The sequence below is a fragment of the Labeo rohita genome, chromosome 13 (genome assembly GCF_022985175.1).
Source record: "Labeo rohita strain BAU-BD-2019 chromosome 13, IGBB_LRoh.1.0, whole genome shotgun sequence".
Classification (NCBI taxonomy): domain Eukaryota; kingdom Metazoa; phylum Chordata; class Actinopteri; order Cypriniformes; family Cyprinidae; genus Labeo; species Labeo rohita.
This window is the reverse complement of record NC_066881.1, coordinates 36,375,131-36,519,309: the sequence shown is the minus strand read 5'-3', so window position 1 is coordinate 36,519,309 and position 144,179 is coordinate 36,375,131. Positions and strand designations below refer to the sequence as shown.

Here is a 144,179-nt window from a genome sequence, read left to right as displayed (position 1 = left end):
AGAGGAGGTGGGCGTGGATCGTGGAGCAGGGACAGACAGCGAAGCACTGGAGGACCTGGACCATGGAGCAGTGGCAGACAGTGAAGCACTGGAGGACCTGGACCATGGAGCAATGGTAGACAGTGTGACCCTGGAGGACCTGGGCCGTGGAGCAATGGCAGACAGTGGAACCTTGGTGGAGTAGGCAGAGCAGGTAGAGCAGGGAGCCATGGCGAGGCAGGCAGAGCAGGCAGAACAGGAAGCCATGGCGAGGTAGGCAGAGCAGGCATAACAGGGAGCCATTGCAGGGCAGGCAGAGCAGGCAGAGCAGACAGGAGCAGAGATATCCACAGTGGAACTAGTGACATCCATAGCAGAGCGGTGTGTTCACGGACGATTTGTGGCATGACAGGTAGAGAGTTCATGATAGGCCTTCTTGATCATGACATGGCAGGCAGAGAGTTCATGGGAGGCCTTCGTGGCTGTGACATGACAGGCAGAGAGTTCATGGGAGGACGCTGCCCCCATTGGAGGATCCACAGCATATGCTGACACCTCTGGAGGCATGGCCGCAGATTCTTGGGCAGACGTGGCAGTGAGTTCATAAATGGGCGCCACCTCGTAAGGAGGTTCTACAGCGTGAGCTGACACCTCAGGAGGTATGGGTGCGAACTCGTGGACAGATGAAGCCTCAGGAGCAGACTTGTGGTCAGATGAGGCCTCTGGGGCAGACTCGCAGTCAGGCGAGGCCTCTGGAGCAGACTTGTGGACAGACAAGGCCTCTGGAGCAGATTCGTGGACAGATGAGGCCTCTGGAGCAGACTCGTGGGCAGACAAGACCTCTGGAGCACAGTGTGCAGCCCACACACAGGCCTTGAGGGTGTGGATGCTGTGGACTTGTGGCTTGGGAATGTGGGTTCTGCGTGGCTTGGGAGCGTGGGCTCTGCATGGCTTGGGAGCATGGGCTCTGAGGGTTCAGCTGATACGTGATGAGGCTCTTGGTGGTCAGCTGAGACGAGAGGTGGCTTAGGAAGGTCAGAGGGGACCTGGTGAGGTTCTGGTAGGACAGCCGTTTCTTGACTTGATTCATGGAGGTCTGCCGTGGCTTGACTTGACTGAGGGAGGCCTGTCGTGACTTGACTTGACTCGTGAAGAACAGCTGTGACTTGACTTGGCTCAGGGAGGCCTTCCGTGACTTGACTTGACTCAGGGAGGCCTGCCGTGACTTGACTTGACTCAGGGAGGCCTGCCGTGACTTGACTTGACTCGTGAAGAACAGCTGTGACTTGACTTGGCTCAGGGAGATCAGCTGTGGCTTGGCTTGGCTCATGAAGGTCAGCTGTGGCTTGACTTGGCTCAGGAATAACAGCAGCAACTTGACTTGGCTCATGAAGACCTGCTGTAACTTGGCTTGGCTCATGAAGATCAACTGTGGCTTGGCTTGGCTCAGGGAAGACAGCAGCAATTTGACTTGGCTCGTGAAGATCTGCTATAGCTTGGCTTGGTTCATGGAAATCAGCTGTGGTTTGACATAACATAGACAACCCAGCTGTAACTTGACTTGACTCAGGAACAACAGCTGTAACGTGACTTGACTCAGGAACAACAGCTGTAATGTGACCTGACTCAGGAACAACATGGCTTGACTCAGGAACAACAGCTGTAACGTGACTTGACTCAGGAACAACAGCTGTAACGTGACTTGACTCATGGGGAACAGCTGTGACTTGGCTTGACTCATGGGGAACAGCTGTGACTTGGCTTGACTCGTGGGGAACAGCTGTATCTTAGCTTGATTCATGGAGAACAACAGCTATATCTTGGCTTGACTCATGGAGAACAACAGCTGTATCTTGGCTTGGCTCATGGAGAACAGCTGTATCTTGGCTTGGCTCATGGAGAACAGCTGTATCTTGGCTTGGCTCATGGAGAACAGCTGTATCTTGGCTTGGCTCATGGAGAACAGCTGTATCTTGACTTGGCACAGAAAGTGTAGCCCTGACTTGACTTGACACCGGAGGATCAGGCGTCACTTGATTAGCTTTGTGTGTGACAGACATGGCGAGGTGAGATGTGGATGAGACGATTTTGGATTGATGTGGTTCAGGCGTGGCAGCCATCTTGGAACAACAGCTGTAACGTGAGACGATCCCGCAAGCAATAACGCATAGTCAATGTAATGGACTAGGGACCAGTGGCAGCGAGGACGTGGCATATTAACTGAAATATCCTTTTTCAAATCAAAGAAAAAAAATGTCCTTAAGAAAACTGTCCTGAAAATCCACCAAGTGACAGAGTTCACAAAAGTCCATAACATACTGCTCAATGGGCCGGTTACCTTGTCGGAGTTGAACGAGGCGTGATGCTGGGTCCATGGTGATCTGTGTTGAAAGCCGCTGGATCTTTGGGTGGCGAAGTATTCTGTAAGGTGGACTCGTAGGAAGCGTGTAAGATCCAAGTGCGAGCTTTTATTATACAGATCGTAGTCAAACAGGCAGGGTCAGTATCCAAACAAACAGTGTGACGAAGGCAAAACAATAGCGTAATCCACAAAAACAGGCAGAGTCCAAAAACCAGAGAGAGCAGTCCAAAAGTAACAAATAAACAAGGACATGAAACAAAACTATGGCAATGAACGAGGCAAACTATGGCAGAAAACAAAGACAATGGAACAAAGCAAAACCGTGGCAAATAACAAAAAACAAGGCAATGAAAACAGGGAAACGCTTGGTAGAGTCCGCTAGAGCAAAACAATACTTCGCGCTTCCTGTTTGGTGTAGGCCTCCTTTTATGGCCACCAAACAGGAAGTAACCAACGAGACAGCAGAGGGAGCAGCAACAGTCAGTTCATGGGTAAGGGCTCCCTCTGCTGGCGTGGCATTACAAAGAGCTCAGAGACAGAATTGTGGCAAGGCACAGATCTGGCCAAGGTTACAAAAAAATTTCTGCTGCACTTAAGGTTCCTAAGAGCACAGTGGCCTCCATAATCCTTAAATGGAAGACGTTTGGGACGACCAGAACTCTTCCTAGAGCTGGCTGTCCAGCCAAACTGAGCTATCGGGGGAGAAGAGCCTTGGTGAGAGAGGTAAAGAAGAACTCAAAGATCACTGTGGCTGAGCTCCAGAGATGCAGTCGGGAGATGGGAGAAAGTTATAGAAAGTCAACCATCACTGCAGCCCTCCACCAGTCGGGGCTTTATGGCAGAGTGGCCCGACGGAAGCCTCTCCTCAGCGCAAGACACATGAAAGCCCGCATGGAGTTTGCTAAAAAACACCTGAAGGACTCCAAGATGGTGAGAAATAAGATTCTCTGGTCTGATGAGACCAAGATAGAACTTTTGGCCTTAATTCTAAGCGATATGTGTGGAGAAAACCAGGCACTGCTCATCACCTGTCCAATACAGTCCCAACAGTGAAGCATGGTGGTGGCAGCATCATGCTGTGGGGGTGTTTTTCAGCTGCAGGGACAGGACGACCGGTTGCAATCGAGGGAAAGATGAATGCGGCCAAGTACAGGGATATCCTGGACGAAAACCTTGTCCAGAGTGCTCAGGACCTCAGACTGGGCCGAAGGTTTACTTTCAAACAAGACAATGACCCTAAGCACACAGCTAAAATAACGAAGGAGTGGTTTCACAACAACTCTGTGACTGTTCTTAAATGGCCCAGCCAGAGCCCTGACTAAAACCCAATTGAGCATCTCTGGAGAGACCTAAAAGTAGCTGTCCACCAACGTCTACCATCCAACCTGACAGAACTGGAGAGGATCTTCAAGGAGGAATGGCAGAGGATCCCCAAATCCAGGTGTGAAAAACTTGTTGCATCTTTCCCAAAAAGACTCATGGCTGTATTAGATCAAAAGGGTGCTTCTACTAAATACTGAGCAAAGGGTCTGAATACTTAGGACCGTGTGATATTTCAGTTTTTCTTTTTTAATAAATCTGCAAAAATGTCAACAATTCTGTGTTTTTCTGTCAATATGGGGTGCTGTGTGTACATTAATGAGGAAAAAATTAACTTAAATGATTTTAGCAAATGGCTGCAATATAACAAAGAGTGAAAAATTTAAGGGGGTCTGAATACTTTCCGTACCCACTGTAAGTTGATTGTACAAACAATTCCTTGATTTTTTTTTTTTTTCTTCTTTTTTTTAAGAGAACCAACTGTTGGAAGATCATTCGCAGCTGTATTGCACGGCAGAAACAGAAAGGTCTGGAGAATCATCCAGTAGTTTTGATCTTTTCTCAGACGTGTGTCCCTTACACTACATGGATTCTGTATAATGGAGACGTTATTTTGGTTTCCAGCGTGTAACTGAGCAGACAGGATCCAAACTATAGTATGAGTGTCAAAATGAGATACTGATACGATTCAACTACACACTGCAGCAAACGTTCTAGCAGCTGCCATTAAACCCAGACAATGAGCACGTAACAGGCACAAAGCTGCTCTATTTGCCTCTCCGAGGTTACTGACGTGTGTTCGAGATCTGTGTTTACTCTTCAGGAGCCCTGATTCACTTCATTAGCTGTAGGGCAAGTAAAGATGGCGTGTAATGCGGGTAAATGCGAGTCTCGCCTCCAGCTTCACATCAGTCAGACAGGCAACTCAAAGCCTTCGCTGGCCGAGCTCCAGCCTCTAAAAGCTCAGAAGTGTTTGTGTGTGTAGTACAGCAGAGCGAACGCGACCTGTGGCAGAGCTCCATTAACGGCTGCTGTGTTATCAGGGACCTGCAGAGTATAAAGTCACAGGCGGTCACCAGAGTCACTGCTGTAAAAGATGCTGTTATTTAACACCGCCTCATGTCTCGTAGCTTTGCTGTCTTTATGTTGCCAATGGATTTTATGCAAGTGACCTTATTTACAGCGGGCTGAGGGATGATTATAGAGCCATTGCTCTGGACGCTAAATCACAGCGTGCAGGACGTGGCATGACTTCAAGTAAATGTGGTGAACCCGTCAAAAAGGTCGGCAAAGGGAACGAGGGTAAAGAGCAAAAGATCACTGAGGAAGACTTTACAGCTGAATGAGAGAGAAGGAAAAAGAGTCAATCTAGCTTGTGAACAATATTAATTATAGGGCAGAACCGCGCTAAATGTAAAAAGCACCTTTGATATTATTTTCCTCTAAACCATTAGATGGCAGAATATCGTGGCGTAGCACTTTCCATATGTTGATATGACTGTTAGATTCAGATGCTAAAAATCATATATTATGTTGGGTGTCTATCTTAAAGATAATCACCATGTTTAGAATGAAACCATCATATTTAAAAACATGCTGTTAATTCTATCATATAATAAAAAAACATAAAAAAAAATAAATAAAAAAAACACTTGTTTCTACTGTAAATCTATATTAAATTATTACGGGATCTCTTTCAATGCTTTCAGAATCTTTACATTTTAAAATGTTTGTTTCTGTATTTTAAAACATATGTTTTATATTAACTGTTTAATGACAGTATATTAATTGAACAAAATTTTTTTATTTTATTTATCAAAATAAGAAAATAATACAAACTTTGCTAAAGTGATTGTTTTGAACAAGTATTAACTTATAAATTATCTAAAAACAAAAAAAAAAACAATTCAGTTAAAGTATCTGTATCAATACTGTGAGCCGACAGTGACAGACAAAACTCAAATTAAAACTGAACCTTGTGTGTGTGTGTGTGTGTGTGTGTGTGTACTTGTTTTTGCTACATTGTGGGGACCAAATGTCCCCACAAGGATAGTAAAACCTGAAATTTTTGACACTGTCAATGTTAAAAAATTATTAAAAATAGTAAATGATGTTCATCTAAAAGTGTAACTATGCAAACATGTTTTCTGTGAGGGCTAGGTTTAGGGTTATGGTTGGGTTAGGGGATAGACAATATCGTTTGGTCAGTATAAAATCTATAGAACTCTATGGAAAGTCCCCACAATTCACAAAAACAAACGTGTGTGTGTGTGTGTGTATATATATATATACACACACACACACACACACACATATATATATATATATATATATATATACACACGCACACACGTTACAATGTTACAGGAACAGTAAAGGAAGACCCTATTTAAACCCTTAAACCCTCAAAAAAGCATCTGGTCCTGAAGGGATATTACATGAAATAATAAAACAAGCCAGCTGGGAAAATGTGCCTTTGGTGTAATTTCAGCAAAATTATATTCCTTATAATTATACTCCATGACACCTTTAATGTGAAATGTCCAGTGTCTGATACTAAAATATTTGAAAACATGCTAACTCACCCTAAACCCAACCCTAAACCTAATTATAGTGTGAACAAAAGCAACCGAAAACACATTTGCTGAAGCACTCTTGCAAGTCTAAGTTCTTATAGTGTGTTTCACAGGACCTGTACCTGTAGTGCTGCACCAGCAAGTTTACCACATCAGAAAAGCCAAACTTACAGAGCTGGTTATGTGACGCAAATGTCAAAATGTATTAGTTTATATGTTTACTTGTATTAGTCTAAGCCAGGGGTTAGGAGTCCTGCAGAGTTTAGCTCCAACTTGCCTCAAAACACCTGCCTGGAAGTTTCAAGTACACCTAGCAAGACCTTGATTAGCTAGTCCAGATGTGCTTGATTAGGGTTGGAGATGAACAATGCAGGCCACCGGCCCTCCAGGATCAATTTTGGTGACCCCTGGCCTAAGCATTTTGAGCTCATAACAAAGTATTGGAGATAAAGGAAAATGGAATTTGACTCCAGTAATAACATTTGTGTGAAAGTTATTCTGCAGTAGTACACTCTCCTAAACTTCATAATAACACACAATACATTAGTGTATGCAAGAGAAGTCCAACTGGATTTTTTATGAAATGCACTGGATTTTTACATCTGATCACATCTACATGTCACATAGTTTAACAGAAAACCAACTCAAGAATACAAAAACCATCCAACAGAGACCCTGCATGTGAATTTCTGTAAAAACATCAACATCAAACAATGCATTATTTCTCTCAGTAGCTCCAGCACTTCAGTCCTGATGTTTCACTGACCACAATCACACTGATGCTCTGGACCAGAACAGTACTGACAGACTAACTAACCCAAATTGACAGAACATCATGGACTATCAGTACACTATCAAAACATAAAACACTGAGAGACACCTGAGACTCGCCTGAGAGACGAGACATTGTGCATCTCTGAGTGTGCTGCATACAGGTGAGTGGGCAAGACAAACCACCTGTAGAAACACACTCTATATGCACCAGACATTTTCTTATTAACACTCCATGTTACCAGGACCTAATAAGGACTTAACAAATGTTTACTTGTCAGTGCACCACAAATCATATTGCACTATTTGCCTCTTAACCTTAAATACCTCTTCTGCACATTATCATGCACAGTTATTATATAGATATTATAGATAAGTACTTGTATAGTCTGTCTTAGATTATCTGTATGTATAGTCAATTATTTATAGCATATGTACAGTTAGATTACCGCTTTCAGTTAGCCCATTGGCTTCTGTCCATCACGGTCTCCTAATCATCCCCACACCTACTGATTGGCTTCATGACTCTGTCTCCTCTCCACCAGGTGTGTGGTGGGCGTTCTGGTGCACTATGGCTGCCGTCGCATCATCTAGGTGGAGCTGCACACTGGTGGTGGATGAGAAGACACCAACCCCTATAAGCACTATATAACAAAATGTAATGAATTATTATTATCATTAATATAATGGAGGGGAAAAACACACGTAACACTATAACAAATAACGTGAAAACTGCCTTTCTCATTAGCTGAACACAAGGACTTTCTGTCATGAAGGACCTTTACGTTTAAAATGAAACAGAAAGAGAGAGAGAGAGAGAGAGAGAGAGAGAGAGAGAGAGACCTCTGTTTAACAGCTGATAGGGCTGAAATTACCTCAGGTCTCTTTGCTCATTTCCTCAAAAGATAAAAAGGCCTGGAGTTTTCCACCATGTCTCACTTTCAAGGGCACCGTGGGACTGAAGGAACTACAGCCGACACAGGCGAACAGACGGCTCAGATTTGGCACAGATCAAACCAGAATCCCATAAACATTTTAACTGCATAGATTTCAAAAATAAAAGCCAGACTGCTGAGTGTACGCTAATGCTAAAACTTTTTATGAACACTTAACATATAGTTTTGGAATCGATTCTTTTAAGGGCCTCGTATATCAAATGTTAGCTTGTTGTGTGACTACTGTCATCATAAAACACAGATATTACTCATTAAATCTAGTGGAATGAGAAACTCAGTATCTGCCCCGACAGACTGAACTAAATAGAGTTTGGTCTGCTTTGAGCTTCACAACAAAAAGCCTGTCATGAAAAAAAGATTTCTACTTTTAAAAAAAAAGTCAATAATACGTAACAGTTCTTTAGGTTCATTAAATCGCTTATTCTCATTTTCTAGATGTGTAAGGGTTGAACTAATGAAATTAAACTACATTTGCACTAGAGGTAATTTAAGGCTCTGACAGCGACATCCACTCATTAATACTGATGATCACAAATAACTCAGCTAATTACTCCAGAGATGCTGAAAAACAAATCATAACCAGACTGAGAATGATATTCAGCACGTTAATAGGACTGATCATATTCCAGAGGAAAAACAGTCAAATCATTATGAATTTGTCTTTCTGCCCAAAGTTTCCGCTGAAGGTGGTCAGGAACTGATTATGCAGATTTTCCCGCAGGTAATTTTCCACATCAATTGGTTTTGAGCTTTGCTGCTTTAGCGTTTAGAGACGTTCACCATCACACAAGATTTATGAGGACTGGGTGGCGTTTGTTACCTCGTCAGTTTGACGAATGTAGGCGGAGCATGTGGGTGGATAAGCTGAGTGTACAAACTCAGACACACACACAGACACCAGTGTTCGAATTGAGGGGGGGTTGTGGGGGGTCCCGGACCTCCCATAAGCATTAAGGGACCCCCCATAACACCCAAAAAGATATACTTGGGGGATCCCCTGGTTTTTCATTAAAACTATAATACTGGGGCAGCCGTGGCCTAATGGTTAGGGAGTCGGGCTTGTAACTGAAAGGTCCGACAGGGATTGAAGGTGGGGGGAGTGAATAACCAGCGCTCTCTCCACCCTCAATACCACGACTGAGGTGAGTCCCTTGAGCAAGGCACCGAACCCCCAAACTAATGGTTTTTATACTGTACAAACCGTATATTCTTTCGCCCTACACCTAAACCTAGCCCTCACAGGAGACTGTGCACACTTTTACTTTCTGAAAAAAACTCATTCTGCATTATTTATAAGCCTGTTTCCTCATGGGGACCTAAAAAATGTCCCCACAAAATGTACTAGTATTACTATCCTTGTGGGGACATTTGGTCCCAATAACGTGATAAATACCAGGTGCACACACACACACTAAGACACCTGTGCTTGTAAGAAGGGTTTGTTCCAGTAAAGGTGAACAAGTCTTTCTATTCCAAAAAAAACCAATCAATAATACTGAGGAATCGTTTTGCGTTTATACATTACACTGGTGGATTAAAACACAAATACGGGTCTCAGGTCAACTGTGACTAAGTTAACAATGCTAAATGATGAAATGCATGAACTATAAAAGTGAGCACAGGATATGAAAATAAATATATATATAAATATTGTAAATATAAACACAATGCAGTCATTTTCATACTGTGTCGGGTCTCCTACAGTCTGAATCCTGAATGGAAACCAGTCGAGAGCCACTGATCTAGAATGAGAATCTCTCTCTCTCTTTCTCTCTCTGCCTCTAAATAGATCACATTCATGGATGTAATGTAAACTGACGTCTATCGACGAGCTCTTTGATGTCTCACCCTGGCTTCGTGTTTCAATATATGAGACGTCAACACGGATTAGGAACCTGTGCTCATCGAGACGTCAACAGAATAACACTCAATATCAGTTTAATCCAAACAGCTCACTTAAATGATGATTAGTATCAGTTATTCTTACTGAAAGATGTACCTTTGAGATCACAAATAAAACACTAAATCCAACCCACAGCAGATCTGACTGATCCAAACGGTGATCAGGTAATGTGGAGGGGAACAGAGACCGTTTACGCCAGACAATCATCTAGATGGATTTACTGCTCAAAAAAAGTACATAAAACTAGACAATGACAGCACTCATTAACACGTTTACATGAAGCCGTCTAAACACACAGTAGAAAAACAAGCACTAACAACTGTTTTTCACGGCTTCTTCCCACGAGTGATGGATTTGCCGGAGGCGTGGAGCAGCTTTCTGAAAGTCAGGGAATGTGTTTGAAAGTCAGGGAATGTGTTTCCTCACACAAATGGACGAGGAGCTTGGTTATTAGACACATAACAATGCAAACAACGCTGATAAATTCTAATGATGTTTTGAAAAAGATCAATAAAAAATTTAAATGTCATATGTTTATACCATAAAGAGTAAAGGAGCATTATGGGGTATGAACGAACTATGTGTGTGAGCATGTGTTGGAGTGTGTGTGTGTGTTCAGACTGCCATCAGCGATCTGTCGTCACACAGTGATTGTCATTATCACCGGTGAACAGATTTACACTGTAGGTTTGTTTGTGCTTGTGGACACGTTTATCCTTCCACATGTTTATGTCTTCTTGTTTCACAACCACTACACAATGAATTTTCTAAGCCGCCTCTGGTGGTGTTTTCCAGAACAAATCTGAGACTCGACACACTGCAGGTACACAAAACGACGAGGATGAGGCGAGTGTGATCTGTGGATCTGTGATATACTACAGAGCTGCAACGTTCATATACGTATGAGCACATTTAACAGGGCAGAGACGCCACTAATTGTTTAAATGTCAAACTGCCACTAAAGCGGCTGACAGCCTGTCACTTCCTGCTTGTTTCACGACGTAGAGCGCGTTCAAACAGCGGCGTTACTGCAGTGACATTTACCGACGCGCTACTGTTGTTCTTCACGTTTTTTTCCGTCTGACTGCCATAAAGAGAAACGCTTGCAGTGACGCTCCATAAATTCTGCTCTCTACAATTAAAACTGACATTAAGAAATCTCGGAACGCTGACATTTAATCAGATCCATCATTCTTTACATACTGGAGAGGGGAGATCTTATTTTCTTTGTGGGCCCGTGATAAGGTTACTGAATCTAATTAGAATGGATGAATTACTGGCCGCATGGACTCTCACTTTAGCACATATATTCCAACATATGACATTTTCAGTCCTGATGAGGCCCGGCCGTTTACCTCGTCTCTTACGAGACCGCTGGTGTAAAGCATGACTAAATACAGTGAATTTTCACATGCTGATACTCAGGATGGAGTGTATATTTGTAGCCTGCTATGAATTTGGATGCTGGTAGAAACTGATCTGAGCCCTGTCTTGCAATACTTCACACAACTGATGTGTTTCCCTCACACTGTGAATCTCTTCTGCATGCGTTTCTCTAGTTTGTAATGTTTAATACTGTTATATGAGCTACTAAGTTTACTATTGCTTTCTGCTGGAATGACAGTTCACATTGTTTGTGATATTTCCTCCCTTTATCACACACAGTTTAAAGACGCCAGGGAAAAAAGCTTTTCACACGACACGCTGGAAAGGTCGTGTTGTCATATTTTAAACTACAATAAAACCCTGTGTGGAATCTGACCTTTTACAAACATGCTTGGGACACCAGAGGTCAATTCATGCCATTTCTGCTACACAATCCTCCAGACATACACAAAATTATATCTAGGACACAGAGGACGCACATTTGTTTGAGCACCAAAACGGTATTTATTGTTTGAATTTCCTAATGAAATGGACAGAATTTGAAATCTGAGACTTTGTTTGATATCAAAAGTAACACAGAGCTTAGCCTATTGCGATTTATTGGATGGAAGCGCACTATGTACTGTTCATTCATCAACTGAAAACAGTATAGACCAAAAGATCGACTGGGATTTACGAATCAATATTGGTTACTTAAAATGAGAATATATTAAAATCGCTGTAACTACGGGGTGTGGTGTTGAGCATGAAAAGTTTCGCAGTCTCATCTGTTGATCTGTTCTCTTCAAAATAAATGCATAATCCTATCGTCCTGTAGGTTCATAATTAAAAATGAAAATGTGAACAAAACAAAACTAACACAACCTCTGATAAAATATAAACACACACACACACAAAGGTGTGCAGCTTTTACTTCTTCATGGTGTGGTAGTTAATCAGATGAGGGTTCCTCCAATTTTGCCCTAGAGGAGTTTAGCTCCAGCCTTGATCAAACACACCTGAGAAAATTACATGTAAGTGAGACTGATCAAACTCTGGACCGGATTTGAGAACTTTTAGGATCTACATCAGATACATACTGAAGCTAATGTACGGTTGCACTGGGATCACCCGGGCCCACTGAACACAACGCAAATCCACGGGAGTGGGTGGTTCTACATTTGGGCGGTCAAAAAATATAGCGCGGGTCCCGTCGTCCCGTCATTTGGCGCATAACGAGAACGACGGAGTTCCATTGTCCAATCGCGGGAGCGGGCGGTAACGGTCAGAAATTCAGCAGGAGCAGCATTAAGAAAACAGTCCCGCACAGAGCTTTAATGTACATCCATAAATACTGTACATGCTGACTGCTCCTCATTTGCTCCTCACTTGAAATGAAAAGCTCCTGCTCTCTGCTAAAGCTATAACAACTAAAAAGCTTCACCCATCATATAATGAGACTGATATAAATAGACAGATGCTTCACACTTTTTCCTGCAGCAGCATGAAATGACTCTTGTGCTCAGTCCACTGACATTACATGCTGTTATTATTCAGAAGATGGCAAGAAGCCTCAAGTCCATAATAGAACAAATCAACGCTTTCAGCAGATCCCATGACGCTTCTCACCGTTACTTACAATAGAATTTACCACAAAATCAAAGAAAACAGATGAGTGGCGTTTTAGCAGATGTTCACAGGCCATTTTTTGTCAACATTAATCTCATTGAACAAATCTGAGCAATATCCAGAAGCAATAAGGAGCTAAAGGCCCCATGTAAATTGACTGAAACCCCATGTGTGCACAACAGCTAAAGGATGTCGACACTGGACAGCAACATAGCGACTGTCGCAAATCAACAGATGTCTTTTGTCGTGCATCCGGTGTAGACGTCCATTATCTATTAAAGTATTAAATAATAAGTGACCGTATTGTTGTGTGGGTAAAGATAATGTGATGGGTAATATGTAATGTGGGTGTACTATTTAGGATTGTGTAGAGGTGATATGTGGTTTTGAATTAGAGTTTTGTTGTATGTTGGAACGGCTCTCTTGATTGATTGCCCAAGACAAATTTCTCCTAAGGGAGACAATAAAACAGAAACCTAAAGTTAAATGTGGTGTAAGAGTTTTGGGATTTCATTTTAGTCCATCTCTGCAAGTCAGACTTTTCAGGAAAGGAGATAGACTAAACATGAACTCCCAAAATGTACTGCCAGATAGCCAGGAAGATAAATTCTAGAATCAGAGGTATAAGAGGATGTGATGCTGCTCCTTCAAGAGTCACTCCCAACTTGGTAAAAAAAAAATAAGACCAGAATATCAACGTGCCTAATAACTATGCACTCAGTGTATATACAAATAAATGTGTTTTCAACAGGAGCTTATAACAGGGGTCTCAAACTACCAGCCACTTTCCTGCAGCCATTTTATTCGGACAATGAAATCGTTGGATTTAGACAACAGATATCGGGTGTGACTTGACTGCAGTGTATTTTATGTTGGAATGACTGACTGATTGTCTCTGAATGGGATTTCTGATATGTTCTCTGCACTGCTGGCTGTTATTCAGGAGAAGCACGTGAAGCGTGAATCCTCGAGAGCGCTGCGAGCGAAGCTCCATCTGCACTGGTTCCACGTCGCGGCCATTGCGTCAAACATAAACGAGGCTTAAGGCGAACCAAAATAGAAATGCAGACTCCAAGCCTTTACTCAGTCTAGCATCTACAGATTGAATGAGTCACAAGTCTTTTGAAAAGCAAAGCATCCTTCAATAACAGGTTTTGGGTTGGATATTATTACATAGAAGGGAAAAATGAAGAGAGAAAGCCAAACGGAGAGCAGAAAAGTGAAAATGCTACTAAAAGGTCATCTAGCAGTGCGAAAGACTGCTCACTTTAGAGTCACCAAAAAGCTGTCACTCATCTTAGTTGGCAATCTCACAACATTCCATTAAAATCAATAAAGTTGTCTACACTGCATAATGAATCTCTAACTGACACTGTGTCGTTGTTTGTCAATGAGAGAGGATTGGCGAGAGCACGCATAGGCCTAACTCTGCACCGAACAGAATCTCGGGTGTTTTGGATGAGCGGTGAGTGGATTCTAACTTAAACGCCTCTGACTGGCCATTGCATTCAAGAGACCAACAAACATGTCTGTGACTGGCTACGTTTCTCACTGCTGTAAAACAAAATGTAAAAACATTTCACGTTCACTAAATCGGTTTTGCGCCGTGTCTACGGTGGTTACGGCTCCGACTAGTGCTGCATTACTCCTGATCTGTTTCAGAACACTTGCATCATCTGTCATGTTCTCTCAAGCCTGAGTTGCAAAAAATCATTAAAATCCCTTGGCTAAAGTGAGCCTGAATTACATGTCTAATGTTGTGATTCTGAATAACTCCGAACCAAACGTGTGTTGGAGCTGAAACGCAGCTGTGTAACTTCTATTTTATTTGCATGACTGTAAAAGCTGTCGGCCGTATTGACGTGTCCGATCAGTATTCTGGAGGTGTCACCTGTGTGATGTCCTCTATACGTCTCCTCACATCTAGACAAGGACTGATTTCACCACGAGGACCATCATAAGACGCGTCCGCTGTTTGAGCCTTTGGCGGTGTGACGCATTAGCATCAGCAATGAACCGTTAATGTCATTTAAGGAATCCTTCAGGAACTAATTCCACACAAGGTCAATAATTCCAGTGATAGGAAATACGGTTATGCAAATCTATGGCAGCGCTAGAACGGTCATCTATATTCATTCACATAAACCCAGGCCCATCTTAAGCACTTTCGGCACGTACGGCTGCGAGCGTGAGGTCGATCAGACCGTCGCGTGACGGGTGTCTCGGGGTCTTCAGAGCTTCATGAGATCGTTCATCCAGCCGTACGATCCAGAGCTGGGACCGGTCTTGATCATGAACACGTCGTCAGCTGTGTTTTACATACTGTGCAGTGAGAATACGAATGAACGACTGGACTCATCTTATTCGCTCTGCGTCGACTCCCCGAGCGCTTTGCAGTCGATTTGTGGAGTGTGGTTTTTGACCACATTCCCACATCGTGATATTAGGCAGCAGACAAGACTTCTAATTCAGCCCGTTTCATGTCGAGTTACTCAAATTAAGTTTCTGTTCAAATCTATTAAATCAGCTTTTTAATTTTATGATGCTCCACCATTATTACATTATCGTTTGCATGGTAGGCATAATTATCAAACCAAAAAGTAAACGCTGAAGGGAATCAATTTTTCCTTTGCTGGCTGCACAGCAACAGAACAGAAAACTCTTTCCTTTTCTCTATTTATAGGCTGTAGGTGTTTCTTTGTCTCTCAGCGCTGCTGGATCAGAATGCCTGTCCACTACATAGTGAGCACTGACTGTAGTCCAGGGACTACCTGAAATACACCATACAGAAACCCAATGTGGAAATGGAATTACCATTTGCTGTCACTGCATGTCATGGGAGAAACAACTGTTGGATAGATTGAGAATCACATTTATTTATTTATTTATTTTATCAAATAGAAATCAATATTCTCCCACAATTCTGGTCAGACAACTAAAGAAAATAGCATCTAATTTACTAGAGGTTTTGAAAAAAAAAAGAAAATTAGTGCAGTCTATTAGAATTAGAATTAGAATTATTGCAAAATCTGTACCTCTTCTGTCGCTAATATTAACTTCATAATGATTCTTACTCTGTGACGTCAAGCAGCAGAAGGTAAGAGACAATGTGCAAATACTTCTGGCCCTTTCTGGAGTGAACTAGATCTGCAAGACGTGTATGTGTTACATGTCACAGTTTATAACACTGGTCGTTCATCCATTGCTAAATTATGCTGAAAAAAAACTATTAGGGGCATAAATTAAGAGTATACACCACTGATTATTACAGTGAAGGAGTGAGTGTGAGGAAACGAGCTAAATATTTAAAACATATTTGACAACTGTTGAAACAATTATGCTGTTTTAAATAAAAACACAGAGAATATCTTTGAAATCACTGATGTAATTCTGAACCGAATGTGACGAGACATGAAACATTAAGCCGTTTTCAACATATTGAGAATAGGCTATGATTAAAAGTGAATGGGCGTGTTTTAAAATAAAAGTATTATTTGCCAGTGTTTCAAATGGATTACTTTACAATAAGTTTGAGTTCTTTTACTGCTTTTTTCTTTTTTTATTAATGACTTAAATGACCCTTTAAATTCTTAAATGATTTAATTTAACCAAAAAAATTTTTGATCCCCCCAATGTTCAAGACATGGTTATGGGTTTGGCATTAGGTATAAATCATATTTTAGGTTCTTCATTATTCTAGAGTTTCACATACATTGTATTCATTGCAGACAATGCATGTCTCACACACACAAACACACACACACACACACTCAGCTGGAGCTGCTGGTCAGAATCCACACGCGTGATCGCCCGTCTGTGTGCCGCTGGCGTGTCAGACTCTCGGCGCCGTGGGCTTTTAGCTCATTCAGCTCCTGCTAACGCTTTCTGCTGACTGCACCAAACGCACCGGGAGCCCAAAGACCTCTCTCTGACTCAAGCACTTCTTGCAAGTCAGCAAAAATTTCAGTACAATTCATTTACAAATCCTAAGAGGTTTAATTTATGGATTAGCAGAGGAGAGAGGTTTGCACTCCGGTGGCCCTAAAGGACATAACGTATTAGATTTGTAGCTTGAAAGTAAACCTTGACGACCTGGGAAACCAAGAAGACGTCTACTAGAATAAAGCACTGAGAGAATAAACTATTAGTGATGATATGGGCGAAGAGACACAAAGCTTTACAGTCAATCTGCAATTTATAAATACATCTCTATGTAAGTACACATTTAAATGGGCCTAAAATAAACAAAGCTTTAGTGTGATGGTGGGAGACGGAAAGACGAGTGAAATCATTTCATAAACAGTCATCACACCTTGTCGTGACACAGAGAAAGCGCAGCACAGACGGAGGACGATCACAATCTGTTGAGCGCACTCACAATGGCTTTACATGCAGACGGCGGATGACAGACAACAACTTCATCTTCCTTCAGTCTTTACTGAAATGTTCGCACAGAAATTTCAAGGAAATTTCACAAATAGTTATAAAGAAATGGCAAGTAACACGCTGAAAAAACGAATCTTGTAGCAAGACTGAAATAGTATTTTCTTGCAAAACATATTCCAGTAATCTTTGTTTTATTTACAACTTAAAAAAAAAAGACAATTTGCGGTGCAGACACTTTATGCAGTATCCTGTGGTGTAGAAATATGTATTTTATTGTTGAAGATGCTCACATTATCCCTGTACAGCCGCCGCTGGCACTTTGGCAAGCCGGGGAAGCTTTTCCTTAACAAAGCCCCTGACAAAAGCACAGCCGAAACGAAAAGTGCCTGCAACACAAACGGAACGTGACACCGAGTGTAACATTTAAAGCGGTTTCAAAACAATTATTAGGGCAAAGAGGGCACACAGTATGCTTTTCCCAGACTGTTACCAAAGTCTATTGACGACACGGCAGATCATCGGCCTGAGCCTGGAAATAATCAGCTCCATCTACTGAATGTGGAAAGACTGCAAACTCCAAAACGGGCTGTTAACATTATATTTCGGAATCATCAGTTCAAGCCATTAACCCTAACTATTCAGGCAGGTCCGGTCAATTCACGTTCACACATCAACCAGCTATCAAAACGGGGTTATGTGTCTACTGAACGCTGCTTTTCCCCCCTCCATATTTTCAGTGAGTGCTCCGTCTCCTCATGGTGTCCAAAAATAAAATGAGGCACATCTTACTCAAATGAAAGAAGAAATTAGATCCACATCAGCACAAGTTCAAAGAAGAAATGTGGAAATGGAAAAACAACAGTAAAACATAAGACGTTTGAATATTCTGTTGTTAATCTTTATATTTTAGTCATCATAGAATAATAATGCTACAGTATGACAGTGAATAATTGCATTCACAACAACGAACAGCCCATATAGCGAAAACTCAATGAAAGAGCACCTCGGAGGGAGATGCCGATTTGTTTTGACAGCACTTTAGAAAGTGAAGGGGTGAAGAGTTCAGTGATCGCTGCTTCTGTCTGTGATTGTTAACACACACACACACACACACACACACAGTCACATTATGGGTCTATCAGTGGAAGAAAGCAGCCCCTCCGGCTCAATTTATTCACACAATCACTGTTTTTCCCTGATGAGACACATCTGATTACATACAAACATACACGCAGTTTATCTTGTGATAGAGAAATCCAGCATTTTTTTAAAGATAAAAAAGGTTTGTTTTGATTAAAAGGGGTCATCGGATACTAAGTTCACTTTTTCATGTTGTTTGAACATTAATGTGTGTTGGTTTTGGGAGTCCCCAACAACAAGCTGACATGCATGCAAGGCCATAAAACACTTTTATTGTCTTACAATATGCATTTATTTTCACATTATTTGCTCAACGATTCCCAAACGGTTCGTTAAAACGAATCATTTGTCCAAACCGCTCCTTTGCTGACACTAATCTGCGGTGATTGGTCCGGTGACCCAGTCTTCTGTGATTGGTTTAATGTTACTGCGTGCAGTGAAATTCAAACACTGAACGCCCATCGCCGTTACTCCGTTACCCTCAACAACACCCAAACAGCCACAGTACATGCGTCAACCCAACGCAGAAATGTACTGATAAAGCACTGCAGCTTGTACACAAAAGTACTGTTCTACTCTTTGTCAGAACTTAAAGTAATCACAACGACAAACATTCACTATTCATCGACATATTTCTAAACAATAGCCAGTGAACAGATAAAGCTGTCAGCGGGTTAGTCAGAGACCGACGAGCTGCACAGAGCGAACACAACACACACACAACACACACACACACACACACACACACACACACACACACACACACACACACACACACACACACACACACACACACACACACACACACACACACACACACACACACACACACACACACACACACACACACACACACACACACACACACACACACACACACACACACACACACACACACACACACACACACACACACACACACACACACACACACACACACACACACACACACACACACACACACACACACACACACACACACACACACACACACACACAACACACACACACACACACACACACACACACACACACACACACACACACACACACACACACACACACACACACACACACACACACACACACACACACACACACACACACACACACACACACACACACACACACACACACACACACACACACACACACACACACACACACACACACACACACACACACACACACACACACACACACACACACACACACACACACACACACACACACACACACACACACACACACACACACACACACACACACACACACACACACACACACACACACACACACACACACACACACACACACACACACACACACACACACACACACACACACACACACACACACACACACACACACACACACACACACACACACACACACACACACACACACACACACACACACACACACACACACACACACACACACACACACACACACACACACACACACACACACACACACACACACACACACACACACACACACACACACACACACACACACACACACACACACACACACACACACACACACACACACACACACACACACACACACACACACACACACACACACACACACACACACACACACACACACACACACACACACACACACACACACACACACACACACACACACACACACACACACACACACACACACACACACACACACACACACACACACACACACACACACACACACACACACACACACACACACACACACACACACACACACACACACACACACACACACACACACACACACACACACACACACACACACACACACACACACACACACACACACACACACACACACACACACACACACACACACACACACACACACACACACACACACACACACACACACACACACACACACACACACACACACACACACACACACACACACACACACACACACACACACACACACACACACACACACACACACACACACACACACACACACACACACACACACACACACACACACACACACACACACACACACACACACACACACACACACACACACACACACACACACACACACACACACACACACACACACACACACACACACACACACACACACACACACACACACACACACACACACACACACACACACACACACACACACACACACACACACACACACACACACACACACACACACACACACACACACACACACACACACACACACACACACACACACACACACACACACACACACACACACACACACACACACACACACACACACACACACACACACACACACACACACACACACACACACACACACACACACACACACACACACACACACACACACACACACACACACACACACACACACACACACACACACACACACACACACACACACACACACACACACACACACACACACACACACACACACACACACACACACACACACACACACACACACACACACACACACACACACACACACACACACACACACACACAACACACACACACACACACACACACACACACACACACACACACACACACACACACACACACACACACACACACACACACACACACACACACACACACACACACACACACACACACACACACACACACACACACACACACACACACACACACACACACACACACACACACACACACACACACACACACACACACACACACACACACACACACACACACACACACACACACACACACACACACACACACACACACACACACACACACACACACACACACACACACACACACACACACACACACACACACACACACACACACACACACACACACACACACACACACACACACACACACACACACACACACACACACACACACACACACACACACACACACACACACACACACACACACACACACACACACACACACACACACACACACACACACACACACACACACACACACACACACACACACACACACACACACACACACACACACACACACACACACACACACACACACACACACACACACACACACACACACACACACACACACACACACACACACACACACACACACACACACACACACACACACACACACACACACACACACACACACACACACACACACACACACACACACACACACACACACACACACACACACACACACACACACACACACACACACACACACACACACACACACACACACACACACACACACACACACACACACACACACACACACACACACACACACACACACACACACACACACACACACACACACACACACACACACACACACACACACACACACACACACACACACACACACACACACACAACACACACACAACTTTGCAGATAGTTTATGTTCACATACAGCACTTGAAAAGGCATAATAGGAGCACTTTAATTAATCTGTAAAAAAAAAAAAACCTTTTTCAAATCGAGTCGTTCCCAGATGCCTGTCAGCGTGCCGTCACACCCACAGAGGACACTCCCACGATAGTTGATTGACATGAGCATTTTACCTCAGATCAGCTGTAACAGTCCAGTAACTTTCCTTGTTTCAATGCCGGAGCAGGGATGTAAGTTAGACAAGAATATCTCCGATTGAGGTGTTGTGTTGCTGGATGTAATAATGAACATAGTGGTCGTCATTTACTCCCGACATCTGAGCCGCTGAAGATGCAGTGGATTACGTTTGTTTGTGAAGGGAATGCGCCTCCCGATCTACATATATCCGTCTATGTTCACGCAAATCATTCGTGATCCAGATTCACTTACAGCAGAAGTGAGTGTAAGGGTTTTTTTGTGAATCTTTGCAATCGCCTTTCCTTATAACGTGGTAGCTAGGAAGTTTAGCGGCTAAACGGGGCTAAGGTAAACAGGCGCGTCACTCCACAGAGAGAAGAGAGGGGCGGGGTGAGCAGAGCTCATTAACATTTAAAGGAACAACCCCTTAGAATGAGATGATTTTTGCAGAGCTTATTTTGTCAAGGTAAAAAGGGTGTTGTTTTACAAAACCATTGAGAATTTTTAATCAAAGTATATCAGAGACTTTTCATTAACACCCTAAAGAATCATATCAACTTGTGGAAAATGGGCATCCGATGACCCCTTTAACTTGTACATGCAACTAGATTTCCTAATTAGTTGATCTAACATGAAGATCAGCATAATTGTCCTGCTCTCTCACGCTGAAACTCTACAGACTCTATATTACAAGTCAAGTCAAGTCAAGTCACCTTTATTTATATACCGCCTTTAACAATACAGAATTGTGACAAGGCGGCTGTACAGTATTAAATAGGAAACAGTACATCAACAATGCCAAAGGCAACATTAAACACTCACATTATAGGTAAAGGTAGTTAATCAAAAACAATAAAATAAAATGCAATATTGTGTTAAGAGAAAGTGTCCCCAACTAAGCAAGCCAGAGGCGACAGCGGCAAGGAACCAAAACTCCATCGGTGACAATTTCCTGGTACACACATTTCCTGTTAAAGACACTGGTTAATAAAATGGGATTAAATACCTAAAGGATATTTGTGTTAACATTTATTTTTTGCAGGTTTGCATTTCACTGTTTTTATTCATTTTGGGGAATACTGAATCTGTGAGATCAATTAACACATGTTCACATTTAGTCTAGAACTACAGTATCATCGTGTTTAAACGTGTTACAGAGGAGCTGTCAGTCAATGAATGGGAAAACAAAGTAACTGGTGTTTCTTATTTTGAACAAGATATTTAATTGTAAATTAAAAAGTAATGCGCTACTTTACTAGTACTTGAAAAAAAGTAATCTGATTACATAACTCGTGCTACTTGTAATGTTTTACCCCAACACTGCCAACGACAGACAAATAATGTGCAGTTAAAAAAAATGAACAGATCCCGAATGAACAACACATTTTTTTTAAAAGCAGTTCACTTTTTTTTTTTTTTTAACTCATTTTGTGATTGAAAATGCCTTAAGAGTTTAAATTACACAACAGCAAAATAACAATTTTCACTTCCGAATCGATAAGAAATTACATGATATACACCCGCATTGTGTTTTACACAGTATTTCTTACCAAACATCTTCTGAAATACAGCCTACACCTGCGCTCAGACGACGCCTGTCAGTCACTGATCCCAGATCAGTTCGTACCGTTATGGGACAAAGCTCAGATATAAGCAATAATTCAGCTCACATTATGTCTCTTACCGTCCCAATAGAGCGTTTGGTGGAGGAAGCCAAGACAATTTAATAACACCAGGCTCTCATTCCTCCAAACGCTGAAGAACGAGCAAAATGACTTTCTTCCATCTGTAATTCAGCTCAGCACCGCTGTGATAAACGAGCTGCTGTAAAGGTTAGATTTGCTTGGATCGGAGCGTCTGTCCCTGCCAGCGCTGGATGATCGCTGTACTTTGTCAAATTAGGAACACCAGTTCATCATTCAGAAGATGGCTGCTTAAATTACCTGCTTTTTTACTTGATGAGGATAGGAATTAAGCTTCATCTGTGTGTTTTCCTGTTCTGTTTTGAGATGACACGAGTTGAGTTGAGATGAGATGCTAGGAGGGAGTTTTCAGAAACTATAGCTCCAACTGAGTTTCGTTAATTCACTGCCTCTGAAACTCAGCTACAGTAACTGCTAACTTACCACTAGAGTGTGTGTGTGTGTGTGTGTGTGTGTGTGTGTTTCCTCAATATCCTCCAGTCCCTCCATAAGCTGATTTCACTGCAGTGGTTCTTGCTAACAGCATTTCTTCTCTAATTGTTTCTAACCTTTCTTATACCAGTGAGACAAATAAGTGCATGTACAAAAGCAAAATCCTTCAAAGAGCGCTGCTAGAGCGCTGTGACCTTATGATAATGCAGCGGGTAAGTGTGAACACACTGAACTAGTTTGCACACCGTTTGCAAAGGTAAGGACTCAAGATCACACTTGAAAAAGATTCAAAGCAGGTGCATGAAATAAGCCACATTTACTCCACAGATGTGGAACATCTGGTGAATTTACAGACTCTAGAGGTGCATAAATGCAATTTCAGATAATAACTGCCTTTGATAGCAGACTCTGAGATGGCTCAGTCAGAGCTTGCTTACTTTAGCCCGGCATTTATATAGACTACAGGAACAGAAACTATCAGCTCAAGTAAGGAAGAGGAGGAGAATCCAATGATGAAAGAAAACCAAGATCAGATTTTCTAACCAATGTGACATTCAAGACTGCAGCAGAGATCGGGATGCTGCGGGTTTTTGTCTTTAAAACAGTCTTCTGTGTAGAATTAATTAATTACGCATCTCATCCAACACACCTACATTGCTACTTGCAAAGAGTCATAATAGACCAAGTAACAGAGGCTTCTTGAGCTGTTGATAGCAGACAGTTAATAAAGAAGTTATAGTATGAGAGAGAGAGAGAAAGAGAAGGTGATGATAAACGGGGCAATTTTGGGCAGCAGGAAACTGCTAGTTCATCTTCCTCTCCTGCCCCACTAGTGAGAAATGTCATGTAGCTTTTACGTTGCTAAACTACATGAACTAATAAAATCGTCAGAGCGGCACCGACAACACGTTTCCGTGCGTGCGGACGTGTCCTAACTGTGACGTGTGCGTCTGTAAGGGAGAGAGGGTATGTGCTTTCCATACGTGATAAAATGCAATTGAGGCTAAAACATGGAAACAATTTGTCTTTTTTTTTTTTATCCGATTGTTTAGTGTATTTACTAGCTTAGCCATTGTGTCCGACTTTAAAAAAATGTACAAAATTATAGTTCTCTTCTTAAAAATGAAGAGGTCAACAAATTCATGAGTTCATCCAAATTTCATAAAAAGCTTATGCTGAGTTAAAAGCTTAGTTATAACACGAGTCAGACACTGAAGCAACTTGCTGTTTTTGTTACTCTTCTGAGGAAAATTCATTTACTTGTTTTGTATCCACACAGAGACATTCTGATCAGACTTATTAATGTTCATCTGATCTCATTTTGTAGGTGACTTTTCTTTCTGTCTGTAATTATCAAGTGCTCCTTGAGATCCTAATTAGTTGGTTCAGGTGTGTTTGGTCCGGGCTGGAGCTGAACTCTGCAGGAAAGTCAATCTCCAGGACCAGGGTTGAGCACCCCTGCCTTACACACACACACACATACATACACACACACACACTAAGGAGGTTACTATAGTTAAACCATGGTAACCACAAATGGAAAAAAAAAAAGGTTACTACACTTTTACTATAGTTAAACCACGGTTCATTTTTAATAGAATTTGTATTTGTGTACACTCTTTCTTTCTCTTTCTTTGTTTATTTGTTTGTTTTGTTATTATAACTGTACTGGCTTAATGGTTTGATGTTCTAATAATAAAAAAAAGAAGAAATCAGAAAAAAAGAGATTCGCAAATCCCGCTCCAAAATAAAGCCCCTAGTAACTCATGTAATTTACTGTTCAGCAGCTCTTTGTAAGAAATCGTGTATTTGTTAAATTTAAGTCCAGTAAAACTTATTGCACTTCATCCCTTAATGAACTTAGCACAGCAGTAAGGGTAAAATCTTTGCGTGGCAGGGGCAGCTGCCACAAAACCTGCCACTCCACCCGCCACCGCCAGACATGCATCAGTCGGAGTGTATACAGTGGAGATGTGGAGGCAGGCGCGATGCTCCGGTGCTGCGTGCGCCTTATGGATTTAAATCAGAGGGAAATGATAGCTGATTAACAAGAGTGTAGAAGCATCAAACTGTTATCGTAAGCCTAAAACTGATATTTCCTGAAAAGTTATCCCTCAGTTCTGATTGGCTGATTGAAATGTTGTTCCAGGATCAACAAGGACGTTGATCCAGGAACATGGTGTACCTGGCGAAATCACGTTCACCCTCAATTACAGTCAGGCACTGTCGCTCTGCATATATTGCATATGACTCTCTTATTTAACCTGATTCAGATAACCAGCTAGTTCAGAGAGAACTCCTTGACTGAACTGTGCTCCGATTAACATGGTCCCTACACAATGTTCATCGCTCCCCACTCCCTGAGCAGTGGAAATCAGATGAAGTTTACTTTACTTTGGAATATTCATTCATGGATTTGCGCTACGCCACCGACTGCATCGTCTTCACACACAAACTAAACTTACTAGAGAAGCGTGACATAATATACCTCTGTAAACAAATGCAATTTAAATTCATGTCTTGCACACTTTAATGCTCACTGAATGGAAAATATACGCCGTCTTCGAACTGGAATCGGCAGAATATTTCAAGTTCGCAGGGCACTTACTTTTGAATAGAACAGACATCTGAGATACACATAAAATGTGCAGAGCGGTGGTTCACTTACACGATCAACTGGCTGAGATCAAGCTATGGTGTGTTTCAGTTATCAGTGCCACCTAGTTACTAAAAACTGCAAAAGAGAAATTAATTTGGTCCTGTGTGTGGTACAGTAGAAGACGGCCGTATGATTTCTGTGAGTGTGTTTGTGTCGTGTTCTGGCCACACGACTCAGTGCTCGAATGAACGCAATGGATTCCAATATTAGTACAATTATTCTAAGCAAATGCAAGCAGCTCTTAAAAATACTAACGCAAATACAGTCGTTTTTCCCTCTAGTGATTTGTTGTTTTTGTCATCGTACGCTATTTAGCGTGTCCTAAAACATAGCGGTGACTACCCAGAATGCAATGCGCAGTGACGTAGATTCCCAAGCTCTATAAGCTGTTACTCTAAGACCGTACATGCTGTGAACACTACACCACGTAATTTATGCAAGTCATCAGGCAGATAGCAAGTTTTAAACTTAAAGGAGAAGAATTCCCAACACTACTTTATAATAAAAAAAGAAAATAAGAAAAAAAAAGATTTGCAAACCCTCTGTAAAGTCCCGAACTGAATCTAATAATTCGCAAACCAGCACATGAATCACATCAATTGCTGAAACAAATGATTCCCGATCGGAATCAATTGATCCGCAATCCGTGCTGCAAAGTCCTGGTCTGAATAATGATTTGCGAATGAACCGTCATTTCAGATGAGGATTCGGAGCGTGGATCACGAATAATTCAATTCACGAAATGATTCGCAGTTGAATCTGAATCAAGGTTTAACTGATACCGGGCCTGCATCCCAATGTGCATACTATCCATTCTAAATTCTATTTGATAGTAGTAATTTTCAATACTATTTAGGGCAGATAGAGTGGATAGTATGCACACTGGGACGTCTGGGAAAGCTTCATTTCACACATCACTATACATGCTTTTTAAAATCATTACAAGCGATGTTGAAATTCAAAAATGAAGGACTGAATGATCAAAGTCACGAGTTTGAATCAATTGGAGCAGTTCCAGTGAAAATGACTCACTCAATTGAATCGGTTTGTCTGTTCCTCTGCTTTTCTCGTCATCAGTCATGTTTACACGACACTGTCAGCACCACTACTGGCTTAGCTCGCTAGTTTGATGACATTAACTGAAATAAGCAAAACAGGTATGATGTTTACAAATAAAATATCCATATTTCCATTCCAAAGATAACATCCAACACAAATCTGCTCCATATTGAGGTGTGGTAACCGGTTTACTGCTAACTAGTGAAACACTCCATTAATATGACGAGCTGCAGCTCAAAATACATGTTAGATGTGAACATTGTGCATTATGATGGAGTTTGTAGCTTAATTCACTATATTTGAAATAGTTCGAGCTGCAGTTCAGTTGCTGATAGTTCATTCGGAATCAGTTGAAAACATCCAGTTATCTCACACCATTCAACACAGTCTGACATTTATCAGTATATTGTAATAAATCTTTGAGAAATGATTGTTGTATGTGATTGACTATCACTCTATACAGACTAATACAATGTAAAGACAGCAAATGGTAGAAGCAAAAGAACACAAAACAGCAAAACAACAAAGTTAAAGAGGGTATCTGTGTGTGTGTGTGTGTGTGTGTGTGTGTGTGTGTGTGTGTGTGTGTGTGTGCAAAGCATGTTTATTTCCAAGCTATTTCTCAGAAATTCGTCCAGCTTTATATTGCAAACCTACTCTTCACGCATTGCTTGCTACACTTTGTGGAGTATAAATTATATATAATTTATTTGATATATAAATCATAGATCAAATAAATCATTTTGAACAGTCACTGACAAGGAATTGAACTGAACTGAATTTATTACCATTCCAACTGGTCATTATGGATGCATTTCACTAGTGTATACAACAAATAAATAACATGTTTAGCATATTATAAACCAATTGTGTACATTTTATTTATTACTATAATTTTACACCTTAAAATAATGATTTTGGAAAATGCATTGCCATGACACACATCAGGAGCAGCAAAATTAAACATGAGAAATATCTGTGCTGATGGACTCAATATGCCTCGGGATGTTCCTGCATTTCACTCTCACTCTGACACTGACCAGGAATGGCCTATATTTGCAGTGTGGCCAGAAGAAAATAAATAAAAAACATCCTTTCAGGATCCATCTGGAGACATCCTGTCAGAAACGTCCAGGTGAGTTTTGTACGATCCTGACAGCAGGAGGAAAAACTCAGCCGCACTGATTCAGGGGAGAAAAATCCCTACAGACCCTCATCTGTGCAAAAAAAAAAAAAAAAAAAAACTGATTTTGTAAAATCCAAACTCTCAGTTTAAAGAACACAAACCTTGTTCTCTTGTTTTTCATTTGATACTATTAAAAAAAAGACTATGTATGCAGCAGTGAATGTGTAGTGGACTACACCAATCTAGTTCATAATTATAATTAGCAGACATAAGCCGTGTTTTTTATCATCTGAAACGTGCTGCGATTTATATTCCAAAGTGTCTTATATAATGCAATTAACACCAAGTACTTAAAGCACACACATCTGGATTTGTGCCATGAGGTCAGGGTTTGTTTATTTCCCACAGGCGCTAGTTCCACGTTTTCATTTATACTCACTTGTTTAGGCTTGGCATATATAATAAATGTTATTCATATTGAATGTCACTATAATTTAGTGATCTGTTCTGAATACTGTCAGATTCGGAAAATTTGGAGTGACAACAACTAAAATGCATTTTAATCGTTTTATAATATTTGTAAACACTGTATATTTTTTATTGATATTTTACGTAATTTCTGAATGTAATAATAAAAAACAACTTAACCGTCATGACGTGATCTCATTGGAATTCCTGTGTGTTTTATATAAATTGCAGATCTTCAAAACATACATTTCCTTACGTTTCCATAGACCAGGGTTTCTCAAATGTGTTGCGAGTTCAGCTCCAACCCTGATCAACTCACCTCTAATGACCCTGAAGACATTGATTAGCACGCTCAGGTGTGTTTGATTAGGGTTAGCGCTAAACTCTGCAGGAAAGTGGATCTCGTGGGCCAGATTTGAGGATCCCTGCCACAGACAGTGATACGTACTGATGTATATCATCATCAGTTCAATACGTACTGATGTATTTACGGCATCTAAACATACAGTACTGACAACACCTAAAACATCAATTACTTACATATGAACAACTTTACAGACTTACAATTACCTTATGCATCTTGCAATCACGGCAGTAACATTTTCATTCAATTGTATATTTAGTTGTGATATCAGTGGCATTATGTTTTCAGTTTCATTATTAAATGAAGTTTAATATGAACCAGTCTGTTCTGCATGATTTTTGCCGCCAACTCGTTTCGAAGTTTCCACTGAAATAATGAACCGCGGCTCAGCTGTATTCAGATTCATTTCTATTCCAGCACGACACCACGGACCTGAGCACAAAGAGCCATCCGTGCAGATAAATGTGTGTTACTGAATCAGATGTGGATGTGGACGGTTTGTCTCCGTCCGTCCTCACAGACGCTCTCGTGTCTGAATGGGAGTAAATCCATGACCAAAGAAAATGAAGGTATGGACAAAACATCTCCGTATCAATAAGCTTTACAATATGGGGCAGAATCCAATTAAAAGCACAAAAGAAATCAATACAAAGCAATCTAGGGTTATTTTTTAGGGGCCCCAGAAACCCCAGCGGCCCCTGCCATTACTCACAGCTGCTTAAAACATGTCGAGAAACGAAGCAGAAACTCAGTGTCTCACTGGTTCTCTGTAGTTTCTCTGCAACGCTGCTTATGCAAGGACAAACCCACGACCTTCCTCTCGCTGCTGAAATCATGACGGACATTATCGAGAACCAGCCGACCGAGAAGATCTGAACGTACTGCTCAATCTTTACTCAGTCAGTCTCATGCTGTAAAACTAAACACTGCTATTAACGCGTCATCAAAACATTCATTTGTTCACCTGTAGGGTTTTACCCAGTTTCTCTTGTTTAAATACCCTACAGATCGACCACAACAATGAGCGGAGTCTACAGCCAAACCTGGAGCTGCTGGATGAACACCATCAGACCTGAACCTCAGGAAAACTACAATCATGAGCTTCACACAGTATTCACACCCACTGACTCGCTCAGTAAACAAGACCTGTCTCTGACTGTGTGTGTGTGTCTCGTGTGCCAGGTAATCCATTCCCACCAGGAAAGCTGTTTAATATATATCTATATATTTGCATTCTGTAAATCCTCGTCCTGCTGATTCCAGCATGTTTCTGATTTCACAGACAGCGAATCACGCCTCTGTATATGAGGAGCGGCGGAGGTGGAGTTTGTCTATTTTGGTTCTATTTATTTAAGAGTTAAGAAGAGTTTTTTTCTCCTCCTTTAAAATGTGGGACACACTGAAGATGTGAAAACACAAACAACCAAAACAACAACTTGACGCTTACTACGGGTTTGAGCCCAGAGAACGAAGAGGAGAAGCGTTTAACTCAATGAGACGTCGCTGGAATCACGTACACAATATTCACATAAATTCTCCACAATAACAATAAAAAACACCAAGTCCTAAACAAATAACAGCATTACAAGTGAACACATTTCCTTCAGAAAACAAACAGAAACTTACATAGTCTTTGTAGATTTGTCTTCAAATGAATCCACCACGTGATTATTCCACAAAAACGACTGTAAATCCCTGGTCAAAGGTCAAGATTCGTTCACATCATGTTGTTCACGCAGGAGGACATAACTGTTCAAAACAGGCCTATCGATTGTTGTTGTTGTTTTTTGTTACCCTCATTAATCTAAAATGTCTCCCATGACCTGTATTTCTTCCTTTCGCAAACATCAAATTAAAAGTCCCCTGCACTTCCTGTTGTGCTCAGGAATCAAGCAGGAACTGCTCTACAAACACACAGGTTCACATGACATTGTCTTTGTGGTGATGTCAATGTGCTTCTGTCATTTCCCAGCATGTCTCCCTCAGAAAACATTTAGACCCGGGGTGGCGAACGTCGGTCCTGGAGAGCTTTGCTTTAACCCTAATCAAACACACCTGAACAGGAAAACTGAGGTGTGAAGGCTTACTAGGATTCTACAGGCAGGTGAGATTTTATTAGGGTTTCCATGACCGGAGTTTGTCTGATTTGGACTGATGCATCTGGAAAACGCTTTTACTCCGAGAGCCTCACATCGACATCGACGTGTTCATCAGCGCATTTCTGTAGCTGCTAATAGGGATCAGTTATGACTTCCAGAGCAAAATAAAAATGAAAACATAAATATGTCAAATAAAATAATTAATGCATTATAAGTGTCAGATTCAGACAGATTGACTGACATGGCAATAAAGAAATAAACTAAAGTTAACTTAAAGAGTCTTTACAGTTCATTTTTCATATCTGAGGTTCATTTATCTGTCATTATTGTTCAAATAATCATCTCTTAAGTCATGGGTTAGGACAAATAAAAGTAAAAGGAGGGAAAATAGCAACATCCAGAACTGATAAAAGTGACCTTTTTTAATGTTTGCATTTGCATGGTTTGGTGTGATTTTGTGAAGCATTAAACAGACTGAATTGATGGTCTGACTGCACTGATCATCTGAATCAGATGAGTTAAAACAGGAAAACCTACAGATCCACTGATCTCATGTGAGACAATGAACCAGAGCAGCTTCCCTACAGAATACATTAGATGAGTTTTTAACCCAGGATAGAAAAGATTAGTTTTTAGCTTGTTAGTTGGTGTTAATCATTCTCTGGTTTTTCTCAGAACGTTACGGCAGGACCGAGTTCGTCTCGTCAGGAAAGCGCAGCGGCTGCAGGTGATGCTGTGCTCTGACCGACCGTCACCACGGCAACAGGTTCACTGTGGCTGCAGGCGTGACATCCCACCGTTTGTTTAGTTAGCAAAACGATGCGTCACGAATCCGTCGCGTGTTCCTGAGCGATTCTGATCCACTGAACGCTGTTAGACTCCAGAGTGCTTTTGATGTTCAGTCTTTACCTCTGGAAGAACCTGGACTCAGTAGCAGCTACTGTAGATACAAGAACTCATGAGAAACATTACAGAAAAAACAAGATCTGACAGAAAATGCACTGGGTTTAAATACTCTGATTGAATGAATGAAACTAAAGACACCTGGAAACACGTCCAGCACAGGAGAAAAAAGCATTAGGACAGGAGTGGAGATCTTCAACCCTGATCAAACACACCTGTCTGTAATGATCAAGTGCTCCTTCAGATCCTAATCCGTTGGTTCAGGGTTGGAGCTGAAGATTGAGCAGCCCTGCATCAGGACAAGAAATCAAAACATAAACCTGCAGAGATTTCAAAATAAAAGCCGAATCATGACCTGGAAACCGATCCGTGTCGATCTGTGCATCACAAATGAGTTTTCTGATCACTTTCTCTCTCACACACAGAAAACTCTGTAGATCCACACAAGAAAAGTGAAGTTCTGATGTCACTTTCAGCAAGCAGGAAACGTTTCTCTTTTCTCTTATTTTAAATGAATACAGGTGAACCTGTGATGCTCACGGTGTCCCTGAAGAAGAACAACACGTCCTCCCCTGAGAGTCAGTCTGAAGACATTCACACAGAGACAGACAGACAGAAGTGTGCTGAAGGATCACAGCCGCTTGATTGTTGTGATGACTGACAGTCAGAACCCGTGAGAACCGCTTATGCCATCAGCGGTTTTGGCAGATTGATATTTTATCATCATTACAGCTTTAAAGGGAAAGAGGGAAGTGCAGCGTGACGTCTGGAGTCTTCCTGCAGGAATCTCAGCTGAACGCGGGTCTGTAGCGCCACCTGGTGGCCATGAGGTGTAATGACTGGATGACGTTTGAAAACAGTCCTAATAAATATAAAACTGTTTACTTCCCTGCAATTTAATTATATTGCTTGCAAAATATTTTATTCACAAACACAAGGTTATGAAATTTACCCCTCACCTTTCTTACTTTCAAGAAGACATTAAAATCTATATTAAATCTTTAAAAACTAAACTAAAACTTTGAATGATTGCTCACTTTTTGGTGCTTTTGTACAATTTTTATTTGATCATTTATGTTTTGAGGGAAAAGTATGTTTATTGTTATGTGATCTGCTTATTTATTTATTTATCATGTATTTATTTATTTGTTTATTTATTTGTTTATTTATTTTTATTTTAAACTCTTTTAAATGACAATTGCTATGTATTGTTTGGCCATCGTTGAACCCCTGGCATGTGTTTTCTCACAATTGTAAGTGTAACCGGTGCTGTTTTCGTTCATCTGTAACCTCAGTGAATCGTCTAAAAACTGTCCATGGAAAGGATTAAAACTCTTTTGTTTTGTTTCACCATATAGGTGACCCTGGATAGATTTATACATCATCTGAAATAAATTAATTTATTAAAGCTGAATAAATGAGCTTTCTATTGCTGTATGGTTTGTTAGAATAGGACGATATTTGCTCGAGATACAACTATTTGAAAATCTGGAATCTGAGGGTGCAAAAAAAAAAAAAAAAAAAAAAAAAAAAAAAATCGAAATAGAAATGAGAAAATCACCTTTCAAATTGTTCAAATGAAGTTGTTAGCAATGCATACTACTGATCAAAAATTTTGATATATTTATTTATTTTTATTTTTTATATTTATTTTTGATATATTTACGGTAAGAAATTTACAAAATATCTTCACGGAACATGATCTTTACTTACTATCCTAATGATTTTTTGCATAAAAGAAAAAAATCGATAAATTTGACCCATACAATGTATTTTTGGTTATTGCTACAAATAAACCCGGTTTTGTGCTCCAGGGTCACATATGTGGTTTCATGATGAGATCGGTGTCATTTATGACTGAACAGATGACAGTTTCAGTTCTCTTAACAACTTTATTGACATCACATACAAAAATAGAAACTAAGAGCAAGAATATATAAATAAACTGTTTTGTACATATTCGCTCTAAACATTATAAGTAACTCTGACATGAGAAACAGAGAGAGAGCAAACATAAGGCTTCAGTGAGGCTGAACATGACATTCATTCATGAAACAGAACATCTGTTCGCTGGAATGGTCCACAAATCATAAACCACAGAAAATAAATATACAGCAACACGACAGAAAGAGTGTTTGTTTGGAGTGATCTCATTGGCTTCACGAGGTAGCTTTAGTTCATCGCTCTTGTTTGAGGATCTTCTGTGTCGTACGAGTAAGTGCGTAGTAGCGTATTATTGAGTCGTTTACAAAGACCACATCTACTACATGCTACTGAGACACTAGCGACACAAGCAACAGAGCAGAAAGAGGACAGTGCTGACCCTGCTATTGATTCTTCACCTTCTTAAAACACTGCAGGTGTATAAAGAATTCTTGAGAAACCGCTTCCTCATCAGATTCTCCAGCCGCTGGTTGCCATGGCAATATGCCATACCGGGTTACTAACGTAAGTCACGGACTTCAGTCGGTTCACGGATCGATCCGGCGATCATCAAAACGCCGTCCGGTCGCCGCCGTACACGCACTGATGGAGCCGACGCGGCTCACCGTTTGTCTGACGGCAGACGCCGGGCTCCGCCGAGGACGCTCCGACCCCGCTCCGGTTCCAGGCGCAGTCCGGCTCTTTGGCCGAGATCAGGTCTCTCAGGATGCTGTCGATGACGGTCTCGTCCAGCAGCGGCTCGGACGCGGGCGGCCAGCAGAGGGCGCCGTCGGGCTGGGGTCGGTGTGTCGCGCCGTAGGCGTCGAAGCTGCTGGCCAGAGAGCGGATCTGACAGGCCAGCGTCCCGATCTCGGCCCGCTCCGTCTCGCTGTACAGGAAGCGTCCGTCGGCGGTGGGCGAGGGCTCGGGCGTGAGCGGACCGCCGTCCTGAGGAAGAGCGAACACGCCAAAGTCCTCCGGATGCAGAACGCAGTCCGACGCGCCCTCGCAGACGTCCAGCACGGGCCGGTAGACGGGGACCAGATGAGCGTCTGGCAGAGAGACGGGAGAAACGGCGCAGGACGGGTCGGAGAACGGCCGAGGGAACGCTTGAGACGGGCAGAACCCATCCGCCAGCTGCTCGAACGCGCCGTAGCCGTCAGACAGGAAGTCAGAGGAGTGGGAGGAAGTGGGGCTGTACGGCGGGGTGGAGAAGAAGGCCGGCTGCTCTACGACCGCGAGCGACGCGCTCCTGAGCTCCGCGTCTGTGCCGACGGATCGCTGGACGTCGCTGGTCTCCGAGCTTCTCCCGAGCGTCTCTCTCGTTGTCTTCGCCGAGCGGACGGGACGCCGAGACTCCGGAGCGCCGCAAACCGTCTGTGACGTCAGCGCAGAGCCGTAGAGTTTGTCTTTGAGATAGACGGCCTCCGCTTCGCTGCGGACGAGAAACCGAGAGAAAATCAGTCACACGTTTCACACGCTGTTTGAGTTCCCAGATTTTTACTGACTAAAAACCTCAATTTCCATGAACTATAATGAACGGATCCGTCCATTTGCAAGCTTTATTTACGTGATCACAGACATTTTTAGTACAAAACACACAACTTTTTTTTCTTTTTGCTTTTACCTGTTAAATGCACTTCCATATTTTTCTGTAGTATTTCTACAGAAATTAATTTATAGTTGTTGTTTTTTTGCTTTCAAGGGTTAAACACTTGTCGTCAAGTCCATCATTCAGTGTTTTTATTTCTTCTCATTTAGTTTTTGCTTTTCTATCATCTACTTTTAACACCCAATCTCTGAAGAGGTCATTTTGTAGCTAAAGACCTTGAAATTTTCCTGGCATATTTGCCTTACTTAACACTTACAGCCTGGTGACTTCAGTGATCGCCAATTGACGACTGATTGAAAAACAGCCGAACCCTAACAACAGGCAAAATGCGTGAAACAACGTGTTTAAAAAAAAAAATGGTATTTAAAAAAAAAATGACATTTTGATATATCGAAACTTTTAAATTTAAAAAGCAACAAACAAAAATCCCTGACATTCCATGACTTGGACAAAAAAAAATCCCTGACTTTCACCGTCTGGAATAGCCCTTTTAAAATTCTATGATATTCCATGACCCCGCTGGAGAAAGACAAAAGAAGATGAAGATGTTCACCTGATGACGTGATTTGTGCAGGCGATCGATTCTCTGGCTCCGTCCATTGACGCACATACGTAGAGGCAGATCCACGACAGATCCTTACACTGCAGTCGGATCAGCATCTCTCCGCTCGCGTCGCCGTCATCTCCAACTGTCAGACGAGAAACGTGTGTCGGTTCAGCTGCGTGTTCCTCAATGCACTAAATCAACGTACTACCGTTCAAAAGGCTTAATGTTTTTGAACAAAGTCTCTTCTGATCACCAAGGCTGCATTTATTTGCTCAAGAATACAGTACAATTGTGAAATATTATTATAATTTAAAACAGCTGTTTTCTGTGTGAATTGTCAGCATCATTACTCCAGTCTTCAGTCACATGACCCTTCAGAAAGCATTCTAATATGCTGATTTGCTGCTCAACAAACATTTATGATTATTATCAATGTTGAAAACAGTTGTGCTGCACAATATTTTTGTGGAAATCGTCATACATTATATTTTTTTTAGGATTCACAGATCAATAGAAAGTCCAAAAGAACAGCATTTGCTTGAAACAGAAATCTTTTGTAACATTATAAATGTCTTTACTGACACTTTTGATGCAATGTGTGCTTGATGAAGAAAAGTACTAATTTCTCACTGAGGCCAAACGTTTGCGCAGATATATATACATATATGTTTAAGTGAACTCACTAAGCAACCGATGGCAGCCGGCGGCGAGCGTCAGATCATCCGGATGCAGGAGTTCGTACCACGATCGACCAATCAGCTCCTCTGCCGAGAAACCCAGGTGGAACAAAACACTGTGGAACAACCCATATCATTCATTGCATTAAACTGCTAAAAGAAATGCATTTTATTGGTCGATCAGCACAGCTCAGTAATGTAAGACAGGGCGTTCGTACCTGTAGGGGGCGTGAGTGAGCCTCATGTCCGGCCCGTGGAGCGTCTGGAAGCAGGCGGAGGCGCTGAGGAGCTCGCTGTCCTTCAGTCTGTTGACTGTGGGCGTACAGAGGGCCACAAACAGAGCGGCGTTTGGCGGGCCGTCCTGGAAACGCCCCCTCACCAGCATGGAGCAGCAGCTGCCGTACTGGAGCCGGAACGCTTTGGAGGTGTGCATGCGACACACGAAACCGCGCTCTGAGAGAGAGACACGACATCAGACCCGATCTGGACGCGACTCGACTCGACACGATACGGAGAGACTGAAGGTCACGCTCACCTGCTGAGACGCCCCGCTCTCTCAAAATGAGTCTCGCCGCTTCTGCGTCACGACTGTCCATCATATCGTAGAACGTGTCTCCCTGAAGGACGTCCACCTACAGAGCAACACAAAACACTGGAGTTCAGATACCGGCTACAACTTTTGACCAACTCTGCTTTCCATGCAATCTGACAAAAATCAACACTGGAGCCGTGAAACACCAAAAAATATAAAATACGTGAGAAATTCAGAAAATCCTTTGAACAAATCTATTTTAGTTGGTCGATTTCTTGACTGTAAAACACAGCTAGCTAAAGAAATTCACAAATCAGACAAGTTTTCCCTTTCAAGCAAGCTCTGAGTTCTCATGTATTTTCACATTTTAGCATTTGTCAAGCTGCAGTAACAGTTTCTGCTTTTAACCCGACTGATTTTTGGCACATCCGGTGGGAGTCGGTTTGACCCCAACACAAAAATCACAACGAAATTTGTACACCCTTCCCAAAATGCACATTTATGACCCTAAATGAGAAATATTCACAAAACATTTAAGCAGTTTTTAACCAGTTTTTCAAGCAGTTAAAAAAAAAAAAAGTACCTTAATAGTTCTGGCTTTTTTAAGTTGATTGATTACATTGATAACTGCAAACATTTTTTGCATTACAAGTTTTCTAAAACGTTACGTTTAAATATGCAAATGCGGCATTATTTAATGAAATATGCGCTAATTTGCACACATTTCTAGTAAAAAAAAAATAATCTAAACACTGGATGAAGTCAGTCTCAAAATTTTGGTTTTGTTTTTGACATATTAGAGTCTAACGTTTTTACAGAGGGAATTTTGAGTATCTTATGTTTGTCACTCCATAATTCAGAAAATACTTGGAGAGAAAACAGTATAGTTCCACATTTTTGAGGGAAATAAAATGTAGTATATAATTAAGCAAATAATGCCTCAGTAAAAAAACCTTCAGGATACAGACGGGGATAAAGATGTAAAGTGTGGTGTGTGTAAGTGCTGCTGAAGTGTTGATTTATGGCTCAGTGTAGGAGAAAAAACTCATTTTTCAGAAAATGACCTTTAAAAACATGAATTGCAATTGAAATGTATTGACACAAATAGATAAAGTGCTATAAAAGAAACACTCAACAGTGTCTTTTGGATGTTTTCTTTCCACTAGTCTGAAAAAATGAAATGAAAAACCAAAAAGCCCAAAATATCAAACTTGACAAGTGCACGAAAAAAACGCAGCGTCTCTCTTTAAAAGTCCAGTGTGGGTCAGTTAGATCACCGAATAAATACTGAACATAACAACGGATAAACGTATGTGCATACGAAACAGAAAAGATAACAGAGAGTTTCACTCACCATGGACAGGCCGAGATATTCTGGCACATTTTCAGACACGTACACCAGTTTCCCGTCTCTCGTCAAAGCGACAATAAATCCAGGCAGCGCTTGCAGGAAGCTCTCATACAGAGGAGAAGCTCCACCGCCGTCCTCGTGAACACCTGCACCCACCAAAACCACAGCGCACCCGTTTAGATCCGACCCAGACTCTGGCCGACGCAACGTTCTCACAAATGTGACTGCGTTTACCTGTGAGGAGCACGCTCTTCCTGACGTAGGTGCAGATGAGAGACATGGAGTGCAGGTAGGACAGACGCTCCTGGTCTTCAGCCGAGATGGGCAGCAGCGCCCGCATGATCCGGATCTCTCCGTTGATGTGGTCTCGCCGGGCTTTGGACGCCCCTTTAGTGGACCTGCGTCCCACCGTGAGGACAGAGAGACAGAGGGTCAGACGCTGAAGACAAACACTGCCAGAAGCCAGACAATAAATCATGCAGATCAGCACTTGCTGCTTTGCTTTTCCACTCACTGATTTCACCATTTATTACGAAAGATGATCTCTAATAGCTCATGTGTTAGTTTAGATGATTGACAGAGCCTTTACAGAGTCTCAGTGAATGAGAAACTTTTTATAAAGAGGGAGTCCAGGATGGATCACACACACACGCACACACACGCACACACACGCTGTGTCTGTCAGGACTGACCTGAAGCGTTTGGACGCGCGCAGAATCCGCCTGACGCTCGTGTCGCAGCTCATCCTCACAGAGATCTGAATCAACACAGAGACTGCACGTTAAATACATGAAAACGACTTGACTCATTCATTTATGCGGAAACAATCTCTAATAACATGCAAAACAGCGCGAGCCGATGACAGGTCAGTAGTTAGTTGTTCAGTTGAGGTTAGTTTAGGTTAGGTTAGTCAGTGGTAGTTGAGCTGCTCGCCTCACCTCTGACTGTGTGTGTGTGATGATCCGTGGAGTCTGTCGTGGTTTATATAGTCTCAGTGAGCTCAACCTGAGACCTGGAGGAGAAGAAAAAACTCCTCCGCCGTGACGACATGAGGAGTGACCTGATATTTATAGCGCGAGTGTAAAAATACCTACAGTGACATCATCACAATAAACACACACACACACACACACACACACACACACACACAGCAGTAGTGAGGGTTATTAGTTACTCCACTCGGAGTTTAATCACAGTAAAGACAGATACAATAACATTTCATTCATTTCATCAGATTCACGCAGACACTTTGTGAAGTTTGTGATTCAAGGCTGTAAAACACTTTCACAATCAGAACAGATTTTAACCCTTGGGCTGTTAGCGGGAAATCCTTCACCTAATTTGATGGCGCTTTTAAAAATTGAAACATTTTTAAAAATTAAAAATATATTATAGCAATATTTCAACGGGCACAGGGGTTTGTGCTTGTTTTTGGAACTGACTGATTTGAGCTCATGCACCTCAATTTTTGCAGAAACTCAGATGTTCAATCAATACAAAACCTCTGATGAATGCAAGAAAACAAGATGACAAAAAGATGGATCCAAGATTTGGTAATAATACACTATTAACATTCCACTGTCACTTTTAATCTTTTTATTTCATTTATATTCTAAGGAGATCAAGTAAAAAAAAAAAGACAGACAGAATATATTTATAAATATATGTATTCTACAAGCAAAATGGATTATTTCTTTAAATTGGAAAAGTGTATGTGCACCAAATATAGAATGTTGGCTGAAAGAAATGGTGCCAAACATGTCAATGGAAAAGATAACTTATCTATTAAGAGATTAATTCTTTTTTTTTTTTTTGAGTTTAGGGACCTTTCCAATTGTTCCAAAGAGAAGAGGTGATATTGTATATTAATGAAAAATACTGAGAAGCTTTTTTCGTTTGTGTTCTCTGTGTTACATGGACATTTACATGTGTATAGTTAAAATGCAATAAAAAGATAAAAAACAGAAGGTTAAAAAAAAAACTGCATCACTAAACGACTGAGAATCTCACATGAACGACTTCTGAGTCATAACAAAAATATCAGTTGAAAACAATATGCGGTAAAATAGCAAAATGGCAAACATTCAATTCAATTCAAGTTTATTTGTATAGTGCTTTCACAAAGCAGCTTTACAGAAAATTAAAGTTTCTACAGTATATTTAGTAGTAGCTTACTAGTGATGACTACAGTCTGTCAAGTTGATGTACGGTAAAAACCAGTTAATGATGTAATCAAACAGATGATGAACACTATTAACAGTGATTATTGTATGTTGCATTCAAATTTATAGCAAAATTCAGTAGTGCTGTATGTCGTTTCAGGGTTGGCATCATCTCTTCTTAGGAGTTCTGGATCCAGACTGAACCTTGTGTAATTTCTAGTTACCACGGGATGTCAATTAAAATGCAAAAATTATGAGATGCATTATTTGAATGCTTGGCTAAAGAGATGAGTCTTTAATCTAGATTTAAACAGAGAGAGCGTGTCTGAACCCCAAACGTCATCCGGAAGGCTGTTCCAGAGTTTGGGAGTCAAATGCGAAAAAGCTGGACTTTGCTATCCTAGGTAGAGTTTTGTGACCTTAGCGAGCGTGATGGATTGTAGCGTGGTAGGAGACTAGTTAGGTACGCAGGAGCTAAACCGTTAAGGGCCTTATAGGTAAGAAGTACTATTTTGTAGCTGATGCGGCAGTGCAGAGACTTTGGGAAATTGGGGTAATATGATCATATTTTCTTGACCTGGTAAGGACTCTTGCAACTGCATTTTGGACTATCTGTAGCTTGTTTATTGAAGATGCAGGACTAACAGCTAGTACAGGACAATAGTCCAGTCTAGAGCTCATGAATGCGTGAACAAGCTTTTCTGCATCAGAAACAGGTCACATGTTTCATGCAGGGTCCTCCAGCCTTGAGCGAGATCTGCAGAGGCTTCAGCGTGGCACCTGAAGCAGCCCAGATGAAGACGTGGCGGTGACGGACGCAGAGGTGAGCGTCTCGGTGACGGTGAGCCGTCGGTCCGTGTCGTGCTGCGGGTCGCCGCGGGGCCGGTTTGGGTTCAGCGTGAGCGTTCAGAGCTGGATCGAGTCAAAGCAAACCTCAGACTAGAAGGAAATGTTTTATATGAAGGTCGTCAGAATAAAGTGGGTCTGTGGAGTTTCCCGTCTGCAGCGCCGCCGCACTTAACACTGTAGATAACACACGACTTTATAGCAGCGGCTACTGACAGACACGAACACACTGCCACTGCGACAGACTGAGAGACTGAGAGACGTCTGCGCAGGAACTACGAGATCTTCACATGGGCTTCTGCCGTCACAGATGACATTGAATCTCCCACAGACTGATCCGTCTGGAGCATCGATGTCATTAACGGACAGAACACACGTCTGTGCCCATCGTTTACAAATCTTCAACCGGCTTCACTGGATCGGTGTTAGAGGAATCGCAAACACGCATCCATACGTGGCAGCAGATCAGAAACCTCAGGAACGATGAGGACGCGTCTAATGAGCTGCCAGGGGTCGGCAGAAATCATCTTCAGGTGATTCATCACAGTCACTTTGGTTTTGTTCATGTGATGTCAGAGCTGAAGTGCGTTTGACTCCAGGGATTGGCGCGGAGGTCAAAACAAGCACGGGCTCATGACACGACATGAGTTTAATGCTCTATTTGGGTCTGGAGAAGCTCGTCCCCGGAGAGAGCGACGATGGGGCTCGCAGGCGTCCGACACACGAGCTTCGGCCATTAGCGCTCGGCCGAAGGCACAAGTTTAAGGTTCCTGTGAAAACGAGCAGGCCGACAGGTGGGTTTCGTCCCGTCGCGATTCCTCCGGCAGTTAACCTTTAGCTTTCACAACCTTTGCTCAATAGAAGCTCGTTAAGGTCACGTCCACCGAGAGATCAGCCGAATCCATCACGCTTCATACGTGAAGATGGCGCTGGAGCCTCTGGAGCACCGAAGACACATTAAGAATAGATCACACCGTTTGTGTGTAAATACGACACACACATGTTGTGCCAAAGCGTCTCAGGTTGACCGTTATGGTCCTTTAAGATCAAGTGCTTTTATTAAACATCAGACGGAGGAACGGCTCTGCCATTTCAGTCTGATGCCGTACGGGGAGAAACTTTAATGCTTTACAGAAAGCCATTATGAGTAATGCATTACAAAAGTATTATTAATGCATTCATTTTGCCTTGTAATGCAAATTATAACGTATTATCATAAATAATTGAAAAGATCATTTGCAAAAACAGTTAACTCCATTTTTAACCATTTTAAAAAATCATGTTTTTTCATTGTGCATTACAATTAATCTCAAACTGCAGCTGGGTTATTTGGATTAAGTAGAAAATAACTTTAAAAACACAATAAAACCATAAAAACATGACAACATAAAAAAAGATTAAAAAAAAAATCTGTTATCTGTTTTTGCAAATGAACTCTTCAATTACTTGCTCATCTTTAGAAAGTGCATTTAAACACGACCAATTTCAGATTTAACAAGAAATGTGCAAATATTATAATGTATTTTAACTTTGCTTACAACTGTTTATGAAGATTAAATGCATTATGATTTACATTATGAATATCTGTTTAATGCATCATACAGTACATAAAGGCTTCAAGTAAATGTTCATCTTTAATCAGAATGACATTAAAAAGAGGCCAAACTGATGTCTAAAGCTGTGGATTAATAAAGCAACGGGTTTGATTCTGGAGAAATAAATGTTCATTTAAAAATATTCTTTTATTTAATCACATCTTCTCAAAATTGTGCTCAAATGTGTAGGTGTTACAGGAAAACAACTCCCAGTGTGCTTTTTATATCTCAAACACACACACTCCAACACTTCACACTGTATATTTAAGCAGACAATAAGCAAAATTATCATCAGTTTTATTATTTAGGAAATTCAAGATCCCACTAAAAACCCGTTTACAATATAGATCGAGTCATAATTTGCGGAAAGGATTCATCCAACATCCAGGAATTACGTTTGAAGCTCAGTGTGGTTTCCAAACGTTCCTTCACACACCAACAGCCGACACGATTAAAAAAAGACTCCAAATCCCAGCATTTACGCTAGAGAAGTAAATCGGCCAGTCAGAACATAAAGAATAGTGTCTTCCTCTCGTTCACTACATATAAAACATGCCTGTTAGACCGTGATGTCCGTGTTTCAAGCGGCGCGTCACTAAACCAGCAGCGCTTTACTCCCCTGAGCGTCCGTCTGTACGAGCGACAGATCGATACGAAAACGCATTCGATTCACGCAATGACAAAGCGCACTCGAGCTTCATCTCGTTTCATTTTGAGGCCGTTTTGAGTCACTTTCATCAAATCCCTGTTTCAGATGTGGGGAAACAACTGAGGACGGTTGAATTCTCTGTTGCGCTCCGTCTGCACGACATTCATTATGACAGTTTATAGTCAGATATTCAGACACAATCAATAAAATCTCTAATAAAACACTTCAAATCTGGTCAGACCAGAAGCCTGCAAAACCCAGAAGACTTTAAGCACTTCGATTCCAGACCTTCTGATGTTCTGAACAAGTTCATCAGGCACCCGACGATCGAACGCTGATCCGCAGGAGCTTCGGTATCTGTGCTTCACCTGCAGCTTTGGCACCATCAGGATCAATATCTATAAATAATATCAATATTCTGCAGATCAGTAAAGATTCAGATGAAATATAAAGGGATGTTTAGAAACAGCAGTAATGGATCTGATTGTTAAGATGTCTCTGGAAAGCCAGACTGTGCGTGAAAGATGTGAAGCTGGAGAAATTCAACATGAACGCCGGCGAGAGATTCGGCCCCGTTCGCAGGAGACACCAGAGGCAGTTTATTTGATCGGCGCCGATTTGCACCGACGTTAAAGACTCTCTGTAAATGACAAAACAAAATCTAATCTTTTCTGAAAACTTTACAGCATCGTTTAGAGTGTTCAGATCTGCTGAACGCGATATAACAGGACGCACGCATGCGGAGGGAATATTTAGGTTTCTACTGATTGTTGAGTCAAGTTTTATTGTCAGAAGCATTGTGGGTAAACAGAAAACCAATCCAGTTAAAAGAAGAGGAACTCAACACAGGTCCGACGAGTTCCGTCTCCTCTCGTCTGCCCTCGGTACGTAAGAGCACGGAACCACAACCAAAGTCTTGCATATAAACCCGACGGAGCCATCCGAACACACGAGCAGAGAGAGATGACAAATTACAGGATAAATGATCTTCATTTCACTCCAAAACCCCATGAAAACACTAACACTGATGAATAATTGGACTGATTTAAGAGCGCAAAGGTCAGTGTTTCCTCAGCGGGAATCAAGTTCGACGACGGCAAAAATCACAGCTCGCGCGCACCGAAGCCCCGCCGGGAAAGGCCTTTCCGATCGAGAAACTTCATTCCGGGTCCAAACGGGTTTAAATAAATCAGCTGTGGAGCGGGACGTCCTGACAGAGTTCTGGAGAAGGTTCTGGCGCGCCGTCATCCGTGGGAGGAGAATATGGGCCGGCTGATGTTGCTGTTGGTGGTCATGGCCGTCAGCTCCCACCTGAAGAACAACACAGAGAAACACACGGCTTTATCAGGAGATCCCAGAAGCCCTTCAGACTATCAGTCAGAGCGGCAGGACGTCAGATCACTGCTCAAACCGGTAAAGGAGATAAATCACACCGAGCACACACACACACACACGTGATGCTGCTGCCCCGCAGGAGGGCGGATGTGCGCCGGCCCTTCATTAGACTCATTAAGATAAGACGCCACTTCACCATTTGTATTCTCCATCAGCATCAGACCGTGCGTCTCCTCCAAACACGCTTCACAGCGCTCAGTAAAACGCACAAAAAAACGTTCAAAACACACCAGCGCGTGTTCTTGACTCAGACCTGCAGAGGTTGAGAGTCACTGACAAACTCTTGCATAACACTGGACTGATGAACACATCTTCCAGATGCCTGAGACTTCTGACATCTTAACAGGGTGTCCACCAGTAAAACATGAAAACATGAATCTCATAACATTATTTATTCCAGATGTGATTTTGCAGTGTAACTTATTGAATCTAACTTGTAACAGCCCTATAGAATTTACTGATAAATTGTAATAATTTGACATGAAATGTGATGCATACATTTAAAAAGTAAAAAAAAAAAAAAGGCCTTTAGAAAGGTAAAAAAATATGCAGATTTAAGTATGTAATAGCTGATAGAACATTGATGAAAATTTTCTTTCAGAATAAATTATAATTGTAAATTGTAATAAAACACCACCAAAAATCTCAGTGATGTGGTACTTTTGTGGGGATATTTTGTGTGGAATATTTTCTGCTGATATGAAAGATTCACTGTATATCATAGTAATAAATATCATCTTTTTACATTAAGCACATTAAATATTACTTATATGTATGTAATATGATGTGTATTTCCATTACAGGTTTAGGTCTTAAATTTCACACAAGGTGGTATTAAAAAGGTCTTAAAAAGTCTTAAATTTCACTTGTTCATATCTGTAGAATCCCTGTCTTTAAATGTGGCTCGTTTGTCAGTTTACACTTGATAACCGTTTCCATGAACTGTTTGATTGTTCTGACTATAAAGAACGTGAGAATGTTTGTGCCTTCAAAAAAAAAAAAAAAAAGTTATGAAAATGTCATCATCACACCCTTAAACACATACACACATTAACACACACGTACAGGAGCGCAGCTCCAACAAACTGACGAATATTAAAATACTAATAATAAGGATGTTTGGTGTAAATCAGTATATGAAGAGTTCAGATGCAAAACCAGCTAAAAGCCATCTTGGTCAAAAGTGAGATAATGATAGTGAGTGAATGCTCCTGACACATATTATACATCCATCAAATACTTTTACTGCAAACTCACTCAATTTCAGCCTCAGCCCAATCAGAAGCACCAGCACTTACACAGAAACCATACAAAGTAGCCAGAAAGAAATGCTCATTTTAAAGAAGAACGTCAGATGGACTTAGAGGCTTTTGCATCTGAACTCTTCAAATGGTGTGTGAGTCTTTGTGCATGTGAGTGGAAGTGAGTGTGTTTAATGTGTGTGTGTGTGTGTGTGTGTGTGTGTGAGCACATCTGCTGGTGTTTGGACTGAATCTGTGCGATGTATTTTGTCTTTGGTGAGCGCGATAATTCTTTGCACTAATTGGTTGAATTATTGGGCTCTGTTGCGGCTGTGGAGTATTAACATGGCTTCACTCTCTCCCTCCATCACGAGTGTGTGTGTGTGTGTGTGTGTGTGTGTGTGTGTGTAACCTGATCAGTAAAGCTGTGAGCTGCTGACAAGAGGCCAGAGCTGATGAGGGTCAAGGGTTGAGGTGCAGATTGTTATCGCTGTCTCTGGTTTCACACTCATTCACTAGTGTGTGTGTTGTTGTGAAGCTGGTGCGACTCTATTCACATATGAAGGCTGAATGTACGTGTTGTGGTCAGTGCTTGATTGTGGAGGTTCTGACTCTCACCTGATGTCATGAGGGAGTCCCGACTGCTCCAGACTGTACTGAATAACTGCTAGCTTGCATAAAGTCTTCAGATTAGGACCTAAAAAACACAGCAACATGAGCTCAGTAATGCATAAACACAAGTACTTTAATCTCACTTCTACTTATCCACTTTATTTTCCCATAAGAGCGGGTGCGGCCGTTTGTCAATCGAATGTGTCTGGCTTCCGGTGTCCTTCGCTTCCAGCTATTTTTAACTGTACAAAAGAGCTCGCTTTGCTGCTTGATACTGCAAACTGATGTGTCTTACCTTATTATTTTAATGTATTATTGTAACTATAAACACGCGGGTTTGTAGCGCAAACAGTTTAACTGTACTTTGTTATTCTTCTCGTTATTTCCCTACAGCCGGTAATGTATTTTCCTTTTATTAACCAGTATAATTTACCTATTATTATTTTCCTATGTAAAGCTGCTTTGACACAATCTGTATTGTTAAAATCACTATATAAATAGAAGTGACTTGACCGATGAACATGAAGTCTCGCACATTCACAGAAAACGGCTCACGTCTGCGTTGAAAAATAAGGTGGACAGACAGTACGCCGTCGATCAGGATGAGCGGTCGTCAGGCCGGCGGCGTGCGAGCGGACAGCCATACATGGGCTTCCTCTGGCGCTCACGTGTGAGTCCTGACGGCCGCAGGAGCTGAAGGTGATGCCAGAGCCGCACGTCTGCGATGCTTCCCCGCTCTATTTTTCACCCGCTCCTGCGGAGCTGCTCTGGACGCGCTGCCAAAGGAAGTGCCTTTATTTGGTGCCGGATGCACCTCGCCGTGCCCGTCTGCCTCAGAGAGCGCGAGAGAGAGAGAGACGCCTCGGCCCTCGGGGATCTGCGTACTCACCCGTACCACTGACCAAACTCACTGCTGGAGACCTACAGAATCCTGTCCTAAAAATATAATTCACTGTGTAACACGGAATGTCATGGAATTTGGCAAACGCCGGATGAATAAATAAAGAGTAGGGCTGTGCACTTGATCAAATGGTGAATTGCTGTGTAAATGCACACACTACTGTAAAATTGTTCTTGAAGATTCAATTGATCAGACCTGCTTTTTGATTATGATTTACTTCAGTTTAATAAATTCCTTCAATTAAATTCAATAACAGCACTGAACTGGAATCCAGAAAAATTAATATGGAAGACACAGAATTTAGGAAAAATAACCTACTACATATGGCCCTAAATATGTCATTTTTGTTAAACTATGTATAAACTTGTTAATTAGACTTGATTTTTTGATTAATACAATCTTATTTATTCAAAAAAAAAAAAAAAAAAAAAGAAAGAAAAAAAAATATATAAAGCAGAATTTGGGGAAAAAATAAAGGCCCCTGTATTCCTTTTGATTTGTCATGTCATGCTGTTCTTATTTTAGTAAAGGGTTTGGGTCAATCCACAGTCACACGAAACCATTTTAATGACGCCAACTACACAACTACTGACTATGAGCATTTACTGAGATAATGAAACTCACACTGAGAGACAGAGACAGAGACAGACAGACAGACTCACTGAAGTCCAGGATGTACAGGTCCGAATGGTCCATGAGGTTGAACTCGTCGCCCATCCCCTGCTCCGGACACGGACTGAAACACAAAAGAACAGTCCATAACGCTGCTTCATCAAACGCCATGAAAACACTCTGACTGCATGGCTAATTTATTTCTACACTTTTACTATAGTAAAACCACACTTCATTTTCTTTCTTTCTTTTTTCTTTGTTTTGTTTTTAGAACTGTACTGCCTTAATGGTGTGAAGTTTTCTACTTTTTCTTAAAAAAAAAAAAAAAAAAAAAAGTCACCAGAAAAAAAAAAAACCCGCTCCGAAATCCTGATATGAAACAAATGATTGGCAAATCCACAACGAAGTCCCGACCTGAATCAAATGATTTGGGATCCACGCTCTAAAGTCCCGATCTGAATAAAGATTCGCGAAACCATCATTTTAGATCGGGACTCTTGGAGCATGGATTGCGATTCATTTGACTTACGTTGCGTATCGCAGATCATTTGATTTAGATCAGTACTTAAAATTGTGTATTGTGAATTATTCAATTTGAATCATTCAATATGAATCATTCAATTCACAAAATGATTCACTAACCCATTCCAATCTAAATCCAATGATTTGCGATATGTGATTTGAAGTCCCGATCTGAAACAAATGATTCGTGATACGTGATCCGATTGGAGCACTTTAAAACAGTGAATCATTTTGCTCAGTTAAACCAACTTAGTGGTTTAACTGATTCAGAGTCTCGAAAAACTTAGTTTTACCCAACACTATGTGCTTTTTAAAACCGTTACAAGTGATGTTGAAATTCAAAAATGAATGATTTAATTTGATCTGGTTTTTGCTAGTGAATTGCTTGAATTGAATGATCGAAGCCACGAGTCAGAATCAATCATAGCGGTACCAGCGTAAATGACTCAATTGATTTGGTTCAACTGCTCCTCTTTTCACATCTTCAGTCATGTTTACACGACGCTGTCAGAACTACTACTTGATTAGCTCAATTGTTTTCTGACATTAACTGAAATAAGCACAAAAGTCATGTTTTTTCATTAAGTGAATTTTGTGTGAAGAAGATATGCGCTTATTGACAAAATTAAGCACTTATTTCATAGATACACCATCTTTTAATAATTCAAGCACTTTTCAAGTACCTCTGCTATTTTCAAGGGTTTTCTAGGTTTTAAATTTCAAAAAGTCAATTTCAAGTACTTTAAGCCCCTTGTACAAACCCTGAAACAAACTGTTTCCTGCTTATTGTTGAGCTGAGCTGAATAATGCTATAATGCTGTCTTGCTACAGCTAAATTCAATTTGCATCATTGATTCTATTCACTTCCTGTTTGTTAATGTAAATCTCTATATAAATGTGACTTGACTTCTATTTTCCATGCTGTTATGTTAAAAACAAGCTGTTGAACCAAATAAAAACTGTGATCAGAGATCGTAAGGCAGCTTCTTGAAATGAACTTCTTAATGATCTAAACATAAGAATCTCTTAAGGCTAATAATATAGTTTCTGACCTGAATTGTGCTACACAATATATTTGTACTTTTACCATCTAATTGGAGGTACAAAACGCCACTAACAGGAAACACTTTTTTTTTTTTTTTTTTGAATGTAGGGTCTGTTGTGAAATTTAGTATCTCGCTACATGAGATTGTGACAATTTTTGTCTTACAATAAAATGTTATCATCATATGATCACACCTGGAAATCACTACCATCGAATTCCATACGTTTCCGTTCTGTGTAGGAACTCTGATGATGGAATGAACATGCAGATGTTTCTTCAGTTCTCCTGCTGGTTAAAGTTCATCAGTAAACACTATCTGAGTTTGAACACACAACTTTTCAGTCTCCTGCTCAGATCTTTAGGCAGTAGAAAAACATGACCACTCTTTTCTTCTCATGTTACAATATTGCTAAAAGAGGAAGCTGTAAAACTCACACACACCTTATCAGAGACAAACACACACGGGACCTACAGGAAACGCTGGAATATCTCACACAAACATCTGCTTCCTGCTGACACACCTGCACTGAACACCAACACCATCATCATCATCATCACGGGCATCTGGAGACCCGTCCAGAACGGCGGCCGCGCTCCGGTATCTCCTTCGCCTCTGAGTGCAGGACGTCGTTGGGATTTAACGTTCCTGATCTTGCTTAAACAAACAGGTCGGCGGTTTAAAGGGAATCAGAGCGGTTCGGGGTCCCGGGAGGCCAGCTGTGGAACTCATTACACCCCCGACCCACCGGGAGGTCAGCCAACCCGGATTACGCCGAGACCTTTATCAGACCCGCGGGCCGTTACATTAACGTACGCACGCTCCTATTTATTTACCTTCGTCGGCAGCGCGCCGCTCGGAGTTAATGAAACGTGGCCTATGAACCCGGAGAACCGCCACCACAAAACAAATACAAACCACAGACACACGAAGAGACACAAGAGCATCAGAGAAGAGCAGAACACTCACTTCAGGACGACTCATTCACAGATTTCCCTGTGCTTCATTCATAAAACAACATCGAACACAAAATCAATACAAAACACCTAATCCATAATAACACTTCCTCCAGTGAAAACGTCCATCTCCTGTTGTCTCTCACATCAAAATCCAGCCACATATTTGTTTAGAGCCGTTCTGGCTTGTAAACGGTGCTTGATCTGTGCAGATTTCCCTCCTGATTCAGACCAGACCACTTTTTCACTGGAGGAAGCGTTATTATGGATTATGGACTCGTATTTGACTTAATGTCTTCATGATGGATTTTTTTTTTGTCAGCTTTTGTCTTCTCAAGATGGACTGGAGTGGTGTGGATTACTTGTGGATTATTGCGATGTTTTTATCAGCTGTTTGGACGGCACCCATTCACTGCAGAGGATCCATTAGTGAGACAGTGACACATTTCTACAAATGTGTTTGATTCACACATTTATTTTCCTGTTTATCTCTGTGAAGCTGCTTTGAATCCATCTGTATTGTATAAAGCGCTACAGAAATAAGTGTGACTCTAGTTTCAGATTCAGTCTCGGTATGTTGAGTTCTGCTGGTTTGCAGTAGCAGAGATGAGTGAATGATCACAGACTGACAGCAGCCGGATGATAAAGACAGTGAGCGGCTCTGATCCGCTCTGAACCCTCACAGACAGACAGAGAGAAACACAGACAGACAGACGGGTCAGTGGTGAGACAGCTGATGTGACCAGAGCGCTGGACGGCGTGAAAGTGTATTGTGAGTTTATGAGGTTTCCTGGTGTTTGACGGCTCATTTGTGTTACATGATCAGCCGAGTATCATTGAGGAGGTTCCTCCCCCTTCACACACACACACACACACACACACACACACACTCCCCCGCTGCACTATGAAAACACACTCACTGTTGGACGTAACACCACTGGGAATGTCACTGGAATCCTCTAAAGCTTCTCTGGCTACAATCACCTCATTAGCCTGAGCGTCACCTTCTTAAAAGGTCACTAATGAAGAAATGAAAGCCCCCCGTTTGATTTGTTTGCCCGTCCGAACCCACCGAGAGGGAGACACAGTTTCTCCACAGAAACCTTCAAACTTCCTTCACAGCAGGATCTCACACACACACACACACACGTTAATGCGCTCCTCGCGTCCTGGTTCTGACAGGGAACTAATGTGCATTGCATTTCCTCTTCCTTTTTCCCGATGAGCCGGAGTGCCGAGAGCTCACCGACGGTCAGGAACTCATCGTGCGCTATGACTTCCTGTGGAGTGGCTTATCTGCGGAGCACAGATGCATTACGATGCCTTGTTGGTAGAAAACATCAATGCTAAACAGCCAATAGAAATATTCAGTGGAGAAGAACCTGAGCGACGGGTCAAATAAGACCCTACAGTGATCCGTGTGGAAGCCGGTCCACATCTAGAGATCACGAGATCGAGTCGAGCTGGATCTCAGTCTCAGGTCGGCCATCGGAGAGCGGGTTTAAGCAACAGTTAATAACGTATGAGAGACGCTCAGCGGCGGATAATGAGGCTGATGGAGTCTGGGTTTAAATATAGACGCAGCAGAAACAGAGCCCAATCCAGCTGATATCGGTCAAGCGCTGAGCCCGTGTGAAAACAAAAATCAGCACAAATTATCGGAGAAATGCCCTTATCTCTCGCCAGTAAACAAGGGAACTGGGAAAACAACGGATGTTTGGGGCCTCCGAGGCGACTGGCTTTTGTACGGAACGCAGAAAGTGAGTTTTGGATCGACGGACTGGGTTACGCTCTCAACCGACCCAGACGAGAAACGATATTATGACAGATCCACTGAGTGTGAAAAACACAGACGTTTGTCTGCAGTTCAGATTGAGACTAGTAGAGAGCAGCTCCACACCACACAAACACTCGTTGAGTTCTGTTACGTTATTATCATCAGGGTTCGTGCAGATTTATCGTGTTTTGTTTTTCAAGGACTTCAATCACAAATCTCACTTATCGAACAATATCTTCTATTTCAAATTCTAAAAAAAAAGAGAAATAAATAACATATATATACTAATAAAAAAGTATTACAAAGTATTCTACACTTTTGCTATAGTAAAATCACAGTTAATTCTTAAGGAATCTTAAGGAATTTGTATTTGTGAATATGTTCTTTCTTTTTTCTTTGCTTTGTTTTTAACTGTATTGCCTTAATGGTTTGATGTTTTCTACTGTTTAAGGAAAAAAAAATCCAAAAGATTTGCAAAGTCACTCCAAAATCCTGATATGAAAACAAATGATTTGCGAACCATCATTTCAGATCAGGACTTGAACCGATCAGGACTCAGAACTTCAAATTGCATATTACGAGTCATTTGATTTGAATCATTCAATTTGTAAAATGATTCACGAAACCCATTCTGATCTAAATCAAATGATTCGCGATTCGTGATTTGAAGTGCCGATCTGAAACTAATGATTTGCGATACACGATCTGACTGGAGCACTTCAAACCAGTGAATCATTTTGTGACTCCGTTTCACTCAACACTACTTGGTTTTTAAAATCGTTACAAGCGATGTTGAAATTTGAGAATGAATGGCTCTTTTAATTTGATCTGTTTCTTTTGCTAGTGAATCGATCGAAATGAACGACTGAAGTCACGAGTTTGAATCATTCTGAGCGGTTCCAGTATAAGTGACTCAATTGATTGGGTTCATCTGTTCCTCTTTTTGCGTCTTCAGTCATGTTTACACGACGCTGTCAGAACTACTACTGGCTTAGCTCGATTGTTTTCTGACATTAACTGAAATAAACCAAAAAAAAAAAAAAAAGTATGATATTTTTTGAATCGTGTGAACTTTGTGAGAAGAGATATGTGCTTATTGACAAAATGAAACACTTATTTCATAGATACATTGTCTTTCAATAAGTCAAGCACGTTTCAAGTACCTCCTCAGACATATTGCTATTTTCAAGGAGCTATTTTCTCAGGAGCGATTCTGCATGTGGAACGTGGTTGTTACTCCTTTCATTTGCCTGGTTTAGTCTGGTTTCTCCCAAGGTTTCTTCTCCATGTCTGTGTTCCTTGCCACCATCAGCTTTGGTTTAATTAGTTGGGGTTTAAAATACACTTAATATTCAGTAATATTATTGATATGACTGCGATGACACCATCAAACCAATAAACTTTACAGCTGTGTTACAGTCACATTTGTCTCATATATGATAAACGTTTACATCACTGATTCTGATATTTTCCTGTTCATTTCCTGAAGCTGCTTTGAAACAATCTATATTGTACAAAGTGCTACAGATATAAATGTGACTTGACTTGAGCAGCATTAAAAACTCAGAACAGGAGTAAGTGTGTTAAGCGGCCGAACGCTGAACAGGTGAATGTCAGTCACACATTCATCATGGAGAATCATAACACTGGCATATCGTCAACACAGAACACACTTCACATTCACAGGGGAGCAATGAAGACGATCTGAACGTGACGGGCGGCTCAGAATCGATGGATCACTCTGAGGATGTCTGTCACATGATGCTGAGACGCGTGAGAGCGTCTGCAGATCGTCTTAAGTGCATTTCGTCTAGCCAGCGACGATTTAAGCTGAAACTCTGTACGACTGACTAGAGCTGTCTACAAACACACACTGCAGGAGGCACAAAAACACACACACACGCACACTCCTTATTTCTGTTTGATGACGCTATTAACATTCATTGCTTTGAACGACTTTAACTAATATTAGTGTCAAACGCGAGAGAGAGAGTGTGCGTGTGTGTTTGAGTTTGTATATACACATATGTGTGTGTGTTTCTTTATGAGTGTGTGTGTGTGTAGTGTAGTGAATCACACACGCTGGAATTGGACGGCAGGTCGCTCAGAGATGCAGGAGGCTGATGGGAAACTCAATCATGATTCTGTTGTGTAAAAATGCTCACTTCTGAATGAAAAGATAAATAAAGCATGTGATTCATACTTCAACTTAATACATTTTTACTGTAGGACTGACTTCCTGTTGATGACGTCTCAACTGTCGGTGAGCAGAGCTCTGAGTGAGCAATCACACGGAGAGATATCTGAAGTGCTGTTTTTACGCAGTTCCGTCAGAGGAAATCATTTCTGACTGAAACGCTCTTGACACGGCAGGACGCAGTTCTATTATTACGGCCACTTTCATCTTCACTGCATCACAGAGTCGTTTCACCTGCATTCTAGAAGAGTTCTTTCCTTTCCGAACACTGTCACTCACACAATGACATCAAGCTCTTCTCTCACACTCACAGCGCTGTATGAGAACAGCATCAGAGCCGCTGGCGAATCAGTGATCAGCTTCTGATAGGCCTAAACCATCACACAGAGGAAGTGACATCACGACCGGATATTAAAGCGAGAAAGGCACGGAAGCGGCACGCCGCTGTGAGACGAGCGAGTGAACGACGCCGAAATAAATCCTCAAACACACTCAACCAAAACAAACAAACAGAACAGAGGCGGCTCATCACCAATACAAGCTGTCGTCCCACGCGCTATCCCAGCATGCCAATCTGTCACGCTCCTGTTTACATCCGGCGCCCGTCCCCGTCTCTGGACTAGGGAGCACAGACGAGGCGGCCAACGCGGCACGAGTTCGACATCAACAATGACATCAGCTGACTCACGTGACCTCGCCGCATCGCACCGCATCAGCCGCTCACACGGACAGCAGACATCTGACCCCGAGCACAAGACCGGGAATACCTGCAGCAATAGCCAACAATACACTGACTGATCGATTTTTCTTTTAATGGCAAAAATCATTAGGATATTAAGTAAAGATCATGTTCCAAGAAGATATTTTGTAAACTTCCTACCGTAAATATATATAAACTTAATTTTGATTAGCATACAATATGCATTGCTAAGAACTTCATTTGGACAACTTTAAAGGTGATTTTCTCAATATTTAGATTTTTTACACCCTCAGATTCCAGATTTTCCATAGCTGTATTTCAGCCAAATATTGTCTCATCCTAACAAACCGTACATCAATGGGAATCTTATTTATTCAGCTTTCAGATTATGTATTTAATCTCCGTTTCAAAAAATGGACTCTTATGGCTGGTTTTGTGGTCTAGGGTCACATATAAAGACAAATAAAGATGTTTTTTAAGGAAACACACTTTTATGACACTTAAAAATACTTAAACATTTGGACCAATATATGATTAAATTGAATTACTCCAAATCAGCTGATCCAGTGTTGGGGAAAGTTACTTCTAAAAGTAATGCATCACAATATTGTGTTACTCCATAAATAAAGTAACTTATTGCGTCGTTATTTAGTGACTTTTTATAGGAAAATAATGTTACACGTTACTTTTGTGTTATTTTTTGATACCTGGGCTGGGCTTGCGCACTTATTTTTAATAACAAAAAACTCAGAACTTAAATTATCGGCAACTGTAAAGCCCCTTTCACACCAAAAGTGAAATGAATAATCCTCAGACTGAAGGAAGAGTCTCCGTCTCTGCACTTGTTTATGATTTCTCTCAACATGGGGACAGGAGAGCTGTCGATCAACACATGGAAAAAAACAAAGTAACTTGATTTAATAATTTGAAAAAGTAACTCCGATATTTTCTTGTAAATTTAAAAGTAACACATTACTAGTTACTTGAAAAAAGTAATCTGATTACGTAATTTGCGTTACACCTACACTGAGCTGACCAGGATCCAGAATGCCTGAATGGATCTAAGATCTGAATGAATCATTTACTCCCCTCATTTTGTTCAAACCTGTGTGATTTTCTTTCTCCGTCCAAGCAACATTAGACTTCCATTATATGAACAAAAAAAACACTAAAAATGTCGTCTTTTACAGAAGAAAACAGGTTTGAAAGACACAAGGGGAATAAATGATGACAGAACGATTCACTGATCATTTTTGATCATCTGAATGATCATGTTTGGATGAACTATCCATATCCACTTCTCACCACGTCAGGACCATCATTGCTAAAGGTTTGTAATTACTGCTGTGATTGTAAGAGCTAATTGGTTAATAAACCACTAAATAAAGCGTGAGTAAGTGTGTGTGTGTGTGTGTGTGAGTGTGTGTGTGTGAGTGTCGGGTTGCGTCAGGTGAGACGGGGGTTCTCCTGCAGCTCATAAATCAGAGCAGTGGCTGAATTTCACGCCTCTCTTCGGCCCAGCAGGCCTGTTTATTCTGCTGTAAGTGGCCACTAACACACACACACACACACACACACACACATACACACACAGCTTTCACTATCAACATTACACTATAATATGATGATAAAAAACACAAATCACACACACACACACCTGATCAGTGCACACACTAACACGCATTTATGATGATGAATCATGACAAGTGTTTCACTGACTAAAATCAGAGGGCAGGTGGATTCTGGGTATTTCTAGACGTCTCAACTACACTCACAAAAAAACAGCAAAAAACAAGCAGTGCTATTCAACATTTTGGTTTACAATGGATGTAGAAACGATCTTTAGATCTCTTAATGTTGACTGAAGTTTAGGTAAATATGAGCTGTGCTCAACAGACTTTTCTTCTGTTTTGTTATTGGACAGCGAAGGAGAATCATGGTGAAGTGTGTGATCACACGTGATGATTGTCTGGCGTGACTTTGTGAGATCTGCTGATCTTTTCTCTCATTCTAACACAAACGGTGAGAGCGAAGCTCAACCGGACACATCCGGGCTCGCGTTTCCCGCAGCGCGAGAACGAGCGCCGACGCCGACGCCTGACGAAGAGCATCGCACGTTTGCGTAACGACGATCGCGCCGACGGCTTTCCCGGACACCTCCGAGCCTCTGAACACAGCCGGAGCGCTGAGAACTTTTATTGTGCTTCACTAAAGCCGTAAATTTACGCTCAACAAATTCCTTCTGTTTAAGTAAATATCATAAAGGCAGCAGGAATATCAGTGGAGGTGTCTGCTCAGCATCAGCACGCTATAAATCTGACGGCCGTTTCCTGCGACTGAAGAAAACACAAGCGAGGTGTCTGCCGTCTGATTCACGATGCGATTCGTCTCTTCCCTCAGATAAATCCCTGTAACGCGCGTGACCTCGCCGTCGCTCTAGAGGTCAGCGCTGCAAATCAGCTCCATTAGAGCTGCGACGCTTCACATGGGCTCTGCGTTAATCATTAACATGCAAACTCTGTGTGTGTGTGTGGAAATTAGACTTGAAATCAGACGCACTCTCACACACACTCTCACAGAAGCTCTCAGTTTTAAAAACAAGTGAACACGGGGCCTGAAGAAGACGTCGTTCATCTTCCTCCTCCCACGCCCCGCGAGGCCGAACGCGTGCGATTCATCTGCATCTAAACGGTGCCACACGCTCAATTCCTGCGATTTCGTGGTCGGCTACATGAAACGCCGCCGGGCTAACGAATGAGAGGCGTGAATGAATGAATCTGCGCTGAGGTCAGAGGTCAGCGGTTTCTGACCCCACACAGGGACAAACTCTTCAAAAGATTCAGCGATACGCACAAGATCAGCAAACAACACTCGCTCATCTTCCACAAATTCATCACTGATTGAACAGTCACTGTGAAAGATCTTCATTTTCATTCCGGTCTGATCACAACAGCTGTTTCCATTCACTGCGGCAAATTCAACTAAATAAAAATTTTGTACATTTAAAACAAAACTGTCACTACCTGGGAAACTTGTGCACATTTCTGCAAGTTTTATGAAGGTACATTTAAGACCAATTTAAGAAAATGTAAGGAAAAAACTGAAGGGAACACAGCTCATCAATACGGTCGCCAAATGTAAATATCTAGGAAGCACAACCAGTGGAATTAGAAACACTTCAAAGATTAAAAACTCATCACATTTTAATAATAAAAATTTTTTACTAGAATATGGAAATAAATTTTACTGTATCTTCTGACTACATACAAGTGACATTCTTTCTATTTTTGTCTTGTTTTCCATTGCAACAAAAGTAAATGTTTACATGCCATTTCTACGCAGCTATTTTTATGCGATATCTCAAAACGGACACAAAAACGTGTGAATAGAAGCACAGCTACTGTCTGTTTCAGAAACCCATCATGACATAACTAAACTGAAGAATTAAGTCTTAATTGCGCGATTGTTTTGGCAGGAGTGCCGGCTCGGTCTCGGCCGACAGCGCTAATGCCGTCTGACGCAGGAAATCATGACTCCTGGAGGAAATCCTGCTCTGATCCCAGAGGGAAATCCAAATAAATGAGCAAAAGTGTTGCACTCTCCTCTCAAACGTTAGTCTCCGTACGGCAGATAATCCTGCTTAACTGGAGCACTTCAAGAGTTTAAGAGCAGACACACAAACAAACTCACGGCCCCTGAGCTCCGTCACCGTTAAACACGGATTCTGCATTTCCACCAGCTGCCAACTTCAGATACTCACTTTAAACCCATTAAAGATAAAGGAGCAGATTTACTAAACAGGTATCCCATCCTATAAAAGCGCTGATGGGAGTGTTCAGTTCTGAACATGCAGATCATTTCCACTATGACCAACGCAATCGTCCCACTAGGGCTGGGCGGTCCATTGAGATTGTACAATATATATATATCTCTGTAAACAATAGAGCAGGAACCAATACTGTTTATATCAATATATAGTAATTTGATACAAGCGCATCTGAACAGTAGCGGAGGACGCGGGGCAAGTTGTCCAACTTGTCCTTAACATCAGACGCTTTATATCAAGAGCTTGAGTTAACGCTCATCACCTTAGAATTATAAGGGTCTGTCTGACATTTTGGTCAAAACTGAGTTATTCACATATTTGTCATGTTTCTTTTGTAAGTTGTGTACATTTTTTAGAAAACAAAAATCTAATTTATAAATCTATTTTATCTACAGAAGTCTATGGAACGCAAAAACTTTGAAGCTCAATATCTCAAAAGTGCTCCGAATGCAGACAGAATAATTCTAAGGCGACGCAGTATAGTTTACAGCGGTCAGATGCTCTGACAGAGACGCTGTTCAATGTGTTTGAGATGTGCTGTTTTCAGTGCAGCGCTTACATTTCATTGGTAGCATATAATAATAATATACTATAATCATTTCTTTTTGCATGTGTTAGAAAGACATGTAGAAAAATGTAGAAAATGAGATATATACTATATATTACAATTCAGCGAAACAATGCCAAGATGATTTTTGGGCCGTATCGCCCAGCTCTACCCACAGCAGAGTAATTAGCCACTACTGGCAGTGTTTAGTGTTAATAACACAAATACTAGTAAACTGACCAGTGCAGACCTTAGTAAATCATTTCCCATGATTGATTTGAATCTTCTCCTTACATTAATGTTGTGTCTGAAAGGCAAACGTTTTGTTGCAATTTTCTTGTAAAATCAAACTACATTATCATTCAGCTCTTTTTTAAAGTTGCATATGTACATTTCACCAACTTTATCTGTATACAGTCACACAGCTCATGTAAACTGATATGACCTATATAGCAAATCTCAGCTGCTTGATTGTTTAAAATGTCACAAATGCAACTATATTGTCATCCAGCTCTAATCCGATAAACGTCAATGGTATAGAATTCATTAGGGATGAGGGGTAACGTGTCCCTACTAAAATCCTAGCAAACAAATATATGTGTCCATAACCACTGTTGTTGTAATTTATGTAATTGTGTAATTTTCCTAATGATTTTAAAAAGCACGTATAGTATTGGGTGAAACTGAGTTTCTCGAAACTCTGAATCATTTTGCAAAGTTCGGTGCGGGATCACGAATCATTTCATTCAGAACAGAAGTTCGGTGCGGGATCACGAATCATTTCATTCAGAACAGAAGTTTGGTGCGGGATCACGAATCATTTCATTCAGAACAGAAGTTCGGTGCGGGTTCGCTAATTTTTTTTCTTATTTTTTTTTTATTATTAATAAACAGTAGAAAACATTCACCATTAAGCCAGTCAAAGAAAAAAGAAAGAAAGTGTACACAAACACAAATCCCTTTAAAAAATTAACCATGATTTTGCCAAGTGTTTTTTTTTTTTTGTGTAACCACAGTTTTACTGCAAATACCATGGTAAAACTATAGTAACCATGTTTTTGGTTAGGGATGTGTTGCCAGCTTATTAAAAAAGTAATACATTTACACTTTAAGAGGACACATCTAGGATGAATATAGAGACGCAGATTTGACTGTTTTAGGATGAACAGAGCTTTGTATAGTTTCCATGTAATCGTTGTCTACATCAACTCTGAATAAAGAAAAGAGATTTAGAGCCAGATTTTTGTTTATGTATATGAAGTTTAGCTAGCAAGAAACACAAACTATGTAAGTTATATTTTCCTATATTCTCTTTTGAGTAGTCGAACAATCCAAAGAAAACATTTTTAAAGCAAAAGAAAAAGTCATTTTAAAAGATTAGATTAGATGAACTCACTTCAATTTCTGACAATAATTACATCCACACGCTCTTTGTGAAATTTGGATGAACTAATGAAGAGATTTGATCTCTTCATATTTAAGGAGAAAAGTAGTCGGACATCACTTGTTATGACCAATATCCACACACTACTAAATTGACCCTAGCAATTAATTTTGATCAAACAATTAAACATCTGTTGTCTGGCGTTACGTCCCAGCCAAGATCAAACCTACATCCTTGATAAATGTGACTACAAGGCATGAAAAAATTAGAAAGATGAACATCACGATTTTCAGCTTTACAAAACAATGTATATTGTAAAAAGCACTATACAAAATAATCTGACATGCACTAAAGACATTTTAAAGCACTGGACTCCTGCAGTCGTCTGGCGTCGAGCTGCCGAAACCTCCTCAAGTTTCTCACTCTGCTGAGAGAATCCCTGTCCCACAATGCCTTGCGTTTAACCGGCTGAGCGGCCGTCTAACGACGAGCGTCCGATCCTATCTGCCGCTATCTATCTGCCGCTGTGGAGCAGACTGACGGATAATCGGCTCGACTGCGGCTCAGGACGGCCTGAGCTTCACCGCAGGACCCAGCGGGACGCCCGCGATAAGAGCGCGTCTGATAAAGCTGCGTTAGCCAGCTCATTACACCGCTAGCGGGGTATCAGGGAGACCCGGAGTCTGGGGACGAAAGGGAATCTGCTGCTTCCTCAATATAAAGCTCGTTCAGGATGCGCTCCGGGACTCCGGGGGTTTGAGTCTGACTGCCGGGCCGCAGCACCGTCTGCTGGATGAATGCACTGAGCTCCTATTCACAACACGTCAAACACACAGAACCGTGAGGCTCGGCACAGAGTTTTGCATCAGACTCCTCAAAACAAACCATCCACTTCGACACAATAAAAACGCCGCGCTCGAGTCTCACACGGAAGAATCAAACAATCGACCGCCTTTCAGGTCACGAGTGTGCATCTGAACTGGCCACAACACACAGGAAGTTGAAGTGGAATGACAGGAAGTTTACTTAATTGTAATTCAAAGTAATTCACGACAGTTAATGCATTCTGATAAATGAAGTGTTCTTCCAGCCTGACACACAAAACTTCACTTATTACATAATTTGAAGTATACAGGGCCCTATGAATCCAGTCATAAAAATGTAATGTACTGTATAATGAATGTCATGGAATCTGTACGTTTGGATGAATTAATCAAAAGTAGCTCATTATACTTAAATCAAATTGCGATATTGACTAGTATCTCTAAATATTAAACAAAAAGACTATTTAAATATGAATTGTTCATGTTCTGTGTGTCTCGTGTAATTTTTGTTAAACTTCTAATAAATTGATGTTAAATTGTATACATCTCATCATTTTAATTAATTCGACTTAATAAAATCTACTTTGACCTTAAAAAAAGAAAGAGCCCAGAAAAATTAAAATAGAAAAAATTGAATTTGGGAAAAGTAAAATAGATTTCATAGGACCCTAAGTATATAAACTAAATACAAACTTACACAGTTAGCGTTTTGAACATCTATTAGTTTAGTTTTCTAGTTTACAGTGGGTCACATGAATTTCAGTTCATTTTTATGCCTCGTTACATTCCAATCTATTCGCTGCACTCAAACACTGTCACGAATGTGACTCTGACTGATGACGCCAACCAGCCCATCGTGCAGTTTTAGGGGTCAGGGCTTTTTTAGGGTAGTTTTCTGCTCAGCGTCATATGGCTGTGCATCACTTGTGCAAGTTTGTTTCCCAATAAATTTCCATCATCAGAATTCAGACACTGCTAAAGCACACCGCAGACGGAGGCTGAAGCGTGGAGGCGTGCGACGCGAGGAGCTCACCTGGTTCCTCCGAAGAGGATGATGCGATCGCCCACCATACAGCAGCACTGTCGCCGTCTGGGACACGGACCCTTGCCCTTCGGCTCCACCTTCTTCCAGGAGAACGCCTCTGAACACACGAATAAAGACACATGCAAACATCAGCGCATCAGTCGGTGCTTGTGCGTCTGTGATGGGTCGTGCTGTGACGAGCGCCACCAGCTAGCACGAGCACAAAACGTCTGCCTTATTCCTCCATCACTTTACATGAACGTTGCTCTCAGAGGTCGTTCGGCTCGTGCCGTGCGTGTGAAGAGCACTTCTGTGAGAAGTGGTACGCTCATACGCTGGTGCACGCACCATAAATGGGTTGCCATGGAAACGGCTCAACAAGCAGCTATTGGTCAGTATGATTGAGCAAGAGCGACACTGAGACATTTCAACAAAAAATAACTAGAAATTTACTTAACTTAAATCAAAGTGTTTAGGGCGAGACACTAGCGGCAACCGCTGCTTTTTTCATGCACTGGTCTATTTTTGAGATTTTAGTCTGCTTTGCTTCCATATAATGTCTTCATTCAGACAAATGACAAGAAAAAGAAAAACATCCAATACACATTTAAGTGTTTATTTTATTGAACTTTATCTATTTGGGTCTGTAGATTTCAATCTCAATCCATGTCTTTAAAAAAAATTTTTTTTTTCAGTTTTACATATTCTGAAGTAGGGCTGCAACGATTAATCGAACGATGTCGTGAGGCGCGTTTAGTCAATGAAGCCGGTACTTTGATTAGTAGTAAAGCTCCATCACGTGCGCTCAGCTGGAGCGGCAAGTAATACACAGAGCCATAAAGCACTGACAAGCTACGCCAAATCGCGCACAAAATCGAATAGCTTGTCAGTGCTTTACGGCTCTGTGTATTACTTGCTCTGTGTACTGAACGCACGTGATGGAGCTTTACTACTAATCAAAGTACCGGCTTCATTGACTAAACGCGCCTCACGACATCGTTCGATTAATCGTTGCAGCCCTATTCTGAAGGTTTGTTCATATTTCATTCACATAAATTTATACTACATTTTATTCCTTAAAAAACATGGTGAGAATGTTTTCTGCCTGTTTTCTGATATATGGAGTGATTAAAAAAGATATCCTAAACACCTGTAACTCTAATACAATAACAAAATCAAACAAGAGTTTTGAACTTGACTTTATCCAATGATCAGATTTATGTTTTGAAAATGTATGCAAATGAATGCACATTTAATTAGAATGCATACGCAAACAACAATCTACTTTTTGTCCTGTGATTAATGAAATGAGTGAAGTGCGGTTTCATCCATTAGTTACTAGTTTTACTCTCATCTGTCTGTGATTCTCCTGAGCTCGACACTGAAACATCGCACAAAAACTGAGCATTCACTCCAAAACAATGAATGAAACACACTCCTCTGATAATCATAAATAACTGCAATACTGAGGAGATCAAATGAAAGAATAGGTGACAAAACAGCACTTTTATCCATGAAAACGGATGAAAGAATTCACACACATTGACCCCGATCACGTCAAATAACCAATAAAAAGACATGAATATTATGAGACAGACAAACATGTTTAACCACCAGCTATGAATGAGAAGAATTACCTGGATTGAACTTCCACAGGTCGTTGAAGTGTCGATCCAGACGAGCGTTATAACCCCCGAATATGTACAATTCTCCATTGTAAGAAACTGTCAGAGAGAAATAAAGAAAAGCTGTTGTTAAACATCAAATATTCTAAGGTCTCAGTGCAGTTTTCACCTCACGGCAGCGGCCGTTTATGACGTCTGTGTTTCATGTGTGTGTTTGCTCACAGGCCGAATGGCTCCTGCGTCCCTCGGGCAGCAGCTGCGCAGTCGGCGTGTTGAGCCAGCAGTTGGTCTCCGTGTCGAAAATTTTGATTTTATTGCAATAGATCTCGTTGTTGGAGTGGAAAGGGCCGAATCGATCCGCTCTCCCTCCGAACACAAACATCTTGGTGCCGATGATGGTAGCCGAGTGGAAGTCTCTCCATCGAGCCGGCGTGCCCTAAAGAGACAACATGTGTCAGATACAGACGACAGCGAACACACACACACACACACTCACGATCACATCTCTGTCTGCTGACATTACAGTGATGTTGAGTGAGAATCACTGCTCACAAACAGTCAATAACATCCTGCTCTGTTACACACACAGAACCAGGCCTGACGAAGCTCCACGGCGCCATCTAGTGACAGCGGACCACAAACACATTGGTGCGTCTCGATACATAGTTGGCTGACTACATAGATCAGGGGTGGCGAACGTCGGTCCTGGAGAGCCACAGCCCTGCATAGTTTTGCTTCAGCCCTAATCAAACGCACCTGAACAAGATAGTCAAGGTGTGAAGGGTGACTAGAAAGCAACAGGCAGGTGAGTTTTAATTAGGGTTGGAGCTGAACTCTGCAGGGCTGCGGCTCTCCAGGACCGGAGTTCACCAGCCCTGACATAGATCATGCTGTTGAGCATCTCAGCAGTGAATCATATGACCATCTAATATCCCTCATCTGAGATCAAACTGGAAGCAATGCTTGGTCAGCAGTGAAGCTTATGAGTCTTTTCATCCAACCATATAAATAGAAGTACATGAAATTGAAGTGTGTTTATATACTTCTGATCTTCCTCCATCAAAGCAAAGTTTTTATGAGCACAGAATGACAAAAAGAGAAAAATCTCCCAAATATATAAGACCAAGATCTTATATGAGATCAACACACAGGCTAAAAAAACAATCCATTTTTCGAACAGTCTTCAAATACAAAGCGCTCTAGTGTGAACAGCGATAATGACGCGTGAGCACACGTCGTTTGACAAGAGCGACAGATCTGTGACGTTTCTGTGAGCAGTGTTCAGAGACTCACCCGGGCGCTCACTAGTGACCAGCACATGCTGCTCGTGTCCAGCTTGTGAATCTCATTGGAGAAACAGTCGGCCTGAAAACACAAACACAGTCAGACGCTTCATCGCACGTTCGTTAGCTGACGGAAGTTTACACTCGCCGAATCGCTGCAGTTACGCACCAGCTGCTCGTATCCGCCGAAGATGTACATGGCCTTTCCCAGCACGCAGGCCGAGTGTCCGTCTCTGGCGCCCGGGACCGTCCCGGAGATCTTGGGAGTGAACCATCGGTGGTGATCTGAGGAAACACGACACAGCGCTCGCTCAAACCGGGTTTAGCTCAAGGAAGGTTTATGGTCTTTCGTGTGTAGGTGAATACAGTCACCTACTGTGTAGCACATGCATGATCACAGACGAGCGGACACTTTGATTTTCTTACATTTGACCGGCCTACAAAAAGTGGTCATATATTATCACCAGATATTGGATTCAATATTTTTGTCAACTTGTTTTCTATTAGCACAGGTTCTGCATCGACTGAACATTCCTCTGAGCGTACATGTTTGAGCAAATATTGCCAAAGTGATCCACAAATAATGCTTTGTCACTTAAAAACTGAGGAGCATGAGCTCAGATCAATGAGGTCTGCGATCAATCAGCTCCAAAATAAATCCAGAAAAAAATCTGTGCTAACTGAAAGACAAGTTGAACTAGATGAGTTGGCTTGAGAAAGTCTAGCCTGACAGTCTGAAGCAGTTGTAAAAGTGTTAAAGTTGATGTTGCTATCATGATTTAACCTGTTGTTAGCATGTTTTAGCATGATTAGCATGTTAACAGCATGATTCTAGCATGATTAGCAAGTTAATCGCATGCTGCTAATGTCCTTCTAGCATAATTAGCATGTTATTAGCATGTTGCTGGCATGATTAACATGTTTAAACCAGCTAATACCAGTTGATTCAGTAAAAAACAGCTAAAACCAGCCTTGGCTCATTGTCTAGTCTTAGCTGGTTTAGGCTGAAAACAGCTGGTTTAACCTTGGCTGGTCTTTCAGCAGGTCTCCCAGCCTGACCATCTAAAAAAAAGTGGCCAAAACCACTTTAAACCACTTTAAAACCAGCCATTCAGCTTAGGCTGGTTTTAGCTGTTTTTTCAGTAGGGAGTTGTTAAGCTTTGTGTAAAGGTTTTCACCCCTTCAATGAGAGTCTATGGGATTTTAGGTGGTTTTGATAGTCTGTTTTTTAATAAAAAACATAAGCCGGATCAGTTAGAATAGATTCCGTCTGAAGGTCTGACCGGAGTTTGGCGGTTGTTGTTTTAAAGCTCTAGGAGGAAACACTGACTAAATTTTGGCTCAGAAGAAGAAGCAGCAGCAGCAGAAGCAGCTTGTACAGCAGATCAGTAAGATGGATTTCTCAAGACAGCTTAATTAAAAAAGAAGAAGATTAAATCCAAGATTTAGTGATAATCTACCAAAAGAGACTCCTAAGCACTTCTTGAAAGCCAAAACTAAACGACGTAAAGGATTTTCAGCAGCACAAGTGTTAAAACACAACGTAAGATAATGAAGGTAAACCTCAAACCATTCATGACTTTTGCCCACAACATCCCGCTGAAGCATGTGCTTTTATCCCGGACACCTACTGACGTCAAAGGCGTACAGCACGTTACACGCGCCCTCGGTGTCGTTCCGGCCGCCCCAGATGTAGATGGTCTCGTCCACCAGCACGGCCGTGTGTCCGTAGCGCATGTAGGGCACTTCCCGAGCGTGTTCCCTTCCTCCGGTCCGCACGGGCGGCAGCTTCGTCCAGCGCAGAGACACTGAGAAGACAGACGGAGAGAATGAGACGCCAGCTCACAGTCATCACGCATTGGACAGACGAGACTCGCATTGCATTCGAGTTACTCATTTGATCGCTGGAATTAAATCCGTGAACGGAAAGCCAGCTTAAGACAGATTCAATTTAATATCATCCAGAAAACCCGGAGACAAATGCAGATGTGTTGCTGATTTTGTTTCTCAGTCTGTAAAGCAGATGATTTTCATCTGAATTTGAATACCGTGTTGAGCTCATTTGAATCACCTCACATTTACATGCGGGTTTACCGCTCGAGTTCGGTTTATCAGACTGACCCGTGTTGAAGACGTGCACGTCGATCTGCCTCAGGGTCTCGTAGTCTTCTCCGGAGCAGTATCCCCCGAACGAGTAGACCTTGTGCCCGACCGCCACCGCCGCGTGGTTGACCCTCCGCGGGCCGCCCTCCAGGTGCACCGTCCAGCGTAACATCCCACGCTCGGCCACCGGCTGACCGCTGCGCCTTAAACCATCACGCCTGCGCAGACGTCACAGCTCCATCCGGCTGAGGAGGAAGAGCAACGACCATCAGAGACACACACTGACTCAGACACACAGACAGAACAACCAATCAGAGACGACTACGGACTGACTGACACAGAGACGCATGTCGCTCATCTGTCACCGGCATCTTGTCATGGGGTTTAGAAGACACTTAATATTCAGAAATATTATTGATTTTACTGGCTGCACTGACACCATCAGATGTGAACTAAACATAAACGGAATAGATCCGATTAATGACGCTGTCGTCTTCTGTAGAGCTTAATTCACAGCTCTGTTTCATAATCGATGAATTCTTCACCATTAAAACATTCACACACAATCTGTAAAAAGCACAAGGCCTAGAGAAATAAATGTGACTTGACTTTAATATCCTTTCAGCTCAAATGGTTTTCTTTTTTATTTTACACTCAAATCATTGTTTCATGCATTTATCCATCAGGTCCTGATCATACAGTTTAGTTTATGATTATGTTTGTTTGATTGATTGATTGTATATTCTCCATAATAGCACTTTCTCCACTAAAAAAAGAGTTATTACTTTTTGGACTTTTTCCTTTCTAAATTTTAAGTTTATATCTTGCAAATTTGCAATGTTTTTCCGCTTAAATTTTGAGTTTACAACTTGCAAATTTATGACTTTTTTCTAAATTCTGAGTTTACATCTTGTAGTTTTTTACTTTTTTCCCTATAAATTCTTATTGATCTCTTGTAGTCTTTGACTTTCTTTCCTTCCCTCTGAATTCTGAGTTTACATCTTGCAAATTTGTGTCTTTTTTCCATCCATCTTCTGTTGTCTGTCACATCAAAATCCAGCCACATATTTGTTTAGAGCCGTTTTGGCTTGTAAACGGTGTTTGATGTGTGCAGATTTCTCTCCTGATTCAGACCAGACCACTTTTTCACTGGAGGAAGTGTTATTATGGATTATGGATTCAATGTATTTGAGTTAAAAATGTCTTCATGATTTGTTTCAGTTTTTGTCTTCTCAAGATGTGAACTGATGGACTGGAGTGGTGTGGATTACTTGTGGATTATTGTGATGTTTTTATCAGCTGTTTGGATTCTCATTCTGACGGCACCCATTTACAGTGATGGAATGACACATTTCTACAAATCTGATGAACAAACAAACTCATCCTAATGTCAGATTTCATTCACATTTTCAGTATTTTTCACTATTCCGCCGAGCAGGCCTGATGTTTTGTGTGAGCAGCAGATCATCACACACACCTTCATCAAACACGTGAAAGTGTCAGCGAAAGAGCTCAGGGTTTGAGAAGCTCTGCAGAGTATAAATATATAATCGTATCTCTGTAGGCACATGCCAGAATATATTTAGAGAAACACAACAGTCCATCATCACCGTCTCACATGACACGGCCGCGTCTCAAAACACCAGCAGCTGCCAACAAATGAAGCATCGGACAGTAGGAACCTCTGAGAACACGACCAGCATGTCCAACACTGCTGCCTAGGTAGGTGGTGACTAACTAGGTTTGAGACACATCCAGAGGATGACCTCTAACCTTTAAACGACAGGTTATATATAGAGACACACGATCAGTCACTGCAGGTTAAAACAATGATATTTAATTTCATTAACGGAGTTAAACCTCTTTATTTCAGCATCTCAACAGCTTTAATGTGCTGCATAAGACAGGCTGATCACAGACTGTGCACACGCACGGATTTGTGTTTTCAAAAATAAAATCTATTTATTTACATGATTAAGGTCTTTTTGTTGGGACACTGGAAATCACGGCAGAACAAACTAAACGTGTGTCTGTTTCTTCTTGAATATTCACGGCACTAAATCAGGCTCATTTGCTCTGTGAGACTCTTTGATTTTAATGACATCAAATATTTAAAGAGCGAATAAAGCTCCTGTCAAGTGCTGTTAGCATGATTAGCACTGTCAACACAACTTCTCCACACAAACAACTCAAACGATCAGAACAACACAGACGATTCGCCAAAACCGCGTCGGCATTTTGGTACAAAAACAAAACATGACATTCAGACGAAAGAGAATCATTAATCTGTGCGGTATCGAGGGTCAGTATTAGCCAGTCCGGCTAACCGCGCTAAAGCGAGCCGAAAACCCCTCAACCGAGCCAACGAACCGACGAAAACACGGACATACAACAACACAGAACAGCTTCGACCTAAAAAGCGTGTAAATAAAGCCATTAAACGTGAATGTGATGTTAATAATGCTGGTGCTGTAGAGCAGAATCTCCTCTTACCTTCTGTGTGCTAATGTTCAAAATAACGAACCCGCGCTGGCGCCCCCTAGCGGATCAACACACACACACACACACACACACACACACACACACACACACACACACACACACACACACAATTCATTACATGACACGCAACAGAATGTAGCAATATTTACAATGATATGAATATATGAAATATGATCTATTTTTGAACGATTCGTAGTTCTGCTTATCTCTAAAACGTAAACGGTTTTAATTTAAGCAATAATTGAACACAAAATACAGCCAAACACAAGGCGATTACTAAATCAATACAATTACTCATTAACCAAACAAAGATAAACAGAAAACAGGGACTAGAATCACATTCCCTACCGCTCACAAGTTTGGGATCAGTAAGACTTGTAATGTTTTTTAAAGAAGACTCTTCTGCTCATCAAGGCTGCATTTATTTGATCAAAAAGACTGCTAAACGTTATTACAATATAAAATAATGTTTTTTATTTGAATGTACTTTAAAATATAATTTATTTCTGTGATGCAAAGCTGAATTTTCATCAGCTGTTACTCCAGTCTCAACCCACCGATCTCTATAATGATATTATGATATATGTCATAGATCAGTCACTGTCCACGTCTTTGTCGGATGTTGAAGTGACGTCCCCTGAAGAGCCAGAATGACCGTTTTTACGTCTTTTCATGACGTCTTCTGGACGTCCAATATTGACTTTCACAGGACGTCTCTAGAAGGTTAAAATTTAGTTCAGATCTGCTCATTATGGACAAGTGTCACATGCTGATTTACTGTTAGAACGATCAATGTTGGAAACATTTTTAGAAATCCTTTCTATTTTTAATAAATGCTGTTCTTTTGAACCTTTTACTGATCAAAGAATCCTGAAAAAAAGTATTACAGGTATTACAGGTTCCAAAAAATATTAAGCAGCTTTTTCAACATTGATTATAAATCAGCGTATTAGAATGATTTCATGCGATATACTGCAGTAATGATGCTGAAAATTCATCTTTAATTACAGATATACATTAACATTTAATGTATATTAACACAACCTTTGATGAGCAAAAGAAACATCTTTAAAAAACATTAAAATCGAACTGATCCCAAACTTTTGAGCGGCGGTGAACGTACAAATCCTCAAATGATAAATACGTTAATATATTTATATATATATATATATATATATATATATATATATATATACATATATATATATATTTTTTTTTTTTTTCCCAAAAGGTTCACAAAGTTTCAAAATAGATCCTAACATCTAATATTAACAATGGCATATTTTGTTTATAAAGACCAAGCTCAGGATCGCTGTACATTGTAGTAATATTAAAAAATACAAAAATACAAATTATTAGAAACATTACAGCAATACACACAAATACATTTTAAAAAATAATCATTTGTATGTCTATATTTCTACTGAAACGCATTTTGTTATGACGGTCCAGACAGCTGTTCAGACAGCTGTAGTCATGACACGTGCACCAGTACGTACGGCGTCATCGCGCACGTCACCGCACCGGATGTTGATATAAAGTCTGGCGGAAGAGCAGAAAGAAAACACAGCAGCGCGAGCTCGAGCTGAACGGAAATAAACAAACGGTCGATCAGAAGCGGCTGGTAAGAGTCGATCTCGTATTAACGGCGAGCTTCTCTGTGATGTAGTCCTTTATTCGTCAAACCCGTTTCAAACCTGTTGTTTGTGTGTCTGTCTGCTGATGTTGTTGTTGTTGTTGTGATGATGATGATGATGCGACAGAGACAGATGAAGATGAAACGGCCTTCAGCTCGACGCGCTGCATTTATTATCACATCGTTTGTTGTTTTCCTTCTGTTCAATCGCGATGTCAGAAGCGTCTGAACGAACGTCACACATCCGATCCGATCTGATCTGGTCTGGTCTGGTCTCGACTGGAGGATGAACAGCTGATGTTCCTCATTCATCAAAGAGCCTCCATTCGCCTTCACAAATGAAGGCCCTAAAGCGACTTTAATCGGAGCAGAAAGTCTTAAAGTCACGGCAGTGAATCTTACATACACTGCCAGAATAAATACCTTCCTCAGTAGTTTTGTCTTGTTTCTCAGTACAAATATCCTGAAATGCATTTACTGGAGATGCAAAATGAAGAGATCAAGTCATGTTTTCTGAGAAACTGAACAAAATGAAGTGAGTTTATGATTAAAACGAGAACAAAAATCTGTCACTGGAGAATGAAAACTAGTTTCTCTTTGAATTAAATTGATTTTTCTGAGTCTGTTGGCAGATGTCGGTTCTCGTTTTGATCACAATCTTGCTTCATTTTGATCAGTTTCTCATGAAACAAAATGTATTTGATATCATTTTTAAGTGACCGTGTCTCGATTGAAGTGTCTCGCTCTCGCAGGTGTGTTTGTGTGCATCATGGGCCGCATCTTCCTGGATCACATCGGCGGGACGCGCCTGTTCTCCTGCGCCAACTGCGACACCATCCTGACCAACCGCTCCGAGCTGATCTCCACGCGCTTCACCGGCGCCACCGGACGGGCCTTCCTCTTCAACAAGGCGCGTGAGCCGCACGCACTGCGTCAGGTCGACGGCTGACCGGTGGCGCTGACGCTAACGTCCTGTGATGTGTTCTCAGGTGGTGAACCTGCAGTACAGCGAGGTGCAGGACCGCGTGATGCTGACCGGCAGACACATGGTGCGGGACGTCAGCTGCAAGAACTGCAACAGCAAGCTGGGCTGGATCTACGAGTTCGCCACCGAGGACAGCCAGCGCTACAAGGAGGGCCGCGTGATCCTGGAGAGGGCGCTGGTGCGCGAGAGCGAGGGCTTCGAGGAGCACGTCCCGTCGGACGCGTCCTGAGAGGAGCTTTCCGAAAGAATCCCTCTCTGACGCTGACTCTCAGATGTTTGTTAGGCCAAACCGTGATTTCAACTCTATAGATTTACCAGTACACATGCACAGCAGCTCAGAGCTTAAGATGCACAATCTCTTCTGCAATTGGCTAAAACAAACGCGCCACGTAACGACCAGACCGCCTGTGCGTGACGGGATCCCAGTTCGGACGATTTGACAGAAATGCATACGTTCGTGATCTCTTTTCCCTCGTTTCACACATTTTAAAGCGTGGAGTTGAGTTTGTGCCAAAAGTGTCGTCTGCTTTGTGCCGTCTGTCTGTCTGCTGCTGTTTTGTGTCATTCATTTGTGTTTTATGTTTCTGCTCTCAGATATCCAGATAAACAAACAGAACAATTAGCTTTCTTCAATAAAAATCTTCTCACCATCTTTCTCACAGAGCATTTGTCTGTCTGCTGTTGTTTTGCGCCATTTGTTTTTGTATCTTCTCTCTGTGACCTCTGTATTATTCTTTACAGACGCCGATATCCAGGTAAACGAACAGAATGATTAGATTTGTTCAATAATACATTTCTGTCCATCTTTCTCAAACTCTGAATGCTAAAAGATGATTATAGACTATAGATTCGTTCACTTTTACAGGACAGAAAAATAAATGCATCTGAAAGTTTTAGAAAAAGTGATTGTTCTGTTTGTTTAGTTGGCTGTTTGTAAAACATTACAGAATGTAAAGCATAAAACGGAGCTGAACAAATGACACGCCTAACGGCATGCATTCAGTAACAGCTGACCTGGACAAATGCCCTGAACAATCCAGTCGACACTTTTGGCACAAATGTAACTCCATAATTTAAGATCTCTTGTATTTGCGTTGTTGAAACAACATCTGCCACCGTCACTGGGAAACAGGCGTTCGTGAATGTACCGAATGACGAATCGCTACTGAAATGATGTAGATTTCCCCACAAAGTCTCAGTTTGTTTTCTTAAAAATTTCCCAATCATTGAGGATTATTGTAAAGCCTTCTTTATCATCTTTAATAACTCATCCATTTCTGCGTCTGTGCTTTCTCTACAGTCATGTGACCAAACAGGTTCAGGATTTCAGACTGAATAGATCTGAACGTCTTTCTGGTTGGACAGGCTTTTAGCAGGAGTTTAAGATGAGCTGCATTCACTGCGTCTGTGATCTGTAGTCAAACGCATGAGTGAAACGTGTTCAAATCAAAACATCCGCAAGATCGCAGACGCTTTAAACGCAGTCACACGCAATCACACAATTCTGCTGTTGTATTTCTACACTTTGTTAGAAACGACCTTCCTTTGTTCCGCTGGAGAGCAATGCGGCAGAGATCTGAAGTGTGTTTGTTATTCTTCTCTGACTCTCTTGTTTATTTGTGATTTCTTCAAGACTTTGTGGATTTGTTGGATCTGTAAATCTCCTCAGTTCTGCAGAATTTAAGCTCAGCGTGTTGAACTTTCTTGCACTGTTATTCTGAGCAAATTCCTCACGCGCTTACGGTCGTTCTGTTCGGTGTTTGTTTGCTTCTGATGTCAAAGTACCAGCAAGAGCGTTTCTGCTTCTCTTTATCTGTCCTTCATTAGAGCCGCTTCTGTTAATTATTGTATTCTGAAGCTCAGTTGTGTATTTAGCATGAGGTTCATTGTGTTACATTTGATGTCTGACTTGAAGAATAAATCATTTCCTAAAGTGGAAATTTTCTTCCTTTTTTCTTTCTGGTTAAAAGATTAAAATCAAAAGCTGTGTCTGTTGACATCATTGAATGGACCTGAGCAGACACAAACTAGCAATGACCAGTTGCATTTGTATTAACTCCCATAAAGATGAAAAACTACTGTAACAAATGTATCGCTCATTGTTAATGTTAATGCAGTGGGTTCTTATGGTAAAGTGTTGAGAGCAGATGGGAGTAAAGCTCAGTGTTGATCAGTAACGAGGACGTGCTCGATCTCAGCCACACGTTCGTGACAGCATCACCGCCGCGCACTGATCATATGTGCTCTAACTACAGGTAACACATGGGTTTCGTCTTACATTCATTGTCATTCAAGCCCAGCACACGTACGCTGGAACCAAACCTCATTTCTGCTGCTCGACACAGACTGAACAACAGCTGCAGGACAGGCACTGACACCCGACTGCAACACACAAAACCACTGCTTTTACATGCACTGCTCCGTTTGGCTTCCATATCATGTTTTCTCTCAGACCAGTGGAAAGAAATCATCCCAAATACACACTGAAGTGCTTGTTTTATTGCTCTTTATCTGTTTGCATCTGTAGATTTCAATCTTTAAAGAGATTACATAGAGCAGACTTTACAGTTTTATTCCTCTCTGTTTGTTCATATTTTATTCACATTAATCTGTACAGCGTTTTACAGAAAAATCATGGTGAAAATCTGTTTGTTTTCTGATTTACGGAGTCATAAAAAGAAAAAATCCAAAATCCCCTCTGGGAAAACCTTTAACACTAATGCGCCAACAAAATCAAGGACTTTTAAACCCGACTGCAGCTAATGTTCAGTTTTGTGTTCTGGAAGTGTATGCAAATGAGTGCATATTTAATTAGGCAGTGCCTCGTTTATGTTAAACTGAACATTTCCGAAATCCTGTAAACTTATTGAAGTGACCATTCTTAATGCCATTCATCAGCTGGAGACTCAGTGAGGTGTGTTAGTCGTCTATCTTTGTTTTTTCAGCCTGTGTTCACCTGTGGCGTTGCTTTAAAGAGCGAGTCAGATCCTCCTTGGGGTTTTGATTTTCCAGAGCAGCAGCAGCAGCAGCAGTCTAACGAAAAACACGAGTGTTGCAACAGAAAGGGTTTTGTCAGTCGTTTGAGAAGACGAGAAAGAAATCTCGACAAGTGCAAGATGAATTAGCTGATGAGATGCGAAAGAAGGTTTATGATGGAGGATGAAAGTCTATCTTATCCAGCTCGAGTTTGCCAAAGGCTGTTTAATGTGTGACTGCGTTTACAGTGCGCATAATGCTGAGTAGATAAGTAACCCCGCTGACCTGCATGGAACCAACTAACCCTTAAAACACAGGCTGTCAGCAGAAAAAAACCAGCTGGATGAGTGTTCAAAGGTGACAATGACAAGAATCCAGTGAGGAGCCGCTTCAGACGCGCGCCGTTTCTGGTGTCAGAATCGCTGGAGTCACTGGAGACCTGAAGGGAATCCGCGCGTCCGGTCGAATCACCCGCGCGTAGAAAAGTGCCAACTCATGATCGGCAACGAGAGACAGACAGGTGATGAGACAACAGTGAGACCGTCGCGCATCTCTCGCACTCCTTCATCCGAGCTGAACGCACGCCATCATGGGACGCTACAGCGGCAAGACGTGCCGCCTGATTCTGATGCTCGTCATCACCGTCATCTTCTTCGTGGCGGAGATCGTGGCGGGGTACATGGGCAACTCCATCGCGCTGGTGTCGGACTCTTTTAACATGCTGTCGGACATCCTGTCGCTGTGCGTCGGGCTGACGGCGGCGCGGGTGTCGCGACGCGCCGGTTCGGGCCGCTACACGTACGGCATGGGCCGCGCGGAGGTGGTGGGCGCGCTGGCCAACGCCGTGTTCCTCGCCGCGCTCTGCTTCTCCGTGTCCATGGAGTCGCTGAAGAGGCTCGCCATGCCGCAGGCCATCGATGACCCGCCGCTGGTGCTGATCGTGGGCTCGCTGGGGCTGGCGGTCAACGTGGTGGGGCTGCTGATCTTCCAGGACTGCAGCAGGCTCTGCGGGAGGCGGCAGAAAGACGCGCCGGTGCCGCGCAAGGAGGAGGATGAGGAGGACGCGGCGGAGGAAGAAACAGGTGCCGATCGTAACGCTTCATGTTTTGCAGCATCAGAGCTGTTTACCTAGATGCCTTTTACATGGCATCTCTAAAAGTTAGTTTTACATTCATTCTGCATCATAAAACCTGTCTGAAGGCTCGTTTAACAAGTGACAGCGAGCGGGGTTTCTGCGGGTCCACAAAGCTCCTAAATCAGAGCAGAAAGTCTAGAGTATCTTCCACAGTACTTTGCTTTCCAGTACAAATATCTAAACGTCTTTAAATCCAGATGTATTTACTGAAGACGCAGTTAATGTTAAAAGTTACTTTTCTGAGGCCACTCGCTTCATTTTGATCAGTTTCTCAGAGAACAAGACTCGATGTCTTCTGTCATTTTGCACTGTCTTGACTGAAGAAACTTTAAACATTTGCACTGCAAAACACGATTAAAGACAGCAGTGTTTTCTTTTTGTAGAATGAATGAAAACGTAATGGAGAGCTGCTGGAAGACTGCATTGTTCCATTCGATGTATTCCTTAAGTTTTCTTTTCTTAAACTAATTCAAACCTGCAGAAACCCTGCGACAGGAAACGTCTCATAGATGCGTCTAAAATCAGACGTCTGTGTGATATCTGGGGCAGACCCGCATGCACAAATGCATTAAAACGCAGTTTTGTCTGGCCACTGATTGTTTGCTTGTACTTTGGTCGAATAATCTGAATAATCTGCTGGCGTGACGTGCGCTGATGGAGTACAGCGTGACTGAGCACAAAAACACTGGTGTAGCTGTGATGTGCTGGGCGGTTTGTGTTTGTCATGGATCTTCAGTACTGCACTCCACACTTGTGCATTGTCCGTCCACAGGCCTGCAGGAGGAGAAGGCTGGGAGTGACGGGCCTCCGCTCAACATCCGGGGTGAGTGTGCCGCTCTGAGAGCGTGTCTATCTCTCAGCGATTCTCGTGTTTCTCTCTGAATCGCGTGTGTGTCTCTCCGCAGGCGTGCTGCTGCACGTGCTGAACGACGCGCTGGGCTCGGTGGTGGTGGTGGTGGCGTCGGCTCTGTTTTACGCGTGGCCGCTGCCCCAGGACAGCCCGTGTAACTGGCAGTGTTACGTGGACCCCAGTCTGACGCTGGTCATGGTGGCCATCATCATGTCGTCAGCCGTTCCTCTGGTCAAAGAAACGGCCGGAATCCTGCTGCAGATGAGCCCCGCCGACCTGCCGTTCAGCGCCGTCCGTGAGTTCTGTCTCTGTCTCTGCACTATACAGATGCGTCCCAGTTCACGAGTCTATGCTCTCTTCCGGGATGTTTTTTAGTACGGATAGTGTGATTAGTGTGTTCACACTGAACTCTAAAAAAGATAAAGCGCACGTCTAATGCCCGGATGATGCACTTTATTGACTGATAAGACTGATAAGTGTGGAATATTGCACGCTCATCCGGCGCAGCTGTAATTGAGGCTCCGTCTACATTCATCCGGACACATCTGAGTTTTCGTTTTAAAACGCTCTCCGTCCACACTAGCGTTTTCAAGCGTTTTCCAAATGTTTCTCATCCACACTGAAACGTTAAATTCGCCATACTGCGCATTCGTGAAAACTCACTTAGATTTTTTTTTTATTTGCAATAAAGAACAACAAGAGATAGAGTGCGTACAAAGGATTCAAGCACTCTTTCAATAACAAACAAATTATAGATCAAAGATTAACAGAAAGAGTAATATAATAGATAAAATTCTTAAGAAATAGAGAGAAGTCCAAAAGAAAGAAAAAACTCACTTAGATGATACAGACGGAACAGACACAATACGTTTTAACGCAGGATCAGTTTATTTACGGAAATATCTCATCATTCACTGACAGCAACTGAGTACATGTTCTGTCATCTTTTTAGGACTGTAATGTGAAGAGTGTACAAATATATCTTTAGCAGCAGTGTGAAAGTGAATAGCACATAACAGCCACAATTAGCGGTAAAACGCAGATATCTATTGGTACAGTATGTGTCACATGACTAAACATGCGTCACCGTTTTCACAGGCCACACTGCAACAATCGAATTGATCCACTTTTCAAAAAGCTCCGTTTTCCTTGAGCAAAATCGCCGTCTCAGTGTGGACGGAGGAGAGAAAAACGAACACGTGTTAGTGTGGACGTGACCCGAGTTCACAGAATAAAAGCACAGAGTAATGTGTCATGTGGGACACTGCCATTCTATTAAACAAACTTTATTGTTATAGTTATGGTTCTTGATGTAAATGGGCTTATTCACTGAAAAACGGTGTAGAAAGAATTTTCACACATTGTCTTCTGGTAAAGCTTGTAATTTATAACTAGATGAGTAAAGTTCGTAGACAAACCTTGAAGTTGGCTTGAGAAAGCCTTGTCTGAAAGTTTGAAATAACTGAAAAGCTTAACGTTTGAATTAGCATGTTGTTACCATGATTTAACATGAATTAGCATGTCGTTGGCATGGTTTAGCATGTTCCTAGCATGTTGCTTGCATGATTCCAACTTGATTAGTAAGTTTGTTACTAGCATGATGAGCATGGTGCTAACGTGTTTGTAACATGATTAGCATGTCACTAGCATATTGCTAGCATGTTTTAGCATCATCAGCATGTTTCTAGCGTGATTAGCAGTCTGAAAAGCTGTAGCGACCAAAGTCAGAACAGCCTGAAGGTCTGATGTGAGTTTGGTGATTCTAGCTTGAAATGTTGGTTTGAAATAATATTAAGAAGCAGCAGCAGAAGGCTGAACAGAATATCTGGCTTTCTCAAGGCAACTCAGTTTTTCCACAGGTTTTACTGTATGGATTTGCTGTGGTCTCACACCCGCTGGTGCTCTGTGTCTCTGGCTTGTTTTTGTCTCTCTCTGTCCCAGTGGAGAGCGTGTGCAAACTCCCCAGCGTGTCGAGCGTGCACGAGGCTCACGTGTGGGAGTTAGCTAAAGGACGTAACGTGGCCACGCTGCACGTCAAAGTGTCCGCCGACCTGTCGGATCCGTGCTGGGACAGACCGGCCCTTCGCACGCAGATCCAGCAGCTGTTCCACCGCGCCGGCGTTCACAGCGTCACCGTTCAGCTGGAGCGCGCCGACGGAGAGCCCGAGCGCTGCGGCGCCCCCTGCGTGTCACCCGCGTGCGTCAAGCTGTCCTGCTGTCCCGTGGGCCCGTCCGCCGTGAGCCACGGGAACCCCGTCCCTCCCTCGGGAGACGTGGCCGTCGACGTGCTGCCGGAGAAAGACACGGAGCAGAAGTCGGCGAAACGCGCCGAGAGCACCAAGTTCTAACGCCGTTTCCCGAGAAGCTTCGTCCCGGACTAGAAACCCAGGGGTTTTGAGAAGCACTCCCATGATATTCGACAGAACAAACAGACTCTTGTGTTTAATTCCTCCTCACGACTGTGCCTCGCTGCCCTTTAAGACTCCAGCTAATGATTCCTGCTAATTGTTCTTCGTTAGTGAATCTGTTCACGAATCTGTTCAACACGGCGCCCGACGCAAACCCGATCATCGTTCCCAATAATCAGCGGCTTATTTATTGTTCTGCAGAGAACGAGAGACACGTCCAGCTCGTATTTCAGCCCAAAGTAACACGATAGCGATACAAACACATAATCACACCAAAGTCTCGTGACTGTGTAGAGATTGTAAACATAATGATGGTATAATAATAACAGACAGTAATTGTGCCTCTAATGCTTGCGCTGATTGTAATAATTGATCATCTGTATTACAGTAATATGCAATTATTAGTGAAAAATATTTTTAAAACAAGTTTCTTTTGTTTTTGGGGTGAGATTGGACCTGGACATGGTTGCAGAAGATATATTTACATTCCTTGTTGTTATTTATGACCTTTTGCTCTTAATAATCTCTTTATAACTTTTTATATCAGCGAAACATAGAATTAACTGATATCTAGTTGTGTGTAAGTGAGTGTGTATTTGAAAGACAATCAAATGTACTGTAAATCTGTAAAATCAGATTTAGCCTTTCTAAGTAAACAGATCTGAATGAATGTGAGCTGGTGTGTTTATTAAGCGGAAGATTCACCTGATGATCGGCTGTTGTGTGAAGAAACATCTTTCACGGCTGCAGCGGCTCTAAACTCACATCAACTTTAATCACAGGTGTTCACAATAATCACAGACCGACATGCAGGTGATGCAGCACTAGAGGGCAGCAGAGAACACACACACACACACACACACACGTTTGTTTTTGGGAATTGTGGGGACTTTCCATAGACTTCTATAGATTTTATACTGACCAAACGATATTGTCTGTCCCCTAACCCAACCATAACCCTAAACCTAGCCCTCACAGAAAACATGTTTGCATAGTTACACTTTCAGACAAACATCATTTACTATTTACCATTTACTATTGTGGAGACCGCAGGCCGGTCCCCACAATGTCGAAAATTTCAGGTTTTACTATCCTTGTGGGGACATTTGGTCCCCACAATGTAGCAAAAACAAGTACACACACACACACCCCACATAAATAAATAAATATCTTCTGATATCTTCTATAAACTAACCCATCACTGAAACATCTGCAGAACACTGGATTTACATCTTGAGGCTGATTTATTATTAACTCACTAGTGGTTTGTCAATATGAATGAGCACATTTGACATTTGACAAGTACAGTTTACCAGTAAACACTCACACACCTCCACGTGAACGTCAGCAGAGTCTTGTTTATTTCCTGTTTCTCTGTCAGTTTTCATAGATACTCATTTCCATTGCTGATCAGTAAAAACACGATGACAGTGTGGGATTATTAATAATAGAGCAGGCAGAAGGTGTCAGTCTTTCCGTGGTGCGTCGCACAAACTCACTGCTATTCAGAGAAACCATTAGAGCTTCCTGGAAGCACAAGAAAACACCAGAGACCAGATCGCTAGTTAAACACTCATGAACCGGGTTTGTATCTGGATGAGATGCTGGTGAGGCGGTGAAGAATGACACCAATTATTTTTAATCTGCCACTGGAACAACTAAACTGAAGCTGTTCGAGTTTATAGAGTTTAGTCAGGACTTTAACACGATGCATCTAAACACAAGTCTGACTACAGTCTTTACAATGATCATCACTGCACGAAGATCTTAATCACATGTTGCTTTACAACTCTCAGACCTGTTTTTGTTGGAACGATGTTTGACGAGCTGAACACATTCGACTCGTCTTTCAGAGCCTGTTTTTCAGATCTACCGTGACCTCTTGACCTCACCGCGACCGGACGGCCCGCATTACTGACACCGACGGGCGTCTCCGAGGAGAAAATATGGGTGCTGGTGTGTTTGTTGATGTGTGTTTAGATGAAAGCAGCAGAGACTCGCCGCCGATCCTGGAGCGACACAGGAACGACCTTCTGCTCAGACTGAAGGTTGACACACATCACGAACGCCTGCAGTGTAAAAGAATGAACGAACACTTCACACTTCAGTCCACATCATCAAACTAAAGCTTATGAGATGAGATGCTTAGATTTATCATGTCTCTGCAAATTATTATTACATTTTAACCATGATACACTGACGCTTAATGTTTTGGGAGAACACAAAGCTGGTCTCAGCAGATCCCGTGTGTTTGCGTTTCCCATCCGCTCACATGCATTAACCCCGTCAGCGGGGGATTGAGCTCCATCGCCACTGACATCATCCTACTGCACGTTACTAAGCAACCACTGAGCACCATCTGTCGTCACAGCAACCCCGCCTCACCCTCAGACGTCTTGTGATTTTCTCCATCAGTGACAGACAGCAAACCTCCTCTCCTCTCATTCATCGTCCTCTATTAGAACCAAACCCTACGGGTGATTTACAGGGTTAAAAGTGAACCGACAGACAGCATGTTTTTCTGAAATGTTCTGTTTAAATATGCAAATGACCCTGGTGAAAAATAAATACATTTATGTATTTAAAATACATTTATTTTATGCTAAGTATACTACAAATACATTTACATATTATGTAAATAATATATTTAAAATACCCTGCAATTGTACTTTTAGCATACTAAGGTGGTATATTTAACGTCTGCTAAATTGGAACAACTAATTTTGTACTTAATACACGGAAGTAGTGCTGAAGTATAACTAAAGATATACTGGAGTATATTTAATTGTGCTGAAGTGGAACTATTGCAAGTATATTTCAGGTACACTTTAAATATTTTGCATTTAAAAACGGATATTATTTAAAAATCTTACAATCCTCATCATTACTGACATTAAAACACATTTTAGGCTTAATATTAAGAAAATATTAAGAGTACTGCAAATTAATTTTGAATACAATTTTTATATCCGTACGTCTCAAGCAATATGTCAGTAAATATGGTAACAGATTTAATATGAAATAAATGCATTTTGAATCTATTACTTTTTTAATAAGGGAGTCACTTTCTAATTAAATATGCACTAATTTGCATACACTTCCAAAACATAAGTCTGAACACTGGATAAAGTATGGCTCATAATTCTGGTTTGATTTACGGTTTTTGATTCGATGGTTTTGGAGTTTTTCCACAGGAGATTTTGGATTTCTCAGACAGAAAACAAACAGTTTCACCATGTTTTTAGGAGCAAAATGTAGTATAAATCAGTGTGAATGAAATATGAATTAACCTTTAGAATATAGAGAGGAATAAAACTAAAGTCTGGTGTTTGTAAGAGGAAAAAAACACTTTAAATATTGAAATCTACAGACACAAACAGACACAGGCATGATATAGAATCAAAATACACCAAAATCTCCACACTCTCACACACACGAAACACGTCTGAGGCCTTCATTTGAACACGTGCGGACACATCGAACTGGACAAAAGACTGAAAGGAACACAGAAGATTGATTTATTGGCGTACTGATTATTGATCTGCTCAGCAGTGGTTAGTTACAGTGGCTGAATATACCTGAGTGATCGTGACGGCCGTACGTGAACGTGACGAGAAACACGTGTGAACGCAGACACTGATCTCCATCACAGTGAGCCGGTCTTCCTCCGTCACAATAACACACGCCACTGACACGCCGGGCGCCGCTGGTTACGGTTACCGGTGTGGTATGAGTGACACGATGAAAGGTCAAAGGTCAGAGGGTTCGGTCAGTTATTATATTGGTAACTCAGCCCTGATTTACATGAGGATTGTCCGAGAACGTCACATGTTGATTCCAGCTGGACGTTCTGCTTCATCACTGCTCTTCTGTCACGTTAACTGAGCCATGCACGCGAGAGCAGCGTCCGCTTCCAGAAACACACACGACGCGCTCCTGATGAGCAGCAGAGGAGCATCAGGACGCTGGGGTTTTGCCGTAATGACATTATTTTTCACGAGCGCTCAAAGCTAATGTGCTATGGCTGTGTTCCGTCAATATAAAACATAAATACACCAAACAAACCAAATAAAACATCATAATTCTTTAAAATATGGCTGTAACTGGTTTCGATTCAAGCTACTAACACAGGAGGAAACAAACGAGAAACACAAAAACCTGAAAGAGTAGAAGGAGGAAAGACGTGCGGTACGACGTTCACGTTCGCACAGTGATAAATGTTGAACGGCGCGAGCCGCCTGCGTTTATAATGACGTCGAGTCGCTCTGACCCCGCACGCGCAGCAGCAGCGCAGCGTGTGTCTCCCGCGGGCGGCTGCGCTTCATCCTCTCATCCGGCAGGAGGCGCCGCGGCCCGTGTTTACGTACGCAAACGGATCAAACGTGTCTCTCACTCCTCCTTCGCCTCCAGCGAACTCCCGCCGTTCCAGTGCCGGTGACACGCCAGCTCCATCAGCTCCACGCCGCCCGTCACCCGCTGCTGCCCCAGGAAGAAGATCACCATCAACAGGAAGTAGACGCGGACGGGAGCCCAGAGCCACAGGCCGGCGAAGGAGAGCGCGACGAAGGCGCTCCAGTACAGCAGCGACGCGGCCTTGATCAGCGCCACTCTCAGCTCGCTCTTGCAGGGCGGCACGCGGGCCTCGGGCTCGTCGAAGAGGCGCGGGTCGGCGCGGTAAAAGTCGCGCAGCCGCCGCTCTTTCTCCTGCCAGCGCTCCTGACACCACTGCTGCAGCTGCGCCGATCCCGCGGGCAGAGACGCCGCCGCGTAGCGCCGCACGTGGAAGTGGATCTCGCGCGGGAACAGACCCAGAATCAGGTGACGCTCCGTCTGCGGGATGTTCTGAGGATACGCCACCGTGATATCGTGGACGGCATCAAGGTTATCGCCTGTCGACAGAAATAATCATCATTAGTCACGTTCACGAGCTGCACCATCCCGTCAGTCACTGATCATATGTTTACACTCATGCATTTGACAGATGCTAAACGACCTACACTGCATTCAGAGTTTAGACTTTATTACACGGCTCTACGCTTACTTTTAAATTTAGGAGCACAGTCAAAATTTCAGGAGCAGTTTCTAATCAATAATCAAAAATTAGATAAATGATCCTTCCCACTACGAGCTGATATTTTATGTCAATTTTTTTTTTTACATAAGCTTTTTAAAATTTCTAATTAAAACAACAGAATAAGAACAAGTAGAATAAGAATAAGTCACCAATTAAATGAAATCAGAATAATTAATTTGTACTACAGAGATGCACAGAAGAACACAAACGTGTAGGTGTATTTTCATGTTTAATGAGGATCAGCGGGGCCTAACTAATCCCTGACCCTAACTCATGTTGAGATTAATGTTTTAAATATGAAAATTTGAATCTAGAAATATTACATGATTTAAATAACTGAAAATACACTTTAGTAATGAAACTAAATCTGCCAGTAGGTGGCAGCAAGTGACTGATTTAATTACTGAATCATTCATTCATTTGATTTGTTCGAACGGCTGATTCATTCAGGAATAAAGCAAATGACTGTCTTTATGAATGGGAAATTGAATCATTGACTCACTAGATTCATTTAAAAACGCACGTTCATTCATAAACCAAACAGCGCTGTGTTTGAATGGAGATGTGCAGCGGCTCAGTTGTGACTTGTTTCAAACTATTTTTTAAGAAAAAATAGAGCAAAATCAGGCAATAGTGTTCTAGTCAGACAATGTAAGTCACTTCATTCTAACTTCTTGTTTATTAAACTGTTGTATTAAATCAGCATCTCATTTACAATCATTAAAAATCATTCAAAGCTGTCACTCGTCGAAGTTCTCTACACTGCACAATCAATCTCTTATTTACACTTTGTTTATGAAGGGACTGGTGAGATATGTGTGTGATTCATTACTCAACGCTGCAAAAACACAGAAACCTTTGAAGCTCCTCGCAGAGCAAACACAAATATGCTGACTGGGTTAGTGATGACCTCTGACCTTTCCGCAGCGTGTCAACGATGAAGGTGAAGCCGGTGGTTCGTGGATGAAGGACGTACTCGTACTTTGGAAGGCCGTTTTTCTCAGCGAACTCGTCACTCCTGGCGCGAGTGTTTTCTGCACAGATAAAAACAGAAATCAGGTTTCACACAACACTGCTAACAAAGAACAAAACTGATTTAAAGTCACTACAAATGATTTCTTTTAAACAAGCACTTCTGATCTGAGCCTTCAAATTCAATCTCAGCGCTCACTGATGATCATGCTGCTCATGAAAGCATCAGAACCCAAAGCGAAATCACAGACTCTACGAGTCTCATCTGACATCTGACCGTCAGCCGCTAACACGCTCACGTCACACCACTCAGCCGGCTAACAGGATCGGGCTCACGCTAATCGGCTGAGGTCACGGCCGGTCCTTCAGCTTCAGATGAGCAGCGCAGGTGTCCGTCTGACCCATGCGGGATCTGTCAGGGGTTTATCTGTGTTTGGCGCCATCCCAGCAGCGAGTGTTCCAGTGGCATCAGGTCAGTGCGGCGCGGCCGCTTTAGGACAGCTGACGCTCAAAAATCATCATTTACTCACCGTACTGTCATCCTAAGTGTCCTTTCATTCAGCTGTTTTAAAATGAAGAGCTTATTTGCAAAAACATGCATTATAATTAATCTCAATCAAACTGCAGTTGGGTTATTTTGATATAAAGTAAAAATAACTTTAAAAACACAGCAAACACAACAAAGCACAATCAAAACATGATTTTTGAGTTATCTGTTTTTGCAAATAAACTCTCTCATCATCTCATCAGAATATTACACATATCTTCATTTGTGTTCTGAAGATGAATGAAAGTCTGTTGCGGGCGAGTAATTAATGACCAAATGTTGATTTCTGAATGAACTAATGCTTTAAGTTGGAGTTACGATGCTCGTTCTGGTTAGCAGCAGTTTTTAACCAGTAAAGCACGTGACCCGTTAGGGTTTGATCTCCGGTTGATCGGAATGAGAGCGCTCGGCGTTTCTCACCGGTGAGGTCGGTGCCTTCGGGGAACAGCAGCAGCTGCAGCGGCTCCTTGATGTGGCAGAAATACTGCAGCATGTTGGCCATGTGACTGCGGTCGTCCTCCCAGCGCCGCTGGATGAAGATGAAGGAGGCCACCTGCATCGCCCAGCCTGAGCACAAACACACAGACACAGTTCGTCACGCTCATCCCTGACGCGACAGACGCTCGCGAGCGCGCGGGACTCACCGAAGCCGGGCACGGCCTTGAGCGCCGCTTTCAGGCAGATCTTCTCCAGACGCAGGTAGCTGTACCGCAGCAGGCAGCACCACAGGAACATCCAGTCCAGACGCGTGCGGTGGTTCATGATGATGACGCTCCGCTCGCCGGGAACGAAGCCGTCGCCCGTTATCACCACCTTCACCCCGAACACCAGCTCCAGCAGCGCCTGCGGACACACACCGGGACTCGTCACCGACGCCATTCGCCATCACACGCCTCGGCTCCGAAGAGCTCAGAGTTAATGCAGTTATAAAAATGTACAAATAAAATGTAAATCATCGACAATTAAAGTCAAACAAAGATTCAATATTCTATTTGTTCAGCTGAATGGCATGTGATCTTTAATGAATAAGAGAGAACCATGCACAGGTAAATGTGTTGTTAAATTATTGAAATGTGAGCGTGGAGAACAAAACCAGTCTTAAGCATCACGGGTATATTTGTAGCAAAACCAAAAAATACATTGAATGGGGCAAAAATGATCGTTTTTTCTTTAATGTCAAAAATCATTAGGATATTAAGTAAAGATCATGTTCCATGAAGATATTTTGTACATTTCCTACCGTAAATTTATCAGAACTTAATTTTTGATTAGCAATATGCATTGCTAAGAACTTCATTTGGACAACTTTAAAGGTGATTTTCCTCAATATTTTGATTTTTTATGCACCCTTAGATTCCAGATTTACAAACAGTTGTGTCTCAGGCAAATATTGTCCTATTCTAACAAACCATACATCAATTTAAAAAAATTGACCTTAATGACTGGTTTTGTGGTCCAAGGTCATGTTTATGGTTTAGTTAACTGTTAACCCTGCTGAGAGATTCTGGCTTTCGAGCGTTTGAGAATCCCTGCTCAGGATGATTAATAATGAAGGTGAAGCCATATCCCATGATGCTGAGCGGCGTACCACCGGTAGGGTGAGCCACGTGGCCACGATGCGGTCGGTGATCCATCGGTACCAGGCGGGCGAGAACAGCATGAGCGGCAGAACGGGACCCAACATGAAGATGCTGCCGAAGAAACTGCCCAGGAACAGAGTGACGACGAAATACAGGCCTCTGACGGACACCATCATCCCGTCCTGACAGAAACACACAGCACAGATCAGTGCGGAACATGTATTCAGCTCATCTGTAACAGTAGCTGCACAGTGAGTGTGAGAGCGTCATGTCGTCTCTGAGATGAAGATGAGACGACGTGAGCTTCTTCATCAAGGGAGCGGCTCAACTTTGCTTTTCCTTGTAAGAGTGGAAAATGTGATACGTGAGAGTGAAGAGCGCTGACGCTGACAAAACACACGATTACAGGCAGTTTCAGCACACACGCACACACACACGCCAGCCTTAAAGAGACAGTGCACACAAAAATCATCATTCTGTCATCATTTACTCTCTCAAGCTGTTCCAAACCTCTATGAGATTCCTACTTCTGCTAATTACAAATAAAGATATTCTGAAGAATGTTGGGAACCAGTATAGTCTTGTTTTGTCTATATCATCATCCAACTCTAATCTGATCAATGCAACTAAGGAAGGAATATCTCAAAATATTATAAACATTAGTATCACGTAAAGCTGCTTTTCAGCCATGTGTATAGTGAAAAGTGACTTGACTTGAGTGTTGTGTGAAAAACAGTTCACGTATTGAATGTAAACAAATAGGAGATAGAGGCTTCATTTCCAGCTGATTGTTGACAGGACTAGTTTCTGTCAAAATCACCGAACGGACTGTCACTGGAGGGGAAGCAAATGTTCTGATTTTGACTGAAGATCACCAAGACAATGACGGGTCAACAGGGTCGATTTTGATTGCGTGCAGACTTTGAAGCCATAACAGTCCAGCGTCTAGTCCAAGCGCTTATGTTTTAACTAGAACCCTTAACTAGCGCGCAGAAGAGTTTCTACTATTATTAAAGCGTTGATACTGAAAATAGCTCATCTCACAGGACCATTTGCATCAAATGGTAATTTAACCAGCTTTAACTTTAACCACAGATAACTCAAACTCATCCTGCACTGGAAAAAATTGCTTTTCTTACTTTGATTTTTTGTCTTGTTTCCAGCCAAATTATCTAAAAATTCTTATATCAAGTAGGATTTTCTAGACAAGCAAAAATTGTCTTGTTTTCAGAAATGAAGTGAGTTTTTATTTAGAACAAACTAAATAATCTGCCAATGGGGTAAGCAAAAAACATTCATAAAACTCACTTCATTTTTTCTGAAAACAAGACAATAATCTTTACTTGTTTAGAAAATGTTCAGATATTTTGGCTGAAAAACAAGAAGAATCATTTTTTGCAGTGTAGTTTCTACATTTATTTTCAGCCTATCAAACACATTTCACTGACATGAACACAATCTAATTCTCCTTTGCTGCAGGACTGTGAAAGACACCAACAAGCTTTTTGTCACAATTTTGGCTTATTGTGATGTTTTTATCAGCTGTTTGGACTCTCATTCTGACGGCACCCATTCACTGCAGAGGATCCGTTGGTGAGACAGTGATGGAATGACACATTTCTACAAATCTGATGGACAAACAAACTCATCCTAATCTCCGATGACCTGAGGATGAGCACACTTTCTTATTGTCAGGTAAACTATTCCTTTAATATGAAGACTGGCTGAAGGACCATGGAAACAAGACTTCGACCCGGTTCGTGTTCATCCGCACACATATTCACGTCCACACGAACTCCATCTCACATCTCTTTTTCCATGGCGTCGTGAAGCGGCGGTTAATGAGCGACAGAGCTCGGCGTCCCGTACTGTCTCTGTGATTAATGATTGGACAGATGAGAGTATTATCATCTCTTCACTATCTGTGCCTTTGTGTTAACCGCTATAACTTCACCCGTTCATGACATTAACAGTGCCGTGTACCCGCTGATGATCCGTTGTGCACTTCATACTATCCAACAAGTTCACCAAATACTGACGCAACATAATCAATAACTCAGTGACACTACATAATCTTCTGAAGAGCTGATTTATAGCAGCAATTGATGATAAAGTTAACAGTAATTGGTTAGGGTAATTATAATTCCTCAAACTGGAAAAAAAACAGACACTGTTTTTCTGGTTTATTACTGTGAAGCTGCTTTACACTATAACAAGCACTGTAGAAATAAAGCTGAGCTGATTTCTGTTTTTTCCAAAGTAATATTATATTACCTATATAATATATATATATATATATATATATATATATATATATATACACATATATATATGATTTGTAGTACACTACAATTGCACATTAAATACAATTAACCTGGTTTAATCACAGATTTCTCCCAGACATGAAAATATCAAATGTTTGTCATTAGTAACCCTGTAAATTTTTTTTTTTTTTTTGGAAAAGTGGAAAAGTCAGTCAGAATTAACATATTTCTGTAATTAAAAAATTGTTATAAATCCTAGTCCAGCTATTTTAAACTGTAACTTTCTAGGGTTACTCTATTATGCATTTTAAAAAAAAACCTTATACAACACTAATAGGAATATAATAGGAATAACAGGAATACTGAGATAAAATACAAAAAAATAAAAAATAAAATACAACCGTCAACGTATTTGTTACTTTTTTGTAACATGCATCATCAAATTGTTATATTAGTGCTACCAGTATTACAACATCAGTATTGTAACATATTTGTAACATAACTTTTAATTTAATGCAATATTTTTTCAATGCAACATTTTAGTGCAAAACTGCAGCTGGATTTATATGTAAACCTAAATTCACTGTCATCACACCAGTCACTGTTGTGACCATCAGCACGTTTACTCATTCTGTGACCATTCAACAAAACTAAACAGGTGTGAATATAAATACTAACACTATACACCTTAAAGATGTGTACCCAAAAACTTGATCATATTTTTATGTTAACGTACTTTACCTGCCTTTTGTTTTGGAGCTCTGATGCAGCCTTCATCTTCTCAAGGAATTAAACTGCTTTGGTCATGTGACATTTTGCACCAACTACGTGAAACGGGACATTCTAAAACGCTTAACGTCAAAAACGCTTAACGTGGCTTAACGTACCTAAACACAGACCCGGGAAAACCAAATTTCTGTCAAACCTTACTTGTGATAAACACTAACTACTGTCAAAAGAACGAGCCCTTATTCCACAGATAAAGTGTTTAATACTACGTTAAGCGTTTTCTTCCCCATAGAAGTCCATTATAAGGAAACAGCTTAACGTGGTTTAACATACCTTAACAACGACCGGGGAAAACCGGGGAATGTCAAATTTTACTTATAATAAACACTTTTTGCTGTCAAAAGAATGAACTCTTATTCAGCATATAAAGTGAATAACAGGGTTGCCAACTGTCACGCATTTGGCGTGAGACACACGCTTTCAGGCTCTGTCTCACGCTCTCACTCTGCCCATGTAAATCTCATGCCTGCTTGCGATTTTAAACAAAGTTTCAGCTTTCAAATGTTGTAAGTTTCAGTACTAAATTCCAGCGATAAATACCGTTTTGGCGCACTTAATGTGGCGTAAATCGTAAAATGTAGCGCTTCTGTTAATGCCAGAGCCATTGAAAGACAGGTGCCACAAGCGTTGATCTCGCCGGCGTCGCCGCCACGCGGTCACGTGATTCACAGAGCTCTCCAAACAAACCAATGTTAGAGACTACAGCTTCACTATACAGGTATTTTTAGCAATTTTGGTAACATTACAGCATATTATGCATTGATTTCTACATCGATGACCTTTACAGTATAATTTTATTCTAGAAAGTGATGGAGAGGCAACCCTTAAGAAAACTGAACATGGTTTTACTACAAATAAACCAAACCAAAAAATCAAAACAAAAAATGGTTACTATAGTTAAACCATGGTAACCACAAATTAACCATGGTCTTGCTACACTAACCATAGTTTAACCATGGTATTTGTACTAAAACTATGGTTATACAAATGGTAATCAGTGTGCCAAAAAATAGTTACTACACTTTTACTATAATAAAACCATGGTTAATTTTTGTAACATTAATATGGTTTTCTTGTATTTGACCCTCAGGTATTGCTTACTTATAATGTGACCATACAGCTTAACTATTTTTCATTTAAATAAATGTTCTGTATTTTAGTTCAATAATTTTTAATATTTAAGGTGATCATTTAGCACTAAATACTATTTGTCTAATAATTATGGTCCATTAATGACTTAAAATATATACATTATTTTATAGTCCCATTACTTATATTACAATTAGTGTAGTATTTAAGCTTAAATAGAGAAAAGGGTTTTAAATTCCACTGCAAATAGGCAAATTAGAGTCATTTTGACTTTGACTTTGACAAGATTAATAACTATATTTTTAAATTTAAAGAGTTAATAACTTACGTCCTTTTTTTAAAATGAATCTCATATAAGTACACACAATGAATGCAAGCAAATACGGATTTTAAACCAAGTTGCCAAGAATGGTGCTAAAAAAACACTGCATCTTTATCCCCATGTATGTACAGTATACATATAAATAGACATGGAATCAAAATCGCCACCCCCCATCCCCCCACCATCAAACGTTACTTAAAATAAACACTTTCTGTTGTCAAAACAATGAGCTCTTATTCAGCATATTAAGTTAATAATTCGACCAATTCGTACATGTATTACGAGGTGGCTAATTCGTACGACCTCACGATTTTGTACAATTTGTGTAAAACCCAGTTTAGGGTTAGGGTTAGGTGTAGGTCATTCATCCAATTTCATACTATTGTGCAATTTGTAAAATAACTTTGGTGTTAGCTAAAATCGTATTAGTGGAGCGCGGGTTACAAACTAATGCGGGGTTAGTTGTTTTCACACATGCTAGCATAACCAAATTTACAGAATTTACTAGTTGCCATGGCAACACTATACAGAGAAAAAAAGTGCAGCAAAATTCAAAAGCATTTTTAAGATATCACTGAATATTTAATAAAAGTACATTTCTGGCTGAAGTAAATCTTTCATCTCAGTTTTTAGTATTCAAAATGAGACAAATCTTTTATTATTTTAATCTCCAATCTGTTGTTTATTAATTCAAATAGTTTATTAATGCTTGGCAAACCAGCAGAAGACACTAACCAGTTTTAAATTCCGCGCTGATGGGGAACATTGTAACACTGCGTTACAGTGTGCCCTGCTATATTAAACTATGCATTTCTATGACATTATATTACATGGATTCACACGAACAGAAATTAAAAGAGTTAGGTTGTGCCCCACGCTACCCTATATTGTACGAGTGAGGTCTACCGAATTCGTCCGAATTACAGTAGCCACCTCCTAAAATATGTACGAATAATGATCCGTCCACGTTAAGCTGTTTCCTTATAATTGACTTATATGGGGGAGAACGCTTAACGTGATATTGTTCACTTTATACGCTGAATAAAAGCTTGTTTTTTTGACAGCAGAAAGTGTTTATTATAAGTAAAATTTGACAGAAGTTTGGTTTCCCCCGGTCGTTGTTAAGGTATGTTAAACCACGTTAAGCTGTTTCCTTATAATGGACTTCTATGGGGGACAAAACGCTTAACGTGATATTATTCACTTTATCTGTGAATTAAGGGCTCGTTCTTTTGACAGTAGTTAGTGTTTATCACAAGTAAGGTTTGACAGAAATTTGAGTTTTCCTGGCCGTTGTTTATGTACGTTAAGCCACGTTAAGCGTTTTTCACGTTAAGCGTTTTAGAATGTCCCCGTGAAACTGCACATATTTAATTCAGACCCTTTATTGTTTCCATAGTTTGCAGGAAGTGCATTAAAACATCAGTCAGTAAGGAAACCTTTTTTACGGTGGGTTAAGTGCACTTGTTTTTTCCACAAGGGTTTTCTATAAACCTCCACCAGTGTTCAAATGTAATGCAGCACAGCAGAAACTACAGCCTCATCTCTTCATCATCAGTGTCAGATGAAATGTGACAGAAATGTGAAATCACGGTTTAATCACAGTGAATCTGGTGGTTTGGGTGTGAGTGACTGATGAAAGAATGAAAGAATGAAAGAATGAATCGTGTGTGAACGCGTCACTAATGCAGCAGTGACCAACAGAGCAGATAATAAAGCACAGTGTTACTCGGATGATGTCGATGTTTCCCTGCTGTGTGTGTGTGTGTGTGTCATTATTTACTCACTTCAGCGCTTTGCGTTCGCAGGAGTGACTGTAAATATCAACCGCGACGACATCCAAACATCTTCAGTCCAATTAAAGCGCCACAGCAAAGGCTACATCCGCTCAGATCCAGCGCGAACACAGAAAAGGCGACGCAAACTCGCTGTTTACACTGGAATCCATGTTTATCCTACCTTTCATTTGCATGACCTCTGAACTTCCGCCTTTGACGACACGACGCTCAGCTGACCAATGACAGACGACTTCCGAACCGCTAAGCCCCGCCCCGTTAGGCGCGCACCATATTTTAAATCGCTCACGTCATCAGCGCGACCATTCTGTCCGGTGTTGCCAAGTCCGCGGTTGTTCTTCAACTCCAGGATGTCCCTCATGGTTTCCGGACTCTGATTTGAAAAGCATATGGACCTCTCCTCACAGTCTTTTTATTCCAAGTAAAATTAAACAACTCCATTTCAAAATTGTTCATGGCTACCACCCTTGTAATCTATTCTAGAGCAGGTTCTCTGAAAATGTATCTTCTTTGTGTTCATTTTGTAAAACTGATGAAGAATCTGTTTTACATCTGTTTTGTCATTGCCCATTCTCCAAGTCTTTTTGGTCAAGAGTTACCATATTAATATCTTTTTGTTGTAATGACAGAACCTATCATTTTTTTTGTCTGACTTTTATTCTTTTACGGGGCAGTCATGGCCTAATGGTTAGAGAGTTGGGCTTGTAACCCGAAGGTCACTGGTTCGATTCCCGCACCAGCAGGAATTGAAGGTGAGGACTGAGAATAAACAGTTTTCTTTCCACCGTCAATACCGTGACTGAAGTGCCCTTGAGCAAGGCACTGAACCCCCAGTTGCTCCCCGGGCGCTGGAGCAATGGCTGCCCACTGCTCCGGGTGTGTGTTCACTTCTCACTGCTGTGTGTGTGCACTTGTGATGGGTTAAATGCAGAGGACCAGTTTCGACTATGGGTCACCACAGTTGACAGTACGTTGTCACTTTCACTTTCACTTTCACTGAAGACAGTAATCTTGTCCATACTGTATTATTGCTTTGTCTTCTGGGTAAATTTCACCTTCATAAAGCCAGAACTATTCACTGTAACCCTAACTTTAGACTGTTTTCATCTGATTTAAAGTCTTTTTGCCTCTTTTAACAATGTGTCCAAACCACTGAACTCAAAGGCTTCTAAAACTTTTAAAATCCTTGAGTCAGTTGTACAACATCTTTGAGGTTTTTTTTTTTTTTTTTGATGTCTGTATGCCCCGTGTTACATCTTCGTTATTGTAATATTTGAATTTGCAATTAAAAAAAACAAAACAAAGTCTGCGGTTGTTGTTCATGTAGCGACCCCAATAATGTAATATTTCGTCCCTGGAACGCTAATTTTACCAGAGGGAATCCTGCCAAAAGTGTGTATTTTACCCCCCCAAAACGCGATTTTTAACAGGGTAACCCCCTCAAAACAGAACTGGGCTAGTTTTGAGTAGCAATTGTCAGTGTTACCAACTAATTTTCAGGAGATTTGCTAATTGCGTGGTGACGTCATTATGTAATCACAACGCAAAACTGTCACTAAATCTCAGCAAAAAAAAAAATATTTTAGTTAATTTACATTTGTTCGTAAAATAAACATCCAAATTAGTAAACAGGTCAAACTACACATTCTGAACAATTGTTCAGAATGTGTAGTTTGACCGGTTTACTAATTTTATAATTATTGTATTTTTAAGCAGTGTATTAATAGTTAGTATGCTACAAAAGTAGCATACCAGCTAATGAAAAGCCTGTTAAAAAAAATAGGGCACAATCTGTGAAGGAATTTTCCATATTGATTTTACCTGCATTTTAAATTACACATTGTATTTTGTGTTTTCAAGTTACAGGGTTACAACAGATAATGGTTAACGGACAACGTCCTGAAAAAATTACTAGTACCTCTTCCATTTTTCTAGATATCTTTCTTACAGTGTACTAACTGATCAACAATCGCAGGTACAAGCTACTAACAAGGTTATCATTAGGTTATAGTCATTAAATTATTATTATTAAATTGAACAATTGCAAACTGCAGCTAACTTAATTCACGTGAGTTGTGCACTGCTAAGCATCTTTGGTTTCCTCTTTCTGTGAAACAGAAATGGTAAATGTGTGCATATTTCATTTATCAAAATTTGTAAAGAAGCTAAATTTGCTGCTAGGTGCATTTGGAAGAAAATGTTGCTATGGTAGTCTGAAAAGTTGCTAAATTTAGCATCAAATTTGCTAAGTTGACAATCGGGAGGGTTTTATTGTGAAAACCTGGCAACCCTGATTCTCTCCGTGCGCTCGGGTCTCGGTCCTTGAAAGAGACGCTAAAAGTGTAGTTTTTATGTAAATCTGTATATTAAGTTAATAGAGGACAGAAATGTTCTCATTACTACATTTATTGGTGAATTTATAACCACGAATTAGCTGTTATAGCAAAAACATGAAGAATAGTGTGTTATTATGTGGTTCTGAATCTGTCTGTCTGTCTGTCGTTCTATCTAAACAGGTGTATTTTGAGTGGATGTTGTGTGTAGTTCCATCATCGTCCAGCAGGGGTGATCTGAACTGCAAATGCAAAAGATCCCAGACAAATTTTGACAGCAGATCTGTGGATTTTAAACTTTGACCCCCTGATCGTCATGCATTTGCTTTGTCTATATTTTCTTCCATTTTTGTTTTTCATACCACAAAAAAAGCTGAATGCTGGAGTGAAGTGATTTTCAGTTGGTGTAGAGTCTGATGTGATGACACGGAGAGATTGTGAAGCGTGTGTTTAATAAGTGACAGCGCACATAATCTCTACAGAGCGCTTGTGTAACATCACTGATCACTGCACTCCATTTACGGCCAATGGAAAAAATGAACAGCTTAACAAATAAAGCCTTTTAATAGAGGCCAGTCCTCACGTCACATTATTCCCGAGCCAGAGGACGTTTGTGTGCCTTTGTGTGTGTGTTTCCATGATCCGGCCGCTGCGGCATGTGTTTTATCTGAGAGTCAATGGAGTTTATCACTGAACCACTCGAGGGTCACTGCAGCACACAGAAGGTCAAAGCCATGAACTCGCGCTATCTCACCTGCAGCAGACGGATGATGATTGACAACACACCTACACACCTCAGAAACCTTTATTATCCACTCACAGTTCACAGACCGTGAACACAATGAAAGTGACTCCGTGTTGGTTTGAAAGGACGTCCGTGCGTCTCGTTAGACACAGATTAGCACGACGCTGCCTGAAGCAGCGTTTCATCCCGATGTGGCTTCATCACATGGAGTCAAACGCACAACATGATGGACGTGAGTGTTTGGATAAATCAGTAAAACAGTGTTCGCATGTGTTCCAGCTGTGATTCTGAAAGGATCTTGCTCAGTGAACACACGTAAGATAATGTCAACAAATGATTTTGCTGCATGTGACTGTATTGTCCTGTCAGAATCACAACAGAAGATCACACAGTGAGTCTAGACGAGAGTGCTTTGGATCACTGAAGAAGCTCTGAGCCCATTATGACTGATGTCTTTTATTTTATCTTGCGGTGGCTGATGGATGTTTCATGGCATCAGACTCATTTGCTGTCCTGGTCTACCAGCGAACACTAAAGTCCATGTGTTTCTCAAACACAAAAGTGTCTTTCTAAGACGCGGTTCTGCCGTCTCGCGTGTCTCACAGACTCCTCCTGCTGCGCTTCATGTTCAGACTAAAGAAAGAGTAAAAATAATCTCCCGTTTTCTCACTGTTCATCTGGGAATAGAAACTTTCCTTTACGCACATTGAACACACACAGAGTAATGCATATGTGTGTGTGTGTGTGTGTGTGTACAGTAGGAGTTCTGATACACTGTGAAAGAGTGTGTGTTACATAATAGTCAGTGTCACTCAAATGAGCTGCTGGGAAAAATTACCAGAGAGAGAAGAGAGAGAGACATTAATATTCAGCTGGGAGAACATGTGTGTGTGTGTGTGTGTGTGTGTACACAGGTTGTGTGTATTTGTGAGCTCCAAATGTGAGCCAGACCTCAGTAGTTTTAAGACAGATCAGTCATGTTTGTATTTAAATGTTTTTTTTTTTTTTTTTGCACAGTTTTCTGTGTTTGTTTAGGGGTCAGAGGTTGTTAGGAGGTTAAAACAGAAAATATCATTAAGCTGATATAAAACAATGCATGGCTATGAGATGAGCTCACTAATGACTCTGTGTGTGTGTGTGTGTGTGTGTGTTCAGACGCGCTGACAGACAAGCATCAGTGCCAAATTGTTTCCACTGGAAAGAATTTCAAGAATGAGACGGAACAGATATCAGTGACCCGGACAACCATTAACACACACACACACACACACACACACACACTCTCTCTCTCTCTCTCTCTCTCTCTCTTAAACACACACACACACACTGATGGTGATTTTCTCAGAAGCGCACGAATCTGTGGAGCCTCCAGTGGGATCCGTCATCAGGTGTGGAATCTCATGTCAGGATAATGTTAGCCAGTCCACTAAAATAAAAGCAGTTCATCCAATCCTCTGTAAGTCTTTTCTTTATACACACACACACACACACACACTCAGCACTGGGAACATCACCTGACGTGAACGACACCTGTCCTGACCCTTGACCCCGTGACCTCACAGCCGGTGACCCCTGACATTCTGTCCGCCGTATTAATAATGTCAGTGACGGCTCATTTCCAGGAAGTGTAAGCAGGAACTATGGAGAGAATCGCAGGACCCTCATTGTCCCGTTTCCAGGATGAGACCCGGAAGGTCATTGTGTATGTGACACATCTGTGGCTCCACACAATAATAGTGCTCACATCAGCCAAATCTGGCATTGTTAATTGTCAGTATGGCGGTGATGTATGAAGCTGACGCCACTTCTAAACTTGGTCGCCAACTCCGTCCTGATGTGAAATCTGCCAGAGGAATCTCACACGAAATTCCAGAAAATACAAAACATTTCAGGTTAAAACTCCTTGCTCATCCCGTTGAGAGTCACATACTGAGCACAGTATAAAACATTCAAGTCGCTTTTAACCGTTTCAGATTTGCGCTTCAATATGAAAACAACACAGTGGCTGAATCAGAACAAATCTGACTGAACACAACGTGAACGCTAGACGAGCACATGATCTCGAGCAGAAGAGATCGAAGCAGGAAGAACAGAGAGATAAATGAGTGTCATTACAGGAAGAGCCTTTGTTTGTGCTCCTCAGCTCTCAGAAGTAAAACTGACAGTCTGTCGGTGAACAAACACGAATACACTGTATCTTACCAACATCAGCTGGGCTCCTTCACTGCTGGGCTTTTAATTAAACAATGACCAAATAATGAATCCGTGCTACATGAGGAGAGAAACGGCCGTGCGATCCCTTTTTCTTAAAAGCCAGGAAGACTTCAACACCCATAATGCACTGGGCTCAATCCCACAGTCCATAAGCAGGGATGCAAAACCATGGAAGTACGATCTGTAATTTTCAAAAAGCACTCGATCTCTCTCAAGTTCATCAGATGACACGTTCAGATCTTCAGCAGATAAACAGGCTCATCTGAGTTCAGCTAACATGGAGAAACACTCAACACGGTTCATTTGCATATCACTGATTCTGTAACAATATAAAGCTGGTTGAAAACGGATGATAAATCGTCGATCAATTATAAATAATTAAAGCTAACTGCGAGGCTCAGAGCAGCGTTTCTGTTCTGCGGAGAGGAAGTGTGCTAGTTTCGAGGTGAGCCCGTGGAGACAGGAAGGCAACATGCGGTTAGCAAAACTAAATACAGTATACATGCACATTCACACACGCAGATATTCTCTGCAGGAAGTCACAATATGTTTAAAGTCTTTGTGCGGAGTGGCGAGTCGCATCAAGACAGAAACAAACCAGGATAAAAACACACAACCTGTTTCACGCTCACAGATGTAAACAAACACTTTGAGAAATATAAACGTGCATGCTCAAAAGAAGCTTCACTTCGCTCTCTAAATAGAAACACTGCACGGACCTCTACTGTTTTTATATGCAGCTAGTTAGAGACACTACAAACTAACCCTGACGCAGTCTTCATTTTATGCTGTTTTTATAAATAAGAATGTCCTTCAAAATAAGGTTTAAATGAGAAGTTCACTTCCAGCGCCCTCAACTTTGAACTACCAAAATGCAGCTTCAAATCCTAGCAGCGGAAGAAGGGTCTTTATTTTCGAAACAAATTGATGATTTATATACTTTTTAACCTCAAACGCTCCTCTCGTCCATTCTCTGGGATGCGCATGCTTAGTTTGTGTAATCTGGGTCAATACAGTTAGGGTGTGTCGAAAAATCTCGTTTTCTTCCCCAACTTCAAAATCATCCTACATCACTGCAGAAGAACCAACCCAGTGTTTACAAAGTGAACATGCAAAGATCAAACACCCTTTACAAAAAAGGTAAAACACTGATATAGGACACATTTGAAGCTGAAGACAAGATGGGAGGGTTTTTTTTTGACCTACATTAACTGTATTGACCCAGATCACACAGACTATACATATGCATCGCAGAGAATAGACAAAACAAGTGTTTGAGGTTGAAAAGTATAGACATTGTCAATTTGTTTCAAAATTTATCAACTGTTTCACTAGATACACTTCTTCCTCGGCTGGGATCGTTTAGAGCCTTTGAAGCTGCATTTAAACTACATTTTGGAAGTTCAAACTCACAGCCATCATTGAAGTCCACTATATGGAGAGAAATCCTGAAATGTTTTTCACAAAAATCATCATTTCTTTATGACTGAAAAAAGAAAGACATGAACATCTTGGATGACAAGAGGATGAGTACATTATCTGTAAATTGTTGTTCTGGAAGTGAACCAATCCTTTAAATCATTTTTGGGTACACTGGTGTGCAAAACGTGCAAGTAGGGACACACACACACACTCTCTCTTTGCATACTTATTTCTTTCGGTTTTAAACACAGAGAATCTGAAGAGAGTCTTGGGAAACACTGTTTTGTAAAGCACTTTCAAATGGTTTATTTACAGCCTCTGTCAGTCAGAGAGGAAGTGGCGTACATACAAAATAAGAGCAAACTCCCTGAGTCTTTACAGATGAACAGACGCTCTGCACAGACAGGAAGTGATTCTGTGACAGACCCGCAACACAAACACTGACATCTACATACACATATATACTGCATAGAGACACTCGCAAACACAGACAGAGACGCAGGAACCATTAGAACACGAGACACGGTCAGTTCTGCTGTGGACAAATACAACAAATTCAGGAAGACGGCCGCGGTTCTCCTACAGATTTCAGGACTGATGCAGACTGACACAAGACGTCTTACCTGTCGTTCATCTACAGAATATTTACAGTAAAATCCACATACAAACACTATTGGCATATGGTCAGGAAGATCGGTGTTATTCAGGAAAGCTTGTAAATAACAGGAATGAGTGCAGGACAGACTCACACCATCATCATTATGAATAATCTTCTGACACACACTGAGCATGTGCAATCGTCCTCACACACACACACGGGAATGAAGTCCGCTCACGGCCCGAGCGAGCGGATGTCAGTGATCGGTTGTTCTGTATGTGTTGGTGTGATCGTCTATTCTATGTGTGTGAGAGTCAGTCAGTCGGATTCTCTCTAGCGCTGAGAGTTCTGCATCTGTCCGTTCTGCACGTTTCCGTCGCACTCTTCCTCGTCCTCCTCCTCCTCGCTCACCAAGAACTCCTCGGGCGGCCAACGCAGCTCCCCGCTCTCCACCTCGTCCTCCGTCGGCTCCACCACGATGGACGGCAGCCGGTCCTTCAGCTTACAGCAGCGCTCGAAGTCTGAGGGATCCGGAAAGATCTGAGTGAAGAAACGAGAACATTCAGTCTGATTACACACACACACACACACGTTTGTTTTCGTCAATTGTGGGGACTTTCCATAGACTTCTATAGTTTTTATACTGACCAAACGATATTTTTAATCCCCTAACCCAACCCTAACCCTTACAGAAAACCGGTTTGCAGTGTTACACTTTCAGATAAACATCATTTACTATTCTTAATCATTTTTTTTTCCATCGTGGAGACTGACGGTTTTACTATCCTTGTGGGGACAATTGGTACACAAGTACATAAACAAGTACACACACACACACACACACACACACACACACACGTTTGTTTTTGTGAATTGTGGGGACTTTCCATGGACTTCTATAGATTTTATACTGACTAAACGATATTGTCTATCCCCTAACCCAACCCTAAACCTAAACCTAGCCCTCACAGAAAACATGTTTGCATCGTTACACTTTCAGATAAACATCATTACTATTTTTAATCATTTGTTAACATTGTGGGGACCGCAGGCCGAACATTTGGTCCCCACAATGTAGCAAAAACAAGTACACACACACACACACACAAATAAACACCCACGCATACACATGCACAAACACACACTCACACACACACACTAATAAACACTCATGTACACATTTACTCGCTTATGCACATGCACAAACACACACACACACAAAAGGTCACACACGTGAACATACACAATCACAAACATTCGCACACTCACACACATTCTCAGTCACAATCACATGAACACTTGCACGCACACACACGCTCACAATAAAAAGCGCAATGAAACACACTTGCACAATAATAAACGCACACACACTCACTTTTACACAAGCACAATCACACACTCGTACAAAAACTCACACTTGCACAGTCACACACACATTTACACACATTCTCAGTCACACACAATCACATGAACACTTACACACACACACACACACACACACTCATGCTCACACTAAAACACATATGCTCATGCACAATCAGACAGACATTTGTGCGCACACACACACAATTACACACATTCTCAGTCACACACAATCACATGAACACTCCTGTTCACACTAAACACACATATACTTGTGCACAAACTGAGACACACATACACACACACTCTTGTTCTTCCCCTGACGTCCTGAAGTCTCGTTTTGGCTGAATTCTGGATGAAGTGTGGTGTATTTTTAGCTCGGCATCATTCAATGACATACATGGGCGGCAGGGAAACCAATAACACAATCTGGGCATCACGCCAGTGGAAAGAACATTAGTGTGTGTGTGTGTGTGAATGATGAGAAAGAAAACAGATGAAAAGAAGGACAAACAGAGCGAGAGATGTTCTATAACAGGAACTGAACCATGAGACCCTCGTCTGACCCCCCCCGATCCATAAACAACAGCGGAGCATGAGACTGAAGATTCAAGACTGAAATAACCAGCAGCCATTAAACTCTGAACAAAAACACCAGAGGAACAAGAACATCAGCCCTACATTCTAAACAGAGACCAAATATTTCCACAGCATCTCCTGAGACGGCTGAAGACGGTCTCACATGAAACTCTAGAGGAGCTCAGATGAGTTCACGACAGGGTTAAGATCCTCACGAACGCTAAAGGAAGACGTTTGCTTCTCTAACAGCTCAGGTGAAACGTTAAAGCGTCAGAGCTGATTTGCACTTGGAGCGTGAAAACACCTGAAAACATCAACTAAATATCGAGTAGAAAAGAGGCCGTGATGTTTTATTCTCAGGGCTCTATGACTTTTGCGATGTGGAAAACATGGATGGAATCCAGTAATAAAAATGGAATTGACTGTATAAAGGAATAAATTTGGCAAATGTTGAATGAATAAATCAGAAGTAGGACTGTACACTTCAACAGTTGGTGATATGGACAAATGTGTGTAAGTGCAGTGCTTAAAATAGAAGGAATTTTTAAATTTCCATCTCGTTACATTTCAAAAGATGAAGTAAATTGTTAAAGCTTTATGCATTTGTTTGATTACCACCACTTTTTATACATTCACATAGGTTACAGATTTCAAGTTACTTTGAAATCTTTTTAATTTAATTTACTTTTTAATTTAAAATGTAACAAGTAGTGTAACTTTTCATTTACTCTATTAAAGTCATGTAACTTATTACATTTGATTACTTTTCTAAATTTCTAATATTTTCAACTGTTAATCATTTTGAAACATTTAAATCAGGCAGCGTTACAGTAGCACTCGACACTGATTACTGTCACTTTCAAAATCCTTCATCACTTGAATTATAAGTAAGGGATAATATACACCTTTATTTTGCAATAACAACTGGCTGAATGTGTATTATTCTGTGTCCTAAACTCCTGAAACACTGGTGTCTCATTTTAGAGCAGTCAATGCAATTTATGAAAGAAGTCAATTAAATCTGTGTGTGTGTGTGTGTGTGTGTGTGTGAGAAACAATTCACATGTAACAGATTTAATTATTAACATTTTCAAAAGTAACTCTAAAGACACATTTTTTTCCCCCAGTAACTGTAACTAATTAGAATTACATGTAATTTGTAATTAAATTACATAAATTCTTTACATGTAACTAGTTACTCCCCAACACTGATTACATGGCATTGATGGTTTACACTTAATTAGCTCATGAATGAATGCAGAAAAATGAAAATAGACAACAGAGAATTTCTGAAAACACATTTCATGGGGCTCTAATATTGTTTTTTTTAAATAAATATTTTAGCAAACTATTAAATAATTAAACTTTTATGAACTTCAACTGATTAGACGTTCTTCCCGATTATTAAAATAAAAAAAAATAAAAAACTAAAAAAAAGTGGAATTTGGGATAAAATACAAATGGACTTTTTGAAATAATAAAAGATTTCATAGCATTTGCACCCATTTAAACATGAGCATTCATGACCAGTTGGAGTTTCAGGCCCAAACAAACACACACGAGTGCAGACACACGTTACCTGGAAGGTCAGGCGGTCTTTGCTGGGACTGAGCCTCATGTCGTCCATCGGTGTGGCGCTGATCATCACGTCAGTCATCACGGCACACGCTACACGCTCAGCTGCACGGGACACAAACGCAAACACAAACACGCACGGTTACTCTCAGTTCATGCACATCATCAGCCGAGTCTCCGCTAGAACTGAGCGAACAGATCGCGGTGCGTTTGAGAAGGACGCAGAAATCATTCTGTGGCTGCGCTGCATGCAGTTGTACAATAAAACAAACTCAAAGCAGTCTCTCGCATCGAGCGCATTAGCGTGTTTCTCACCGCACGCGCGTTTGCACGGTAATTGCTTTCTGAGCACAACAACATACAGGAAGCCCTTCGTGAAGCGTCCTCAAGCGCAGCTTCACTCTTCACCGCAGTGGAAACCCCCAAAACCAGCAGCTCTTCTGCATCTCAACACGTCCTGAACGCCAACACACCGATTCCTGTCTGTCAACACAGACTCTCTCCGTGCAAAGCGGGCTGGGATACAGAAATCCCCCCGTCCAACTAAAGCGACTCATTCGGTCCCAATGCAAACGGAAGCGGACCGAACTGTTGAAACGAGCTCTGATGTGGTTCCTGCTAAAGGCCGGATTGCAGGTGAGATTAAGTAGAGCGTAGGACGCTAAAGATGATTGAGATTCCCTCGTCCGTAAGCCAAAATTTGAAACACATTGCATAACCGCTAACATGTTAAAAACAAGACGACGTCAGCGGCTTTATCCATCGTGGGATAATCCCAAAATCTCCCAACTGAATGAAAATGTAAAAGCCTTCCATTTCATTAATGACCAATTACACAGGAGTGAGGGCAACCACCGCCGTCGCTCCATCTGATCAGTCATAGCGAAAGCGAGCGGTGGGCGTGCGTGCGGCTCGTACAGTGCAGACGCACCGAAACTTTCCACTGCTGCAGGTTGAAAGAGTCTCTGATGGCTCCAGCGCTGCAGGTGTTCAGAGGTCAGATCATCGTGACACAGAGAGCGAACTCTACAAACTAAAGAGCGAACACGCTGCACCTCACCTTCCTGAACGACCTCACACACCCTACACACTTACCTGAGCTTCATATCTGCTATATTGTTAAATCAAGTCAATAGCAGAATCAGTGATGGAAACTCAATTGTGTTTCAGTTCAGATTCTGCTCTAAAAGACACCAGCGCCGTTACTCTGATCAGTTCAGGTCAGTGTTGGTTCAGATTCGGGCTGCCACACGAGTCATATTTTATTGTGTTCATGATTTTTGCTTCTATTGATTCATTACATATAATCATCTGCAACAGTTGCCTAGCTAAAAATATTTCATTTTAATTTGGCATTTGCATGATTCTGCATTGGTAATATATATATATATATATATATATATATATATATATATATATATATATATATATATATATATATATATATATAGTTTTTATTCAAGTTTTAATTTTAGTTATTTTAGTACATCAAGTTAAACTAAATTAAAATGAGAAATTTTGTCATATTTATATATATATATATATATATATATATATATATATATATAAGCTTTCATTTCAGCCAGTTGAAATGAATATGTTTTTAATTTTTGCTTTAATTTGAGTATTTATATCTTTATAGATGCGGTTGGCAAATTTCCCCCAATCAGACTTTATTAATGTAATATGCATTTATAGATAAGTGTTATTTTTAAATTCTGCTTGTTTCCTGCCATTATTTACACTCATGCATTTGGCAGATTCTTTCATCCAACATGACTTACAATGCATTCGTGGTATATGCACTTTATCAGTTCATGGGAATGAACCCGTGACCTTGCTGTTGCAAGCGCCATACTCTACTGTTTGAGCAACAGGAGTTTATTTTGTGTAATTTTGTAAACAAAATTGAAGTGCTGAACACTGAAGTGCTGTGAGCTGATGTTATGGGTCTGAGCTTTCTGAAACGTCAGCGTGTTCCTGAGGCTTTTTCTCACACCGGTTATTTCAAGTCTAAACTCAAGTCCAGCGGTCAGACAGAAACCACACAAACACACAGACAGAGCTGCGGTGATCACGAGGACAATGACAAACGCAAGCAGGTTTTCAGAAGCACTCCAGTTTCCCGCTCATTGGATTTTCCAGACCGTCCCAAAACAGCAGCATTGATTTCGTGACACGGCCTGACGGGACGATCCATGTCACCTTCCGACGCAACACGAACAAATCGCCACGTCCACAGCGTTCTGAGTTTCTGCTTCATCGGCGTTTGTTTGCTGGGATCAGCAGATGTTTGAAATATTTAACTTTTAGTCCACTTTCAATTCACACTGTTGGATGATTTGAAATCCAACCAAACTGAATACTATTTGTGACCCTGGAGCACAAAACCAGTTTTAAGTAGCACTATTTGCAATATTTGTAGCAATAGTCAACAATACATTGTACGGGACAAAATGATTTTTCTTTTACACCAAAAATATATTAAGTAAAGATCATGTTCCACGAAGATATTTCATACGTTTCCTACTGTAAACATATCAAGACTTAATTTTTGATTAGTAAAACTTCATTTGGACAGCTTTAAAGGTGATTTTCTCAATGTTTAGATTTTTTTTTACACCCTCAGATTCCAGATTTACAGAATCTCTGACAAATGGAAATCAATGGAAAGCTTATGCATAAATATCAGTTCAAAAAACTGACCCTTGTTTTGTGGTCCAGGGTCACATTTATCATCTAAAGCAAGTGACTTTTTTTTTTAATGAGCATTAGATTAAGAAACGCATGAAAACAGAGACCTTGTTGATCCACACTATATTTTCAGAAAACCAAATCATCTGTACAGAGATGGACTGTAAATCTACTTCATTGTGCGTCATTTAATTTGACTGTCATTTAGTATCACTAAGATACTATTACGGTTTTTATTCATATTTTTCATTTGAATTTTGATTAAATTTTTAGCTATTTTATTCTTTTGTCATTTTTAGTCATTTATATTTATATAGTTATTATTTTTCTTTTTTTAATATTTTAAAATTGTAATAAAAATATAATAATGTATTTAATTTTAGTTAACATTTATTTCAAGTAGTGAATATGTTGTTCTTATAGTTTTAATTTTAGTTTCAGTTTTAGTTAACTTTAATAGTCCTGGTGTGTGTTCTGAGCAGATGTTTTCTGACAGCTGTTATGAATCAAAAGGGTTTTCTGGTCTCTGTTCATGCGTTTCATTACTTTGCTCTGCTGATGCTTATAAATACTGCGAATGAGCAGTGACTGAAACCTGAATATTATTATTATTATTATTATTACCAATTAAATATATCACAAGGGTAAAACATTTGACAAGAGTTTCAAGTTGTTTCTACACTGACTTAAGATTGGCTTCTTTGAAGGTTTGACTGATTTGTAAAGTGCTCAATATCTGAGGTTCTCGAATCGCTGGGATCAAGTCTAGCGGTGTGTATTTTCAGCATTTATAATATCAGACTCAAATTCACCGAGTTCATAACGAGACCTCGACCCGACTAGATCACCGCAAAACCAAACTAGAACACATCAAACTAGATCACTCTCATTAAAATCAATGATCCACCTCATTTACCCTCTGTCTGAAATGAACACGAAAACATCACGTGAGTGATTTCATTACATATTATCCATTACATCAAGACACTGAACGACATGACTTCAATAAAGAGTGTAAAACCATCCATAACGTTCATTTAAACAAAACTCTGCCTCATTACAAATAAAGCCTCACGCACGGATGGACGACGGGGTCTAAACCATCCACAGACCAGTCTCACACCTGATTGGCTGAGGAATCCAAAGTGTTCGAGACTTCCTGTGTCGACTGTGGGTCTGAACAACAGATCTGAAGGAGCAGCAAGACTGAGAAACACCGTGCTGCAGAGAAGAGTTCAACAGAGTGATTCATATAACAAATGAAACCGATCGGAATCAGACGCACTCGATAAGATAGAAAACATGAAAGAAGAGGTTTTTTAAGACACCAACAGTCAACAGGCGGAGAAAGCGTCTCTCTCTTTCTTTCTCTCTCTGTCCGGTGAGGAGCAGTGACAGACCTGAGCGATAAACACTCAGCACTGCCAGTGATATTTCAGCAGGAGAACGTCTAAACATCCTGCTCAGAGAAGAATAACAGAACATCAGCCTAATAAAACACAAAGATCACAAAGGAAAGGAAGTGGAGGAGAGAGAGAGAGAGAAAGAGGGGGAGAGAGAGAGAGAGAGAAAGAGTCTAACAATCAACCTCCTGCTAAAATTATCCAGACCGAGATGAAACGCAACTAACCTACAGAACATCAAAACTCAACTTCATCTTTTTTTCCATCAAGTACACATTAATTTGATCAAAAGAAACAGTAAAGACATTTACAATGATTTCTGTTTCAAATAAATGCTGTTCTTTTGAACTTTTTATTTACCTGTGAATCCTAAAAAAATAACATGTATCACAGTTCCCAAAAAACGGTTTTCAACACTGCTAAAAATCAGAAATGTTTGTTGAGCAGAAAATCAGCACATTAGAATGATTTCTGAAGGATTAGAAATTCAGCTGCGCATCACAGAAATAAATTACATTTTAACAGATTTTCACATAGAAAACAGCTGTTCTACATTGTAATATTACTTGACTGTTTTACTGTACTTTTCATCAAATAAATGCAGCCCTGGCGAGATTTCTTTCAGAACCGTGTTGAACTCTTGACGGGTCGTGTGCATCAGGTCACTCATCAGATCATTAGCCTCAAAAACACGACAGGATTTATTTTCCAGATGACGAGCCAAAACGCCTGATGCCAAGCGTCGAGACGAGGAGACGGGGTGACAGACGGACGCTCTACTAAGACCCTGGCAAAGCGACAGGGCACAGCGAACGGCTGCTCAGATATGAACGAGATTACCCAGAGTGCATCTGTTCAACGCTCCCGTCTTTAATACACAGAAGCGTTTAGGGGTTTTTAAGCTGCTGGCAGAGGAGCATCGGTGGTGAACTCAGTACCTGTGTGTTGTCTGACGGAAAGAAGAGCGTTTGCGATGATGCAGCATTCACACTGATAATGAACTGAATCAACATTGTACTGAATTGAATGAGCACTGATGTGAACTGATCTGAATAATCACTCTATTGTCTTCTGTAGAGCTGCGTTTGTTTCTTAACTGATCAATTACAGTACTAACACGGTTATGTTCCTGTTTTTCTCTGTAAAGCTGCTTTGAAAGAATGTGTATGGTATAAAGCTCTACAGAAATAAATACGGAGCTCATGTAATGATGAGCTCAAACACTGAAACTGACAAAACAATGATCATTCACAGAACATAATGAGGTGTGCATGTCTGAGGAAATACCCTTCATATATGTGACCCTGGAGCACAAAACCAGTCTTAAGTATCACGGGTATATTTGTAGCAATAGTCAACGATACATTGTATGTGATAAAATGATCGATTTTTCTTTTATGCCAAAAATCATCAGGATATTAAGTAAAGATCATGTTCCATCAAGATATTTTGTAAATTTCCTACTGTAAATATCTCAAAACTTAATATTTGGTTAGTAATATGCATTGCAAAATACTTAATTTGGACAATTTTAAAGGTGATTTTCTCAATATTTTGATTTTTTGCACCCTCAGATTTCAGATTTTCAAATAGTTGTATCTCAGACAAATATTGTCCTATTGTCATAACAAACCACACATCAAAGGAAAGCTTATTTATTCAGAATTCAGATGATGTATAAATCCCAATTTTTAAAAAAAATGCTCCAGGGTCACATATTTGGCTGGGATCAAACTGTGTGAAAATCTGGAAACGTAAAATGATAAGAAAATCACCTTTAAATTTGCTCAAATCAAGTTCTTAGCAATGCATATTTAAAAAAAAAAAAAAAAAAAAAAAAAAAAAGTTTTAATATATTTATGGTACGACATTTACAAAACATGGAACATGATCTTTACTTAATTTCCTAATGATTTTTGGCATAAAAGAAAAATCGATCATTTTGAGCCATACGATGTATTGTTGGCTACTGCTACGAATAAACCCGTGATACTTAAGACTGGTTTTGTGCTCCAGGGTCACAAATTAATGTGTGTTTTTACATGCATGTTCTTCAGTATGTTCTGCAGTATGTGGGACACATGTGAAGGGGTCAGAAGACACACATGAAGGATTCCACTGACTGACACGATGTGAACTAAACAAAGCTCTTCACTAATGATCTTCATTCAGCAGTGGTGGAACAAACAGAGGCTGATGAGCCGCAGTGAGCAGAAGCAGCAGGACATTTGGGCTGGTGCCAATAAAAATGCCCAGAAATCACTGATGGAACAGGTCGTGTCGTTCTGCAGATGGAAACGCTCTGAACGAGCGACTGTGGAAATGTGAGTGAGCGAAAGCGATTCATGACGGAACGTGACCTTTGATTCTACAGACGAATGAAGAAGTGACTCAAATTGACCAAGCAGAGCTGAGACTGATGAAAGCGATCACACGGACTCATCAACGAGCCGAGTGTTCAACGATAAGAATACTAGCGCATCGACTGTCAAACACGCCATCACATGGCCGAAAAATTACGTTTAGCGTCATAAGCTGCTCAAAGGCAATGCACGAATTTACTAGACGAAAGCGGCGGTGAATGAGAGGATGGTCTCACCTGCGAGTTCATCAGCCGATCCGCACACACGCGTTTCTCCCGCTGCTCGTCAACGCAAATATCTCTGGAGGTTCAGATGACGAGCGTCACGATCGCGCTTCCTCAGGTGCTCGATGAATCTCCACACGAGCCGCTGCGTGCGGACTTTTATACGGGAGGCGTGACCGGCCGCGGAAGCCACGCCCCATCGGACCCCGCTCTCAAAATTCCTCAATGACATCGCGCTCGTCAATGAGTGAAAAAGAGCAGGTTAGATAACGCTCAATCTCCGAGCAGGTTTTCGATACACGTAAGAGAAAATATACCGAACGCAGATGGAAACGCCGCTGCTTTTGCATAAAGAAAGTCATTTAATGTATTTATAATTAAACTCAGTATCTGTGTGTTTTCCATCCACTTTTTTAGTTGAATTCCTGTAATAGCATCAAAATCAAATATTCTGTACAGATCTCACGCTGTTAGATTAGTAGTAGATTAGACGCAGTAATGTTAATAAATGATCTTATTTATTTATTTAAGAGATGAATGATAGCGCTTTAAACAAGAACAGAACGTCATGGTCTTTAGCCAATGAGCGCTGAGCGGTGACGTCAGCAAATCCCATTCTTACACTCAGCGCAGCTGCAGCTTCTGCACGAGACTCCAGCATTCAGTGTTATAGTTATATTTTACATAAATTGTAATATTACATCATTATCATTATATATCACAATATCAATAGAATTTATAAAACGTCAATTATAAATATAATTTATCTATCATATTTTATAATATATTATATATATTTTATATAAATAATATGTGATCCTGGGCCTCAAAATCAGTCATAAGGGTCAATTTTATGAAACTGAGATTTATACATCATATAAAAAAGCTTTCCAGTGATGTGTGGTTTGTTAGGATAGACCAGGGCTGCTCAAACCTGATCAAACACACCTGAACCAGCTAATTAGGATCTGAAGGAGCACTTGATCATTACAGACAGGTGTGTTCGATCAGGGTTGGAGCTAAACTCAAAATAAAAAAAATAAAAAATCGAATAAAAAAAGTTGTCCAAATAAAGTTCTTGTCAACGCGTATTGCCAATCAAAAATTAAGTTTTGATATATTAACGGTAGGAGATTTACAAAATATCTTCACGGAACATGATCATAATATCCTAATGATTGTTGGCATAAAAGAAAAATAGATCATTTTGATCCATAATTAATTACAACGGTTTTTTTTTTCTTTACATTAATAAAGTATTCCTTCATTTCATATTTAGGTGTCACTCACAGTCCTCCACATTCATAGTGAGGTTGTCTACTGCTAGTTGGTCAAACTGGTTCTTAAGACTTAAGTCTCATCATAGAGGCGGTGGCCCCTGGTCTACAGCGCCATCTATTGGCAGTCAATTGAAAGCTGATTTATCGTCACTTGCTTCCAGGAACTTCAAAAATCCACTTTACAAACATAATATCACCTGAAAACATATAGAGCTGACACACAGCAACAGATTCAAACACTTGAACAGCTTGAGGAAAAGCAAAGTAAAGAAAAACGAGCGCAAAATGGGTTCCAAACAACAAACCCGTTGCTGTGGATTACAGAGTGATCTTCTGGCAGTCGGATTGGTTTGGTGTTTGTTTTTTGTCTCTAGGAACAAAGACACAGAACATTCACGAGCTCTGAGCAGATGTGAAAATATGTCAGTAAAACAGTTTGAAACAACGCAGGCCTATAGCCTGAATTCCTGATAATAAAATCACTATAAAACGTTTAAGTGTACTATTATTACTATACTATACTATACTATAGACCAGTGGTTCTCAACTCCAGTGCTCGAGGCCACCGCTCTCCACATTTTGTATGTCTCCCTCATTTAACACACCTGATTGAGATCATCAGCTCATTAGGAGAAAGATCCATGAACTGAACTGAGTGTGTCTGATTCAGAAACATATAAAATGTGCAGAGCAGTGGACCTCGAGGAGTGGGAAGAAGAAAGACATGAACATCTTGGATGACAAGGGGTTGAGTACATTATCTGCACATTTTTGTTCTGGAAGTGAACTTCTCCTTTAAGGTCTACTGACACCTACTGAAACTGTACTGAATGACTGACCTCAGTGTTTGATGTCATCAGTGATGTTGTGATCTGAGCTCTCGATTCTCCACTAGGTGGAGCTACAATCCAGCGGATCTCCAGACAGACAGCACTGGAGTGTGTGTGTGTGTGTGTGTGTGATGAAGTCAACACTGAAAACGCCCATGCTGTGTTACTTTAACTTTGACTAGTTTCAACAACAACCTAACTTTCAAAACTGAATTAATAAAATTGTTATAAAACCGGAAAAAACCGTCACTTTCAAACAAATGCAAAGATAAATCAGTTAGTTTCGACTGCATTCCTTAAAGAGGCCGTCTGTGTTGAATGTGCAGCAGCTGTTGTTAAGTGTGGTGTGTTCGCAGCAGAGGATGGTTGTGATTCTGGTTCCAGTGAGTCCAGCTGTCCTGCGCTCATCAGATGCTGCTGTCAGTCACAGACATGAGCTGCTTCTGCTCCTTCAGTCGTTTTTCAGTCATATTCAGTCACGCCATTATTCCAGTTGTTGCTCCAGTCACAGAGAATCCATCAGACCGACACAACTAACCCTAACTAACCTTAACCCGGACTGACAGTTTGTACAGGCAAACCAAACCCGTGCAGAATACATACAGCCCAGTTGCATAAAAGGTTAAGACTAGTCTTAAAAGTAAGCCAGCTATTTTTTTTCTTTAAAGCTGGTCGTCATTATTTAAATTCAGTTACATAAAAATGTAGATTAGTCTAAGTTGAATCCAAAAAATAAGACTGATTACCCTTTGGCTAACTGCTAGCTGGTCAAACTAGCTCTTAAGACACTGTCTTAACATAGAGGCTAAGTTTATGCAACTGGCCCCAGGTCTACACTTTCACATGATGTCTTATGTGTGTTATCTGACGTCATTAAATATTGATGTATTGATTCAAACAGCGCTGCTCTGAAGAACATGCGGATCAGTCTCGGTTAAGCAGGATTCTCATCGGTGCTTGTGCAGTGTCTACATTTCTATATATATATTTTTGAATGGAAAACAATGAACATTTACAAAAAAACAAAAAAAAAACAAATACTAAGTGTATATAGTGTTACTAAATATATGTATGATTATATTCAAAACAACTGCACAAAAATAACAATAACTCAATAGTCAGAGGAATAAAAAAAGTGTTATCATTATAATGAAGACTTGTTGAGCTCTACAGATATGTTTGGGTTTTTGTCACTTTTGTCTCAATATAGAGCAAATGCACAAATCATGTACACGACCAGTCAAAAGTTTCTGAACAGGTTTTTAATGATTTTTTTAAAGAATTCTCTTCTGCTCCAAATCTGCATTTACTTGATCCAATAAAACTATCTTACTATTTAAGATAACTATTTTCTAAGTGAATATAATGTTAAACTAATTTATTTCTGTGATGCGCAGCTGAATTTTCAGCATCATTACTCCAGTCTTCAGTGTCACACGATCCTTCACAAATCATTCTAATATGCTGATTTGCTGCTCAACAAACATTTCTGATCAATATTATTATCAATATTTAAAACAGCTGATTACATTTTTGTCAGGATTCTTTGATGAATAGAAAGATGCAAAGATCAGCATTAATAAAAAGCTTTTATAACATTATACACTATACCATTCAAATGCTTGGAGTCAGTATTATTATTATTATTATTATTATAGTATTATGATAGAAAATTTACAAAATGTTACAAAAGATGTCACATAAATGCTGTTCTTCTGAACTTTCTATTCATCAAAACAACCTGAAAAAATTCTACTCGGCTGTTTTCAATAATAATACTGATAAATGTTTGTTGAGCAGCAAATCAGCATATTAGAATGATTCCTGAAGGATCATGTGACACTGAAGACTGGAGTAATGATGCGGAAAATTCAGCTTTGAAATCACAAGAATAAATTACATTTGAACTGATATTCAAATAGAAAATTAGTTATTTTTAAATAGTAAAAATATTTCTTTTTCTTTTTTCTGTATTTTGGATCAGATAAATGCAGGCTCAGTGAACAAAAGAGACGTCTTTAAAAAAAAATCTTAAATAAATTCTCTGGTGTCACAATCAGATGATCATGGCATTAGAAATACCGAGATCATGGGTTCAAAGCCCAGGGAAAGCAAAAATTGGTAAAGTTTCCTCCATAAAAGCATCTACCAAATGCATAATTGTAATATTGGTGGTTGTTGGGTTTACTATTTTTACAAACATTGTGAATATGACATATTCCATCTATAATGAGTATTTTGTTCAGCACTCGTCATTTCACACTTGTGCAATTATGTATTTATTTATTTATTAAAATCGCATTAAATTATTTAAATCATAACTGTGTGTATTGAGGTCAGCGCTGATGATGATGATGATGAAGATGATGATGATGAAGGTGCAGCGGTGCCCTCTGTCGGTCACAGCGCTTGCGGCTGCAGAAGCTCCGCCTCAGAGACTCATCCGCTCCGGTGAATCCGATTCTCGCTCAGAGAGTCGTAGCGCTGCATCAGATCTGAAGTCTTCGATCCGCGGTCAGGTCGGTGGATGCGAGAGCGGAGCGGCTGAAGTGATGATGGCGGCAGCGCTGGAGAGAGGAGGGCTTCGGGCCGCCTTCCTGAACCCGGGCAGCGGCGGCGGCGGCGGCGGAGCGGCTCCCACAGCGGCGGCAGCGGCGGCGGCGGCAGGCGGAGCGGCGTTCTCGGCGTCCGGAGCGGTGCTGTGGGGCTCCGCGGGCTCCGGATCCATGCCCGTCCCCATGAACCTCTTCGCCACTTGGGAGATCGACCGCTCCTCTCCGAGCTGCGTGCCCCGGTACGAGTGTGTGTGTGTGTGTGTGTGTGTGTGTGTGTGTGAGTGAGCTGTCAGTGCTGGTGTTTGTGTTTATCTTCATGTTTATTTGTTTGTTTACTGCATCTCTGATGGTCGCAGTTACTGTTGTGAGTCAAGTTTGACAGTGACATCAAACTCATGTTTTGCCATGTTGTTGTTTTCCTTACACTGATTTTCAGCATCAGTACAGTGCACAGAGAATTACTATGGTACTGAAAGTGTGGTAGTGTAGTGTTCACATGGTTTTCCAGTGTAGCCTACTTTAAAAAGATTGTTCACACAAAATCATCATTCTTCTGTGGAACACTAAAGATATTTTGAAACTAAACACGATTTTCAAGGAAAATTTTTTAAAAGATCTTCTTTTGCGTTCCACAGAAGAATGAAAGAAATAGTGAAACCGCAACAGAGAACGGTGTTTAATGTTTGTGTGCATTTGTCTTGTTATTGTGGAAGTGTCCTTATCTGCGATCAGCTTTGCACAGCTGTATTTTTTAGTAGAATCACCATCAAACACTTCACACTCCTGCTGCACTGACGGGACTTCCTCTGTTTATGTGAAAAGACTTGAAGGGTTTCTCCATCATTGGGTTGTTTTGGATATTGGATGTGTTTCTTTATGTGTGTAGAATTGAATCACAGCAGCCGAGCGTCGGTGTTTCTGTTTCAGGATCACTGAATTCCAGTTCTCGTGTTTTCCGTTTCTGTATCCGAGCTCTCGCTCTCACTTTGGGGAATTCCAGAACGCTTTCACACCCCGTCACAATGTGTTTTTCTGGGAAGTCAATGGACATTGATGTTCCTTCACCCTGATGTCATTCTTCACATGGAGTTTCTCAAGATGATGAAGCGCAGCGACGTGTGTGTGTGTGTGTGTGTGTGTGTGTGTGTGTGTGCTGTACTGTGCTACAAACACATTTCCTGTGATGGATCTATCCGTCACTCCTTGTGTGTTTGTGTTTCTTTTTTTAAAATTTCACTTGGCCGCGATTTTGAGAGAAACACGTGCCCGTCTGCTCTGGAGGCTTCGGTGCATTTTAGTTTTTTGGGTTGCTGCTGAGGTCAGGAAAACACTGGGAATGATGGATTATAATGCAGACACTCTTGACCAATGACATCAGGCAGCACTTTTAGTGGTTTCATGACAACATTGTGATCGGGACTCCAGATGTGAGGTGTGTGTGTTCAGTGCATGCAGTGGCAGTGTTGCAGATGTATGGTGTTTCTGTAGGTCTCCAGTGGAGTTATGGTGATGTGTGGCGTATGCAGTGCCAGGCTGCAGAAGTGTGGCATATGTAGGTGTCTAATGCATGCAGTGCTGCAGATGTGAGTTGTTGTGTGTGCGTCCAGTGCAGGGCTGCAGGTGTGGGACCGGCCTCCTCTCAGGAGCGGCTCCATTAATCAGCTCTGACCCAGATGTGTCCCAGCACTCGTCTCATCGCTCTCTCGGCCGCTACGGCAGCAGAAGATTAAGCCCTGTGAGGGCTTCTCTGTGTGCTTGATGTGTGTGTGCATGTGTGTGCAATGTGCATGCATGCGTGTGTATGTTTGTGTGCGTGTGTGTGTGCATGCATGCGTTCATGTGTGTGTATTTGTGTGCATGCATCTGTGTGAGTGCATGCATGCATGTGTTTCCGTGTGTGTGCACACATGTCTGGTTTATTATCTTTGTGGGGACTCTCCATAGGTGCAATGGTTTTTATACTGTCCACGCTGTATTTTCTAACCCCCCCTAAACCTAACCCTTACAGAAAACTTTCAGCATTTTTACTTTCTCAAAAAAACTCATTCTGTATGATTTATAAGCTTTTGTACCCATGGGGACCTCAATTTAGGTCCCCACGGTGACACTAGTCCCCATGAGTCTGTGTGTATTCAGGTTTAGGTCCCCACAAGGATATAAAAACAAGTCCACACACACACGCGCACGCATACGTGTGTGTGTGTGTGTGTGCGTGTGTATGTTTGTGTGTGTGCGTGCATGCATGCGTTCATGCGTGTGTGTCTGTGTGTGTGTGTGTAGTCGAGGTGTGATGGTTCAGAAAGGTCGCCTCAGCATTTAGGTGACATCACTGACGTCCCATCATCCAATGGGAGAGCAGCTAGTGAGTAAAGTCAGATGACAACATGGTTGCATGATTGTCTAACCACTCTGACTCTGATATTTTGTTTTTGTGGTTTTCTAGATATAACTAATAGTTTAATCCAAACCTGCCTCTGGCTATTTTTAACAGAAGATTATGTCTACTGTTATGACTTGCTTTCTCCCTTGATTAAGCTCAGGAAGGTTAATACCACATTTTTCATTTTAAGCCCCAGAAAATAATTCTGAAATGTAAAACATGTTCAGGGTAGAAGAGTTTTTATGTGTTTCGAATAATTTACAGTAACGGGTTATTATCCGCTCAGAATGATCCGTTCATGATGTGAGATGATTGTGTGTATTTAATATTTCAGAATGAGTCTGAATGTGGGTCAGTGTGTGACTCACACAAGCAGGGAATCAGTAGAAGAACACGAGTCACGCCGGATAAATGAAGATTCAGATTCATGAGGATGTTATGAAGCGTTCAGACAGTGTTTTAGTTTTGTGTGTGAGTGTGTGTGTGAGTGTGTGTGTGAGTGTGTGTGTGTGTGTGTGTGTGAGTGTGTGTGTGAGTGTGTGTGTGTGTGTGTGTGTGTGTGTGAGTGTGTGAGTGTGTGTGTGAGTGTGAGTGTGTGTGTGTGAGTGTGTGTGTGTGTGTGTGTGTGTGTGAGTGTGTGTGTGTGTGTCCTCAGCCACAGGCCTTGATCATCACTGTCTTTGATAACACATGTTCAGTCTGTGAAAGTGTTTGTGCTGGTATTTGCGTCCTGTAGCTTGATCTAAACCAGAGGAGCATCTACAGTAATACAAGTTTTTATTGATCAGCTAAATATATTTGGATTCCAGTTAAAGTCAGACGCTGAATCTGAGATCTGAGCTTCAGCTCTTTGTTCTTTTTCATTTTTATTCTCTGGGTTTTCTTGCTGTCGGTCTGATGAATTGATTTCTGTATTCTAGGACTGGCTGATTAATCAAATCATATTTTTAGTTACAGTTTTGGCTTTCAGTGACTATAAAAACAAGATAATTGAGATAAATTTTTTGTTTCAATATGATGCTCTGTATATGTGACCCTGGACCACAAAACCAAACATAAGGGTCAATTTTTAAGCTTTCCATTGATGTATGGTTTGTTAGGATAGGACAATATTTGGTCGAGATACAACTATTTGAAAATCTGGAATCTGAGGGTGCAAAAAATCTAAATATTGATTTAAATTTGTCCAAATGAAGTTCTTAGCAATGCATATTACTAATCAGAAGTTAAGTTTTGATATATTTATGGTAGAAAATTTACAAAATATCTTCATGGAACATGATCTTTACTTAATTTCCTAATGATTTTTGGAATAAAAGAAAAATCAATACTTTTGACCCATACAATGTATTGTTGGCTATTGCTACTAATATACCCGTGATACTTAAGACTGGTTTTGTGCTCCAGGGTCACATATATATATATATCAGATAATTGTGATTGTGTTTTTGCATTAGTGATTGATAACAGCTACAATGTGATATAATTTCAGTCTATATCACATTCAGTTCATTCATTTCAGGGCAGTGATGAAGCTGATGTTCAGATCTCATGAATGCTGTTTTGTTGTCTGTGTGTGTGTGTGTGTGTGTGTGTGTGTGATGACGGGTCGAGTGAGTTTCTGCTCCGTGTGTTGAGTTCAGATCCCGTCGGGTCTCCTGCAGCTGTTGCAGCTCATGCGGACACATGCATGTGTAAGTGATCCGTCTCGTGTGGTTTCCAGCGGGAAGCCCCTCATAACACTCATTTGCAGTAGATCAGACACAGCGCTTGTGTGAATCTGTGGTATTTAAAGACATTCAGAATCTCATGTTTGCCGTCAATACTGCGGCTTTTTCACACACTCTTACAGTGAATTCAGTGTTCAGATAATGTTCATCATATTCTCTCACAACACGTGTTTATCAGACGTGTGTTTAATGTGTGAGTGAGAACACATCTGTGTGAGAACAGTGATGGAGTGCTGTGTGATTTTTTATGGCAATTCATCATTCTGAATATATAAACACACTGAGGAAATACACATGCATGTGTATCACGCTCTATACTGTATAAATATTGCATACGTTCTGGAAATACACTTCTTTTCTTCAGGGTCATTAAAAACAGCTGACGTCCTTCTGGAATCAACTGAGGTGGAAATAAATAATGTTCACTCAATTCATGCAGGAAGAGAATACAGTTTACACACACACACACACACACACACTCTATTTCTCATATACACACACACTCTGACCCTACATGTGTCTCTTTCTCTCAGTCTGAGCAGGCATAAAGAGTTATTTATTATGATTGTTGTGATTTAATTAATTTAGTAATAAAATAATTTCCCTGGAAATAACATCTTTGGCCAAATGAAATCAAATGTTTAACGTTATGTTGTGGATCATTGATCTCTGTTTGTTGATGGACTGATGATGGTTTGACTCAAATAGAGAGATGTATTTCTGTATTTGATGCTATAATTCATTGTATGTTCAAAAACACTGTTCAGAAGCAATATAGTTGTGCTTTACAAACATTTCAAACAAAACATAAATGTAGTACATTACAGTTTCATGACATCCACGTAGACATGTTCAGCTACACAAAGTTAAAGGAGAAGTTCACTTCCAGAACAAAAATGTACAGATAATGTACTCACCCCGTTTTGTAGAAATTATGAAATTATGTTTTTTTGAGGAAAACATTTCAGGATTTCAGTGGTGTCTGTGAGTTTGAAAATCCAAAATACAGCTTCAAAGGCTCTAAACGATCCCAGCCGAGGAAGAAGGCTCTCATCTGGTCATTTTCTAAAAAAAATTGCAATTTATATACTTTTAAGCTCAGATGCTCATGTTGTCTAGCTCTGCATGAACTCTGTGTATTCTGGAGATTGGAGTTTTTTTGACCTGCCCTGACTGTATTGAACTAGAACACAGAGTTCACACAGAGACGAGACGAGCATTTGATGTTAAAAAAATAAATATATCGTAATTTTGTTTTTTTTAGAAAATGACCGATCGTTTCATTAGGTAAGACTCTTCTTCCCCAGCTGGGATCGTTTAGAGCCTTTGAAGCTGCATTTAAACTACATTTTGGAAGTTCAAACTCACAGCCATCATTAAAGTCCATTATGTGGAGAACAATCCTGAAATGTTTTCCTCAAAAACCATAATTTCTTTACGACTGAAGAAAGACATGAACATCTTGGATGACAAGAGGATGAGTGCATTACCTGTAAATTGTTGTTCTGGAAGTGAACTAATCCTTTAAATTTAATATTAAGATATATTTTGAGTAGACTAAAAATAGTTGTTTAAATTTAAATGGTTTAGTCTCAAATGAGTTAACTGACTGTGACCTGTTGGGTTTTCAGTGCATAATGAAGAGTTTTAGTTCCTCTGTTTTCTCCGTGTTCTGTGTGATTGAGCTGCTTGTGTTTGTTCGTCTAATCAGACGCTCTAAAGCCTCGTCTGCTGTAAACAAACCCGCCGTAAGCTGCTTGTAACCTTGTAACGCTAAAGCCGCCGTTAATCAGCTGTTTATCATCGTGTCAGCGACACTGAAGACCCGTTCACACCGATGACGATGTGTAGAACCATAAAAACACACCGCAACTATAACAATCACGACACAGAGGAAGGACAGCACTCCAGTCACTTTCAGAGCGATTTTATTTTCCAGCCGTTGAAGGATAAAACCACTGACAGCTAATTAGAATCAACATGATTTTAAAGAGCTCAAGCATTTAAAGTGACAGATGACAAGACGTCTCAGAATAAACACTGGTTTGCAGGCTCATATAGTTGCAGTTCTCATTCCTGATGTCAAACGGCCTTGACTCTACATTTTTTCCAAGTTATAAATGAAACAAAGATTATTAGACATGATTCCAGTTTTTCTGCTTCAGGATTTCACATTTGATTCAATGTGTCGTTCTTTGTGATTAATTATGAATTTTCCTAGTAATGTCCAAGTGTTTTTGGCGTCTGATGGTGTTTCTGCTGGTTTCTTGTTGAGTTTGTCTGCAGTGATCCAGGAGTTTTCCGTCGGATCTTCGGCTTCAGGAGTCAAACGGTCGTGTTTTTTCTCTGGATGTTCCTGAGTGTTTATGGGATCCTGTCGGAAGAGTTTGGACGTCCTCGTGCAGGGAGGAGCCGCTCGGGATGAGAGCAGAAACAGTCTCTCTCTCTCTCTCTCTGTTTCTTTCTTTCCTCTCTCTTTCTCTTCTCTTCCTCTCTGCACTCAGGCATTTCCTGTGCGTGGTTTGCCAGCAGCTACAGGCCATTTATTTCAAGGACGAGCAGCTTTCGGCCTGCTGCGCTCGCAGGCGTCCAGATCTCACAAGCCGCACTTTGTCCAGGCGCGCAGTGACGTCCCATTCGCACGCAGATCTCGGTCGAAGCCGGTGAACGTGACGGTTTTAAGCGCCGTGTCCTTGGGAGAACATCTGCAGATCATGTGTGATGAAGAGTGATGATCTTTGGCTTGTTTTATCGACTCTTCTGCTGTTTCTCTGAATGAAACAAGAGCAGTTTCTTCTCGCTGAGCTTTGACTTTCTCTCCTTTTATCGATCGTTTTGCGTCCAGCTTTTTCTCTTTCTGTCTGTTTTCTCTATCGGAGTGAGGCAGAAATCTCCTGACTAAGTGTTTTAGCACAGAAACACTTTCTTCTTTCTTGAGAGTGAATAAACAAAACGTTCTTTTTACTCAGTTGCGCTTAATAGAAACAAGTGGTATAAACTCTATAACTTGTTATGTTATGCAGAAATGTTTTAATGAAATAGTTTAAGGTTTAAATGAAATGAGTTAAGTGACTGTAACTCGTCAGGATTTACAGTGTACGTTCAGTAGTTTTATTGGGTGGTGCGTGAGTAAATGTCTCTTCTGTTTCTCTCGTGTTACAGGATGGTTTTAAAGGCGTAATGTCTCAGAAACATCTCTGTCCATTAAGAGCATGTTCGTTCTTCGGTGCTTTACTTTAGGCTGTAAATCCACTTCCTGACAGACAAAGAGGCGGCCGGTAGTGGACGTTTGGTCTTTGTGTTTGTCTGCTGGAGGCTTCGCTCAGGACCGGCTCGGATCCGCTCACGTGTCGGGATCGCTCCGCTGCGTTATTCACGCTCTCTGAAACACGAAAACCCGTCTGACGCACCCATGCGCTCTTCTTTTCTAAATCTCTGTTGAGTATTCCCATCATTTTTGTTCAGGAAAAAAAGCTACAGTTGATTTATAGTGACTCATGCTGTCATAATATGGGCTCTGTTGTCACGGTTATTATTAAATAAGTTATTTAATGGCTTTTAATGTAACTTTTATCATTCGCTAGGTCACTTTTTCAAGGAGCACAACATCAGTCTGTGTGGGATAAACTGTGGATCATTTATCATTGTTTTGGCACAAAATGCTTTCATTGACAACATCTGCCAAATTACATGAATTCTTTTATCACTTTGGCACAAACACCACCAAAACTTTATGTACTATACAAGACAATTTGCACATGTTTACATACTGTTTTCAAAACTTAGCACATTATAAAAATGAATAAGACCGAAATTTGCAACATTTCTACAGTAATATTATTATATAGAAAAATATTCTGAATGTAAAAAATCAAATAGTATCAAAGCGGTTACATGTAGCTGAACATCTTCACAAGTGTTACAGTGTTTCATTACCGTTTGTACAAAAGGGGAAAACATAGGAATAATTTTGTTCTTTAATGTAAACAGGGAGCATGTAACACACTGCAGTCGATTATAAACAGTAGAGAGCATCATTCTTGTTTTAAAAAGAAATTTTACAGAAGAAAACATTGTATAACGCTGCCTGGTGTTAGTGTTTTTTAGGTTGTTGTGTTATGAGTTATAAAGTGTGTTTGTTTGGTGAAAACCTTTGCTAGTGTTACAATGATTTGGTTTGACACATTGTTTTGTTAGTTTTAGTGCAGTTTGAATGGGAAATGAACCGCTGTGTCGAGTTGAACGATGGTTAGGAACGTGTGAAACGTTTTGAAAAAGTGACTGTAATATTGAGAAATGTGAGTGTAAAAAACTGTAAGACCAGGGTTATTATGGTTAACTAAAACTGAAACTAAAATTAAAACCATAAAAACGTATTTGTTATTGAAATAAAAAAATGTATGCATTAAAAACTAATAAAAATAAGCACAATGAGTCAAACTTCAAATTAAAAGCTAAAATTTATGTGAAAACAGAAAATGTAAAAGTAAAACTGATTCAAAAATATGAATAAAAACTATAATAGGTACCACTGTAACACTGATTATGACAAACAACAAACCCCAGAACAAATCGTGAAATGCAGAAACGTTAAAGGTCACACCCTTTAGCCAACTCTAATGAAAGAATGAGTGTATATAAAACAATGGAGTTATGACAACTTGCCCTGACTGACATTATCATTATAGTGTGTTTGAGATTGTGGTTCTGATCTGATTTTAATACTAACAGCCTGTGATGTGGATTTGAGTGTCTGGGATTGTAGGACACGGAATATAAATCCTGTGTGTCTCATGTGGGATAATACCGGTGTGTGTGTGTGTGTGTGTGTATTTTCTGTCATTGTCCAGGATCAGACGCTCTAAAACTCAATCACCGGCTGTGTGTTTGTGTGTGTGTTTGTGTTTGTGTGTGTGTTTGTGTTTGTGTGTGTGTTTGTGTGTTGTGATGTCAGTGACGCAGGATTGATTCAGCAGATTCATTCAGAGAATTAAACCTCAGTTTGTGACTCCACCATCTGCTGCAGAGTGAAAAGATCCTGAAAAACATATTTATTTTATTCTTCTATTTTATATTAGTATTTTATTTGTGTTATTTAATTTTAATTTACTTTTATTTTATATTAATTGACATTTATTTTATTATTTTGCCTCATTTTATGATTTTATTTTAATTGACTTTTTAATTATTGTACTTTTTATGATTTTATTTAATTCTAATGTACTTTTTCATTTAACAATTTTACTACATTTTATGATTTTATTTGATTTTTATTTACTTTTTTCTTCAGTTTCCTTGCATATTCATCTTTGTTCATACATTATACATGATTCTGCTGCAGTGCTGCAAAAAAGCCCCAAACTCAACTTTTTTTGTCCTCTCGTATGGTCAGTTTTTCCATTCGCAGCTTCTCATGCGTCCTGTATATGTTTGTTCTTTTCACGCATCTTGTGATTTCTCCCATCATGCTCTCTGGCAGCCGTGAGTTCTTAAATATTCACGAGAAGCTTTTAAACAAGCAGCCGCTTTAGCAGCATTCAATAATGCAGGAGAAGATAGCAGACGATAATGGAGCGAAACAAGAACGACGTGTGACGCTGTGGCAGAGAGACAGAGAGGCAGACTGGGACAGAGAGAGAGAAAGAGAGACGGGTTCCCGCTCAGCTGTCTGTGAATAGAAACACGCTGCAGGTCACTGAGTGTTTGTACCACACGCATGTAGAGCGTCTGCATGAATGGAGCTGTTTCTGCGCCCGTCTGTCTCTCTCTCTCTCTCTAGTCTGTTTCTTGTGGTGTTTGAGTGTGTTTTTGTTCAGCTAGTGTTCGTTAGATACACACTTTAACGCGCTGATGTCAAACAGGTTAATGAGGAACATCTGTGGATCTACAGCTGGAGATCTGAGATCATGGCAGTGTGAGGAGGAATGTGTGTGATATCAGTGCTTTCACTCCTCCAGCTCCACCGCATGTACACGCGTGTTGTCTGTGTGACGTCGGTCCCGTAGAGCATCATCTGCTGTCGCTCCACTGCTGGATCTGTGGACAGGAAGTCACATGATCTCTGGGTCATAATCAACCCTTTGCAAAAACCTGCCCCCTTAGTTACTGTTGCTATGTCCGACACAACATATTCTCACGCAGTGAAAAATACATCGCAAAGCAAAGCAGAAACTGATAACACAGACAGACAAGACAAGCCTCAGCTTTTTAAATGTCATTTTTTTTAAAATGTGAACAATAAATGGTGTTCCCTATCAAGTTCGGTCTCTCGACACTGCGTTAGCATACGCTTGGGGGTTATCCCCCTCCTCCCAAATACTGAAGCCTGATTGCATCGCGCCGGTAAACTTTACCGGCTAATGACGCTCGAGCTCTCGACCTAGGGGCGGAGCCACCCACTATATATATGTCGGGCTGAGCGTCATTAACTCAGAATCTTTCTCCTTCACGAAGCAAGCATCGAAGACTTCTACTCACCGCCGTTAACTCTTCTCGCCGTTGACAACGCCCTAAGAGGACGCCGTTTGCCTCAAGTTCCCCTTTGGCGATCCGGCAAGAGGAAGACGAGATGCCGATTAAGGAGTGCTGTGCATGCGGGGGCCCTGTTGAGCTCCCTGATGCACACGACGCGTGTGTCTTTTGTCTGGGCCGAGCCCACGCAGAGGCTGCGCTGGATGGGCCTGACTGTCCTTTCTGTGAAGAAATGACAGTCAAAACCCTCCGGGCCAGGGTTTCTGTGATCCTAAACTGCACACCGGCCAATCCATTGCCTCCGCCCCCCGTCGCCGTCGAGCCGCGGGAGGGAAGGCAGCCACATGCAGAAGGCCCTTCTGATGAATGCATGTCGACTCAGTTCCTGCATGCTCATCACTCGAAAGAGCCACCTGTTTCATTCACGAAGACCAGCCTCCGCCCGTCGGATGACGCGTGGGATCTGGTCTCCTTTGGTGCTGCAGAGGACGACCTGGATGATGATGACGACGACGCCATGTCGACTGCAGCCTCTGGTTCAGGTGACTGGTCCGCCTGCCTGGAGTCGGAGGCTTCCCACAGTGAGGTGCGCGAGCCCCCCGGCCCCGATTGACGAGGAGCTGGTGAAGATCCTGTCTGAGGCTGTACAGGATTTGGGTCTTGATTGGTCGTTGGTTGCCCCTTAGGCAGCCAACCAAGAACAGGTTGGACATGCGGTATCTGCAGTCGGGCCGCCAAGTTGCCGCCCCCCAGAGACCCGCTCCCTTTTTTCCTGAGGTGCATGAGGAGATCTCACGGTCTTGGCGCTCCCCCTATTCGGCCCGAGCCCAAGCCGCGGGATCACATATGCTCTCATCTGTCGACGGAGCCGACCGCTGGGGTTATACTAAGCCGCCGCCTGTCGAAGAAGTGGTTGCAGCACACCTTTGTCCGTCCGCACGTGGGTGGAAATCTGCACCATCGCTTCCATCGAAGCCGTGCCGCACCACGAGCCACATCGCGGATAAGGCTTACATGGCAGCCGGCCAAGCAGCATCCGCGATCCACACTATGGCCGTTCTGCAGGCTTTCCAAGCCAAAATGCTGCAGACGCTGGACGAGGAGGGGCCGGACTCTGCCGCCTTCAAGAAACTGCGCTCGGCCACTGACTTGGCGCTCAGGGCCACGAAGAAGACGGCCCAGGGAATCGGCCGCTGTATGGGCAGTCTCGTCACGTTGCAGAGGCATCTGTGGCTGACGTTGACTGACATGAGGGAGTTGGAGAAGGCTCTCTCAGCTGTTGGACGCGCCCATTTCCCCGCTCGGCCTGTTCGGGGATGCTGTGGACTCGTTCTCGGAGAAGTTTCTGGAGGCCCAGAAACAGTCAAAGGCGATGAGCCATTTCCTTCCGAAGAGAGATCGGTCCGCTGCACCCCCACCGCGTTCCAGATCCTCTTCTTCCCAGCGTTCAAAAAGGCGTGAAAGACCGCCGCCTACTCCTTCCGCGGGAGCGAGGGAGGACCCGGAGCCAGCCGTGAGGCCAAAAGCAAGGCAGTTCCGCTACCCAAAGAAGATGGGACCACGCCCTTCCAGTGTGGTACAAGATCCACAGCAGCGTTCCTGACTGCGGTGGTCTGAGGGGGAAGCGGCCGCCCGGAGAGACGGACGACGAGCCGCTTCGCAAGAGAGTTCGTCTTGCTGCGTTTCACCTGCCTGTTCCCTCGCATGTTGCGGGCAACAGCGGGAAATGTTTGTTTCCGATAAAGTTTGCGCTAAAACACAAAACAAACACTGTTCAGCCAAAGAGCTCTTTTCCCCCCCTCACGATAGTTCTCAGTCGCGCGTTATAAGCCCTGTCCTCGGACGGCGCTCTGCAGGGCGCAAGCCCCGCGCGTTCTCTCAGTCTGAGCCGAGTGTCTCCCCGGCTCATGCCGGTGGCCCAGTCGGTGCAGAAGGCTTCAACGATGCCCCTCAGGTAGTGAGCGGTTCCCCGTCATCAGACGACGAGCCGTCTCGGACGAATCACGGGGCGCTTCAACCCTTCTCGCACTATTTGGCCGCGTGGCACGCGCTTCCAGGTGTGTCAGAATGGGTGCTGAACACGGTCTCGAGCGGGTATACGCTTCAGTTTGCACGCAGACCACCCCGCTTCAGCGGCGTGATGGTGTCAAATGTGCAAGAAAGAGATGCACCGGTTTTGCGGGCAGAAATCCGTTCTCTCCTTGCAAAACAGGCGATCGAAGTTGTTCCCCCGGAGAATATGGAGTGTGGCCTTTACAGTCGCTACTTCCTAGTCCCCAAAAAGGACGGGGGTTTGTGCCCTATTCTGGATTTGAGACCGCTGAACCGCGCTCTGGCGAAGTGCGAGTTCAAAATGATAACAGTAAAGCAGATCCTCGCGCACATTCAGCCCGGGGACTGGTTTATCTCGGTGGACCTAAAGGACGCATATTTTCACATCCAAATAGCCCCTCGTCACAGGCGCTTTCTGAGATTTGCGTTCGAGGGCAGAGCTTATCAGTTCAAAGTTCTCCCGTTTGGCTTGGCTTAGGCTCCACGAACTTTTACGAAGTGTATCAATGCAGCACTTTCCCCTCTCAGACAGAGTGGAATTCGCATCCTGAATTATCTGGACGACTGGCTTGTTATAGCCCAGTCGCGGGATACACTAGAAAAACCACAAATGCCAGCTCCTAGAGCACCTGAAGCGTCTAGGGCTGACGATCAATGTGCAGAAGAGCAAGCTTCGCCCCATGCAGAATATCGCATTCTTAGGAATGGATCTGGATTCGCGATCGATGAGAGTGCGTCTCTCTCAAGAGCGAATGCAGTCTTTGATCAGCTGTCTCACCTCGTTCAAACCGGGGAGAGTGGTGGTTCTGAAATGCTTTCAGAGACTGTTAGGGCGTATGGCAGCAGCGGCTGTGGTGTGTCAGCTCGGGCTTCTGCATATGAGACCGCTTCAGCTATGGCTAAAATCCCGGGTGCCAAGCAACGCGTGGAAGAACGGTCATTTGCGTGTCTTAGTGACTCGCGAATGCATGCAGACGCTGGCCCCCTGGTTCAACACGAGGATGTTCGAGCAGGGAGTCTCGATGGGCAGGGTGGTCAGCAGGAAAATCGTTACTACGGATGCCTCCTTGACGGGCTGGGGAGCCCTTTGCGAAGGCAGACCGGCTTATGGCACGTGGACGAGGGCGCAAGCGAAGTGGCATATAAACTGCCTAGAGCTGAAGGCAGTATTTTTAGCTTTGCAGGGCTTTCTTCCACTGATAAAGGATCGACACATCCTGGTTCGGACAGACAACACGACGGTGGTATCCTACATCAACCATCAGGGAGGTATTCGGTCACGCTCGCTTCAAAGGCTGGCGGAGCGCTTCCTCCTTTGGGCGGACAGAAACCTTCTGTCAATTCGAGCAGTTCATGTTCCCGGCAGTCAGAACTGCTGCGCGGACATGCTGTCCAGAGAGGGTCCGGTTCATGGAGAGTGGAGGCTGCACCCACAGACCATTCAGATGATTTGGAGCCTGTTCGGAGAGGCGGAGATCGACTTGTTTGCCTCAGAGGAAAACGCGCATTGTCAGCTGTTCTTCTCACTGACGAACGCGCCTCTGCAGGGGGATGCTCTCTCGAGTCGCTGGCCCAAGAAGCGCAAATATGCGTTTCCCCCAGTGAAGATTATGCCGTTAGTGCTGCAGAAAATCAGAGAAGAGAAGGGGACTGTGCTTCTGGTAGCGCCGAGTTGGCCCAACCAGCCGTGGTTTCCGGAGTTGATAGAGCTCCTAACGGCTCCCCTGTGGCCGATCCCGTTACGGAGAGATCTCTTATCTCAGGCAAAAGGCTCGGTGTGGCACCCCAGGCCGGAGTTATGGAACCTGCATGTTTGGCAGGTGAGCGCAGAGGGCAGACGCTAAATGTATCTCAACGAGTTTTGGATACAATTGCAGAAGCGAGAGCTCCATCTACCAGACGTCTGTACAGTCTGAAATGGAAAGTTTTCTCTTCATGGTGTGTTACGAAAGATGAGGACCCAGCCAGCTGTGATGTGTCCGTCATTCTATCATTTTTGCAGGACTGCTTGGATGCTGGGCGCACGCCATCTACTCTAAAAGTGTATGTGGCTGCTATTTCAGCTTTCCATGTGCCTATCGGTGATCGTTCGGTCGGTAGGCATCATCTGGTGACAAGCTTTTTAAGGGGAGCGCAGAGGTTGCGTCCGTTTCGCCTCAGTATGGTACCAGTTTGGGATCTGTCCTTAGTGCTTAGTGCACTTGCCGAGCCACCCTTTGAGCCGCTGCTTTCGGCAGAATTGAAGGTGCTCTCATTCAAGACGGCGCTCTTGCTTGCTTTGGCATGTGGCAAGAGGGTGGGTGACTTACATGCACTGTCTACGAACACTGCGTGTATGGAGTTCGGTAAGGATGACTGTATGGTTAGACTGCAGCCTAAGCGGGGATATGTGCCTAAAGTGCTTTCTACATCGTTTAAAGCGCAGGTCATTGCGCTTCAGGCGTTTGCTTCTCAGGATTCGGAGCCAGCGGCGCACCCACTATGCCCAGTCCGTGCCCTGCGGGTTTATCTGGAGAGGACTAGTCACTTCAGACAGGCGGAACAGCTGTTTATATGTTTCGGTGGCCGTACCAAAGGACTGCCAGTGTCTAAACAACGGCTGTCTCATTGGATTGTGGAAGCGATCGCATTGGCGTATGCTTCTAGAAATGAGGCCTGTCCGTGGGGAGTGCACGCCCACTCAACGAGAAAAATGGCTTCGTCGTGGGCCTGGGCAAAAGGTATGTCGGTTCAGGATATTTGTCTGGCAGCAGGATGGCAACGCCCCCCAGACTATAGGGTGGTTTCGACTAGGTCCGGTAGGTCCAGGGCGTGCCTATAATTGAAAATTGTGGTCGGCGCTCTATACATGTGTTCGAGCTGCTTTTTCTTCCGCATTGAGTGGTATAAATTGTATATGTACGTGGCTCCAGCAGCGCTGCGGCCAGTCCATGTGTTATATTATGCTGTATTACTGTGCTTAATCCCGCTCGGCTAGAGCTGGAGGGCGTCGTTCTTCTCTGAGTGTTTTATGAAGCAGTTAACGTGCCCGGCTCTATGGGGTCTGGCTCATTAGACTCTTCTCACCATGTATGGAATTACAACACAGCGGGATTGTACGCGTTCCCCAAGCGTATGCTAACGCAGTGTCGAGAGACCGAACTTGATAGGGAACGTCTCCGGTTACGTATGTAACCACGGTTCCCTGAAAGGAGGGAACGAGACACTGCGCGCGCTGCTGTATTGTAATTATCAGAGTCTTGTACCTGTGCGAACAGTCGAAAGATTCTGAGTTAATGACGCTCAGCCCGACATATATATAGTGGGTGGCTCCGCCCCTAGGTCGAGAGCTCGAGCGTCATTAGCCGGTAAAGTTTACCGGCGCGATGCAATCAGGCTTCAGTATTTGGGAGGAGGGGGATAACCCCCAAGCGTATGCTAACGCAGTGTCTCGTTCCCTCCTTTCAGGGAACCGAGGTTACATACGTAACCGGAGACGTTTTGTGGCTCTTTGATGTGTGGTGACAGATCACTGTTGCGCCTCAGTTCAACCCATCATCTCTTCCTCTGTAGAGTTATAAGTTAGGGACATGTCATAACTTCTCGAACTAAATTCTACACCCTTGAAAATCATAACAAGCGATGTCCGACTTATAACTATAGTTTCCTGCTAGATAAAAATCACATACTGAAACAAAAATCTGGCTCTAAACCTCTCTTCTTTATTCAGTGTTGATGTAGACAAGTACATGGAAACTATACAAAGTTCTGTTCATCCTAAAGCAGTGAAGCTGTATCTCCATATTCATCCTATGTGTCCTCTTAATGTGGAAATTTATTAGGGTTTTTTTTGTTAACATGGCAACACATCCCTTACTCAATAACACACACACAAAAAAACATGCTTACTGTAGTTAAAGCATGGTAAACACAAATTAATCCCCGTTTTGTTACACCAACCATAGTTTAACCATGTTATTTACAGTAAAACTGTGATTGTAAAAAAAAACATGGTTTTACGGCACTTTTACCATAGTAAGACATGGTTAGTTTTCTTAAGGGATTTGTATTTGTGTATACTTTTTTTTGTTTTTGTTTTATACTTGTTTATATTTGGTTTGTTTTCTTTCCGCGATCCGCGGCTCTGAAGTTTCGATCTAAATCAAAAGGTTCACAACCCCGCACCAAAGTTTCGATCTGAATCAAATGATTCGCGATCTGCGGCTCCGATTTGATTCAGATGATTCGCGGCTCCTATACCTTATCAAATGATTCGCGATCCGCGGCTCCGAAGGTTCGATCTGAATCAAATGATTCGCGATTCGCGGCTCCTATACCTAATCAAATGATTCGCGATCTGCAGCTCTGAAGATCCGATCTGAATCGAATGATTCGCGATCCGCGGCTCCGATTTGATTCAAATGATTCGCGATTCACGGCTCCTATACCTAATCAAATGATTCGCAATCCGCGGCTCCGAAGGTTCGATCTGAATCAAATGATTCGCGATCCGCGGCTCCGAGGATCCCATCTGAATCGAATGATTCGCGATCCGCGGCTCCGATTTGATTCAAATGATTCGCGATTTGCGGCTCCTATACCTAATCAAATGATTCGCGATCCGCAGCTCCGAAGATCCGATCTGAATCGAATGATTCGCGATCCGCGGCTCCGATTTGATTCAAATGATTCGCGATTCGCGGCTCCTATACCTAATCAAATGATTCGCGATCTGCAGCTCCGAAGATCCGATCTGAATCGAATTATTCGCGATCCGCGGCTCCGTTCTGAATAAACTTATTCGCGATCTGCAGCTCCGAAGATCCGATCTGAATCGAATGATTCGCGATCCGCGGCTCCGAGGATCCGATCTGAATCGAATGATTCGCGATCCGCGGCTCCGATTTGATTCAAATGATTCGCGATTCGCAGCTCCTATACCTAATCAAATGATTCGCAATCCGCGGCTCCGAAGGTTCGATCTGAATCAAATGATTCGCGATCCGCGGCTCCGAGGATCCGATCTGAATCGAATGATTCGCGATCCGCGGCTCCGATTTGATTCAAATGATTCGCGATTCGCGGCTCCTATACCTAATCAAATGATTCGCAATCCGCGGCTCCGAAGGTTCGATCTGAATCAAATGATTCGCGATCCGCGGCTCCGAGGATCCGATCTGAATCGAATGATTCGCGATCCGCGGCTCCGATTTGATTAAAATGATTCGCGATTCGCGGCTCCTATACCTAATCAAATGATTCGCGATCCGCAGCTCCGAAGATCCGATCTGAATCGAATGATTCGCGATCCGCGGCTCCGATTTGATTCAAATGATTCGCGATTCGCGGCTCCTATACCTAATCAAATGATTCGCGATCCGCAGCTCCGAAGATCCGATCTGAATCGAATGATTCGCGATCCGCGGCTCCGATTTGATTCAAATGATTCGCGATTCGCGGCTCCTATACCTAATCAAATGATTCGCGATCTGCAGCTCCGAAGATCCGATCTGAATCGAATGATTCGCGATCCGCGGCTCCGTTCTGAATAAACTTATTCGCGATCTGCGGCTCCGAAGTTTCGATCTGAATTAAAAGATTTGCAAACCCGCGCAGAAGTTCTGATCTAAATCATTCGCAATACGCGATCCAATTGGAGCACAAATCATGATTCAGTAAATCATTTTGCGACACAATGGTTAAACTGATTTGGAGTTTTGAGAAGCTCTGTTTTACCCATCACTATATACAAGCTTTTTAAACATCGCGGTACTTTGATGTCATATGCCAATCGGTCTGCGCAGAGCGAATCATCTCGAGCAATCATATATAATATTTTATATATATATATATATATATATATAATATTTTGGATATGGTGTTTGCTAGTGAATCGCTTGAACTGAATTAATCGAAGTAGTTCCAGCGTAAATGACTTATTCAGTTGATTCATTTTGTCTGTTCATCGTGTTTACACGACACTGTCAGCACTACTACTGGCTTAGCTCGCTAGTTTTAAAACATTAACTGAAATAAGTGAAAAAGTATGATGTTGACAAATAAAATATCCGTATTTCCATTCTAAAGAAAACATCCAACACAAATCTCCTCCATATTGAGGTGTGGTAACCGGTTTACCGCTAACTAGTGAAACGCTCCATTAATATGACGAGCTGCAGCTCAGATTTACTGTCATAAGTATTTGAGAAATGATTGTTGTGTCTGATTGTCTATATAGAGTTATAGTGGATGTAAAAAGAGCGAATGGGAGAAGCAGATGAACACAAAACAGAACAACATAAAGTTAAAGAGGCTAAACCTTATCATTCAGCTGAACTGTGCTCGTATGTTGGAAACACTAAAGTTTTTACATGTTCTTACATCACACATGTATTAAATTATGCGTCTTTGAAAGCGTGTAATTTTCTAGCGTATTTACTTTAACTTCTCTGGTCAGAATTTCAGATGCGGCCGAAATCACAACAACAGTGGTTACATACACATATATTTAATTGTTTGGTCAGAATTATTGCTAGGGACAATCCAGTAGTGCTGGATATTGGTAGAGACATGTCATAGCGACTCTACTGTTAATTCTAAACCCTTGGAATTTGAAAGCGGATACTTTGTTTCTGTCTGATAATCGCTATTGTCAGCTCAGCACTGATGATGATGAAGATGAAGATGTGGTTTGAGTGAAGCAGTGACTCAGATCTTCTTTTCTCTGTCAGAGACTGAAGCAGCAGCAGAAAGTGGGTCAGAGAGACAGACAGATGTTGACATCTCTGGAAATGGTTTTGTGTGGAATGAGCTCTGGGTGGAGAGACGGATTCCTCCTGTGTGTGTGTGTGTGTGTGTGTGTGTGTGTGTGTTCAGTAACTCAGAGCAGCTGTGATGCAGGAAGAGGAAATGCCTGAGAGTCTCATTTCACCAGCGCTGGATCTCATCACAGAAACACACTGAACGCACCCATCACACACACACACACACACAGACTGATTTCTCTCATGTAAAACTCCATGACTGTGATTTTACACTGGTACAGTGATGGTAAAACATGGTATAGTACTGAATCTCATTGTGATATTGAGCTGTTTGAGTTGAGTATGAGAGACAGATCACTGATTCACTGCCTGTTGAAGAGTGCAGTGAGAAACTACAGAACTGAAATATAAATAGTGCACAGAGTAAACGAGTGCTTGTCTGTCTCAGGTTGTGCAGTCTGACGTTGAAGAGGCTGATCGTGTTGAAGGAGCTGGATAAGGATTTGAACTCGGTGCTCATCGCTGTGAAGATTCAGGTGAGACTCCTGTATCCGTCACGTGTTCAGTGTTGGGGATAACGCATCGCAAGTAACGCGAGTTATGTAATCAGATTACTTTTTTTAAAAATTTACAAGAAAATATCTGAGTTACTGTTTCAGATTAGTAATGCCACTTACTTTATTTTCCCATTTATTCACTGACAGTTGTTCTGTCCGTGTTGAGAGAAATCAGAATTACAGAGGTGTTGTGTGCTGTGTGAACATGATGATACTGTAGTTCTAGACTAAATGTGAACAGGCATTAATTCATCTCACTCAGAAAAAACAGATTCAGTATTCATCAAACTGAATTAAAACAGTGAAATGCAAACTCAGAATATGACATAAACAATATGTTAAATAACAACCTTTTTGTATTTAATCCCATTTTATTAACCAGTGTCTTTGCTGACCTTTGATGATCCAGTTCAATCATACTGATAAGAAAAATGACTAAGTAAACTAACGTGTACTTCATTGTTTCTTTATTGCTGAACAGTGTTGAACCTTCTTCTCCTGTGTTCTACTGAACAGACATGAATTTACTTTTCCTTCAGCCTGAGGCTGATTCATTTTACTTTTTGGTGTGAAAGGGCTTTTACAGTTGCTAAAAATAGTTTCTAGTTCAAGCAAGCAAGTAACATAATGCATTACTTTCCATATGAAATTACTAAGTAATGTAATTAGATACTTTTTTAGGGAGTATTGCACTGCATGTTCACCACTAGAGCCTCAGAAACATCTTTATATAAACCACTAAATGACTCAAATGGAAATGATGATATTTCGGTTGTTATAAAAATCAGTAAAACCATGCATATTGTGTCAGTTTAATGTTGTGTATCTCTATTTTACTGTGTCTTTTAGACCGTTAATGAACGTCATGTTAATGTAACTACATTCAAATAATTTAAAGACAACCATACAGTAGAACATGGTGAATGTTTAATATGATGATATGTATATTATCATACATTTACGTGTATGTGTGTGCGTGTGTGTGTGTGTGTGTGTGTGCAGGGCTCCAAACGAGTGTTGCGATCAAACGAGTACATCCTTCCTCCCAGTGGCCTGATGGAGACGGAGCTGGAGCTCACCTTCTCTCTGCAGGTACGGCGTGATGTCTGACGCTATGAATCAACTCCAGTCAAAATGACTCTGATTCAGTGAACGAGTGAATGATTCATCAGTGATGTTATTCTGCAGAAAAACCCACAAATTCCCCATTAATGACAGTTCTGCCACCAGTTGCTCTACCACATGTCATTCACACTTTTATGACTGTCCTTCTTCAGTGGAACACAAAAGAAGATATTTTGAGAAATGCCTCTGTTTTGTCCATACATGGAAAGTCAGACGGGTCCAATGTTGTTTGTTTCTAAACGTTCTTTTGCAAGTCACAAGGTTTGAAGTAAACAGAATGATCATTTCAGCGTGAAGTGTTGCTGTAAATGTCATTTATTCCTGCATCATTGTGTTTGTAAGAGCAGCAGAGACGCAGCCGTAATGTCTGATGATCCTCTAAAGTGTTTCTGTCGTGTCGTGACAGTATCCTCACTTCCTGAAGAGAGACGCCAACCGCCTGCAGATTATGCTACAGAGAAGAAAACGCTACAAGAACAGAACCATTCTGGGCTACAAGACGCTGGCGGTGGGAGTCATCAACATGGCCGAGGTAAAAGATGTTTAATCCCGTTCACACCAAAAACAATAATCATAACGATAACTATATTAGCATCCACACCAGCGGACGATAATATTCTGTTCATTAAAAGTGTGCTGCAGTTTTGTCATCTGTTTTTATCGCATGAAATAAATGGTTTTGTGAGCAGATACTGTACGTCAGTACGACAGTCCTTATGTCTTCAGTCTCACAGTTGCACTGGAATCAATCTGAAGTCAATAAACAAGACCTTCTTTTCTTGAAACATGTCGTTTAGATTCACATCTTTAGTAAGTGAGTTAATATTCTATGGACAAGAGTGAGCTATTGCAGTATAACACTAATACAAACACATTTTTGAAAGATGCGAAATATCATTTGTTACTTATCCATAAAAAAAGTATAATTTTTATTCTATATTGCACACACCTGTCTATATTTCTATGTCTATGCCTGTCTATATTTGTCTTGCACACCTGAATTTGATTCCTGTGCATTTATGAAAGGGCGTTTATGTAATACAGCTCCTGATTTCTTAGTAAAGTAACAGCTGACGTCCGTCCCACTGCAGGACACACACACACACACACACACACACACACACACTGAACATTACAGCTTTCAGCACATCACTATCAGCACTAGGACTAGTGATGAGTGACCGATTAAACAGCACTAACAAGCCATTTTCTTGTTATTTTATGTACATGTTTTTAACCCGTGTGCAACCTTTTGGACATTTTTGTCCTTTTCAGTCTTGTTTTTTGTGATCTTTTCGCCTGTGTTATTGCCAGCTGCAATGTGCTTTGGCACAGGTGTGTATTTTTATGGGAATTTTACTATTTCACCTCCATTTTCTTTTTCTTTTTTCTAGGTACAAAAAAGTGTAGCACTCAGCACCTTTTGGACAAAAATGTCCCCATTGAAACCCATTTAAACTGCTATTTTTAATCGCCGTGCCATTCAACTGTTATATTATGCAATTTTTGTTAGGAGGCTTTCATTCTGTTGGCAAGGCATTAAAATTTAATTAAAAACTTCCTAGATGGTGCCATTTTTTTTCAGGTTTGGCCTATAAAGCAAATACTCGCTTTATTCCTGTTTTTTGCTTTTGCATATTATGGAGCCAATCGGATAAATAATGCAGCTATAATTGTGTGGGTGTGGTGGTATGAATGTCAGAGTGTGGTTTGTGTGTGTGTCATTAAAAAAAAACTCTACTGAAAATCACAAATTCAGTGATTGCACCAGTGTGTGCACCAGCGGAGATTTAATGGCACCTTACGGGGAAATTTGACACTGCGCCCAAACAAAATCTTACTGAAAGCTCATTTTTTGAGATATCAACCTCAAATTTGGAACACAGCTTGTTTCGATTTATGGCTTTGATTTTCTAGCAGGTTTAGAGTTCAACATGTTTCATAAAATATATATTTTATGTAAAATATAAAATATGCATTTTCATAAACTTAAACCTCTATAACTTTTTTTTTAATTTCACTTTTTAAACTTTTTCTACTTCATCAGTAATCTGCCATGGGTTTTCTTTAAAATGAGACTGAACTTAAGTCTGTGCTCCCACGCTTCAAATTTTTTTTTTGACATGGACATTTTTGTCCACTATGGACCTCTGTGTAACTTTTTTTTTTATTGGTGCACGAGGGTTCAGTGGTCAAATCGGATGGAGTGAATGAAGCTGATGTGAGGTGTTGGTAGTTCAGTGACTGACAGCAGGTGTGTTTGATCAGGTGCTGCAGCATCCCACAGACGGAGGACAGATTCTGGGTCTCCATAGCAACATGAAGGACGCGCCAGCACGCGTGGCTGAGATTTGCGTGTTCTCGCTGTCCAGTCAACCCATCGACCACGAGTACGGCAGCGGACAGACGGGAGCCAAGACCAAAGCCTCGGGTACAGACACACACACACACACACACACACATACTCACACGCACATGTTGTGTTTACATGTTTTATGGGTTCATTCCATAGGCGTAATGGTTTTTATACTGTACAAACCCTATTTTCTATCGCCCCACACCTAAACCTAGCCCTGACAGGAGACTGTGCACACTTTTACGTGATAAATACCAGGTACACTCACACACACTCACACACACACTCACACACACACACTCACACACACACACTCACACACACTCACACACACACTCACATGCCTGCGATGTGCTGATCAGTTCATCTGTTGCTCTATTAATATCACACGACGTCAGACGTTCAGGTCAGAACACAGTGTTCATCGCTCTGCCGCGTTACGTCACTGAGGGTCGAGTTACAGGTGTGTGACCTTTGACCTCTGTGTGTGTGTGTGTCTCAGATCGGTCTCCTGACATGGATAATTACTCAGAGGATGACGATGACAGTTATTCATCAGAGCAGGAGGGCAGTGATGATGCAGGACACGCACAGGTCACAAACAGATTTGACAGACAGATTTGTTGTGTATTTGTAATTATATTTGGCAGTAAATCTCATTCTGATTCTGATTTATACTTCCTGTAGGATTTGTACGATGAAGATGATGACATACGAAAGCCAAAAAAACCCAGACGGAAAATGATCCGATCGGTCTCAATGACACGAGTGAGGAGCTCTGTCTGTCTGTCTGTCTGTCTGTCTCACTTTCTGTCTGTCTGTCTGTAGGGCAATAGTGCAGAAGAGGAAGTTCGTTCATTCATTAATCCATGTTTATTCTGTGTAACTCTCTCCTGATGTTCACAGCAACCCAACTTCAAGCAGAAGTTTGTGGCCTTACTGAAGAGATTCAAAGTCACAGATGAGGTGAGTCCGTCTGTCGTCCATCTGCTCTTTCAGCAGGTTTCACACCGGCGTGTTTGCTGTGAATCTGAGTGTGATTGTTCCAGCGTCTGGTTTCTGATTCATTCTGTTGCTCACTGCTGCGTCTTTGCTCATCTTGCATCACGTATTGATTTACATGTGCATGACATTCATTCAAAGAAAACTTCAGCACATGGAGAACTGGAGAAAGCCTTCACGAGTTACAGCAAGCAGAATTGACTGTATTGTCTTCATGACATTTAAAAATAAGGCTGACAGAGAAGAGATTTAGTAGGCTTTTTCGGAAGATATTTAGTAAATATTCAGTCTCCTCCACTAACCAGTTTGTGAGATGTTAATAAACATATGCACATTGGTAAGAAATAAAACGCTGAAGATACACATCACAGCACTGCACATGTGCACGAGGAATATCTGAATCTGACTGAGAAAGTAGTCTGATTCAAGCGTTTACATGCACCTCAATAACCTGTTAATAATCAGACTCAAAGCCTTCATATAAACATGTAAGGAAAAGCAAAGCGTGTAAATGCACAAACCAGACTACTTTCTCAGTCGGATTCAGATATTCCTGTCTGATGGTTTTCTGTCTGTCTGATGTGATGATGATGTGTTCAGGTTCTGGACTCAGACCCGGTGGATCAGACGCAGGAGGTGGAGGAGGATCTGGACCTGCTGTATGACAGTCTGGAGGTTTTTAATCAGAGCGACAGCGGCCCGGAGCTCGAGGACAACGAGAGCGTCCTGAGCACCCCGAAACCCAAACTCAAGTATGAGAGTCCTGACATTCGATGTTCTGAGTTTGATCTGCTTCATTCATGTTGTTAATTGTTCAAAGAATCAGCTGTATGATTAAATGTCAGCAGGTGGACATGAGATGTGTGTGAATCAGTTGCACTGTAGCTGAATGAATGTGTGTGTGTGTGTGTGTTTCAGGCCGTTTTTTGAGGGCATGTCTCACTCCAGTTCTCAAACAGAGATCGGCAGCATTCACAGTCACAATCAACACCGGGACGCAGCGTCCAACATGGTGAGATTCACACACACTGATATGTTCATGATTATAGTGGCTATACACAGCCCTAAAGCAGGAGAACAATACAGGTAGAGTTTAATAATAAAGCACATTTCTGATTCAGCAGCAAATATCAGGTTAAGAAAAAAAAACTAAAATAAGGCTTCTCCAAAAGCCCAGGTGTAGAGAAGAGTCTTCAAGGGTCGGATCAGAGCGAATCTGAGCCGTAGGTTATTCCACACTCTTAAATTAGCAGACGTCTCCCACGGGTAAATAAACACAGCTGATGTCATCACACGTTTAGGAACGTTCATCGAATGTTAACCTGAGGGTGTGCTGGTGGCTATTCGGGATGTTTGAGGGTTTATGGGTATTTTTAGGGCCTGACATCAGATCTGCGTGAGCACCT

General features: G+C 41.6%; 7 protein-coding genes and 1 long non-coding RNA gene across 11 annotated transcripts in view; 3 read left to right on the top strand and 5 right to left on the bottom strand.

The window, feature by feature from the left end:
* Positions 1-28,611: 28,611 nt before the first annotated feature.
* On the bottom strand, positions 28,612-33,525 carry LOC127175656 (uncharacterized). The gene is made up of 3 exons (XR_007829020.1): positions 33,005-33,525; positions 31,414-32,826; positions 28,612-29,046 (listed from the first exon to the last, which is right to left on the bottom strand). It is a non-coding gene; the product is annotated as an uncharacterized LOC127175656 (long non-coding RNA).
* A 1,142-nt stretch (positions 33,526-34,667) lies between these two features.
* npas4l (neuronal PAS domain protein 4 like) lies at positions 34,668-41,210 on the bottom strand. The gene is made up of 9 exons (XM_051126793.1): positions 40,370-41,210; positions 40,124-40,188; positions 39,666-39,829; positions 39,435-39,577; positions 38,084-38,180; positions 37,767-38,001; positions 37,555-37,664; positions 36,878-37,013; positions 34,668-36,147 (listed from the first exon to the last, which is right to left on the bottom strand). The coding sequence occupies exons 2-9, from the start codon at positions 40,174-40,176 to the stop codon at positions 35,283-35,285; spliced, it is 1,803 nt and encodes a 600-aa protein (XP_050982750.1). The 5' UTR covers positions 40,177-40,188; positions 40,370-41,210; the 3' UTR covers positions 34,668-35,282.
* Positions 41,211-44,314: 3,104 nt separating this feature from the next.
* Positions 44,315-71,804, bottom strand: klhdc3 (kelch domain containing 3). Its single transcript, XM_051126795.1, has 11 exons — positions 71,749-71,804; positions 69,274-69,500; positions 68,784-68,960; positions 67,322-67,437; positions 67,163-67,234; positions 66,092-66,305; positions 65,882-65,968; positions 64,254-64,362; positions 49,495-49,568; positions 47,938-48,016; positions 44,315-45,994 (listed from the first exon to the last, which is right to left on the bottom strand). The coding sequence occupies exons 2-11, from the start codon at positions 69,425-69,427 to the stop codon at positions 45,928-45,930; spliced, it is 1,149 nt and encodes a 382-aa protein (XP_050982752.1). The 5' UTR covers positions 69,428-69,500; positions 71,749-71,804; the 3' UTR covers positions 44,315-45,927.
* A 1,460-nt stretch (positions 71,805-73,264) lies between these two features.
* LOC127175626 (protein yippee-like 5) lies at positions 73,265-75,857 on the top strand. The gene is made up of 3 exons (XM_051126798.1): positions 73,265-73,381; positions 74,146-74,303; positions 74,383-75,857. The coding sequence occupies exons 2-3, from the start codon at positions 74,163-74,165 to the stop codon at positions 74,605-74,607; spliced, it is 366 nt and encodes a 121-aa protein (XP_050982755.1). The 5' UTR covers positions 73,265-73,381; positions 74,146-74,162; the 3' UTR covers positions 74,608-75,857.
* Positions 75,858-76,449: 592 nt separating this feature from the next.
* Positions 76,450-82,417, top strand: slc30a10 (solute carrier family 30 member 10). The gene is made up of 4 exons (XM_051126794.1): positions 76,450-78,436; positions 79,262-79,312; positions 79,395-79,634; positions 81,281-82,417. The coding sequence occupies exons 1-4, from the start codon at positions 77,944-77,946 to the stop codon at positions 81,685-81,687; spliced, it is 1,191 nt and encodes a 396-aa protein (XP_050982751.1). The 5' UTR covers positions 76,450-77,943; the 3' UTR covers positions 81,688-82,417.
* A 2,825-nt stretch (positions 82,418-85,242) lies between these two features.
* Positions 85,243-96,378, bottom strand: lclat1 (lysocardiolipin acyltransferase 1). Its single transcript, XM_051126796.1, has 6 exons — positions 96,172-96,378; positions 89,929-90,102; positions 88,985-89,183; positions 88,761-88,907; positions 87,739-87,855; positions 85,243-86,636 (listed from the first exon to the last, which is right to left on the bottom strand). Exons 2-6 carry the CDS (start codon positions 90,094-90,096, stop codon positions 86,137-86,139), a joined length of 1,131 nt encoding a protein of 376 aa, XP_050982753.1. The 5' UTR covers positions 90,097-90,102; positions 96,172-96,378; the 3' UTR covers positions 85,243-86,136.
* A 6,807-nt stretch (positions 96,379-103,185) lies between these two features.
* On the bottom strand, positions 103,186-113,841 carry lbh (LBH regulator of WNT signaling pathway). Its single transcript, XM_051126463.1, has 3 exons — positions 113,705-113,841; positions 107,013-107,113; positions 103,186-104,032 (listed from the first exon to the last, which is right to left on the bottom strand). The coding sequence occupies exons 2-3, from the start codon at positions 107,088-107,090 to the stop codon at positions 103,826-103,828; spliced, it is 285 nt and encodes a 94-aa protein (XP_050982420.1). The 5' UTR covers positions 107,091-107,113; positions 113,705-113,841; the 3' UTR covers positions 103,186-103,825.
* Positions 113,842-118,298: 4,457 nt separating this feature from the next.
* The window catches only part of zmp:0000000755 (phosphofurin acidic cluster sorting protein 2), a 43,162-nt gene continuing 17,281 nt past the window's right edge, over positions 118,299-144,179 (top strand). For all 4 annotated transcript variants that reach the window (XM_051126564.1, XM_051126562.1, XM_051126563.1 and 1 more), the window contains exons 1-10: positions 118,299-118,596; positions 138,182-138,269; positions 139,293-139,382; positions 139,822-139,947; positions 141,684-141,846; positions 142,274-142,365; positions 142,459-142,539; positions 142,678-142,737; positions 143,374-143,525; positions 143,692-143,785. In XM_051126564.1, coding sequence (XP_050982521.1) covers positions 118,355-118,596; positions 138,182-138,269; positions 139,293-139,382; positions 139,822-139,947; positions 141,684-141,846; positions 142,274-142,365; positions 142,459-142,539; positions 142,678-142,737; positions 143,374-143,525; positions 143,692-143,785 — 1,188 coding nt within the window. In that variant the 5' untranslated portion in view covers positions 118,299-118,354. The remainder of the gene's footprint in view (positions 118,597-138,181; positions 138,270-139,292; positions 139,383-139,821; positions 139,948-141,683; positions 141,847-142,273; positions 142,366-142,458; positions 142,540-142,677; positions 142,738-143,373; positions 143,526-143,691; positions 143,786-144,179) is intronic.

What these genes read in the sequence shown, in the direction of transcription:
- npas4l (XM_051126793.1), bottom strand. Translation starts at nt 40,176, where the DNA reads ATGAGCTGCGACACGAGCGTCAGGCGGATTCTGCGCGCGTCCAAACGC. An exon ending in CGCGCGTCCAAACGCTTCAG is followed by an intron (nt 39,830 to 40,123) that starts GTCAGTCCTGAC and finishes GGTGGGACGCAG; the next exon opens with GTCCACTAAAGGGGCGTCCA. An exon ending in CGGCTGCCATCGGTTGCTTA is followed by an intron (nt 37,014 to 37,554) that starts GTGAGTTCACTT and finishes CTCGTCTGACAG; the next exon opens with TTGGAGATGACGGCGACGCG.
- klhdc3 (XM_051126795.1), bottom strand. Translation starts at nt 69,427, where the DNA reads ATGTTACGCTGGACGGTGCACCTGGAGGGCGGCCCGCGGAGGGTCAAC. An exon ending in ACGCAGGAGCCATTCGGCCT is followed by an intron (nt 65,969 to 66,091) that starts GTGAGCAAACAC and finishes TCTCTCTGACAG; the next exon opens with TTTCTTACAATGGAGAATTG. An exon ending in CCTGTGGAAGTTCAATCCAG is followed by an intron (nt 64,363 to 65,881) that starts GTAATTCTTCTC and finishes TCGTGTGTTCAG; the next exon opens with AGGCGTTCTCCTGGAAGAAG.
- LOC127175626 (XM_051126798.1), top strand. Translation starts at nt 74,163, where the DNA reads ATGGGCCGCATCTTCCTGGATCACATCGGCGGGACGCGCCTGTTCTCC. An exon ending in GGGCCTTCCTCTTCAACAAG is followed by an intron (nt 74,304 to 74,382) that starts GCGCGTGAGCCG and finishes ATGTGTTCTCAG; the next exon opens with GTGGTGAACCTGCAGTACAG.
- slc30a10 (XM_051126794.1), top strand. Translation starts at nt 77,944, where the DNA reads ATGGGACGCTACAGCGGCAAGACGTGCCGCCTGATTCTGATGCTCGTC. An exon ending in CGCGGCGGAGGAAGAAACAG is followed by an intron (nt 78,437 to 79,261) that starts GTGCCGATCGTA and finishes GTCCGTCCACAG; the next exon opens with GCCTGCAGGAGGAGAAGGCT. An exon ending in CCTGCCGTTCAGCGCCGTCC is followed by an intron (nt 79,635 to 81,280) that starts GTGAGTTCTGTC and finishes TCTCTGTCCCAG; the next exon opens with TGGAGAGCGTGTGCAAACTC.
- lclat1 (XM_051126796.1), bottom strand. Translation starts at nt 90,096, where the DNA reads ATGATGGTGTCCGTCAGAGGCCTGTATTTCGTCGTCACTCTGTTCCTG. An exon ending in CGAAGGCACCGACCTCACCG is followed by an intron (nt 87,856 to 88,760) that starts GTGAGAAACGCC and finishes TTATCTGTGCAG; the next exon opens with AAAACACTCGCGCCAGGAGT. An exon ending in CGTTGACACGCTGCGGAAAG is followed by an intron (nt 86,637 to 87,738) that starts GTCAGAGGTCAT and finishes TTCTGTCGACAG; the next exon opens with GCGATAACCTTGATGCCGTC.
- lbh (XM_051126463.1), bottom strand. Translation starts at nt 107,090, where the DNA reads ATGACTGACGTGATGATCAGCGCCACACCGATGGACGACATGAGGCTC. An exon ending in AAGACCGCCTGACCTTCCAG is followed by an intron (nt 104,033 to 107,012) that starts GTAACGTGTGTC and finishes TTCTTCACTCAG; the next exon opens with ATCTTTCCGGATCCCTCAGA.